This window comes from Gymnoscopelus microlampas (genome assembly GCF_963454915.1).
Source record: "Gymnoscopelus microlampas genome assembly, chromosome: 6".
In the NCBI taxonomy this organism is placed as follows: domain Eukaryota; kingdom Metazoa; phylum Chordata; class Actinopteri; order Myctophiformes; family Myctophidae; genus Gymnoscopelus; species Gymnoscopelus microlampas.
Window position 1 is genome coordinate 47,924,141 of NC_139943.1, and position 144,179 is coordinate 48,068,319.

Consider the following 144,179-nt stretch of genomic DNA (forward strand, 5'->3'; position numbering starts at 1 on the left):
AGACAGGGAAGTGGATGTGTACACTACAGTAGGTTAACACTGTAGCAGAAAGGCAGAATGTCTGTTTATTGAGAAATATACAAAGAAAGGGGTGTAGGACATTTTTTATGTCTTCCTACTTATTTGTTTTGCTGAAAATGTTTGTATTTCAAAATGTGCTAAATAAAGAATACAACAATCTAATTATTGTCCAACAATAATCAAGTGAAATATTGAATGTAAACAAAGCCACAGATATTTGGATAAGGGGATATTCCAGTGGAATTCAAACCGTAAGCTGAGTCAACGCCTTAAGGCAATGTTGTCCACACCAATTGTCCCAAACTTTTTCTTGTGTAATCTACACATAGCATGTAGCCCGGGGGTTCATTCTTTATCTCTCTGTCAACTAGGGGCCGCGGGTCCTTGGCTGGAAAAACGTTGAAGACCCCTGCTCTAACTAAACCGCACACAACAGTAAGAGAACAGTTCCTCAAAATGCAAGATCAAATAGTTATTTGTGACCGGTTTTATTACACAGCTCAGTCACAAGCTACATATATATATACATTATAAAAAACAAAATAGAGACCACAGAGTTCACAAATAATGGAAATCACAGGCACTGGTGATGATTACAGCATAATGGTACAGTACACATGTTCTGCAGTTAGCTTCCTTGCTTTCAGTAAGACTCCTGCATTAATGCCCTATCTCTGGCAGGTAACACACATGTTTAGGCCTGGTTTGTCAGACACAAATTATTTGAGGACAGTAAAAGGGGTGAACATTATCATAATGGAGGCAACAGAATAGCTTGGCAAGTTAGTCAATCTATTTCAGTGATATATGCAATACTATACACAATATATATTGTATAATACATCTATTTATTTTTTTGGGTAAACGGAAAATATTAGGCTACAGTCTTAAAATGAAGACATCTTCAGAAGCTAATGATGCCCATTTTGTAACCACTTTAGTAACGAGAACATACCAACCAGTTATCCATGGACATTTACAAAATGTCCACAGAAACTCTTTTACAAACATTTGAAGGGAAAAAGTGTGGAGTGTGAATACTTGCATTGCCACACTCTGTCCTGCGTGGCACACAAGAAAATATTAATATTGTTCCACGAGTCCCTAAAAATACAGCAGTGTTAACCAAAATCATTTATTTCCCTCTTGAGATGTCCGTTTGCTGTGGTCTGTGACTATTCCCTTATCCATCAATTTCCAAATATTTAAACGTTAGGTAGGGTTCTGGTCTAATGTAGTGCACTACAGTGAATAGAGTTGTCAACGGAAATACATAGAAGGAAAGAGTTATGGGTGTATTACTGTTTTTTGTTGGATGAGTTGTTGTCCTTTTCTAAATCTCAAGGTCACGTACTAACCAGCACATGATCTGAATTCTCACTTGATCCGAATGGGATAATATATTCAGCCAGAATGAGTTTAACCAACTTCTCCAATGTTAAGACATATCCCCTAAAAAACACTGGGTAAATTTAGTTATGTTTAACACGCTGGAGCTTTGTTAAATCAGCCGTACTTGAACCAGACTTTTATAGTTTGAGGGTACCAATCTTGAAAGTGAGATCATTGTCCATTGTTGTCAGCCATGTTAGCGCCAAGACCGTCATGTTTAAGGTTCAAAGCTGCTTTTGTGGGCAGGTTCTTTTTCTCCTGCCATTCCTTCTCTCTGTGACTGAATTCCACTTCAGAGAAGGCAGCAGGGCCCCAGTTAGTGATCAGCTGAGGGCCCTTAGAACCTGGAGAGGAAAAAAGAGGAGAGAATTCATCAGAGATTCAAGAGGTAGAGTGGCATTCCCGGTTCAATCCCTAGCTCCACCAGGCATTGTGTCCAAGTGTCCTTGAGCAAAACACTGACCCCTTAGCTACTCACGATGAGCAGGTTGGTGACTTTCATGGTAGTCTCTCCGTGTGTCATCGGTGTGTGAATGAGAGTGTGAATGGATGAATGGATAAAGGCACTATCTCTGTATTTGACATGTGCAGTGGTGGAAAAAGTATTTTCTTTTTTTAAAGATGAAGTTACCTGGCTGAATGAGCCGTACCAGGCCCTCATGGTGCGCCACCTTGTGTTTCCATGTTCTGGTGTTGTTGGCTGCATCCTCCAGCTTCTTCACCACCGTCTGTCACCACACAGACAAATAAAAGCACATCAGTACATTGTGGAATGAGAATATGTAATGTATGCAGGGGAGGGTTTCAGTGTCTGGAACCACACCGCCTCTCTCCTCCTATCCTTCCCTCAATTAACCCATTAAGATCAGTATCAAAAATAGCGCTGTGAGCTTGTATATCTGCTATTTTTGAATAGCCAACGCTAAAATCTAAAATGACGCTTACCCGGTTTTAACGGGTTAACCATATTCACATCATGCACTAGTATTCCATTAATTCCACACTAAACAAGGAAGGCAGACGTGAAAGTATGATAACATAATAACCAAAGTCCAGGACAGCACTCCCAATACTTATATTATTTAATATCACACCGTGCAATAGTAACTAATATAATTATTGGGAGTGCTGTCCTGGACTTGGTTGATTGCGTACTTTGTAGAATTCACCACCCAATCTTTGGGTTACTATTATTCGGAGTAGAGCGTGTTTCTTCTCACAAAGCACCCTGACATGCAATTCCATCATGTGTAGCAAGTAGCCTTCCATCTAGCAGTTAAATAGTGACACCATTTGGTCGGCTACGGTATGAATATCTGTCACCTTAAATGTCTTTCTTTCTCCCTCAGTCCCAGTGTTAATTTATCATTTGTAACTCTGTGTCAGTCAGTGTACACATGTAATTCAATGTAGCAAGTGTAGTACTAGAAGTAGTGAAAGAAGCAGTAGTAGTAGGCCTAGTAGTAATAATAATAATAACCATATACTATAATTCACCTAATCTGTGTGCGTGTGTGTCACTCTATGGCTGGTGTAACTCGGAAACCATCCAACTGAACGGTCTCAAACTTGGCATACTGTATATATCTCATATAACCCTGAGGCTTTATGATGAGGTAATGTGATGTGACAATAAAGATTGATTCTGATTCTGAGGTGTGCAGTGCCGAATGGCAATTCGGGCGGGACTTGGGAGAACGCAATAATTCTCTGCGTGTTCGGGAGATTGTAAATGCTTTTTTTTGTATGTAAGTGACAGCAAATGCAATGGAACAGAAAGTAGGCAAAATTCATGATATGGATGTACTGTATGTGATAGAAGAACGGCAGTAATGTTGGGATTAGCTAATTCAAAGAAAAGTTGAAAATGTAATGCCTCAACTCCTACAATTCCAAGTGCTTGTCAGGGTGGGGGGTCCCCAGTTCAAATATGATTCTTTTGGGGGGTCCCCAGTTGAAATTTGATTATTTTGGGGGGTCCCCAGTTCAAATATGATTCTTTTGGGGGTCACAGCCTGAAAAGGTTGAGAACCACTGCAGTATGGGGCGTAGGAGAGAGGTGGTCATCATAACATGTAGTAATATTGTGACCTGGTACTGCTCTAGTGCCCCATGCCTCTCGGTCTCCAGTTGTTTTAGTTGTGTCATGGCGGCCTGCAGGGCACTGTCCTTGGCCAGACGTTCCTTCTCCAACTCCAGTTTCTCGGCCTCGGTCTCCGAGATGGTCCTCTGCTGCCGAAGGTGGATCTGTTCCAGCTCCACTCGCTTAACTGCCTCCTCCTCCAATAACCTGGTTCAAAAAAACACATCGTCAAGGGAGCCACGCAATGTAGTTCCATGTATGAAACACAAATTATACATATACATCAGGGGTTCTCAACCAGTGGTCCTTGAGGGGTTCCCAGCCAAATTAATAGTTAGGAACCAAATTGACCCTTATGTGACCCTTAGAGTGTACAAATGGAACCAAATGGACCCGTTAGGTCCATTTGGTTCCATTTGTACACTCTAAGAGTTAAATGAACACTGATGATGATGATACAATGCAGACTGGGACCCCCAAGAAATCAAAATGGTTGAGTCCCTGGCATATCTTTTCAAATGGGACATATGTGTCAATTTGGGGGTCCTTGACGCGAAAATGGTTGAAAACCACTGATATACATGGATCACAGTGTGTACGGATATATAAAATAGCATCCCTTTTCTGAGGAGAACTTTAGCCAAAAATAGCAGATCTACAAGATCACAACGCCTCGCGCTGCGAGGCGTTGTGAGCTTGTAGATCGGCTATTTTTGGCAAAGAGGTGTTTGTGGAGAGGGAAAAAAGAGCAGACCAAGTAAACAAAAAAAGTTGAATCTGAAACACAATTTTATACAATATAGAGGGGGTCCCTGCTTCATCTCTCTCTCAGCTAGGGGGTCCTTGGCCTGAAAACGTTGCCCTTGTCCTTGCCCTGATCTATACATTTTTACTTCTTTTGTTTTATGCATCCTGTTTTCTTGCTTGATGTTCTGTGTTAAGCACATTGAATTGCCTTGTTGAAATGTGCTATATAATAAAACTGCCTTGCCTTACATAATCATAATCCCTTTTAGTTTTTAACCTTTTAACTTGCTTTTTTCCCCTAATAAAGTTGTCTTTCTGTAAAGCGACTTTAAGTACCTAGAAAAGTGCTACATAAATTGTATGTATGTATTATTATTATTATTATTATTATTATTATTATTATTATTATTATTATTATTATTATTATTATTATTATTATTACAATTATTATAATAAAACTTCAGCCTGTTAATAAATGTGTTTGTCCTGGGCTGGCTGAACTCTCAAACTGTAATTGATGGTATTGCCAGTCCTTGGGTGACCTCTAGTGGCCATTTTGGTGTCTATCAGAAGATGCTAGAAGATGGAGTAGGGAGGTTCCTGCAGAGCTGGAGACTGCACTGCTTAATCCTATACCCCAATACTAAGCCTAACCCCTAAAGCCAGAAACTGCACAGTCAGTGCAGGCTGAACCTGCAGCTCTCCAGCTCTGCAGGATCCCAGTATTGGGAGGATGGACTTTAGTTTCCTATGAGCCTCCAATGACAGATTTTGTAGAACTGCGTGGCAATACATAAATACATAAAGGTAAATATCACCCCACATTCGTATGACATTTTGGACATTGTATAATTTGTCATGGCTGGAAAACTGCACAAAGAATTACAATTACAAGTGGGAACCTTGTTATATGGGCTGGATCAGAACCAATTCAATAGGCCTGGTCTAGAGACTTACTTTTCATTCATACAAGTCCTTCCCACAAACATGTCTGAGTGAAGCTTCAAGCACAGGCATCAAAGTGGCTCTGTCTGCTAGGACAGTGGTTTTCAACCCTTTTCATGACCCCTAAATTGATATACATTTGGCCGCGGACCCCCATCTATATATATTCAAAGATATGCACACATTTTCAAGATATTTCAAAAATAGCAGATCTACAAGCTCATAGCGCAGCACTCGGTGCCGCGCTATGAGCTTGTAGGTCTGCTATTTTTGAATAGCCAAAGCTAAGTGGTTAAAATGATTGTGACGCTATGTTAACTAATTTATCTGGGGACCCCCTGGTACCCCCCCAAGGACCACTGGTTGAGAACCACTGTGCTAGGACACTTGACTCATATGTCCGTGCTGTAGCTTTATCTACTTTTCCTACCCAGGCATAGTGTCCTCTTCACCTTCTCCGTCTCTCCACTGTACTCATAAAACATAAAAATCTAAAACTCATGAAATAATGTTCACTCTCCAACAACTCAGCTGCTGTCTTTCACCATTTCCACCAGACAGAAATAAAGTGTGTTGCTGACTGTCCATTCAGAATGTGATGTGGAAAGCAAATGTCAGCAAAGAGGAAGGAAGGAGGGAGGAAATGTGACGGATGAAGGGAACCAGGAGTTCCATGTCTGACTGCATGCGTCTAATAAAAGTACCAGTACGCCCAATGCAGCCAATGTCCTGTCACACTATATGTACCAGTAATCCTGTCACACTATATGTACCAGTAATCCTGTCACTATATGTACCAGTAATCATGTCACACTATATGTACCAGTAATCATGTCACACTATATGTACCAGTAATCATGTCACACTATATGTACCAGTATGCCCAAGGCACCCAATGTCCTGTCACACTATATGTACCAGTATGCCAAATACACCCAATGTCCTGTCACACTACAGTATATGTACCAGTATGCACCCAGTATCCTATCACACTACATGTATCAGTATGCCCAATGCACCCAGCATACTGTCACACTCCACTGTCACCAGTTTGCCCAAGCCAGTCACACAACAAAAGGAGCCTTGTGCTGTCATAGCCCTATTATAATTTTGATTATTTCATGCCAAGTGAGTCACCTAAATGCACCAATGCTAAAACAAATTCCCTGTATAACCATCATTCTTTAGTGTCAGGACCCATATGTGGGTCACGGACCAATGTTTTGGGTCGTGACTAAATACCCCTTTATTTTTTGTTTCTTACATTTAGTTTTTAACATTTTTTTAAAAGGTTTTCCAAAAAAATCCATTCAAAAGGAAGGGATTTTTTTTTATTAAGTAGTGAAAATAGCAGCTCTACAAGCTCACAACGTGTCGCATTGCGACGTATTGTGAGCTTGTAAATCGGCTATTTTCACTAGTTTGGGTCCCGGGGAGACATAAAAAGTATTTTTGGGTCTCGAGCTAAAAAGTTTGGGAACCCCTGTTCTAGATAATATAATAGCTCTATGCAGAAAGCCAGCTGTATTAGGTCCTGGTAGGATAGAAAAAACAGCAGTGTTCACTGACCGTGCTTGCAGCTTGCGGACAGTCTCTTCGTCCTGCCGTGCCCGTCTCTCATCCTCCAGGGCGTCTTCCAGCCGGTGGTACATGTCCTCCAGCTCTTTTACCCGCAGCAGGTACTGCTCCAGCTCAGTGGACTTCTGGGCAACCTGCTCTTCCATCTGCTGACGCACCTGCAGAACAAGGTCATTTATTAAAAAATACACAGGACCTGATGGAATAGTTTCTCAGGTCAGCATTCCTTGGTTTGAGATAGTGATGGTAAAAACACACGCTATTGTGTTTTTCTCTGTCGCTTTGTGAGTAAAGAATGTTGAATAGCAGCTTAAACCTCCCACCCATAATGTTCATGTCTGACCCTAAGCTACTTTTTGAGATTTCATATAATAGAAAAAAATTAAGAAATATCTTTACTCAAGTAAAAGTAACTGTCACAAATATCATGTGAACATCCAGTTAACCCAGACCGGGAAAGCACACATCTGTCATTTTAGATTTTAACCACTTTAACTATTATCTTATACTTTGGCTATTCAAAAATAGCAGATATACAAGCTCGAGCTTGTATATCTGCAATGTTTCATGAAAAATCATGAACGTTTGTGAAAATCTTTGAATATATATTTTTGTAACTAAAGTCTTTGCTTCGGGGGATTCAAAAAATGTCTTCTAAATCCTAATGTTGCTATAATATCAGTGGTTTTCAAACTTTTTCATGTTAAGGGCCCAAAAGATGATATGTATTTGGCCACGGACCCCCATCTCAAAATATTTTTCCAGGGACCCCCAGAAGCAAAGATTTGAGTTACAAATGTTCGCTTTAAAAAATATATATATATTCAAAGATTTGCAAAAAAAACACGATTTTAATGGTTAAAGTGGTTAGATGTATTCCCGGTCTTAAAGCTCACATTTTGTTGCTAAAATACTAGCATAGGGTGATGAAAAATGGTTACACTAGGGCCGGGCAATGTAGTATATTGATATTGTGGTATGAGACTAGATATCGCCTGGGTTTTGCAATTTTCAATCTTCAAGCTCATAATGTGTTGTGAAGCTTTGAGAGCGTGTAGATTTTCTTGGTAGTATTTGGTGAAAAATATTGTGAATATTGTGATATAAATATATTATATCTATTTTGTCCATATCGCCCAGCCCTTGTTACACCTATGTTCATCTGTTCTTAGAGTAAGGGTTGCTTGACTTAACATTAGTTCACATGTCTGTCCAGAACAATGATTTAAAATCACAATTTAAGACCAGAAAGAGGAACTGATTGATTCATTTGTGAGCTCAGCCTAGAAGATAAGAGGCTAACCTGAGAGAGGGAAATAAACTGGCCACTCACTAATTGTCTAGAAAATGTCTTCATCATTATAAACCAGATAGAATACAATTTTTAAAGTAATGTCCACACACTGTAGCTTGCAATTTATTGGTACTGTACATCCAACAGTGATGTTTCCAGCCCATGCTCTTCTTCCGTCTGAAGAGCATGGGCTCAAAATGTCACTGTACCAATAAATTTCACTTAAGGGAGCTGCCTACAATACATACTTTTATGATCCAGCACCTGCCTTAAATGGTTTGTGGATGGGCATGACTATTATGGACTGTTATGAACACTCATATGATATGGTATTATAAAAGTGACCGTGTCAATGCCATAGCAGTTAAGACCATGACCCCCAGCATACTGTTATTAGCAGGTAATACTACAAATTAATTCATTCACTTTACCGATAGGCTAGTATGTACTGTATTTTCACTTCTTTTACTCAATTACCGGAGTTGTGGTGTGTGTAAATATGGTTGTGGCCTCCACCTCCCAACTCACAGCTGATCTGGAATGGAATCCCAGTCTTCTTTGTACCTGCTTTCATAACCTCCCTCCAAGCTTTTACAACAAACTAAATAAAGAATACTTTCAAAAGGCTACACAAACCTTCTATTTATTTCAGTGCTATTCTCTCAGGCACCTATTCTCTCAGGCTTATGGTAAATAGTTATTTTTGTTTTGTTTGTTTGTTGGTCGTTCATTGTTTTTGAAGTAAAGCGTCCTTGGGTTCATGAAAGGCACTATACTATATAAATTCAATCTATTATTAATATTATTATTGTTATTATTACAAGTTGACTGGTATTGAGAATGAATTCATTAAAGTGTATTTTCATAGCATATTTTACGGATTCACTCGCTTACGTGCAAGATATAGTGCAAGATAATATAAGAGTGAAGATTACTTTCATTTATCCCTAAAGGGGCATTTAGTAAGTGGTAAATGTGGATCTATGAATCAGCGCCGTACCAGTTTCTCTCTCTCTAGGTCCATTCTGTAGCGGTCCTGAAGCTCCGTGTGGGTCTGAAGGCGTCTTCGTTCCTCCTCTGCTGCGCTGGTCGCTGCCTCCTCCAGTGCCTGACCAATAGGAGAAGACATGAGCTATACAAACAACAACTTGCAGATGATTGGCAGCTTTTACATCCAAAAAGCAAGTTTATGTACCATGTTATCATCGGTTTTTTTCACCAACTAAATCATAATTCAACCAAAAAAGAAGCTGATAAATGAACTACTGTCTTGTTTTTATTGTAGTTTTACTATGTTGTTTTTCATATGACTTTATATATGATTTTATGTTTATATGGTCTTACTGTATATGCTGTTGTTTAACTGTGTGTGTTTATGTCTGGAGCTAGGGACCAAATGAATTTCCCCATGAGGGATAATAAAGTTGATCTGATTTCTGAATTCTCTGACATTTCTTCAAGTGAAAAAAACTCGTATTTCCAAAGGAAGGAAATAGGAAAATAGGAAAGTCTGAAATTGCTAAATACTTCTTTCAGTTTTTCACATCATCTCACATCATTAGTCACAATTCTCAGAATAACAGGAAATTAGGAACAGATGCAATTATTACGCTGTGTAAAACGGATACAGGAAGAGCTTGAACATTCGACAATGAAGGCCTAATATTTCTATAATTGCTTAAAGAATTGCAACGAAACCTTTATATCCAGTCATTTTGGGCATAAACAAGAAGATGAACGGTACATTTATGTCTGATAATGATGTACCATGCATTTTTTAATCATTTGTACTTTACATGACTTATGACCATTTTCCAATTTTTTATTTTTTTTTACATTTTGGAAAAAAATGCAAATTTGACACTGAGTTGCCCACTCTTCCAGTTACCTGTCAAACCACGGGCCCACATTTCTTGTGCACACCAATAAGTACCTTTAATTTTATAATGGAAGACAATGGGTCTTGGATTGAAACCTTGCTCAAATGGAGTCATACATTCTAAATACGTCAGCGACACTGTTATTTAGACCCCATCTTATATAATTTTCACTAATTAATATTCAGTGCTGGTGGTATTACCCCCATACTGACACCCAGCTGTGACTGGTTAGTGGATGTTAGTTTGAGGACACACACTGCTAATAGCAGATCAGTGTAGAGAATCCAGCTGGGGACAGAGGGCCTAGTGTGCACATGTGAACCTAAGTTCTCTGGAGATGACCCTGGAGCTCCCTGGGGCCAGTGTGAGATAGTGTGTGTGTGTGTGTGTGTGTGTGTGTGTGTGTGTGTGTGTGTGTGTGTGTGTGTGTGTGTGTGTGTGTGTGTGTGTGTGTGTGTGTGTGTGTGTGTGTGTGTTGCGCGCACACGTGTGTGCCAACTACTAGAGACGACCCCAAAGGGTGTGTGTGTGTGTGTGTGTGTGTGTGTGTGTGTGTGTGTGTGTGTGTGTGTGTGTGTGTGTGTGTGTGTGTGTGTGTGTGTGTGTGCGTGCATTTTCTTGCATCTCAATGGCAGATTGTTGTCCAGTCCGTACACATTCAGGGCAGCACAATGTCATCTCAGACAAAAGGCAAATTGTTGCCTTAATAAAGCCAATGATTGTCAGCCGTGCAGTGTGTTATTATGTCACGTGTGTGCCAGTTCAAATGACTGTTGCTGAATCTTGGGCTACGGGACAACGTTGATGATGACACACTCATGGTGCATAACAAGGTATTACTGTGCTGCAATCTACCGCACTGCAGGCTGTAATCAATTAGGTGATGATTTGCATTGCTCTGTCCAACACCTACCACTTAACTAAGCCCATAACTGTCCATGTCAAGGAGGCTCTCTGCTGTGAAACGGAATACTTTGACTCTTTTTAACTCATTTTATTCTACAATGAAGCTGTATCATTTATATACTAATTTGGTATACTTTGTAATTCACATAACTCCTTTAACTGAGCACACATTCACTACACTGCTTCACACCAATAATACTGTTCAAATCTTCCAGTGTTAGGCATTTACCAGCTACACTGGCAGAAGAATAACCATTCAGAAAGAATTATCACTAAAAAAATAAAATGTATTTTAAGTGGGCTAGGAGTTTACATACGTTCCTTGTTGCTTCCTATTAAAAAGAGGAAACACAGCCATAAAACATAAGTACATAGAAGACCCCCCCTTCGAGAGATGGGTACGTAAATTTAACAGCAAATTAACAGCTTCAAATGACAAGAACGTCGTTGAGGATCAGGGAGGGAAGTTAACAGGAAAAACAAGTTAAGTGGAGGCAAACTGTTCCCTCCCCTGCCACCTGTTCCTTACTTCCTACAGTACATAGTACACAGTCCACATTATTATCATGACCACGGGTGAGACTATTCATAATCAGGAACCCAGGAGGCATAACTATTTATTGACATTCCGGACCACATGTAGCATAGAAACTGGAAGTACAAATGGGAGTACAGATGGGAGTGATGTACAAAAACGAATTTCACCCACTTTTTTACCTTGTAAACCTGTGATGTGACAATAAACCTGATTCTGATTCTGATTCTGATTCTGAAGTATCAATAGGTTTCTGTGGAGAGGAACTTGTCACAAGAGTTTTTAGTTGACCTAGCTTCTTACTTTATTTGGTGGCATCTAGGACAGATGCACACCATAATCACCTTGGCATAAATCATAAGTGCTGTAAAGATAACACACACCGTTTTCAGTTTGATTAACGAAAAATGCCCCTCTGGTTGCAACGTTATCTATGAGGAAGTAAGTGCCCTTAATAAATAATATAATAAATCACAGCCTTATAGGCTGTGATGTCACCAGTAGTCATGTCTGGTAGTAGTTTACTGCTATTGTAAAATGAGATGAGAACACGATAGGTCATGAGCCTGTACTCAGTCCTGATGTAAATAAACTAATACATTAATACAAATAATAATCACAGCTAAAAAGCAGTAGGTGTTTAGTGTTACCATGATTGATTGATTGATGATTTTTCACTTGTTATCTTGTTTTTAAAATATATTATATATATAAAAATATGTTAATATTATATATTATCATTAAAATACCCTCTCAAAAAATGCCTCAACTCCTACATTCCAAGTGCTTGTCAGGGTGGGGAGGTCCCCAGTTCAAATATGATTATTTAGGGGGGGCACGACCTGAAACGGTTGAGAACCACTGGGCTACACCACTGTGCCAGTGATATCAAGGTACAGTCTCATTTCCATTGGTGCCATTGTCGAAGAGTGTTAACAAATGACATGTAGTCCAGTGGGACGTCTCATACCTTCCTCATGGCCTCCAGCTCCTGCTGCTTGACCTCGTTGGCCGTCTGCAGCTCCCTCATCCTCAGCTCCAGCTCCTCCTGCTCAGCCTGCAGCTTCAGTCGCTGCTCTCGCCGCTTGTGTCGCGCCTCGCGGTGCGGCGCCGGCCTGCCCAGCCTCAGCAGGCTCACGCACGTCTGTATGGCTGGAGAGAGCAGATCGTAGGTGGTTTTAACACAACAGCCCATCGTGAAACAGGGTTTTATTTGTTCAATTAGAGTATGTTTGATATGACTTCAAATCAATATCTCGTTTATTTCAAACTTTTGCCTCGATCACAACTAATGAACAATATAATATTACAATAATAATATAATATTAAAAGAAAATAAATATTGTGAAAATAGCAGATCTACAAGCTCACAACACACGACCGTTGTGAGCTTGTAGATCAGCTATATTTACACGCCACCATTGTACAAGTATAACACAGGGTTAAGTGGTTAATCAGACTAATCAATTTAGTAAAAAAAAAACGGTTACAATGTTTTGTTTCGATTTGTTTATATATGGTATAAAAACCTTGCTTCTCGATTATTCAGTTATAAGTCGATATATTTTTCGGCTAATTGCCTAGCCCTAGAATGGGGTGGTGGTAGGGTCTAGATCTAGGTTAGGTAGATGCGAGATGTAGTGTGGGGACCACACAGTCTGACATGCACATACGCCAACATCTGAACCAATAAGATGTTTACAACAACATGCTCACACATTGAAATCGCATTTGCAAAAATAGGGATTACCACACCCATATGGATCCAAAACGATTCAGGTAGATGTGTCAGAGATCAAACTAACATGTGCTAATATGCAGCCATTATAATTTCACATCTAAATGGTAGAGGAGGAGTGGGAGAAAGATGGCGTTTGTCTGATGTCAAAGCCAGGTTAACTTAAAGGGGCTACACCATGAATTTTTCTTCTTTTTTGTGTGTTTTTGGTCTCCCCTACCTCTCTTCTATCCTCATAAATACCCCAGTTTGAACACTCAGGCTTTCACAGCAAATCTGGGGTTTTCTGTAAATTGGTCTAAAAACAGGCCAAACTGATTTGGTCCCGCAAGTGATGTCACTAGCACGAACAATTCCTCCCGTTTTTCAGTTCCAACCAAAAAAAAAAAAACTTTTTTAAAAAAGAAATATTTTTCTTATTTTTTTCTTATTTTTTTTTAAAACTTTTTCCACACAGAACCAGGAGATAACATGCATACAAACTGGCTCAATAGCGCCCCGTACCAAACAGGACAATGTGGTATTGCAGGTGAAAGTGCTTTATAAGCCAGAGAGAAGTTAGCTGGAATGAGTATATCTGAGGCTTGATTTAGGCTCAAACCTTTTGAAAAACGTTTGAGGGACATAAACAATATGATATTAAATATTATTATTGTCTCCGCCAGGAGACTATGTTTTCACTTTCCGCCCCCCCCCCCCCCCCCTCGGCCAAGCTAACATTGGTCAAGCCTCACGTGACACGTGACAATACGTTGAAAGAGTGTGCTCTGATTGGCTAGTGAGACGCATGACGTATAGCGGCCTATAAATAGATGTGTCACTTCGGAGCCCTGCGGTGCGCGTTCCGAAGTGACATCAGTGCCATCAGCCAAGCTAACATTTAGTGGTTACATGTCACCTTTCCGACAGACGGATAGGACACTTACACAGACAGGACGGATAGGACACTTACACAGACAGGACGGATAGGACACTTACACAGACAGGACGGATAGGACACTTACACAGACAGGACAGATAGGACACTTACACAGACAGGACGGATAGGACACTTACACAGACAGGACGGATAGGACACTTACACAGACAGGACGGATAGGACACTTACACAGACAGGACGGATAGGACACTTACACAGACAGGACGGATAGGACACTTATACAGACAGGACGGATAGGACACTTATACAGACAGGACGGATAGGACACTTATACAGACAGGACGGATAGGACACTTATACAGACAGTGTGTCATGTTACTATGACACAGTAACATGTTCTATTTTTTGTAAGAATTAGAACATAAGAATTAGAACATTCCCAACATTCCCAACACAAGTCTGCTGGCGGAGACTTGTGCTCCGAGGAGCACATTTTCTAGTTATTTTTTAAATTCATGGTGTAGCCCCTTTAATGGGCTAACGGCTAACCACAAAGGGAATATAATAAGAGAATATATAGAATAGAAGATGTTGTACTGTGACTTTTTATGCTGTACACCATTGTGACAGGACCTGTGAAACCTATTGGCTACATGATCGTTCTGTTACTGGTTACGTGCAGTTGCTCTCTCAACTCGACCAACTAGGTGTCAGACAAGCTAATACAAAACTAGATGTCAGATGTTGGCAACTTATATCCTTATATGGCAACTTATATCCTTTTTAAGCCTTAGTTATTATGAGCAAATGACTTATATCCTTATAATGCAATATATATATCCTTTTACAGCCTTAGTTAATAAGAGCCAATGTGTACGTTTTTACTATTACTGTTTTTTTAAGTTCCAGTTACTAAGAGCAAATGTGTGTGTCTTCATTAGTACTGTTGTATTGTTGTTCATATAGACACCTAAAGAAAACATATTATTACCCTATGAAATCCTTATAGTCTTGTTAGTATTATATCCTTAGAAATACAGTTATTGTGAGAAACATTATCTATTCGCATAGCTGAACACTGTGTTATCTCCTAGTAGACATAATTCATTCCCATATTCCTGGCTGACACTGTGAGAGAGAAGGAATACAATGGTATCTGCATCTACTTTTTAGGGAGGTTGGTTGTGAATTGCATTCCCAGGTGCTGAGACTAGGCTGGTGAGACCAAGGCCGTTGGCTGGACGTGTAAATCAAATGGGGGCCACTTGTACACCCTGGGAAGAGAGCCTGGACCAATGGGGACGTCTACTGATAAACCATATTTGATAATGATGTATAAATGTAGGCCCCAGGGATAGACAGATCTGCCCACTTGACTTCATGAACTTGAGGGAAACACTTGTTATCGGTTAAGGACAGTCTTTTGGGGCCAGAGAATTCTCTGTTAAGTACCTTTTTGAGTGGTGCCAACCACTCCCTATACATGACTTTGTCCGTATGTATGAGCATGACCTGAGCATGACCTCGTATGAGCATGACCTGAGCATGACCTCAACAGCTGCGGCTGATTGCAACACAAAGATGCAAGCAGTTACACTAATTATACACAAACAGGAGTGCAACACACACACACGCGCGCGCACACACACACACACACACACACACACACACACACTTTTGAGTAAAAATACTCACAATGAGTAAAAATACTTAAAATGAGTAAAAATACATAAAAGATGTTAAAATGAGTAAAAACACGTAAAGGTCAGTGATAGGCACCACTCTCTTCACACTGGGTGTGATTTTTTTATATTCAATCTGTATTACTGCTAATTTTCTTATTAATTGATACACACACTATTACTTTTGACTTTCTGTTTAATTAATAAATATACACTTAATTTTATGTCTTGTCTGCTCTTAATTTCACCAATACAACGGACGCGCGGAGACGCGTGGTCTGAAGGGTAACAAATTAACTCACTGCACAATTTGTCTGCTGTTATTATGGGACGGCAGTGGCTCAGGGGTTCCGCCGATCCCGGGCTCCGCCAGAAGAGTTAGTGTCAAAGCCTCCTTGAGCAAGACACTGAACCCCTAATTGCTCCCGATGAGCAGGTTGGTGCCTTGCATGGTTTCCTCCGCCATCGGTGTATAAATGTGTGTGTGAATGGGTGAATGTAATGCACAATCTATGTAAAGCGCTTTGGATAAAAGCGCTATATAAATGCACCATTTACCATTTTACCATTTACTATAAACTATAAGCTTGAATTTCCCTTAAATTGAAAGTCTGAAAAACACTTTAACATTTACAATCTGGTCTTTATCCAGGGCTACTTAGTTCTTATAGTTAGTTAATTAAATTCCGAGGACTCGACCATTTGGTTACATTTGTATACACTCTTCGGAGCTACATCAAAACTGACAGTGAATGTCATGACATCACCATCTAACCCCCACTCCAGTGCCGGTGCTAGGTAGTTTGGCGCCCTAGGCAATATTTTTCCTGGCGCCCCCCACCCCCCCCGCCCCCCCGCACCGCCACCGTTTTCTGCCACAGCGCCACCTAGATTCTGAAAAAAAAAAAAAATAAAACATTTTTTTTTTTTTTTTTTTTTTGCGCCCCCCCCCCTAGTGGCGCCCTAGGCAACTGCCTACTCTGCCTAATAGGGCGCGCCGGCTCTGCCCCACTCCCTCCCCCCCCACTAATGTCCCTCCACTTTTTTCCACTCATGCCGGCGCGCTTGATCAGAATACCATGTCTATGGAGCCCTGTGAGACAACATGAATGCAAACACACATCTTTGTGCCATACAGTTATGATCTTGACAGTTGGGTTTAATATACCTCACCTCAACTCCAAAATAACCTCAAACCATACAGGCAGCAGAATGAGGAACTGAATTAGTCAGATCAGCAGATGAAACAGCCATGTGTCACCTTATCGGGACCTACTACAGCAACACACAGTGATGATTAATAGACCAGCACCAAAAAGAATAATCCTTGGGATTATTTTCAGAGTAAGAATGAGCGTGCCTGTGTGTTGATGGTTCAGTGATTCATACTATAGGCTCTTGACTCACACGTAAGCCATGTCTCCCACATAGCTTCCTAATCTGTCTAAAGACAATAATACCAAAGGGGAGCGGACTACCTACACCGCTGAAAACACATAAAAGAGATTTACCCTGGATCCACTCTTGTTTCCTCTTCTTGTCTGAGGCGCTGATCTCAAAGCTTTTGTCTGACTTGATGAAGAACAGGCATTTCTTTCCCTCTTTATCTGGTAATGACTGCGAGGGAAGAAACAAGTCGTATCAGTAGCAGAATTGACTGAACTGGTTATAGAATTATATGGCTGAGACAGATAAGGGAGTGGGAGGCATTTAGTTAAGAGTTTGGCTTGTGTTTCTGGTGTTCAAATGTAAATAATAATAAAATAGACAGCGATGTCTGCTCCAATCTAAGTTACGGTCTTGGACTCAGGACTCCTTACCTCGACGCAGCAGTTCCCGTCCAATAAGATGTCTCCTTTCTTATCAGCCAGATCCTCACTGCCATAGTAGGAGATGGAGGAGGTCTTCAGGACGAACCAGCGCTCCGTCCAGTTCTTCCTCTTGTGACCTTTCTTCATCATGTAGCCCTGCAGACAGACATAGAAACATCAGTTAGGATCCCTGTCCGTCCCTTTGATGTGGTTGAGATGCTCACCTCTGGAACCAATCATGCCCTTGTTGGCATTTTCATAACCTGCCATACGGTATATCATTACAGGGCTACATTGTATACAGTACCACCAGTAGCATCTGTTTTTATGATGTCTTGCATAGTAGTGTATATCTGTCTTTCATTAAATGTCTCTATGAATTGAGTACAAAGGACCCCAATGGAAACAAGTCATAGGCTTTCTTGGGTTTTAAATCCTCTTAGCTGACCTTGTATTGAACTGTACTTTCCTGTGCTTTTTTTTTGCAAACTGCTAATAAAGTATTCAATAAATCAAAAAAGCATTACAATCTATATAAGGTGTAGCATTACTAGCATTACATACTACTGTAATGGTACCGTGCATACAATGCAGCATTGTAATACTACAATGTATACAGTAGGATTAAAATCTGTACAGGGTAGCAAGGACAAAGCTACTCTAATGCTCCTGTATACAATGCAACACTGTATGCTACACTGCATACAGTAGCATTACAAAGCTATATTGTATACCATTTCAAAAGACTGCATTCGAGATAAAGCACTGCTACCTAACGTTCACTTGATCTGGACAGTGCAAATCCGTGTCACTATAAATCTCATTGGCTAGTAGAGCATGGCTCTTACTGGGATGAATGTGTGTGTGCTTGTGATAGTGATAATGAGTCTCAATATCACTGCCAGGAATAAGGACACGCATATCACATGGCATTTATTTTGTTATGTTCCGGTTTCTTGTGTTCAGTTATGCTACGTTACACCAGTGTTTTTAAACTGGTGTGTCATCTGAGTTCACTGGGTGTGCCGTGTAAAAAAAAACTGACCAAAAAATAAATAAATACTGTAGACCCAGCCAGGATTCCAGGGGGATCTATTTCAGTGTACACATATACTATATACACACTGTATACATAAGTGTGCCCTGGGATCTTTTGGCTATAAAAAGAATTGGGAAACACTACGTTACACTACTAACCTGTTTTAACACATCCAGGATGAGCTCCTGGTAGACCTCATTGATTCCCATGGAGAGGGTCTGGCGATCCATGCCCTTGCTGAATTGTCCTGACCCCAGTAGGCTGATGAGTTCCCAGACAGTCAGACACTGCTGCTTGGCGTTGAGCTCCAGCTTGTAGTTCTCAAAGCGTTCCTCCACCCAGCTTCCGCCCATCGCCTCTGTCAGCTTTCGCAGGAAGTATTCAATCTGTGAGGTTATGGATGGAGACAAACACACAGGGGAAAGTCAGGAGACTGGATAAGTAAATGTACACATGACTCCTGAGACATACTTCCATACGTATCACTGTCCACATAGTCACATCAAATGCACTCAGGACGATGGAACATTAACCTGTCATGGAGAGAGGCTCAACGTGCTGTCATGGCTTTATACATAGGGAATGAACAATGAAGAGGAGTGAGTACTGACACAGACTCTCTTACAAACACACACACACCATCCGTAATACACTAATTGCTGATAGACAGTACATATATTCATCAGCAATAAATGTATATTCATTCATCCATATTTGCTATATTCACTGTTGATAGACTGTATATATATTTAGAGACCCAGAGCAGATATCTAGTGCCAGAATCTAAGCACATTTTTATTCAATTTGGTTTGGTTCTTGACTCTTGCCTGAACCTCTCCTGTGTTTCATTTTCACTGCTGTTACTGCTATGATACCTGAATTTACATGGGTGAAATAGGCTCTTTCTCTCCTGCTCTCCCTCCCTCGCCATTCGATTTTGTTTATATTTAGGTCGGCCTACTCAGGCGCCACTTAAGTCAGGAACAATGCACCTTTACCTGATGCAGTCGTTGTACATGTTGCCTGACATGTTGGAGTCTGAGGCTTATATCTCACATTTTCTCACACGCAGCCACTTATATTGGCAAAGCGGTAACAACTTGACGCAATGCTCAACTAATCAGTTAAGCAGATAGTGCTCACTCCGCAGATCCGCAGACAGACAAATGTTCATGTTTTTTAAGATCTTGGAAACTGGCGAGTTTAAGGCCGTTTCGGTCGCACGGCGCCCGAGTTATGCCCGGGACAAACTGACAAACAGGTTTTCTTTTGTGAATGAATACACCACAGTGTGTCAAAGTGACTGAGCAAGACACTTGACCCCTCTGATCGCTTATGATAACAATCTGAGCAGCAGCTATCAGCTTGGTGATGTTGAAACAAACTTTCTCTTGTGAGATTAAGAAAGGTCTCCCTTTCCCTTACGTAACATTCGTAATAGATAACTATTGAGATGACAATGTCATAAAAACAGCATACAACTCACGTCTATTTTAATTATAAATATATATATAACTTCAATAAAGTTACATGTTTTATAAATGGCCCTCCATTGACTGCCTCCAATGTCGGTTATGCCCAACAATAAATCCTAGCAACGGCAGTAATAGAACAGGAAGCCTCTAACTTCCTTTTCTGCTCTTGAGCAACACATTGGGAGTTCCCTTTTAAAGCACTGGAGCCAGTTAATGCATCAATAGAGCTCATAGTTATATTTTAGGCACTGAGCGGATGTGCTTATCTTAGAGCTTTACAGTATATCAAGTACAACTATAGAATATGTCATAGTTACAAAGTCACACCCATGCAGTCACACACATTCTTATCTTTGCTTTTGGGTGATTGTTTACATCCTGTACTTGGTGAATTTGATCACTTTACCTGTGGAAGTTGCTAAAGTATTCCCAGAATCACAAAGAACATATTCAATGAGTCTTTTATCCCACATTCCATTTCCTTGTTGAATTTTTAAACATGGGAGTTTTCTACACTGCACTTTGGTTGTGTCATTGTAGACTGACACCACGTGCCAATTGATGGTGTTGTGGTTGAGACCCAAGCCCATGTCTTTGTACCCATGTATAACCCCTTCTGATCTAGGACTCAATCCTGCCAGAGCCTTTTGTATCCCTATGGTGTGATATTTATTCTGAAGAAGGCATGGATGCCGAAACATAAAGAACTGCTTTTAGCAGCTGTACTGCAGTGTACTCCTGGGGAAAGTACATGCAAGCCCACTTTCCTAACATAAATAAAGGACACTTAACCCATTAAAACCGTCTGTCTCATCTTAGATTTTTGCGTTGGCTATTCAAAAATAGCAGATATACAAAATCCCAGTGCATCACTTCATGTGGCGTTGCGAGCTTGTAGAGCTGCTATTTCTGAACATTTTAGAAACATCTTGAAATAACTACTGGTTTATAAGGCATTTGTAGAATTGGCCTCAGTCCTTAATGGGTTAATTAAGTGTAATGCCGTCAAATGTCACCGTGTATCTATAGCAAACAACTCACCTCCTCGGCGACAATGGTGAGTGGGTACCTGTCCTCAGACAGGAAGTTGAAGATGCACCAGATCTTGAAGCCGTCGTCATCAGAAATGATTAGATGGCTGCGGTCCAGATTCTTCCTGGCACACAGCGTCCAGCACATCCTGTTAAAGTCCTGCCGGTCAAAGTTGTCCTTCGCCTGGGGTGGACACACACACACATTTAGTTGGACCACTTGGAGAAGGATTTTATCGAAGTGACTTAAGGCCCCTGCATGCTACCAAATGCAAACCAAATGCTACCCTATCACCTTTTAGGTGATAGGGTGATTTGATACTAGGCGCTCATAGTTAGAGGGTGATCACCCTCTCACCTAAAAGGTGAGAGGGTGATCACCTCATTTGGTAGCATGCAGGGCCCTTTACAGTACCATGAACACGTCCATTTCAAGTATGGGTGGCTCCATTGATAATAGAGTCCCTGACTCCGTCTGGAAGTGTTTGTTATACTGCATACAAACGCTGAGCAAGACCAATGCACAAATTACATAGTTTCTAATACACAGTCCTAACTTTTAAACAAAGTATTAACACATATAACACACATCCCACAAGGGGTATTACTCGATTTAAGCAAAACCTATGGCGGACCTTTAGTCAAAGCAAGAAGGAATCAACAGCCTTGTCTGTTTTGTCTTCACACTCTGTTTTTGTCCGTTGCCTTCACACTATCTGAGTCTATGTGTGAAAGCGAATTTACAAAGCAAAACATTGCCCAACACTACTGACAAAATAGTCGTATTTGTTTGAAGAAAAACAAGACTCGATACAAAGTGTACAGTACATGCTTGAGATGAACATTTTCCACAGTGTTCCTGAGGGGCACAAATTCCAGTGCAGAGAAAGAAAGGAAAGCTCTTCACAAGGTTACAATGGGTGCTGTGGAGGAGGAGAGGGGGGGTGCTTTCCTTTGGCTGGTCAACAAGCATCACCATGGAGATCCCTGGCAGGCTGACTGTGCATGTGCATGCATGTGGATTAAGCAGCACATCTCATACCAGGGGCACCAGTCAAACATACCCCTAAACAATGTGTCTAAAGCCACTTTCCCATGTGAACACTGGAAAACGTCTGGGGAATCAGGTCGGGACATTGTCCGGTGTTGGCCGTTCACACATGTACCATGCAACAGGAGAATGTCTGTTTCAGATGCGTTCACACATTAAGGTAAATACTCTGTTTGATAAGGTGAGGAGCGGAATCTGTGTAGTAGACGCACACATTAGCTAATCCCACTTATATATATAACACAGGCACAGCCTGAGGGAGATGCGAGGATTAAATACGATATTTTTCAGAGAACATTGGTCTCTCTATGTACAGCCAAGTGTGTACTGACTTATTCACCGGACAATCACTGCGTAAATTCACCGGACAATCACTGTGTCCCTTCACACATAGAGCGGTTTGAGCCAAATCGGACATTACCCGGACTTAAGTCAAGGGTCCTGCCCGCATAAAATCAATTGCCTGTCCGAACCTACTGATCCGGAATGTTACGTTCATTCATACATACTCCGTTTGAACTCTGGAAAACTTTCATAATACAGTGCATGTCTGAAAGTGGCTTAACTGACATTCATACAAATCCAGGACATTCTAGCCACACATATAGTTTTAATGAGCTAACATGTCCTTATGTAGGCTCTCAAAATCCCTCTGTGTATACAGATGTATACACTGGTGAAACAGTCCCTCCACAAACTAAATCACTGATGGCTTAAGGGAAGATCGGCCGGCCAGCGGACCTTTGACGTCACTCTGACCGGGAAAATAACCATAAACAAAGCCCATACGTCCATATATAGGCAGGACCACAGCCACGACACCAACATCGGGGATCTCCATATATGGGTATATAAGGGATACAGGCGGACAGACAGATACTTACAGAGATCTCCATATATGGGCACAAAAAGGGAACAGACGGGTACAACGGGTACTCTGACAAAAACCCCGGCACTAGGACTCAGACAGATCTGTCGGATCGGCATAACGTAGGTACAGTAGGTGTGAGGGCCGCATATCAGCCTGAACCTCTAGTAATAGAAAGTACAAACTACCAAACATTTAACGTATTGTTGAAGGCTATAACATATTGTTGAAGGTTATATTCAGGATAACACCCATAAAAAAAAATCAACAGTGATTGATTTCTCAGCAGAGAGACTTTGAGGATTCTAAGTTATTTTGTTTTGTAAATAAGAAAGAAAGAAAAAAGCTCTGAAATAAAGCTCTAAAGAAATGCTTTTGTTACACAGATGTGTGAGCAGTCAACGATGCATAACTGGAGGACAAGGGTCAGGTCACAGGTGTTCCCCCTACACACCCCTGTGGGAGTGAAGATATTAAGATAATAGCCACAAATAGCTTGCCATGTGTATTCACCCTGATAAAACTATGATATGATGACAGGAATTTAAAAATGTTCAACATCTGTGAAAAATATTCACAGATGTTACATTTGCATTTTAGGGCGTTTGCCTGACACTTGTCCCCAGACACTTGCATTTGTGCATCTGTGTCTTGCTCAACACTTGGACATATATTAGGTCTTAAACTCTGTTTGAGGACCTGTTGTCCCTGTACTGTGTGCCAGTATGCAATTGTGTTTCAAGTACCCACATCAATGTACAGTAGATGCAATAAAACCATGAGAAATAAATAACCGATATCTTGTTTATATTCTTTAATATTATCACACTGACTCTCTCTGGTGTGAGATAAGAGAGTGAGTAATTGCTACGTGATTGAGCTAGTGTCTGGTCCTCGCTGGATCAGCTTACCATTTCTAGACGTGTGGTTTTGAATGAGTCAGCGACAGCAGGGGCTCAAGGTCTACCAGACTATCATCAACAACAGTACTACTGTAGCTGCAGTACTCACACCAGTAGGGAAGTGCAAGAAGAGTTTGTCAAAGTAGGGTTTATTACCTAAGAGCAGCTACTTTGTGTCACAGTGTTGTATCATGCGTGGCTGTCACATTTCTCTCTCTTTATCTCCCCTCTCACCTCAGATTCCCTCTTTCAGACTATTAGCTGACTTGGAATGGCACTGCTTCTCTTACGGACACAAGTCAGCTCAAAGTGTCTCTCCCCCATCCTTACCTCTCACCCTTTCTCTACTTAGTCTCTCTCTCTGCTCAGAGTGTCTCGTTTACCCTCTCTCCCCCACCCTTCCCGTCAATGTCACTCGCCCACTCCCAATGCCCACCTCAACAATGAGGGCCTTGTGGGAGCTGCCGCAGTGCTTGGAGCTGGCTCGCTCTGCTCCAGCAGCACGTTGATTAGAATTCACTGGCCAGAGAGTATGAATAGACACAACCCTGTCTAACACCACAACAGCCTGGGCTGTGTTAGTGGTTAAGAGATAAACAACTTCAGGAATCACAGGTCGCCCAGGAATTGCAGGTTTTGTTGGAATGTTGGTGAAAAAGCAGAGGTGATGTTAGTTGAGAGGAGAGGGGTCAATTTGGCAGATGACTATAAACAGGATCGTAGCCAGGTATGGTTTAGTAATGGCAAATGCAAATTATGTGTTTTCTGGGCTACATATAGTTATCTCTTTGCCTTGCCTTAATTGTTATTAAAGATGGAGGGACAGACAGACAGACAGACAGACAGACAGACAGACAGACAGACAGACAGACACACAGACAGACAGACAGGCGTTTCCCTTTTTTAGTGGCACTTAAGACAAAAATTGCATTTAGAATGCAATTGCAAATTATGTACAAGATATGCCATGTCATTTAGTGTAAGATAAAGTGTAAACAAATAGCAGAACTAAACCGTCAGCTGTGAAAACATGTAGCCGCACACGATTTACATGAAAGAAACGGAGACATGGCAGAGAGAATAAGACCACATGATCTGTTAGGTGTTAAGGAGAGACATTATGCAGTAGAGTTGTGCTTGTCCTTTATATCGTGTAGCACATTAGCTATTTCTGTCACTATCTCTCTCTTGCAAGTAACCTCACCTCACTCTGTCTACCACATCAACAATGATTACTGTGTAACGATATAACTGTAATAATGTGAGCATCCACACTGATAAGCGCTAACAATTTAGGCATTTAGCAGTAGGCAGTCACTGTTACCCAGAGCAACTTAAAAGTGCAAGATCAGAGTAAATAAGGACGACGGTTTGACACATCTCCTTCTCTAGGTCCCAAGGCTGGCAGTACTGTTTGATGACAGAAAAGTGCTTACATTTTATTTTTGCGTTAACGGTAGTAGTACAGTTTGACTTTGTGCCACAATGACAGTTGGACTTTTATTTTATTTGAATTAATATTGTCTGTTAGTTTTTGCCAGAACTGGCCCACCATAATATTTGGCCTGACATATTAGTTTGTAAATAATTTACAATATCTGCCTGACCACATTTAGGCTATAATGTCCAAATTGAGAGTCAACCTGTAGCCTACTGGTAGAACACTTATTACATAGCTCTTATCCATGTGAAAATTATATCGTAAAAAACAAAAGTGTTTCATATGCCTTAAACAATGTACAGTTTCTCTCCGAGGGGACCTTGAACAATCTAAGGGCTCCTGTTCTATGAGCTCTTATTCAATATCTCTATATGAAAAGGATTATGACTGTCTCCAGATAAAATGCTTCTTAAAAAAAAAAAATGCTTTTTAAACTTTTGAATTAACTAAAATGTCCTTACATTCAAGGATGTGGCCTGCACTATATGATCACAATAGTATTTCTATCTGCACATGTAAAATACATTACTAGTGATTACACATGCAGTTGTATCAGTATGCTGTTATACCACACCATTTTTCACTTTTTCACTTTTGTAGCAATACACTTAGTATTGTATATATTATATAGGCTTTCTGTCACGTGTTCCAGTTCTTAAATTAGCCATTAATTATGTTCTGGACCACCATCTAATGGCTCAGAAAAAGACTTACTTGCCGACCCCTGCAGTATGCTTTATTGCGATTTTAAGAGTTATAGGAATAATTCAATTCATTATTATCTGGATAATCATGACATGACATTTTCATATAGTCTCTCTCTCTAATTGTTTTCAGTTCAGTATGCTTGGGGTGGGCTAATGTGAGGTCAGTTGGCTTGGTGGAATGCTATGCTCCAGCTAACCACAAAGGCTCCAAAATGCTTCCATGGTCTCTTGTACACTCATAGGTATGCCATTCATGGATCACTTATCGCTATTTTATGTTGAGCGAGAGCTCTTTGGCCTTCACCGTAATACTTGAACATCAATCTAAAACCACTTGCAGATAAAACAGCCATGCAAACGACACACACTGAGCCCCAAAAATAATCTTGGCTCTTTATGGTCCAGAATTTCTCAATGGGTGGATTGTAACCCCAACGTAGGTCACCAGCTGGTTCAGACAGGGTCAAAGAACTACAGTTGAGAACCACTGATTTATTCTGTACAATCACGATACTCAATGGAGACCTTTCTCTGTTAATGACAATTGGAGTCGATGACGATGAAGTTTGGGTAGACAGATTCTCCTATTTTAATCACCAGCATGCCCTTAGCCTAATGCCAAACTGAGATGACGGCTCAGGATGTATACATCTCCCAGAGAAACTAGTGTTTGAACTGTTTGGATGAATGGTCAGTAGTTATCACTGTTTTTCTAAGTTGAGTTAAAGAGACTGTCAAGTGGAATGTGCCAGTGAGGGTCTCGCACGCACACACATACACACACCCCCACACACCCACACGCCCCCACGCAAATGTGCACACACAAATCTACCCTGACTTCCCAGCCACAACCTCTAAACAGCACATAAGCGCACAGTCGGACACCAAAATACACACACATCCATACCGCCCCTCCCCTTCACACACACACGCACACACACACACACACACACGTCACACACTCCCTCTGTAACAGGGTGGAGTTTCCTTAGAGTGTGAGTTTATTGAATGCCCTGACTACCACCCCTTTCTCCTTACACCCTACGGGGGGGGGGGGGGGGGTTAGTCTTCCCGAAACCTCTTGAATAAATGTCACTCGTGGCGAGAGCCCTCAAGGACGCAAAGTACTTTCACACCACATAAATGCACGTACAAATGCGTCAGAGAGGGAAGAATGAAGTAATGCACTTGCTGTGAAATACTATGTGGTCTGGTTCGGTCATATATACAAAGTTGTGCTTAAGCAGAATTTTTATTAAAACTCCCATATTTGCTAAAAGAGGACCCAATGACGAGAAATCCAGCAATTCCCATCCCACAGAAATGTGGTCATCGGGTCATCATGGTCAGTTTGATCTCAGGTGTGCTCTGTCCTTGTAGCCCTGAATGATATCAGGATTTAGCCTGGCATGAGATGCCATGAGGGAAGAGCATGCCATCCACACAGTGTAATTACTTTTCAATAGGAAACTGTCACATTGAAATAGTCACCCAACCAGAATACCCCAGGATGAAACATTGTTCACACAGAACAAAGGTCTATAAATAACTATGCCAATAAAAACCAATAAGGTCATTATAGTAATGCATTGCTCATGATTTACAATCCCCTTATAAAAGAGCATTCAAACAGCAGCAAGAGCCAGCCAACCTTTGTGGCAAACCAGACAATCTATGTGTGATATGCCTATAGAGTTCTGGGGCTCTTGTCATGGAAACCTTCAAGAAAGTCTATTCTTCATACAGGAATTCCACAGGCTTTTGCGTCAGTGTCTGAAGAATTCCACCAGTCATGATGACATCCCAAACTGAATGGAATGCATTTCACAGAGCGTGATGCAATGTCGGAGCACCCCCAGCAATGCTCTAGTTACTAGTATTAATTGAAGTCAAGACAAACATTTTATGTAGGTGCAAATTCAATGCACTTCACATCAAAATACACCAAAGTGATAAAAACATACATTGACAACAACCCCAACCTCCCACCCGTACAGAAAACATTTAACCACTTAAACCCCAGCATCCGTATTGTGGGTAAAGCTTTTGCAAAAAATAGGCGACATGCTTGTCGATCGGCTATTTTCAGCGAAGATATTGAATGTAGAGCGAAAACACTACAGCACTAATATGGAACCACGAGGGACTCCGCTCAACAACGTACTGGGGTTTAAGTGGTTAAAACCCCTGATCATCCACATTCACGTGGACACAGCAAACAAACATATCGTCGCTGTGGGGCAGAAACCAGCTATCTCCATTTTCAACTTTTTCTTTTTTTTTTATAAATCAGTGCTATTGAACACCCTTTATGTCTATGTGTGGATTTTACAAATATTGAAACAATGAAAAGTATAAAAAAGCGTTTCTGACTAAACCTCCTATCTCCATTGGATCCTCAAACTGTCGGACAAACCACCTAACTCCAACTTGTGGAGTTAGGAGTTTTTTTGCAATGGCAGATTTCGTCTGGTTTCCAGGCTAGTTGTCCCCCATTGATTAGAATGACAAAGTAAAAATAAATCTCCACATTAATGGTCAAAAACCTCCTAACTCCACTTGAGCTGCATTTGGATAAAGTGATGATAATATAAGGACACATTCAAGTATCTGACAATGTATAAAGTCACCATACCAACTTTGATGAGGCAGTATTGTGTTGTTCTAAAAACACGTTTTTTTTTTTCTCCAGGATTTTTTTTTCCTGAAAAGCTGGTTTCTGCCCGACAGCTGAAATATACACCTGCATAGTGTCTGACAATGACACACACACACACACACACACACACACACACACACACACACACACACACACACACACACACACACACACACACACACACACACACACACACACACACACACACACACACACACACACACACACACACACACACACAAAAGAAAATGAACAGGTCCTTTACATCATCAGTGAGCTGTCTTGTGTGGTTGTCATGATGCGAGTGCTGTCTAGCCGACACCAACTCCTCGATCGATGCCCTTCACTCCCTCCTATTCAGCATCAGTGTCTGGAGCTCTGAGATGTTGCTAGCTCTGCTGTCGCGCCGCTGTGTGTCTAAAGTCTATGTAGGCTCATAGACTGTAAAAGATAATGGACGAAGGGAGCCGTGACTTCACCCATTGGTTTCTACATACCCGTTTTGAAGCCACATTTGAATTCACAATTCAGTGAATTCAAATTGGAATTTCCGGTCCCGAATGGAACCGGAAAACGAATGCTATTGGGTGAAAGGGCAGCAAGTAGAACCAGTAGAAGCATACCTTCTTTGGGGTATAATTCATGTTAAAATGAATGTGAGCATAATTTATGAAAATGTTTACGAAAGGTAATAAAACCAAGAGTTAAGTCCGGTCAAATGCCCATAGACTTTAATGGAATGAAAATGCTTCTGCAACCAGCAGTAGCGGAAATAGCAACACCTTCTAGCAACACCTTCATTTTCAAGATAGAAAGCTTGCCGCCTAGTTTTACTCCCACAGTGTCAGTCTGCTCGCCACCAGGTCTGGGTGCCTGACACAATGCCCAGCCAGCCACATCTTTCTCTCCCTAAGCTTGTCTGTGAACTGCGGGAGGCCTCCGTAGAGGACCACGTCTCCTTCCATTCTCTGCTGTATCTGAGACTAGGGCAATGCAAATGTGGTATACCAGAGTATAAGAATCAACACAATCTAGCCTTGAACAGCAGACATGACTCGACATCATACAAACCTGCTGTGGTCTTTCTACTGGGTTTTGCCATGTTATACTGGTTATGCATTTAGAGCACTCAATTGTTACATTCTACACACAGTAAGATTATTCATGTGTCTTCATGTCGACACCCACTAAGCATTTTGCTCAGGGACATTTCAACAGGGATGGTGTTACAGGAAGGAGGAATCACATTTGCTGTTTGTGCAGCCCATAAGTTTAACCCAACATTCAAAAACACAATATTCCTCTATCCATGATACTCTTCATAATATCTTGCTCCCTACATTTGGGTTCTTCTGACCTGTTGGCTAAGAAACCCTGCAATGGGAAGAATACTATTAGCATTAAGTGTGCCGTTAGCTGACCTTGTCAAGAATGAACTTGTTGAGGTAGGGCATGTAGCCTTGGTTGGACACGGGACCCTCATCATCATCCTTAAAATGTTCCTCCAGTGCCACTGGGTCATGTGGAATCTTCATCAGTGTACACAGGTTGTGGGACAGCACCTGGAATGATAAGCAGACGCATGCTTTTAAATACATAATGATATTACTAACTTGTGAGGCACTTCCTATTCGAAAAGGTGCTACATAATAAATCCATATCTTGTTCTAATATTGTCTCACTATTGCAAACACTTTAAAGTTACATGATATGGTGGATCATATTATGACTACATTAAAGAAAAGGCGGTCGGAAAAATCTTACGTTACCTACCATCTAAACAAAGGTCTAAAAGCTAGAATTGTTTGTGTAAATATTTTTAAGAGTAGGTGTCTTTTTCAAATGGTGGTTATTCTTTATTATAATAGATAGAGACAGGAATGAGACAGACTTGGGGGTGGGAGGGTGACATGCAAGACAGGCCTTGAGCTAGATTAAAACCCAGGATGTCACAATGATTTGGTACTGTAGGTGGGTGCAACTTGGCAGGATACTGGCTGGTCTAGCCACACAAAAGCATCATCCCTTTGTATTTCATGAAATTAATGTCATGAGCTCTAATGCCTAGACAGTGTCCCTGGTTCAATTCCCGGTCGTCCGGACCATTCGCTGCATGTCACTCCCCTACTCTCTCTCCATGTTTCCTGTCTCTCTCTGTGTGTATATACACTTCAAATAAATGCACAAAAAGCCCCAAAGAATAACTAAAGGAAAAAAAGGGAACAAAAGAAAATAAAGCATCCGTGTACACAAATGGTGTGGTCATTTATGCCCATGTCTTTGCAACCACATGTACCCATGCTGGCCATCGATAAAGCCACACATTTTCATCCTGTGCCAAGTTCTGCCAACCTTGTGCTATCAGTCTCTCAGCTTTACTATACGTCTCCACTATGTGGTCTCCGTCTCAGCTTTCCAACTGTCTGTCTCCCCTACGGGGTCTCCCTCTCAGCTTTCCTACTGCCTGTCTCTGCTACACTGTCTCCCTCTCAGCAATGATAACTTTAGTTCTATTACCAGGTCATCACCAAAACAAGAGATTAAACTTTCAGCCATTTGGACTGTAATCAAGCTCTACTCAATATATCAAGGGTGGTTTTAAAGTCAAATGCCTGGTAAGAACAAATGTCATTCTTCTTCATTTGTTGTGTGGTCTCCTTGGTCTCATGAGACATTTGGCAACAATACGTAGAATGGGCTGTTTGCATTCCTTGTGCTGTTCAAATATTGTAAAGTCAGCAGCATTATACGGCTGACACTTGGTGTAAAGTTAGGGAGGTTAAAGAGGAAGTAAGGCATGACCTAGTTCAGCCTGAACGACACAGAATACACATTTTATTTCCTTTAAAACACAAACCACAGGAGGTCAGACATCAGCATATAGCCAATATACAATACTTGGCTAACGGAAATTACAATGCTAATGTCCTTTAGAATTAACATGGCTGTTGAAATGAACAACCATGGTTGTGGTCGATCATCTGGTTGCATCAAAGTCATGGTTGGCACCGAACCACACTGACAGGGTTAATGATTCCACTCCCTATAGCTACTAAAAATAAACACATTCACAGTCACAAGCTGGTTTGAATAGTAGGCTTACAGACTCACAAATGTGATAAGTGATAAGTAATGTATAATAACTATAAATAGACTACAATGCAAACCATGAGCCCATGATGACCACTGGGTAAACATGGGAGTTATTAGCCATCCCTAAAGTAATCTAGACAGGTTGTTCCATAATGTGCCCACTCTAACTCATATCAAATCAATACATTATGGTGCTTTTTAGACCAACTAAAGAAGAGGAAAAAAGTGATCAGAAAAGTGAAAATAAAATAAAACAGAGTAGCCTAACAACAGATACACTTCATCGCTAGTGGTGGGATATGTACCCAATTTGTTTTACTTAAAGTCAATCGATACTGCAATGTAGAAATACTCTTTAACAAGTAAAAGCCAAAATTGACTTGGAGTAAAAGTACAAAAGTATTGGCGTCAAAATATACTTAAGTACTAAAAGTAAAAGTACTCATGATGCACAATATCCCATAGCCAAATGTATACAAATCCTTTGAAAATAGCCATGGCTGAAGTGGTTAATACGTATGCTTTACAAAGAAAATAGTAACTACATTTTTCAAATAATTGTAGTGGAGTAAAAGTACAGTATTTGCCTCCGAGATGTGGAGTAGAAGTAAAAGTATTTAAAATTGTAAATACTCCAGTAAAGTAAAAACCCATCAAAATGGTACAGTAGCCTACTTGAGTACATGCACTATCCATTTGACAGTTGCGCTATACTGCTGAAATATTGGCTGACCGACAGATCAGGATGCAGGAGGAAATGTGTTTAAAACAGGATAAAGTTTGAAGGTTGTAAATTAAACCTGGAGACTCTTTGAGCTGAACATTTACGTAGAATTTCCTGCTTGGCTTCACCACAGCTCCAACGATCATGACGATCAAGGATATAAATCAGGTTTAAAACGGACAATAAGTTAATAACCGTACCTTCAACTGTGATTTGGACACTTTCCCACTTTTGTCCACGTCCAGGGCCGTGAACGCGTGCCATATTGACTTCAGAAGTTCGTCCCGTAGAGCCATAGTAATAAATAGCTTTGATCAGGTCCGATCTCTCTCTCTCTCTCCCCGATCTGTGATGTGTGAGTCTGTGTGGGAAAGAACTTTAGTGATCAGACATTACAATAGCAGGACAGTCACATGACACTGTCTGTGTGACACTCTGTGTGTGTCTGGCATGATGATGATTCAAGGGCTGTAGCTCCACTCAGCGTGTAGTGGGGAAAGAACATAGGCTGTGATTAGCCCTGATGTGAACCATGGCTAAGGCTGTGATCAAAACACTGAGCTAGGCTCTTATAGCTACTCTATATCAGTGGTTCTCAAACTTTTTCATGTCAAGGACCCCCCAAAGTGATATGTATTTGGCCGCGGACCCCCATCTCAAATATGTTGTTCAAGGAACCACCAGAAGCAAAGATTTGAGATACACATGTTCGCTTAAAAAATATGTATATTCAAAGGTTTGCATACATTTTCACGATTTTTCAAAAATAGCAGATCCACAAGCTCATAGAGCTTGTATATCTGCTATTTTTGAATAGCCGAAGTATAAAAGGTTAAAACTATTTTGATGCTATATTAACACATTTTGCTAGGGACCCCCTGGAACCCTGGGGGTCCTCGGACCCCACTTTGAGAACCAATGCTCATAGGGCTGATTACACATTTAAGTTGACGATTAATTGTCACACAAAATAATTGCGATTAACAATTTTATTGTGTTTTTTTGAACGACACAGAATACACATTTTATTTCCTTTAAAACACAAACCACAGGAGGTCAGACATCAGCATATAGCCAAGCCAATATACAATACTTGGCTAACGGAAATTGCAATGCTAATGTCCTTAGAATTAACATGGCTGTTGAAATGAACAACCATGGTTGTGGTCGATCATCTGGTTGAATCAAAGTCATGGTTGGCACCGAACCACACTGACAGGGTTAATGATTCCACTCCCTATACTAAAAATAAACACATTCACAGTCAAGTAAGCTGTTTTGAATAGTAGGCTTACAGACTCACAAATGTGATAAGTGAGTAATGTATAGTAACTATAAATAGACTAAAATGTAATAATGTTATACTTAAACAAATAGCAGAAATAGCTGATCTACACGCATACAAGTCAAATGTTATAATATTGTAGATCTGCAATTAATGAAAAATGTTAGAAAATGGAAAAAGGAAAATATTCTGACGATTCTGCCAAATAATTTCGATTATCTCAAATCATTTTGATTGGGCAATTATGTAATAATTGTGAATAGAGCTACAAATGTGATCGAAGCATGGGTGAGCAGCACAATAAAGGATGTAAATATTAGGAGCGCCTGCTCCAAATAAATAGCCATCTACAATTTGTAGCCCCATTACGAACCTCTCACTCCGCTATACAGAGAGGTTCGTAATGGGGCTAACGAATTTGTAGATCGGCTATTTAGACTATTTTTAGATAGATAAAAGTATGAACATTTTTCTACATGGAATCGATTATGCAATTATTATTATTGCAATTAGGCAAATACGGTATGTAATAATTGTGCCAGGCCTAATCCTGACTGCTACAGCAGAATCCATAGCAGCAGGTTGTGTATATAAATACGTATGGGGCAGCAGCTCCCAGATGCGAAATGAACTGTTTAGAATAGGAAGGATTAGTGCTCATTAACCATCCGTGGATGCATTTATCCTTTACATATTTTTTAGCTGTTATTGTTGTGGTTAGTTGTTCACTCATCTAAAGATTGTCAAGCACCCAACTAAATCTTATGGTCTAATGTGGGAATGCGTTTCTCTTTGTCCTTTGTTTTGCAAATTGTCTGAGCTGAGCTGTCTATGTTTGGGTTGTCCTTGTCATAAAATGAAAAAAATAAATCAATACATGAATGAACAGGGGTTCAAAAATTGGCATTGCTAAAAGGGGAGTGGCGGCACTCATTAGGATGCTGTCCATAATGACCTACTTCCAATATACTTTTATTAATGTTTGTCATGAAACAATTTGTATACTTTTGTTTGTGAATGAGAAAGAGAACTAGGCGCAACTGTTGAATTGACTACTCCTCCTGTTCATCGCTCAATATCAATGTGTATGGTACATGGGTCAGAGCCAGTGGTCAATTTCCTTTTAAATGTGGTGAGAAGTGCCATTACAAAAAATCTGATATTTCAGGAGGTAACTTCCCTTTGGCATATGACACAAATCAAAAACTATTAAAGCAATAAGTTCACATTGGACGAGATTTATTAAAACATATGTACAGGTTATTACAAAACGTTAGGGGTGTGGCGGGTGACAAACAAGTTAAAGGTGGTGTTATTTTTGTTCAAATAAGCTCTATATTCCTATAGTAATCATTGCTAGTGGTTGTTCAATGACAGGGGTCTCCCCATCTCTCTGGGTCTTTAGTAAATGGAAAATAAAATTTCAGGTTGGGATACAAACTTCATCCACTTTTCATTAGATTAAATTGTGGTGACCCACCTGAAATGCATTTTAAAGAGCTGGAGAGATGAGGAGACCCGTTACTGAACAAACACTAGCAATGATTGCTATATATTATTACCGTATATATATATATTACTATATATAGACTATAGAATATAGAGCTTTAACTTCTTAACAAAACTGTTTTAACCAAAACATTTTACTTATAGCACCTTTAACACAAACAAAAACTTTTCTAAACAGTTATCGTGAAAACAAACCTTATAGAAATGACAGAACAGAAAAACAAGTGGAAAACTGAGAACAAGTGAGTCCACTGAACACAACAATGATTGTTCTAATGCTACAAGGCAGGGTTGGCAGCTCAAATTAACACCGGTACCGCTTCGTTTTTTTTGTTCTACCCGTACAGACAAAGGATAGAGATTAGATACGGTTCTCAGATGAGTTTTAACAAAACACTGCATGATCCATTTTCCACTCCCACAAACAGATCAGACAGGAAGAAAACAAAAATTAGGAGATGAACAAAAAAGGAGGAGATGACGAAATGAGACTCCTGCTATTCGAAATAAGAGCCAATGATCTCTTATCAACAGTCGAAACTGATGCCCCAACCAAACGGACAAACAAAAAAAGAAAAACATGAATAGCAGCAGGTAAAACTTTTTTTTCTTTCTTTTTTTTGTACATGGCAAAAGTTCCACTCATTGCCTCCAAAGTGCTCTTTTTAACAGCAAATAGTTCTCAGACACAACACTCCCACCTTCTCCTGGGCATCAAGCGTTCATTCGACAGGCAGTAAGGTGCGTCATAGCGCGGCTAACGGGGGTGACTACATTCATACTGAAGAGCGCGTCGCCGGAGGGTTCAAACCCGACACCAGCAGAGTTTTGTCGGACATGCATGTTTGCAGTCTAACCCTAACCCTATGTAGCTTTGTGGAATGGAAAAAGTACATTATAAAAAGGTATAGTAGCTACCTTTTAAAAGGAATGCATTTTCTTGCAATTTCAAGAAGAAAAGTCCACTTATAAGCTTAAGCTATGAAAACCTCTGGGAATGAGTCCATGTTGACAATGGAGTAAAAAACTGTAATTCTTGACTGAGCTTCACAGATGGGACAGGAAAGTAACTGTTGTTGCCAACCATCCCGCTGCTTGGATTCCGAAGCCTCTGTAGTCAGTTGACCTCCTTTTCATCCCCTTCTTCAAACTTGTGTTTTAGAACTGGAATTAACCTCCTCTGAGCAACGGTGGACCTGCTACAAGTGCCTGTGACAAGTGCCTGGTAGAGAGGACACATTTTTCAGCTACAGCCAATTAATGTCGTCTAGGTTTCTGGTGTCAATTTCCACTCCTTGGTTTAACAGTCCAACCACAGAACTGACTGAAACCTCTCGATGAGTGTGCACCACGTTTTACTCACAAACCCATGACAAATTCCAAATGAAACGGTCTCATTCAGAGTCCATGATTAAGGCAAATAGTTGCCACCCCATATCTTTAATCTTGAGTGTCAGTAGATAGTAAGGCTGACTGATCGGTTCATCTTCTTGCCAATGAGTCTGGACTCTCTGGAGGTTCTGGGGTTGGACTGGAGCGCGGTGGAACGGGTCAGAACACGGTCTGTGGTCAGCACCTTCTCTTCAGCAGCTGCCTTGGCTATCTGGGCCTTCTTCAACTCCCTGAGAAAGAAAAGGAGATAAATCAAAAAAATGTCAGTAAGTGCTTCCTGATGGCTCATAAAACGTTAAAATCTGTAATCTTGGACATATATAATTGTCACCTTGGAGCACGCAACCAGAAGACTTTTCATTCATTCAAGTATTGTTGTTGTTATCATCATCTTTTAATCTGAATACTTACTTGAGGAGAAGGGCGTTTTTGAATTTCTCTGCATTGAGCTCTACTCTAAGCTGGTCTGCCCTCTTCCTGGCTGCCGTTAGAAGCACCGGGTGTTTAATGAGGTCAGAGGTCGAAGGTCGTCTAGCAGGGTCTGGGTGGATCATCAGCTGGGGACACACACAAACACAAGAAGATCAGAAAAGCTACTAAAGCAGATGGCACAGAACAGAACCAAAAAATCAGTTGTAAAATACTAAGACATTTTTATTGTGTCAAATGCATTAATTTCAGAAAAAGAAATATATCATTATATATGATATTTAATATATACTGAATAGCCATAAAGAAATACAACAGTTACAAGTCATTCTAAAACATACTGTCTAAGGAATGCAAAGCAGCCAGGTGCTAATACCATTTATTGACAGATAAAGGTTTTTGGCAAGTCTCTGTCAAGTCCTTACCTTGAGGAGACTGAGGAACTCTGGAGATATCACTTGTGGCATGGCGGGAAGTTTGCCCTGGCGTATCTCGTGCCACTTGTCCCCGTTAGTGGGAAGGGGTTCGGCCCCTGAGGCACTGACCACAGTCAGAGCCAGGGCAAAAATATCTGCCTTCATCAGGTTATGGTAGTCCTGAGAGAGAGATCAGAAGTAAATGTGAATTTATTGTAGCCAGAAAGTAGCATCATGATGAGGAAAAGTGCTTGTATTGATCACTACAAGAGGCAAAAGACCAACAGCAGAAGAGCTATATCAGAGGCCAAGCATTCATACATCCTGGCTGAACAAAACACATTTTATGTACTTTTGTCACAACCTGCCAGTGAAAGATCAGAGTGAGCAGAGTAACTAAGTATGAACCTAGTCGACAAACAAGGTAAATAGTCACATAAGTAGAGTCTACGCTAGAGTGAGAACAATTTAGTGCCTCAGAAACTAGGATACCAGGGAAACATCAAACCTAGCATCTGCCTGAACAACATGCAATCTAAAAATATTCTTAACATTTGTAGTCACAGGAAAAAAATATAAAAATAACCAACTTATATATGCATAGAAAGAACTAGCTATCTACGGTAAATCGGTAATACATATATATATATATATATTTAAATGTGAAAAGACGGGATACACTAGTAATTGAATAAAAAGGTGATAACAACAAAGTTTCCAGACAAGATGAAACTAACCTCTTGTAAAACTTCATTAGCCAGGTACCTGCTGTCTCCTTCCTCTACCTGTGGATTGTTCACTCTAGTTACATGGCCAAGGTCACCTGGAGATAAAAGTTACATTATAGACATTTAGCTGATGCTCTTATCAATTACAATGATTGCAAACAAGAATTAGTCCCGGAGGACTGCATTTCCGGTTGTGAATAGTGCAGGATCTCAGTAGGCTATAGCCAAATGTAAAAGTAGTTTTGGCAAATAAATGATGACTGAAAAGACCCTTGCTAGTAGGAAAAATATATATATTTGTAGATAACTGTAGATTTGCTGTGCTGCATGTGTCATCGTGTGTAGAATGTTAATTGCCTCAGGAATCTAACTGCACAGTTTAACAGATTATAATTGTATTGCAAACCACATTATTCTGTGAAAAGACATAATTTTACAAGTTCCTCATTTCCCAGTGTTTACTTGTGTAATGCTGTGTTCACACTAGCAGCAAAATAAACAACCAAGCGCTGCCAGTTACATTGCTGCCAAGTTGCCGTTGAAACGTTGCTGACACGACACTGCGTAACTGAAAAAGGGTTTAACAGCACAAAGAACTGATTAAAAAGGCGAGAATTCGTTTTTCTTCTATGTATGGAACGTAGCAGGAATTGTAGTAAGAGATAAGGGGAGTGAAACAAAAACAAATGATTGATTGATGCATCACTGCGTCATTGGAGCGCTAAAAGAAGTTGACGGCAGGCGCCAGCTATATATTTTTGTAGCCTTTGTCGTCTCACACGTGTCAGGCGTCAGTATGTATGTTGGCTGGCTTCCATTGAAAATGGCCAGTAGCCTGTCGCTTGGTTGCTGATAGCAGCATCAGGCAGAAACATGGGCAGCAATCATAAAGCAGTTTGGAGCTTTGCAACGTGGCAACACACAAACAAAACAACAACAACAACAATTTAACTGTTAGCATTAACCTTTTAGAAATGTCTTACTGGTTACGGGTAAAATGGTTACCCATAAACATCCCTAACTAGAATATATTCAAGAAGAATCTTCAAACAGTACTGAACTAAGGGGAGGAAGAAGAAAAAACAACAACAACAAACAAGATCAAAACAGTACCAACCCATGTATTGTTTCAGGTAGTAATTCTATTGATCACATCCAAAGTAACTCTTACCTATTTTGAAGACCACACTGGCTGTTAGATCCTCCTCTTCTTCATCACACGTATCTGTATTGGCTACAGACCTCCGGGAAATGAAGATGTTACCTGGGAAAGAGTACAATTTTTGATTAATTTACAGATAAGGAGAAATCAGCTTGGAATAACTGAGCTTTGATTCCACAACCATTCAATTTGTTGAACATGGTTAATTATTCATGTATTTTGAATTGTTGTATAATTGATGGATTTGTCAATTATGTTTTACTGGCATTAATGCTATTAATACATGCATTACATAGCAGTACATTTCCAGGCACTTACTTGGTTTAATGTCCATGTGTACAAGTGAGGTGGAGTGGATGTGTTTGAGTCCTCTGGTGACCTGCAGTAGCAGGTCTTTGAGTTCCGGCTCAGACAGGTAGTGGAGTTGCCGGTAGTTCTCTTTGATGACATCGGACAGTGTGCCGCCGTTACAGTATTCATTTTGAATCAGCATGTGGTCGTCTTCTGCCCATGCAGAGTGGTAACGCACCACATGGTGGTGCACACCCAGCACGGCATGAGCGTACACCTCTCGTAAGGCGTTCTGCCTGGGGTGGGAGTGGAGGTGGTGAGGGAAGGAGGAGACATAATGGGTTTAATTAGCATACATCTGGGTTAGGTCTCAGTTTACAGTGCAGGAAACAGGATATCAACTTCCAGCTAATGAGCTATATTGACACTGGCTGTCCACAATCTAAACTTCGAGGGAATCTTTCATTTCAACCTTGTATTGACCAAATATCAGGACAGAATAGTTTGGCTATAGTACTCTTGGCTTGGTGGGGCTATAACACCTTTATAATATGCAATATATATCTTCAGAAAATGAAGTGTCAAAAGGAAAATTTGACTTTGGCATTCTGTTGCCATTTCTTGATATGATCAGTTACACATAATCAGTTCTAAGCATTTGCTAATCATATTTTTTCTTCCCAACTACCTAACATAATAGTACTTATTTGCAGGTCTATAGTGTAGAGAAATAACGTTTAAGATCAATCACAATGGCTTTTGTGACTTACTCATCAACCGATCCTGCCAGAGGCTTCTTGGATTTCTTGACGGCATAGATGCAGCCATCCAGTCTCTTCACACATTTGAATACAGCGCCAAACTCCCCAGAGCCAATCTTCTCCAGCTCATGGAACTCAGAGGTATACCGAGACATCATGTGGCTCTCCATCATGGTGATTCTCTGGTGAAAGATGCACAGGGACAAATAAGTTCAACAAGCTTTGCATTGATAAAATGTTCTTAATAACAAGCCCGGGAAATGTGGTCTTTTCACCACAATAAGGCAGGTATGAAACCAACATCAAAATCCAAAATCTCGATGTCAAAGCCAGATGGTCTAATGGTATTTAGGATTAGGAGGTATTTAGTAGGTAATGGTTAAATGTTTAAATGTTCTTAGATTTAAATGAATATCCCATTCCTATTTCACCAGCCAAAAATAAATAAACAAATAATAATACCTGGAATTTATATAGCGCTACTTTACATAAAGAGTCATTACCTTAGATGGGGGGAGAATTTCCTCCTCTCCCTCACCATCACTCAACTCCATGTCTTCCCCACATGAGCTGTGAAAAGAAAGACAACATTGTTATTACACATTCTATACACCAGAGGGCAGTAGTAGAGAACACACATGATGGAATTCAATAGAAGCCATGCGGTCTTGGTTTCATGCCAAACCCCCTTTGCCTAGTCATGCTTAGTCAACGGATTTAACGAATCTAGTTACTATAACAATGGGCTACAATCAATGTCCATCATTACCGACAGGTGCATGTGTTGGAGAAAGGGTATGCAAGTTGTGGTATACATATATCTATCTATGTAGTAAAATGTGTTCAGACAAGTCTTTGTGCTGTCTTCTATTGCCCTATGCTCATATTACTTTAAATAATTACAATAAAAACATACCCTGCAACTAACTAGAATGGACTTCAGACTTTAGTCTTTATCACTCCGGTCTTTTGGATCAGGTTATATGAATTAATTTATGCTAGAAGCAGAACAAATCCAAACAACAATGAGACATAGGCTACTTGTGTCTCATTAGTATAGTTACTCTCAAATAGATACCACGTGACTCCACTATAGCCACAGTGCCCTACAGGCAAAACCATTTCCTGCTTGTGACTACACAAGACCACAATTTTGTTGTTAAGTGCTTTTGCTAGTACTACACTAGGGGTGCAAATAGCACATTTACAAGCTTAAAAGCACCGAACTTGACAGGTTGTGACCTTGTACATCGTCTATTTTTGGTCCATTTTGTGTGACACCGTTGTACGACGAAGAATAAAATAGGATGTGGTTAATCAGACTAATGAATTTAGTTGGTTGGTTATAATAATCAATTAGTTGATAATAAAAAATAAAAATAAATAGCTTCTTGATTATGTGATGAATCAAAAAAGTTAGCGCTAGAATAATCGCTATGAAAATAATGCAGCCTTACATTGCACAAGCTACATCTTAAATAAAGCAAAGACTCGGCTATGAACTTGTTTGTTTTGGTTGACATACTCATTCCAATGCGACCGCTTCCTGCTGTTCCTCTGCTGTGTGGCGGACTGGATGAGCAGGGAGTCTGGGGTGAAGGGGTTAATGTTCACCAGAGGGGTCTGGTTTCTCCTCGCACCTCCACTCTCCACCACCGCCGCCTTCTTTGCCGTCTCCACATTGGTAAACAGGGCCACTCTCCTGCTGGAGGAGCCGCCCGCACTGCCCCTGGCCCGGGACAGCAAGCTCTGAAAAGGTAGAGAGGTGCATCGGGTTAGGATAGAATGAGCAAAACAGACAGATAATGCATTAACCCCATTAAGACCTGAGGTCGAGTCTACAAATGCCTTCTAAATCAGTGGTTCTCAAACTGTTTCATAATTCACAATTAAACATTTTTCAAACCGTTAAGGTTTTTCAAAAATGTTCAAAAATAGCAGATGTACAAGCTCGCATCGTGGCACGAAGTGATGCGCTGTGAGCTTGTATAGCTGCTATTTTTTAATAGCCAACACTAAAATCTAAAATGAGTGACAGATCCTTTCTCGTTTGTAATGGGTCAATAACACAGCATAACATGAACAATTTAAATATGATAGTCTCCTATGTAGAGATGAATAGGATTGTACTCAATAGTTAAATAGATGGCAGCTTGAGAGAAGTTTCCTCAAGCTAAAGTGGTAAATTTACAGATAGAAACAATGAGGAAAAACTAGTAAAATGTACTGAAAATGTTTCTGAAAATCTGATATGTCAAGACACAATACTACTGAGCTCATTTAATTTGTCTGGCTGACAAGTCACAAGACCCAGTTTTTTAAATGTACACATGTATGCATTACATAACATATACATGTGTACATTTAAAAAACTGGGTCAGTGAATCAGTGGGTGGGTTCTTTAACTGGGGCACGGTCAAAGTTAAAGGACAGAACAGTGAGCAAAACAGTCAGTCAGAATTACGTAATGGTAGACACAATACTACTGAGCTCTGACAAGGCTGACAAGTCACAAGACCCAGTTTTTTAAATGTACACATGTAGTGCACATGTAATGTATACATGTGTACATTTAAAAAACTGGGTCAGTGACTCAGTGGGTGGATCCTTTTAACTGGGGCACGGTCAAAGTTAAAGGACAGAACAATGATCAAAACAGTCAGTCAGAATTATGTAATATGGTACTGGTATTTAAAAGAAACTGGGTCAGAGGGTGGTTACTTTAAAAGTTAAAAGGTTCAAGTGAAATTCAAAAAATGCATCACACAGCAGCATTATTCCAGTTCTTCCAATGACTTGACAGTGCCAAAAAAAAAGTCGACAGTCTGGTCTTCCAATACAAATAAACACATATAAGTTATTTGGATAATCTACTTGAGGATGAACACACAAGACAAAGACACAAATGAATAAACAATCCATGGGAAAGAATGTTTTCAACAATCTTCCTTCTAGTTATTCAGATACTTATGTTTTCAAAAAGCTTTTCTACTAGTTATTCAGAATGATACTTGTGTTTTCAAAAAGCTTTGCTTCTAGTTGTTCAGATACTTGTTTTCAAAAAGCTTTCCTTCTAGTTATTCAAAAGCTTTTCTACTACTTATTCAGATACTTGTGTTTTCAAAAAGCTTTTCTTCTACTTATTCAAATACTTGTGTTTTCAAATACCTTTTCTTCCAAAGTATAGTTTCTTATTTGGGCTTGCTTCCAAATATGTTGTAATTATTATTTAAACCAGTGCAGTGATTCTCGAATATTTTCATGTCATGGACCACCCAAATTAATATGTAGCCCATTTGTGTTAGAATGTTATAAAACAAAATATAGGAATATTCCACATTTTATTTCTTGAAAATAGCAGCAAACGTTTTTCTGTGGCTAGCGTCTTTGGGGCTTGTTTTTATTGACCTGGTTGCATATTTCTCTCGCAAAATCTGACAAAACTGCCCACTGCTGTTAGTGCACCTAGCTGGCCAACAAGCTCAACAGTTATTCCTATTAAACATGACTTAACAAACCTTTGGTGTGTGTGGTGTGTCGAATAGCCGCAGCTTCCTGAAGGTTTTGTGGGGAGGTGTGTCGGGGCAGTCCGGGATGATGGGGGAGCTGTCCCCCATATTGTCCTCCTGGCCCTCCGGAGAGCCGTCGTAAAGCCGATTAGAGCTTTTCCTCGGCGACGGCGAACAGCCGACGAAAGTCACGCTGCCGGCCCCGGGGGAACCAAAACGAGACGGGGAGTCGAAGCTCTCGTCCTGATCGTCCCACAGATCGTTGTCCCCTGCGCTCCGGTCCTCCAGGGGGCTGCTGCTGCCCTTCTCGGCGGCTTCCCGGCGGCCATGGACCGGGCTGTCCAGCTCCGCGAAGCCGGACTCGGCCCCGGTGCTGAGGTTGTTGACGTCCTCGATGGGATCGTCCTCCCCGTCGCTCGACGATGTGAACTGGAGCTTCTGGCGGAGGATCGGTCGCCCCTTGGGAGACCGTGGGGCTCCTCCGCGTCGAAGTGGATTGTAGGTCGACATGTTTGGGGTTCCAAAGCCCCACTTCTTCTCGCTGCTACCACCACGAGCCCTCGACACGAACCAACACGGCCGTGAGATTGAAGATCGCGGCGTCGTTGTAGCACAAATCAACGGTTTAGACTACAACTACCTCGTGATAAAAGGTACAAACAAAGTAAAGTGACCGCTGTTGAAAACCTTAAAACTTTGCTAACATGTTAGATAAAGGTTAGCTAGCATGCTAACCAAAACACGCCCCATCCAACGTTGAAAAATGGCACCGATCACTTTATTTTCCTTCTGGTCCGAAGCCGTTCCTTGTGAATTAACTTAAAACAACGACAAGTCCGTTAACATATTAAGAGTTCAACGACAATGTATCGCCAATCAATGCCTCGTCGGTCGCTTATTCCCAGTTTAGAAGCACGTCTGTGTGGTTGAAAGCCGTTGCAATGTTTACAAGAAGGTTTGAATGAGCGGAGATATTGGAGAAGTTCTGTCTTCAGTGTCTTCCTATCGTCACGCGCGTGGCAAAGGACTTCCCGCGACCGTTGGACAACGTGATCTTCCTCGGCCAATCACAGCGCACATAGAAAGTTTGAAACGGGGGCGTTCCGGAGAGAAGTGGGGGTTTCGGAGGGCGTTACGTCATGGGCAGGGTTGCCATGTCCACTTACTATAAGCGACTTTGGCTTGTTTTTCTGTTAAGTCGCTTGTAAATATTGGTAGTTGCGGGTTTTATTGGGTTTTTTGGGCTTGTTTCCAAAGTGTACTTGCTTATTTTATGTAGGCTTATTTCCAAATGTTTTCATTATCATTTAAACCAGTGGTTCTCAAATATTTTCATTTCATGATGGACCCCCAAATTAATATGTAGACCTATTTGTCCTCCTAACCCCCATCTGAAAATATGTTATTATGCCTGGGACCCCCGTACCATATTTCTGTTGTTAGAATGTTTAAAAAATCTTCCAAATATTCCACATTTTATTTAATTGTTTTTAAAATAGCAGATCAACAAGTGCTCATGTGGCCTATAGTTGCTTCTTTTGGGCTTGTTTTCCTAGACCCGTTTGCTTATTTCTCTCACACAATCTGGCAACGCTGAGGTCGATCTGGCGCGAACGGTCGCCTTTCATCCCCTTGTGTTTGCATGGGGGAGTCAAGTCTTCCATCGGGTCAGACAATTAACATTAGCAGGCCTGCGGACAATGTGGCGATGCGCCCATTGTTTAGACGCATAATGATCAAAGCTGATCTTGAGTTTGAAGTTACAATTGAGTAAAGGGGCCATTCGTTTTCGTTAACACATGACTTGTATATACATGACGAATCTAATCGTGTGCCTCAGCCATCTGTGACTGAAATAAGTGTGTGAAAATGGGTGGGACTTGACAACTCGTATAAGGGGAAAGAGAGATTCCTGTGCATCTACCTACCTCACCATCAGGTTAACACCTCTGATGCTGCCTCTTTTCACCTTTAATATATTTAATCTTCTTCCAACTACTTATTGAATAAATTATGCAAATCGGACGTTTTAAAGGCAATTTACCTTAACAAGTTTGTCAGCTGATTTAACTACACAAGCTTGCAAACTGTGGTGTCTTTTTAAGTTAGAAATGTGCTTCTGAAGTACTTTTTCCCCTTATCTTGTAATATCCAACTCACTTGATTATATGGAATTAATTGTAGGCCTACCAGTATTGCCCATTGTTTCAATAACAATAAAACGTTTTCACTCACTGTTGTAAACCTGTGTGACAATAAAGATGATTCTTGATTCTTCTTGACATAAGAGAAATGTTGGCACTCATTTATGTTTTTTGCGTTCGAATCCCTGCATATGTATGGCATGAAAGTTACAGATTGCAGACTTAAATTAACAAATTCACAAAACTAGCTGCTCAAAAATAAGCGTGAACATGATGGCTAACGAAAGGACTTGAGATATTCAAACTCAGGAGGAAAACAATTATTAAACACAATCTCTTATTTTATTAGAAATAGCGTTAGCTGTACATTGCAAGGTGTGCACTGTGCACCATAAACATTAGAAATCAGTATCCTCCCCCTCTCCAACATCGATTTGGATGAGGGACAAAATCGCATAATGGAGCTCCAGTTATCAAAATCTAACTATATACACATAAAAACTAACGTTCTTGTGTGGGACATGGAAAATGGAGGAAGACCAGTGATTTTCTCTCTCGATTCCAAGCCCATCCCTGAATTGCATTTCATCCATTTCAGGGATGGGGTTCGATCCTAGACCGCAAGTCCATAATCTGGGGTCGGTGTCCATACTGTCATTCGTCCAGGCCCGGTGATTCTCCTTGTTGTATTCTAGATGCAATTCTAATTGCTTCCTCCAGTGATGGCTGATCACTGAGCTACAAGAAGCAAACAAAGATAAAGCCATGATTAGTTAACTGATAAAGTATTTTAAATAATTATACATATAAACACATTGACATTTTGGTAATGATCATTCCCCATTTCTGGACCATAAAGGCTTTCTGTGTAATTTTATATGCATAGCAAATTATGCAATTTTTGATGTCTCACTGTTTTTTTATATCCCTATGTGTAGCATAGCCATTTCCATTCCATCACAATTGTATAGGCTCTGGTTGTGTGGAATCAAAGAATTCCAATCTAATTGAATAAACTGGCACACAGGCATTGGTTCATTGGTATAAACAAATCAACCCAAGGACATACAGGAAGTCTGTCCCTTGGACTAGGTAAATGGCCATGTTTGAACTGCATATTCATTATTCTTGATGAATGTCTCTGGCTGCATGCCAGCATCTGGCTGCATCTAGTAAATTAAGTTTGTTCCATTACTGCTCTCATTGTCAGCTAGCCCCAAACCTGACATCTAGTAGGTAAACCCTTCTAATAAATCATTATCATTATGTACCAACTACCAACTATTGTGATGTTAACGACCACGTAATGAATGTTGATTCAATCTTATTTGCTCTCTTAGTATTTTTGGGACACATTGGGTATGGAAATAGCTGCTTTACATCTATTAACGACAGGAGGTGGTGAAAGAGAGGGAGGGATCATTTTCAGTTTTCAATGTGATTTACAATGTAAATTACTCTCTGGAAAGTGTTAATTTTACATGACAGAAGGGGGGGACTGCCTCTGTTACAAAGTCCTTATCCTGAACACTGGTTCATTTTAAGACCTGATGGCTTTGACGTGTTGTTAGTCTCTCAGGGTTTAAAAACTATAATAGATCATATCCAAAGATGACTTATTTTCCTTCTAAACATGCTAAATTCATGGCCAAGTGGAGTCACCTAATTTCACTTTAATAAGATTAGTCAAGATGTTAACATGAACTACGTAATAATGCATGAAGAAAAACTTTTTGGTAAAATTCTCTTACATACATTGAGTCAAAGTGCAAGCCATGCAACATAAAGTGGGACTTGGCTGCCGTTGGTGGGCGCTGTGTAAATGGCTGACTTGTAAACCCATTATTCTGTGTTTGTAAGCTTCTCAAACTTCTTGATGAGACGACGCCTAGACCTTTACAGGAGGGGCTTTAACAACCGTTAGCATGGTCGGCTAAGGCCAAATGGCCAATACCCCCCCACTGAATCCCACCTTCCCCATGATCCTCACCTGTTAAAAAACAAACAGATCAGTTTGGGTGTGGTCTACAGGGGGGATTATCAGAGGGGCAAAGGTTCATGTTTAATTGGCCTTAACAGAAACTTATGTTGGTATCATAGAAACAAGCAAGTATTGATGGTGTTGTACACTGCTTTCAACCTGGTTTCCCCATTTTGGGCATGTTATTATAGCAGATCTACATGGAATGATCAACGATTTTGATGTGGTAGGTTTACTAGGTTAACATGAAAAGCTGATATGCTCATGTGTTTAAAATGCAAAAGAGCTCATTTCACAGAATGTCCCTTGTATACTGTCGGCCTACCAACCTGCACAGCGATGTGAGTGCCGTTTGACGTGGCCAATAAAGTGACAGGATGACACTCGTCATGATCCTGGCTGTAGACCCCCTCCTCCACGGTTTGGAAGGCAGTCATATCTGGTGTCATGATAGCCACCTGGGGGAGACAGACAGCCATGCAATGAAGATCATACGTTTTTTTAAAAAGAGGGAAAACAGGATGTTGGTAAACTGGGGGGTAGTTGAAGGCAATAATGAAGAAAGTATGACATATACTGTACATGAAGACAATATTGGATGTCATTGTGGACATATTTCATAATAATACATTTAAATTCAGACAGCATGTTGTTACCTGTCCTTCTGACCCATCTGTCGTCACCATGGTGACAGCGTGAGCACCATGCGATGTCAGCTCGTGAGCAGGGATGGTTATGGTGGTGCCCTCCTGGGTTACCATTGTGATCGTACCGCCCATGGCATGCAGGTCCGCTTCAGAGATACTGACCTGATAACAAACAATTTACACATGTTAGAGGGTGCAATATTTCACCCCCGCTGTATAAAATCTAGGGTCATGTTTATAAAATGTACGGTGCACTTATTATACAGTCATCTGTGTATAAATGTACACATGGCATGAACATTTTAAAATTGTATTGACAAAATAACACTAGACTAGATATAATATTTCAGCAGAAGATATGGAGACAAAAACTGTTTGCTTCGCCTGGACGTTTAGGATTCCAGTGTGTCTTTAGGAGCTGCAAAATGAGCATGTATAAGTGGGGCATTGCACTAACATAGCAACATTTAAGGGCTAAATTCACACTGCAGCTGCCCATGCAAACACATTATAAAACATGCATGCAAAACATGTAATGTAAGGTGCTTTGGATAAAAGCGCCATCCAGTGACATTTGTTGGATGCTAGATGTTTGTGGTAGTATATAACCCAACATCCTCATCTCCATCTAGCATAATAAAACAACATGATTTAATTGCAAACCGTTACCTTTTGATTCTGCTATTATGTTTTTTTTATGTCCATATAAAGTGTAGTGTTCACTGATGTGCTGTAAACACACTTAAGTATACACGTGAGATGCTTATGAAACTTAGTATTTATTAAAAATCTATTTGTTTATGTTCAGCAAAAATACCCAAGAATACATAAAAGTATACATTTAAGCACATTGTGAATGCAAATCTTGGCACACTGGGTAGTGTGGGTATAATATGAGAGGTTCCAGTTTGGCATGGCTTTGGTGTGCCTTCTTGATGTGTAAAGGCCCACGCATGCTACCAAATGAGGTGGTCACCCTATCACCTTTTAGGTGATAGGGTCCCCATCACCTTTTAGGTGATAGAGAGAACGCTCTCTATGATAAAGAGAGCTCTCTCTATCACCGCGGTGCTAAGGTGATAAAGTGACCACCAAAAATGGTAGCATGCACCCCCCTCGGCCCACGCATGCTACCAAATGAGGTGGTCACCCTATCACCTTTTAGGTGATAGAGAGAGCGCTCTCTATGATCAAGGGGCAAGTCTTGGATATTTACGATGAGCCCAACACGGAAGCTTATGAATGGCCAGAGTGGCGCTGTTTTACCCTGCGCCGACCTGCGGTGTCAGAAAGAATTTATTTTAACGCGAGTGAATGGGTTTTTGACAAACTTTAGACAAGATTTTCTTAACGTAATACAAATTGTCATAAATTCTATATGCTTCCAGTCGCTAGTTTAAAGTCTCCTTTCAATCATCAGGATATGCGTTTTGCTAAATTATGCTCCCATTTATTTTAAAATTGACGATAAAGTAGGCTATTCTCTGGGAGGGGCGGGATGATTTGATTGACAAGCTACACAACCAATAGCATTCATTCCCCGCCCCCGCTCTTGATTGACAAGCTACCCAACCAATAATGGTCTGGTCTCATTCTGCAGGATTTGACGCGATATGACGCGATATTGAAAGATGGCGGACCACAGTCTTGGAACAATCGGCTTCATTTTCGGTCTGTAGAAAGCAGGGGAGTGGCTTTGTCCATCTCATTTATACAGTCTATGTCTATGATAGAGAGAGCTCTCTCTATCACCACCGCGGTGATAAGGTGACCACCGAAAATGGTAGCATGCGCCCCCTTTAAGAGGTATACATAAGTGTAGGGAGTAGTAAGTAGCTTTGGGAACAAGCGGGTTTCAGAGCCATGTGGCCCATAGCTCAGGAGCCTATCTCCTGTTTCTGTCTCCCTTGATGCAGAGTGCCGAGCAGGAAGAAACTGGGTACTATTTTTATAGTCTTTGGTATGACTCGGACAGAGATTGAACACCTAACTCCCAGTCTCCGGGTGGACAATCTAACCACAAGGCCACTGAGCTGGTTAGTGGTTAGTAGGACTCAGAAAATAAGCTGAAGCACAGGCTGTGGGTGTTGTTGTTGTCGTTTACCTACGGTATGTGTATGGGGTGGAGGGAATGGATCGGGAATATGAAAACACTTTGTGTACCGTAAGGCTTGTACACTTACCTACTGATGCTGACTACTGTAAACCTTTTTTCTTTTTACAGCATATTATGGGTTTATACGATATTATGGCATTATTTACGGTTCCATGTAGGTATTGATCATATTGCCAAATACAGTCACATTTGATGCTGATGGCAAATATTATTAATATGAATTTAATATCTACTAGAGACCCCCCCCCCCCACTGAACCACACCTACACATGATCCTGAGCTCTTGAACAAACAGATAAGTTTGGGTGGGGTCTACAGGGGTGATTATCGGGGGGGGGGGGGTGTCCAGGTTTAATTGGCCAAAATGTAAACTGTTGTCAGTATCACTTAAACAAACAAGAATTAATGGTGTTTTAAACCACTTTCGACCTAGTGTCCCTATATTGGGCATGTCATTATAGGTTAAAATCTTACAACAATATAGTCATGAGTTGATATGGCCAAAGAAGGAGTCAGTGCCTCAAGTCAGTAGGATTGTTTTTTTGCAGTATGCTGTTAATGTTTTGTCATTTCTAAATCATAATTTACAAAAGGATATAATGTTTCTATTCTTTTCACGACCAAATTAAAACAAATGCCTATTTTGAAACCTAGCTAGGAAACCAGAGGAAAGGGGGTGATAAAGAATTGTGGTTGACATCACAAATAATAGAATTAGACCCAGGATACTGGACAGCTATGACATTACCTGCGCCTGTGTTCCATCCTCCTGTGTTACCAGGGCAATATGCTGTCCCAGCATCTCAGAGGCCTCCATAGTGACATGCTCAGACCCGTCTTCCTCCCCTTCCACCACGGTCGTTGCATAGGTCACATTAGGGTCATCGATGGCGTCTAGGTTCAACAGAGAGGAATCAGAAGATAAATTATAACAGGGTGATGAATACGTTCTCTGTTAACTACATTAAGATGTTTCCGTATATATGAACTTGGGGACGCGCTGGAGCTCATGTTCTCAGAGTCATCAACATACAGTTTTATTATGCAGAATAAATGTATGACACAAAAAGGGCATGAGCCTGAGTGATATTTTATGGTTAAAATATTTCTTTTTCTAGTTTTTCTTAAAACGTAAAATAAATTTTCAGGGTGTCAATTTCATCCAATTAAGAGAGTACCCATTTATCAGCTTAAATGTTATAGTGTTCCAGTTCCAATTTTCAATCAAAACAATATAGAGTAATATGTTTGTTATGAAACCATGTATAAATGTTTGTAAAGAAATCATGTATAATTATTGGTACCGCCCCTGATCACCAGGTGGGGCTGATAGCCAATTTATCCAAACATTTTTGTATATAAAGATGTAATTTCCTGTTTGTTGTTTATAAACGTTGTATATGTTGCAGTTTGTCGTAAAAAACGAATTTGGAACACTCAAAAGTGAATTGGGAACCCTGTCTTGCTTTGCATATAGCTGACATAATTTCACATTATAAAAGCTAGCTTAAGGACAATTTATTATCAGGAACCTCACCTTACAAAACATACTCAATACGTGAAAAATAGAACTGATTGATCAAGCACACACAAACATGCGAACTCTCCACTCACACACACACACACACACACCTGTGGGCGGTTCGAAGTAGGCTGCCTCCTGCTCCTCCTCTATGGGCTCTGTGTCATTGTGGGCGGTGCGTTTGTGCATAGCCAGTGTGGAGATCTGCTTATAAGTCTTTCCACAGTGGTTGCAGTTGTAGGGCTTACAAGGTGTGTGGACCACATGGTGTTTGTACAAGCTGGAATATTCAGTGAAGCGCTTCTCACACCCAGGCACCGTACACACATAGGGTTTCTCTCCTGGGGACACAGGAATGGACACAAAGCATTAGAACTAGCGTATTAATTAGTTCATATTAGATACACATAGCACAATTCAATGAAGGCCTTATATTTTTCCACTGTAAAAATGTCATCTCAAGAAATACATAGAATGGACATTTCCATTCTTAGCAAAGGCTGTGCTTCTGTCTCAAACACGGAAGAGGAAGCAATCGATCCAGAGGACCTCTGTGACACGTTTGTCCGATATGAAGATGCGGTGGTTGGGTCATCGGGAGCCACAACAAAGTAGGCGGCTGTCAACAAGGATGAAGGGTGTGCATGACCTATCCATTATTTATCTATAGACTTGTCCACAAGTCAAAGTGCCCTGGTGTCCTTTTGAAATTTAAGCCCAACTGTGACAGCTAAACCGAGCAGATCCAGATTCTATGCAATGAAAGTTAGTAAACATTAGTGTAATAAATTCATTTGATAATAAGTTTCACTTCCTGAAACGGTTACGTTCACGCTTTCGTTCATGCCCCCCGTCCCCAGGACGGGAGGGCGGGCTGTTCCCGGGACAGACACACAGCGGTGCGGTTGAGTTGTTTTTCACTAGACAATAGCGCTACTGAGCGGTGAACGTTAACGAATCATTTGAATCTGTTCAAATTATATCAATTTGAATTGCCGTGAACATGAACAAAATCGTTTGTTCACTGAAATGAACATGTTTTTCCCACCACTAATACTAAGGCTTGCATATTTACCAGTGTGAATCCTCATATGGTTTTTGTAGTTTGTGGCGCTTGCAAAGGATCGCCCACAGCTGGGCTCGGAGCAGTAGTAAGGTCTCTCTCCAGTGTGGGTCCTGATGTGAACCTTCCGGATGTTTGAGGTGGTGAATGACCGGCCACAGCCTTCCACAGGGCATTTAAAAGGCTTCTCGCCTGCAAACAGGAGATGGAATTTATGGAGAGAAAAAATTGTTTGGATCAACCAGTGGGATGTAAACGTTAGTTTAGTTTGAAAATGGAACCTGAGTCTGTATGCATTTCTGTGTCACTATGCATTACACTGTACCGTACTGTGTTGTACAGCAGTGATTGTGACTGTGAGCTGTACTGTACCCATCTTATGCATGCATTTTGCTCTACCTGTGTGTGTCCGCGTGTGCTTTTGAAGGTCTCCAGAGGTTTTAAAGGACTTGCGGCAGTTCATTTCCTGACATCTATACGGCTTCTCTCCAGTGTGTGTCCGAGAGTGACTCTTCAGTCCGTACCCTGAAAACACAAAACAAATGAAGCTATGCATTGAAAGCCACTAGATGCATACAGTGGTTTTAAAAGGAAGACTGCACTAACGTTTTTGTACATCCAACTGATGTGTTGTGTGCCGAGTATTAGGGATGCCACCGAATATTCGAATTTTCGAATATTCGTTACAGTCTTCATAATCGAAAATGATTTTTAAAATTCGATTTTAATTATATATATTTTTTATTATTTTTTAAGATTTTTTTTTTTTTTCCTTTTTTTTTTTTTTTTTTTTTAACTTTTTACTTTTGTATGCCTTAGTTTCAATCAAAATATATGCTAATACTAATAATAGTAATATTATAGTCTTAATAATTGTAAATGGCCACAGTTTCAGAGCGTTTCACTGTTTCAGCCCAGCCCAAACATGAACTCTGCAGCCGCACTGAGGCCCCTGCTGGAAAGCATCCCAGCCCAAACATTAACGTAACTGATAATTGGGCCGCGCAACCCGGAAATGACCGTAATAATGCTAAAACAGGAGCGAAAATATTTTTCCAAAAAAAAAAAAAAAAAAAGATTTTTTTTTTTTTTTTTGAAAAATATTTTTCAAAAAACGGCGCTGTCGAATAATCGAAAAATATTCGCCAGGGCTGTCCGAATTTCGAATTGGCTGAAGATCAGATTGTGGCATCCCTACCGAGTATGTCATGTAGTTCCGAATAAGATCAGCAAATATTTCCATGTAAAATGTATAATTGTCATCCCAGCATATAAAAGGAAAAATAAATATGTAAAAAAGCCCCCCTCCTTCGCTGTACCTGTTGCAAATTTCTTCCCACAGCCAATGTATTCACACACATATGGCTTGTCTCCAGTGTGGGAGCGCTCATGTACCTGTGGGGAACACCAATGCAGCCAGTTTAACAGAGGCGTAGAAGAGGACAAACCAATTCGCTCACACTGTCCTGAATACACATTCTGACGTTAAAAATATGAAAAAGAGAATTTACACTTCACAGAAACAGAGATTAGTGGAACTAAATAACTAGGCAGACAAACGCAATGGGAAAGGTGGAAAGCAAATAGAGATGGAACAAAGAGAGATGGAGAGGGGAGAGAGACGTTTGCACCAGTATTTCTTGGTACGTGACCATCCGTTTCATATCGTCACCATATCTCTGCTGTCGGCAGAAACCAACTCCAAAATGTCCATTTTTCAGGAAATGACAAAAACAAAACAAAAAGTGGAGTTAGGAGGTTTTGTTCATCATTGATAAGAACAGCTAAACGGACCTCCAGGCTCTCAATGAGGTTGGAAGTCAAAAGGGGGTGGAGCCTGGAGTCAGCAAAACCAGCTAACTCCACCCCCCTTTGGTGGCGCTAGCTGTTTTAGCAGAAGGTTTGAGGATCCAATTAGCTGGTTTTGTCAGAAGCGCTTTTTAATACTTTTCGTTGGTTCAATATTTGTTTTACCAACACACAGACGTAAAGCAGTAGCGTATGGTGGGTTCTAACGTGGACCGGGCCAGATTCTTAAACCCCCCCGCGGGGCCGGCGGGGGGGCTCGCGCAACGATGGTTTGACGGGGAAACCGGTTTTTAATGGCCACCCATTAACAATCCGGCCGAATGCAAATAAGCCCGATTTGATAACAAAGGCGAATTTCTGTGGTTGGCTACAACAGAATGGGTGATGGGGTGCTAATGTTGTTATGTTGATTTTTTGTTTTTTTCCCCTGGGGGAGCAGAGTTTTTCAGACCGGGCCATGGCCCCATTGGCCTCTATGACGATACGCCCTTGACGTAAAGGGTGTTCAATGGCCCTGATTTATGTCAAAATGGAGTTAGCTGGTTTCTGCCAGACAGCAACGATATGCAAGTGTCGCATTCCGAAAATAGCTGAGCTACAAGCACGCTTATAGATAGAGCGTATAGATCTGTTATTTTCATCATACGACGGAGTATATACAAGCATAGCCAGCGAAGGGGAGGTGAAAGGGGGCTTGTGCACGTAGCCTGTGTAGAGAGGCAGGTCTGAAAAGGGCTGCAGTCTTACCTTGAGATGATGGGCAGTGGTGTACAGTTTTCCACAGCCCTCGTGTTCACAGCGGAATGACTTCTCTCCTACGTGTGAGACCCTGCTTTGTCTCCCATCCTGACCCTGAACCACGATCTTAAAGACAACACACAAGTTACAACACTATGAGACATCCCAAGCCAACCTAGGGAAGAGATGGAGTCGCCTAAAAAAGAAATGGTCAGCATATTGGCAACATTGAAACATTTCATATAAATTAGAATGCGTTACTGCATACACAGTAAAGTCTTAATTTAACACTAAAGAGAATAGACAGGGAGGGTTTTACATTTTACTTGTCTTGAAAATACTGTTAAACACAGAAAAGGTGGAATAATATATTGTTACCAAAATTATTGAGACAAATAATTGGGAGTCAATACTGTAGTTGTGATAAGTTTAAGGATTCTCTACCCTCATATGGACACCGCTGTCTGTGTCTACTCTTCCGAAGGATCCCAATGCATTCTCTACATTCTCCACCTGAGGAAGCAGGAAAAGCAACTCAGTGTTACATCTCTGAAGTCCTTGGCATTTTACAAATAAATACAATGAAGCGTGGGAACCCTTTGTCTGCGCTCTTACTATACATAAAAAAGACAAATCACAATATAAAACATAACTTCACGAAGATCTATCACAAAATACACCCTGTTCTGGAACCCACAAGACAGAAGGGAGAGGGGCAGACCAAGAAACACCTAGTGGCGTGACGTGGATGCAGATGTGAAGAGATCTGGCCACAAATGGGGACAGCTGGAGAACCTGGCCAAGGACCGGGATGCCTGGAAAGCACTTGATCGAGGCCTATGCCCAAAGTTGGGCTATAGGCGTAAGTAATGTGACCTTTATCCTCCCATCAAACTTACCTCACAGGAGAAAATAAGGTTCACTGAATAGAGCTCATGGCATAATTTGCTCCAAATGCTCTCAGTATGTAATGTAATGTATAGCATATACAAATGTCCACTATATCTGTATTTATTGTAATTAGTGATCAACGTTTTGATTGGATACGTTGACTGAACTTGAGCAGAATGTGTTATTTGTATACTTCGTAACGTAATTTGCTCTGATGCTGTAAGATGGTTGTTCATTGTTATTAATTTAACTTCTAGGCAGTTTGAATATTGCATTTCTCAAAGCAAAGCACTCTGGGATATGTGGCTGATAAGTGCCATACAAGTAAAAGTGTATTATTACTTTGAAAAACATATCGATAATAATAAAATAATAATATAATAATATAATAATAAAACACACATACTTCTGCGCATTTTGGCCTTAAAAGATGTCAATTCCGGCCTAGACCGTGGCGTCGCGGTCTAGGCACCCTGGTTGAAAATCCTTAATAGCAGTGTGCCGCGGGTTCGCGTCCCGTTCCCGTCGGCCTTTCCTGCATGTCTTCCCCCCATCTCTCTCCCCATTCTTCCTGTCAGACTACTTTCCCTGTCCCTCTTCAATGAAAAATAATAAAAAAACTACCAAAAACAAATCTTTAAAAAAAAAAAAAGATGTCAATTCCCCCAAGTGTATAGTCTATTGCTGCTGGCCCCTACTGCTGGTCTTGGGGAGGGAGTAGACAATTGCGTCTCCTCCGATACCAGCCAGCCAGAGGCTTTTTTTCCGGTGGTGTAATACAATCCCAGTACCTTGGCAGTATACTGCTCCAGGACACTGATGGTCTCTGGGTCGATGGCGGAGGCCTCAGCCTGCAGGTCGGCAATGGTTCCGTCGGCCTGGATGGCCAGGATGGTGCTGCCGGGCTGTTGCATGTGCACAGTATGCTGGATGTAAGCCGTGCTGCCGTCTTCCAGCTGCACCTCCTGAAGACCGCTCTGGTCATACGTATCTGGATGTGGGCGAGGAGAGATGAGGTAGAACCAGAAATGGAACAAGCTTGAAAATAATGATTAATCAAACAAGACTTCGGCTTCAATACAGGCCAGTACAAGAATCGAAGAGTCTTAGAGAGAATGCATTGAGAAACCAGGTGGGGATGTCGAGATGTAAATCAACGGTACCTTTGGGCGCGTGGATGTAGGCCGTGGTTCCATCTTCCAACTGGACCGTCTGTCCATCTTCAAGCTGTAAGCTGTCTCCTCCTACAGAATGTCATCAGATCATTTTGTTAAACTATCGACAAAACTACGGTATATAGCCACTCATTCGCACATGTGCGCCCCCGCCCCCCAAAAGCTGTAATCCAAGGCTAAGAGTGGTTCAACTGAGCATTTATTAGCATTAATAATATTTATTAACACCATGGCTGTGATGACATTAGCTGTGTGACTGAAGTCACAAGAAAAAATAATAATTATTGCCATTTTGGTTACTTCAGTACATATCTTGTTTTTTCAGTTATTTTTGTGAGATGGAATTCATTTATAATTAAAACAAAAAGAAAGAATCATGATTGAACTTCAAAAACATTTGTATGTTTACTGTCACTGCTACATGTCACTCCTTGCTTGCAGGGAAATTACCAACCCTCTACAAAACGCTGACTGTGTTTGGTGTGTGTCCAACCAACCATACTGTTCGAAAACAAACCTTCATTCATTCATCTATTTTAAAAAAAGAAAAAGAACAGGCTAGTGAAGCTTGGGGGGGTGTAATGGCACTCAGCTTTTCTTATTGTGTTCCAGTCTATTACCTGCTTTAGGCATGGACACGTGCTGGACGTAGGCAGCAGACCCGTCCTCCAGCTGGATCACCTGGCCGTCCATGATCTGCCCGTCTGAAAAAGCTGATTTGGAGTCATGCTGGATGTACGCTGTGGAACCATCAGCTAAAGTGACCGCCTGCAGGCTCACTGTGTCCATGCACTCCATCTGATCTCCATCTGTGAGGCAGACAAAAACACAATTATGGCCAAAATATTAATCGTGATGATATTACACGGTTATGATAATGGTTTAGGCTACAGTATAAAATGAATAAAGTGCACCTATATTTGAACTATACTTTGTATTACAATATGATAGTGGAATGATGGTAAAACTGGTTTCTTCACCTATAATATTCTGATCTTTTCCTATTCATGTTATTGTAATGTTGTTATAAACACATTTTAATCTAAAAATGTCAATCACATTGAATATACACACTAGTACTCCTATTCCAAAAGAATGTCTTCAACATTGTAATCTGGTCTACAACCATAAATTGGATTAAAGCAGTAATGGATAGAAACTAAACTAACCATGCCTCATTTAACCCATTAAGACCGGGAAAGAATCTGTGCTGTTTATAGATTTCTTTGGCTATTCAAAAATAGCAGATCTACAAAGCTCATAGCGCGGCACCGAGTGCCGCGCTATGATCTTGTAGATCTGCTATTTTTGAAAAATCTTGGAACATTCATTTTGTGCAAATCTTTGATACAGTTAACATGTGTAACTCAAAACTTTGCTTCTGGAGGTCCCTGGAACAAAATATTTTACAAATGTTCGCTTTAACATACACAAACTTAAGATTAAAAAAAAGAAATCCAGATCTACAAGCTCTTAGCGCGGCACTCGGTGCCGCACTATGAGCTTGTAGATCTGCTGTTTTTGAATAGCCAAAGAAATCTAAAATGACATGAGATGCGTTCCCGGATTGAACGGGTTAACTTCCCCTTGTGTTATTCAGAGTGGGAGGTACTGTATGATGAAGAAGGACACATGACGCTAAAGGAGCTCACCTCCAACAGTCACAGCCTCTGCCAGGCAGAGGGTGACCTGCTGACCATCCGCATCCTGAAACTCTGCCATCCCCTGGGAGTCCCGGTTGATCTGGGCCAAGAGCATGCTTTAGCTGCTGGAATAACACATGCAGCAAGGAGGAGGACACAGGCTGCAGCTGTTAATTCATGCCCACACAAACATAATACACACACTGCAGTACACTGTACTGAATACTGATGTCAACGCAAGGAGCAGATACAATTATGCTGCATGACTTGGCAGTTAAAGCGTCTTGCCAATAGGATCTACGCACAGCAGCCATGTTGGAAAGAAATTGGGCCACTTCCTTACTTCCTTTACAGGTCTTACTAATTAAGGTTCTGTTCCATTCTGGTCAAGCAGAGTCAGGGTGCTGACATCGTGCATATTGGCTCACTGGAAACACTGTTACACCGGTGGGACTCAAAGTGGGGTCCAGGGACCCTCGTGGTTCCTTGAGGGGGTTCCAAATGGCCCCTTACCGGTGTTTAACTCTTTAAGTGTACAAATGGAACCAAATGGACCCATTTGGTTCCATTTGTACACTTTCAGAGTTGTGGGGGTCTTTGAAATTAAAAAAAGGTTTGAGAAGCACTGTGCCGCACTAAATGGAACAGAGCCTTCATTAGTATCATTGTTGACACCTGCGAAGGAAGTAAGGAAGAGGCCCAATGTCTTCCCAATATGGCGGCTGTGCATAGAGCCCATTCTCTCAAACAGGTGCATTCACACAGAGAAGCTAAAACAAGTTTCATCGTGAGATGGGTTTACAGTTCCATTTATACTGATAATAATGACTTATGGTTATGAATGCTATTGTTCATAAGGAAGCACAAGTCTGCAGCCCACAAGTGTTAGTACTTATTGCCTCTTGCTCATGAGGATCATGTACTGCTACAGGCTGTGTCTGTTATAAAATGTCATGCTACTCATGTCATAGCCGTATAAGTAAAGAACACGTTATAGACGTTAAATGCAGCATGACGTTCATAGAACTACACAGCAACATCCTCATTGTAAATGACTGTATCCATTTGTATCTTTCATTGTGAGATTGTGGATTTTACTGTAGGATCATGGCCAAACAGTCTCTCGAGTGACATTAACTTACAGAACTACTTGGGGGCAGCTAAGTGGTGTAAAGTAACTAAGTACATTTACTCAAGTACTGTACTTAAGTACAATTTTGAGGTATTTTTTGTTTACTGGAGTATTTCCAATTGTCAGTACTTTTACTTCTACTCCACTACTATACATCTCAGAGGCATTATACTTTTACTCCACTACAATTATTTGACAACTTCAGTTACTTTGTAGATTTTGATTATTATCACAAAACATACAGTAACCACTTCAGCCCTATATACATTTTGGCCATTTGAAAATAGACGATCTACAAGCTCACAATGCCTCACAATGCGACACATTGTGAGCTTGTAGATCTGCTATTTTCTTAAGATTCTCATAGATAATATTATACATTTGAAAACTTCTGAAATGGGAGAGTCTGCATAATGAGTACTTTATACTCTTGGTACTTTAAGTACATTGATGCCAATACTTTTGTACTTTTACTCAAGTACATTTTGAATTCTGGACTTTTACCTTTAACAGAGCATTTCTACATTGCAGCATTATATACTTTTACTTAAAGTACTTTTTCCACCACTGGCTAAGTGGCTACTGTACCCTTAATTATGACTTGCAACATTTGTAACGACGTTGGGAAATTCTGCAACATCACAACATCTGTAACAATGTTGCAACTGTGCTCCTGATGTAAACCAAAACCTCTGTCTGTCTGCCTATCCAGTCAGTAAAGTGACTGCAAAAAAATAAAAAATAAATATATATATATATATATGTACACTTGTACTTTTGTAACCGTGTACTTAAAAAATGTCCCTAATAAAAAAAAAAGCATACAAAAAAAGTAAAGTGACTGCACAGCAAAACATGCTAACACAGCTATAGCAAAAAGCGGTGGGTTCGTTAGCATGACGTTAGCGAGCAGCATGCTACGTCGTGCTAACGATGTCAACTTGATACATAGTTTGCCAGTTGGTTATCAGCAAACTATATAAGCTGCCAAACTCGCTACGACAAACCCCGGGTTCAATTAAGTTGACATTCAGAATAAACACTATAGCTTCTGTCCAATCATGCTAGCTATAAAGTTCTACGTCTTTGACATAAAGCGCCCGGCTAATGCAGCTATGGCTACGCCAACAAGAACGAGGAATCCATTAGCTTTAAAATAATGATAACATAAGCATTTTGGACTGCATTGAAGATCATGTTTTATTAAAATCCAAGACAGTATTCTCCCCGATCTGCATTTGAATCCCCAAAACACACACATCTCTCTCTCTCGCTCCCAGAGATGGCTGTTAGGAATAATGCACACTGGGTAAAAACCAATTTATATACTAACCTCTGAGAAAATTTTCCAACAATCCCTCCTGTTCGACCACCATGCACCAGTGCAGGAAACGCTACAGAGAAGCCCCCAGCCCGGGAACATGTATGGGAGACTAACATCCTATTGCTGGAAGGGACAACGTCGCTGCTGTCTGTGTGTGACACTGCAATTCACTTGCGTTTGTGTGCTCATTTCGAGTTTGAATGATTCATGTTGAAATTTGAATATGGAGAAATGACAAGTTTAGCTAAGCTCACTGGAATGGTTCCGAATGGACTCTGTTCTGGAGATTCTTACTCTCAAACTCTTCACCCCCCCCCCCTCTACAGCGCCACATACACCCTCCTTGCCTGAGAACAGCCAATCTAAAAGCTCTGCTATCTTCTATTTTTGCCAATGTTCGCCCCAGAATAGGGGTGCTATGATAGGGTTCATTCACCCGTTTTCAACCTATCTTCATATAATTGGTCCTCCTCACTCATGCTCATTATAATATGGTACCATTTGTGTCTACTCTGTCTGTGTCTGAGGAGGGCTGTGGACAGTTCAGAAACCAGCCTACCAGTGACATCATCGCTGGGAAACTGTGCACCTCGAATACCGCCCAACTCACTCCAAATCCAACTCACTCCATGAAGACTTAAGAAATATTTGCCCAACTCACTCCAGGGCTCGCCCAACTCACTCCAGGGCTGGGACAACTCCCTCCAGGACCAAAGACCAACTCCCTCCAGGACCATAGCCAACTCACTCCAGGACCAAACCCAACTCACTCCATGCAATGTCACCAGTGTAATATTGGTTCAATGTGTCAGTGGTGTAAAGTAACTAAGTACATTAACTTAAGTACTGTACTTATGTACAATGTTGGGTATTTGTGCGTTATTTGAGTATTCCCAACTTCCAATGGTTTTACCTCTACTCCACTACATATTGGATCCACATATTGTTTTTTTACTCCACTAAATGTATTTGTTTTACTAGTTACTTTGCAGCTATAAATTATAATATTATAGTGTGTGTGTGTGTGTGTGTGTGTGTGTGTGTGTGTGTGTGTGTGGGTTGAATCGGTGGAGACTCTTACATTCTAACCCTAACCCTAACCCTAAACCCTAACCCTAACCTGGGTGGAGGGTGATTATGCGGGTGAACTCAGTGGAGGAGGGCCAAAACCTTAACGAGGAATATAACAACACCTCTTGATTTGACCAACAATAGAATAAGACATCTAACAAACACTGGACTCCAAGTGCCAAAGTGGCCAGCGAGCCCCCCCAGAACCATTAAGTTGTTTTGTAGAGACAGTATTTAAAACTTTAACCAAGCCTAAAACAGAATAGAGTTAAAAGTAACAAATTCCTCAATATTGTACTTAATTCCTCAATATTGTACTCAATAATAATTTTTGGAGTGAGTTGGGCAAGTGTGTGGAGTGAGTTGGGCAAGTGTGTGGAGTGAGTTTGGCAAGTGTGTGGAGTGAGTTGGGCAAGTGTGTGGAGTGAGATGTCTGGAGTGAGTTGGGCGCGATTTGGAGTGAGTTGGATTTGGAGTGAGTTGGGCGGTTACCCAGGGAGAACCCCCAGAAACAAAGATTTGTGTTAAAAAAAATGTCATTTTATAAAAAAAAGTTTTAAAGATTTGCACACACTTTTTTTTTCAAAAGCAGATCTACAAGCTCATGGCGCAGCACGAGCTTGTAGATCTGCTATTTTTGAATAGCCAAAGTATAAAATATGGATAAAGGGGCTAAAATTATTGTGACGTTTTAACTAATTTAGCTTTGGACCCCCTGGTATCCCCCCTATGGACCCACTTTGAGAATCAAAAGTACATTTACTCAATTACTGTACGTAAGTACAATTATGAGGTACTTTTACTACACTTGAGTGGAGTATTTCCAATTTTCAATACTTTATACTTATACTCCACTACATCTCTGAGACAAATATTGTACTTTTTACTCCACAATTATTTGAAAAAACTAGTTACTAGTTACTTTGCAGATATACATTTTTATATTATAAAACAAGCATTAACCACTTAAGCCCTATTTTATAGCTAGGCTATTTAAAATGTTTGGAAAATCGCAGATCTACAAGCTCACATTGTGATTCGCGATGCGTTGTGAGCTTGTAGATCTGCTATTTTCCAAACATTTTAGTTTTTACTTTTGGTAATGAACACAGGCCTTTTAAAATGTCTTAGTACTTCTTCCACCACTGTTTGTTTGTTGGCACTTGACTCCCTAGCCCCTCTCCTTTTCTCTCATACAGTTATTTTAACTTCCCCACAGAGAACCCACACAGATCTGGACAGTGCCTTTGAAACCATAGCAGAGTTCATGGTTCAGACTACTGATCAATGCAAGGTTTGATTGATTGAATACCTTTTAACAGTTGCAAGTAGTACAGTGGTACAATATTACAATGATTGCCAAAAGGACACAAAAAGCCCTAGGGGCTTGTTTCCATTGTGGTCCTTTGTATTCAATTCATTGAGACTTCTGAAGACATACAATATACAATAATAAACAAGACCTCATCAACACTAGCAGCAATAAACATGTGTACAGTAAACAGTTGGGGGGGGGGGGTCATCATTTTTGGTGTTAGGTCAGATGGGGATTATGTTTGGATAGCTGTAGTTGAGAATGAGAACCCCACACACACACACTTACATCTTACTAAACAAACATGCAAAAAATACACCATTTACATGTCATTGTAGAGTTCAGATAGTAGATTGAACAAATCAAATGCTATGTGATGTCAATGTTATATTATTTAACATTTGTGCTGGTTTTGTAGACTGCATTGGATAGTTAAAATATGGTCTCTGTTTGTCCAGAATCTCTATCAATCAGACTGCTGCACTGATCCTACTGATATGGAGAGAACCCATGTGCGCAGGTTCCATTCACAATCCACCTCCAGGACAGCTACACCTGCACTGCCAAAAAGGATACAGGTAAGAAGACCTTTTGATGATATTTATTATTCTCCAGGGGAGACAGTTGTCTTTTCATCTGTTCTAACTTCACTGTGTGAGTTCAGCTATTGAAGGGTCATCCCAGAGATGGAGAAGTGTCTCTTGGAAAGACGAAACTGGCTAATATTATAGTTGTACGGAGCCTGGAAGCTGCTAAAGCAGCTGTAGCTGTCTTTTAATTCCATTCTTCTTTTTTGTAATGGCTGCCATTGCTTTGACAGTAGTTGTTGCTCTGTTGTTGTTGTTTTTTCTCCAATATTTGTATTAGTCCAAGTGCTACTGCATAGTATGTATGGAACATGTTACACAAGATTATACATATTAATATTGTGTAGACACTTGGGATTATGGGACATAAAATCGGGAGGGCTCTCTAACCTAGCCTGGCATGGCCAGACTAATACCACTGCGTGTGTTTGACAAATGGCAGCCCAAATTAATAATTCATTTGTCTTTATAACTACAACCTTTTTCTACTAAGAGGAACACAAGTCCTCAAGTGTGCAATTAACGTTTCACTTTTTGTATTAGAACCTGGTAAACATTTTTATTTGTTGAAATGCCTTCCTCATCGCTGACGCTGACACTGACGAGTCTTAATATCTCCCTCGTCTTCAGGGCCAGGTAGAGGACTTCCGCATCGAGGTGTCCCCGGGGACGTACTCCATCACCGCTGGCATGCAAGACTCACTCGAACAGACCCAGCTGGTCAGTATCGATGCCGGAGAGAGTATCAACCTCACTTTTAACCTCTGATACCACTCACTTTTTACCTTCCAATAACAAAACGGATTGATAAGAACCTAGTGTGTATGCCATTGCTTCAGGGGCCTTTGAGCTTTTTTGTTTTCTTTTTTAAGTCCTAACAGTGCCATACTTTCTCTCGGTCTTGTATCCTGTATGTTTATTTGAAATTGAAGCTCAGCTTGTGAGTGATGTCTTGATGCTGTGTGACCCAGGTGCACGACCAGTAGAGTTACTGTCTGCCGGTGAAGTGGCACAAAATCTGTATATGAGATATTAAAAATTCTATGGTATTGTAATGTTTCAAATAGCCACAGGACTTATGGATTCGGCATTTGAACTGTGCTAACAGCAACAGTTTATATTTTATTGTTGTTTAAATATTTATTTGCTGCACAATGAAAAGCCATATTTTGACAAATTTGATGATGTAGGAATTCTGCCATAGAACAACACAGAGTTTATATGCACTGATGAGTATATCAAAATAAAGACTATTTTTTAAATAAGTAAATACTTGTTTGGTGGCACTGCTTCAATATAGTAATTTCAAGTGTTTGTGTTCTTGGATACATGTTTAAAGTCTTAAAATACATGCGTAGTCGTCAGGTGTAAACAGCAGTGGGGGCGTTGTCAGAGAAAGACTGAAATCCCATAGGTGGTCGATGTTTTTGATCGGTCAAACCAAACACGTCTCTCATGTTTGATTGTCTTCCTCCTGAAGCAGGAAGTGATTGGAACAATGAGCTGTGATTGGGCGAGGCACTGAACTGCAGAACAGGGTAGCTGAATCTCACAGGCTGGTAGTTCCTTGGCACTGTTTTTGCTGCAAAAACAAATTAAAGAAAATTAACAGGGTTGGATGTATTCCGAGAGGTTAGATTAGATAAAGAGCTAAACATTCAGATCTTCTGTATCCTGTATCCATTTGAGTAGTATGTAAATACTACTAGTATGTAAAGTATAATGTAAATGTGCCATTGATTCAAGCAGAGACTAGTTGAGAAAGACTATGATTTCCTAACCTGGCTGTGTGTGCTGTGGCTCCTGAGCGTTCCGTCTCCAGTACCTCCAGGGAGGTCGCTCCTGTTCTTCATTCCTCACCTTATCTGAGGCAGGCAGCTCCAAACTGGCCTCACCCTCAGACAGAGAAGAGGAAGATGCCACCTCAGTTTCACTCTTCACTGTATCTTTGAGGCCCTCCAATTGAAGATCCACCTTCCTGTCCAGCTCTGCTCTTTCAAACCCCTCCCTCCATCCTGAACTGCACTCACAAGTGGGCGGGTATAAGGAGGATGGCCATTGATGTGGGATTGGACAGTGGACAGAAGTAGCTGCTGACTGACAGCGCTGGTCACAACAGAGTTGGGGAGGACAAGAGGAACTGTGAAGGCAGAGCCAGTTACTATGGCATCTGGGGGCTGGTGCCGCTCTTGGGAGCTCCCTGACAATCCTTTCATGGTGGGAGGCATGGATGAACACAGCCAGGTCAACGGGGACCTCAGTCACACTGCCGTTCCACATCAGTACCTGCAGACCTCCACCACACTCAGCTGTGGAATAAAAAAGATGCAGACCATAGTGTTATATAAGCTGTGCAAATATGCAACAGATTGACATAACATAAAGGATCATACAAGGCTGTTTATGCCCATATACAGTACATGAAATAACGGAAGAAAGAAAAACAAAGCAAAAAACAATTGTATGTCTTCTCTGTCCACATAAACGTACTGTATTATGCAGTAGAGGAGGCATGCAAAGACGTATGTCGTCCATACTTGCATATAGATTTATTTTATGGAAAAAGGCTCAAGTCTAACTTCATAGCATTTCAATCCTGGGGAAAGTCATGTGATGTATCTTGCCATTTCCAAGAAAAGACGGAAAAAAACAATATACAGAAACTGCAAATTTCCATACAAATGTGCTTCAGAATAATACAGCAAAATACTGTATACAAAACATTCAAAAAGCGTAAATTCCCAAATTACCTAAAACGTATGTAAGTGCAAAATACAGAACATAGTGCCCATATTCACACAGTGTCCATTTTGCTCTTAGATCATAGGTATGGCGCACCATGGTCACCATGTGAATATGGTCAATGACCAGAAAGCAGCTACAGATATCAATCCCATACCTTTCAGATTGTCTCTGAGCTCCATGCCTGTCAGCACTCTCCCAGGTCCATACCTCTTTAGGGCTGGTTCCCATGGTGTCAGGACAGTGTCCCCGGGCCCTAGGTAGTGTGAGTGAGCCTTGGTGTGGTTGATCATGTCCGGAGAACAGACAAGCTGTTGACGAAATACCTCAGAGAAGCTAAAGCCCAACGCAGCACTACCGGGGTGGTCAAACTCGACTACCCACACTCCTCTGCGCCCCTGTTGTGGGATTCATTGGAAAAGGTCAAATGAACTGACATGCATTTCATTTGTTTTATTTCACCAGCACAAATGTGGGTATTTCATCACTGCTTCACAACTTTGAACTAAACTGCTAAATATATTAAACTAATGTAGAGTCAAACAAGTACTTCATATAATTTAGTATCATGTACTGTAGTATACCCAATACCATGCTGACCCATAGTATTGTGAAACCCATTGTGATACAATACACTGAGATATGGATATAGTTGACATCTAATTCAATTTAATTTAAATGTAAGTCTATCACTAATTACCTGTACTTCCTGTATGACAGTGCCCAGATAGTACAGGCCATCGGCTTCCTTCCTGGCTAACACTCTGCAGCCTGGTAAGAACTCTGTAATGGCCAGGGTGCGAGCGGACAGCACACAGGAAGTTGTTGGACAGAACGGATTACCCAGACTGCACCTTAAGAACCACACGAAGTTCAAATTCAAGACACTATTTCCCCATAAAATTACATAAAAGTTTACATGGAAATTATCTTTTCTCTGCACCTTACACTTGACTGAACTCAAGAAAAATGCTCCAAGGGCACTGCATGTGACCCTGTGCTCTCTGATGTAATGCATGTGTATGGGGACTTTAACAAATGTGTGTGGGGATATGCCAAAAGAACACATTACAATTACCTAGTGTTAAGTGACCATATCGTGAATCATCTTCTTATCGATTACATTAGTTTACTTAAAGCACAAATGGCCCTGGTATAAATCCTGGCAGTGTTATCGTCATGCTCTGATATTGAGCTTCACAGGACAGGACCACAATGTACGAACGATATACACTTGCAGAGGACACGTGTGTTGACCCATCAATTGACATGTTAAAGCATCAACCTGACACCATTATCAACTGTGTAAAGTTTCTAATCATAAAAACGTAATAAAAGTGTGCAATCATGTCTGTTGAATTGTTTGAGTGTTACCCAGGACACTGACCTGAGCACAGGGAGAGGCACATGCTGGTGGTGTGGGATGACAGGGGTGGACAGAATGCAGGGTTTTACTGTCGAAGCATTTGGCACTGATGTCTGGTTCTCCCCAATGAACAGCGGAATCACCTGTCAGCAGTGGTGGAAAAAGCACTTAAATGTTTTACTTAAAGGGGAATACCACTAATTTTCATACACCTTAGAGCTATTGTGTGGAAATAAGAAAAATGTCCCCCCCACTTCTATGTTGCCTAGAACTGGATAATTGATTGAGGTCATGTGATCAGTGACATACGCAATACCCAATCAATTATCCAGTTCTAGGCAACATAGAAGGGGGGGGGGGGGGGTTCTTATTTCCACACAACATTAAAGACATAGTTCAATGTTGAAAATGAGTGGTATTCCCCTTAAGTAAAAGTATCAATACTGCAATGTAGAAGTAGGTTTTCAAATTAAAGTAAAAGTACAATATTTGCCTCTGAGATGTAGTGGAGTAGAAGTAAAAGTATTGAAAATTGGAAATACTCCAGTAAAGTAAAAGATACCTAAAAACCACTGCCTGTCAGCCAACAAGACAACATTTACACAGACAGACAGAGAGAGTGGGTGTGATGGAAAACCTATGGTTTCTTCATTATTATGATGTGCTTTTTTTTTATTCATTAATTTACTGTGCCATATTTTATCATTTTTTAAAATCTATTTTCCCCAGACATTAAAAGAAAAGGATCAAAGGTCACCTTCTCCAATGACCCATCTGTCCCTATTGGAAGCACGTAACAGCTCCCTCCGGTGGTGTGAGTCAGACACTGCAGGAAGTCCTGCATGTTGGTATCCAGTGGTCCATTTGAATCTGACAGGTAAAAGACATTAAGCGGCCTCCCAGCTGTCATGGTGGGCAGAGCTTTTAGGACGGCCTTTGGGTGGTCCGGGAGGTCCCTGGTGACCAGGTGGACGGAGTGACAGGCCGGGTCACAGAGGGCTGTGCTCAGAGCGGCCAGGAGGTCCCTGCCGGGGCTGCAGCTCAGGGAGTGGATCCAGGAGAGAGCTTCGTACACAGTGTCAGGAGCACAGGGGAGCATGTGGTGGGACCAGCAGTTCACCTAGAAAGAGGTGTTGCTTGTTTGTAAACTACAAAATATATGAAACTTATGTATGTCATACAAGTACGTCAACCCTAAATAAACAACCTACAAATAAACATGCAGAAATGGCAAAGTGGCTGGTATACCATGGAGGACATTCTAACAGAATTTGACTAGATACCGGTCTCCCAAACCTTTTATGAGAAGGCAGTGGTGGAAAAGGTACTCTCATTTTTTACTGAAAGTATCAATACTGTAATGTAAATACTCTGTAGTAAGAATTAAACATGTACTTTAGTAAAAGTACAAAAGTATTGGTATCAAAATGTACTTAAAGTACCAAAAGTAGAAAGTACTCATTAAGCAGAATGTCCCATTTCACAAGTTTTCAAATGTATAAAAAATAATTTGAAAATAGCCGACCTACAAGCTCACAATGTGTCGCATCGCGACGCATTGTGAGCTTGTAGATCAGCTATTTTCAAATGGCCGAAATGTATATAGGGTTGAAGTGGTTAATGTATGTTTTGTAATAATAATCAAAATCTACAAAGTAACTAGTAACTAAAGTTTTCAAATAATTATAGTGGAGTAAAATTATAATATTTGCCTCTGAGATGTAGTGGAGTAGAAGTAAAAATACCTCAAAATTGTACAGTACTTGAGTACTGTACAATGAGTACGGACTTAGTTACATTACACCACTGTGAGAAGGTAGTGTTGTTAGAGAGATCACCTGCAACTTTCCATCATTTGAATACACAAAATCCACTTCCTATATAGCCTAATGGTTGGTGGAGCTTCTGAAGTGAACGCTTCCCTCACTGGCAATCCACCAGTATAAAATGTGTTGCAGGTGTTACTAGTTCCATATTTACCTTGTATGAAAAGGTGATGATGTTGAAGAGAGAGTCCCTGAGAGAGGCTTTAGTGAGCAGGGTCTGGATCATCAGGCGTTTCACTGACCCCAGGACAGAGCTCATGGCCTCCGAGGTGTCCACAACAAAAGTAATGTTGTGGCACCGCTTTCCCAGGAACAGTGGGATCAGCCTGTGGACCCCTGGCCGTAGCTGGGTGTCTGATTCCATTTTGGTCTATTAGCCTGACAGTAGAGAGAGAGTGTAGCATTGAAAAATCCAATGTCTTGTCAAAATTATTGCCGCCCCCCCAGTAGCATTTATGGGGGATCTTTTAATTAATGAAAATCTAAACTACTGGGCAACCATTTTAAAGACACCAAGACACAGTTAATGCTGTTTGTCTCAGCATGGCAGCGATGCCCTGTCCGAGTGTCCAGCTGTTATCTTTAAATGTAAATGTAATTTGTAATGTCAGGAAATAATAGAGTTTTAAAGCCTGCTTGAATTAGTCTGTGAACAAAGAACTGTTCTGGAACAGCAAAGAAAGCAGCTAAATGTATCTTTGTTGTTCTTTAGAAGAGAAGAGAAGTGATGACTGATGTCTTTTGATGGAATATTTTCTATTTACAGTATGCATCATTTCTTATGTCAGCATATCATTTGTTACATTTTTCAATTTGAATATTTTTCAGTTGAACCTCTTTTCCTTTTCCTTTTGGATTTCCACTTTCCTAGTTTTTGTACGTAAGCACCTGAGACATCTCCTCAGAGTGCAGACATCTTTACATACAGTACTGTTAAAACAGGTGACACATACTCATGTAGGCAGACAAATATACTCTTACACATTATATATTTATTCTAGAGCAGTGATTCAGGAACCTGAACCCTCTCAAGCGGTCCTTGAGACGGTTCAGGTCCCCAACTAAATGTTTGGAAGCAGAGTTCTAGGGACCCTGAATAATGACCATCCTGTAAGGTAGTGTCGTTTTCTCAAAATGCATTAACACCATCTTGGAAAGGAGCTTGTCAAATGTTTTCCTGTATGTCCACTGTGTCTTCTAAACTAAGCTGGCTTAAAATAACTTCATAAGTTAAACAAAACTTTCATGTTATGAAATATACGGCATGAATACATATAGCCTACCTGTAACGTTAGTTCTTAAATCCCCAGAGAGCCCTCGTCTTCACCAGTCAGCTACTTTAACTTCATTGTTAGGCTGTGGGTTGCTATGGTGACAGATCCACCACTGTATTCTCATGGCCACCACTGGAGGGGTTGGTTCACATCACCTGCCAGTCAACTCTCACATTGTGGTTGTTATAGTTACAGTTGTGGGGTTCCAGTGGGTCCCCAGCAAAATGAGCAAATAGCAGCAAAATCCCTTAAACCACATCAACTATTTGAAAATACCTGATCTACGAGCTCACAACATGTCGCAATGCAACACATTGTGAGCTTGTTGATCTTCACAAAATGTGAAAAATTTGGAATACATATATTTTTTAACAAAACAATTTAGACACACAATGTAGGGTCGAGATATGAGGGTGAAGTCGTAAAATGAGCTAAGTTATGAGTCATTTTAGGGACACTGTTTTCAAAATAGTCATTATTTTGTGGTTGGGATTACCTGTGCTTTATGAACATGGAATTAGGAAGAGGTTGAAGAGCAGTGTTACCAGATTTTGCGAGAGAAATAAGCAACCAGGTCTATGAAAACAAGCCCAAATGAAGCGACTAGGCTACGGCTATTTGAAAGTAGCCGATCTACAAGCTTTTCCATGGCCTCCTTAAATTATGCAAAAGACCAGAAAGATAAACACATTGTTTGATATTTTATTGACAAGTGCTTCATTTTGCTACATTCCAAGTGATGACGCTTGTCAAGTGTCACACTGTGGTATTACAATTACATACTTAAAAGTCGCTGACAACATTGCCAATAATACATGTTAGACTTAGACTGGAAAATACATGAGAACATTATAAAACATGAAATATAAACAAATTGTATATTATAACTATGCAATACTGTTGTTTTACAATAGATTTAACAACTACGTGATAAGACACTTTTCCTATATGAAAATCTATAGAATTAATTAGAAGTGTACACAGTTCTAGAGTACAATATACATACACTATAGAATACAGAATTATCACTGTATTGCAGAATTCTAGAATGCATTTTCTAACAAAAATGTATACTGGATGTGGGAATACTTAACCACTTAAAACCCTCAAGACTTAGTAAACTGGACCTGAGTTGGCTCTGTACTACAATCTTAACTCACAACGTGTCACATTGTGAGCTTGTAGATTTTTGGCTAATGTTCCTCCCAGAATAAGTTCAACATCAAAGAATGTAGCATAATCACACACAACATGTTTAGACCTAATACACAGTAAAATCCTCAGTGTTAATTTAAAAAAACTCAAGAGTGTACAATACAAATGTAACCAAATGTAATCGTAATGACCATTGCGGGTCCTTCTGGTTATATTTGTACACTCAGGTTAAATTAACACTCAGGGTTTTACCGTCTCCTTCATGCAAAAAAAGGATTGTGCTTCAGTATGTGCCAGTGTGTGCTCTGTGCATTTGGGACCTAACTGTACTGTACATTCCCAGAATGCAATGTCTATAAATGACAATTGTATAAGAATCTTGGATTCTACAGTGCTACAGATTCTGTTGCTAAGTATTACTGATATAGTTGCGCACCTACTATTGCTGTATTAATAGATATTTAATGTCTCCAGTTTCAAATTTCGCTCAATTTACCTGCTTGAATTAATAATTCGTTTATCATCCACTGTCATCTATTTTCCACCAATTTCTGTCGCTTTGCTTCTGTGATTCCATTGAGCTGTAATACATTCTCTTATAATAACTATCCTAACTTGTCTATGTTGTCAGTGCCACGTGAAGTAGGCAACTGTGTGTGCGTTCCAGTGGTTGACTAGATCTCTGCCCTTTATGTATAATTTAGTGAAGAGAGAAAGAGAGAGAGAGAAAAGAAGAAAGAGGGAGAGTGTGTGTGTGTGTGTGTGTGTGTGTGTGTGTGTGTGTGTGTGTGTGTGTGTGTGTGTGTGTGTGTGTGTGTGTGTGTGTGTGTGTGTGTGTGTGTGTGTGTGTGTGTGTGTGTGTGTGTGTGTGTGTGTGTGTGTGTGTGTGTGTGTGTGTGTGCGCGCGCGTGCGCGTGTGTTTCTAGTACGTCGTCTATGAGCGTGAGGGGCGGATACACTGTAAGGTCAAAGTTGCATCATTCCTTATCCTCAATGAGGCATCCCATCACAAAAATGTGAGAAGAATCTGTCGTATTACTTATGGTGAGATCAGTATCACAGCATATGGACATCACAAATCTTTCAAGTCAGGAAAAAGCTGTGTGGAGAGAAGAAGACAAAGTAATCTCTTTATCAAATGTTAAATTTACTGAACTTTTTTATAGATAACAATATTTACATATTTTAGACACATTTAAAAGCAATTTATAAATACACTGAGTTGAATGAAATCATAATAGTGTGCTTAAAAGGCATGTGACTGGAATGATGTTGGTTCTAAACATGGAAAATGAACAAGTTCTACTCTACATTCCCTAAAATACTGCCAAGGTACCCTTGAGCAAGCCAGATTGCAACAGACTGTGGTTATGCTGGGCAGCTCCCAGTAAAAGACTGTGGTTGTATTGGGCAGCTCTCTGATGTGGTTGTGTCTAACTTTGTGAAAGTGAAGCAGGACAGTATTTCTTCCCCAGAAAAAAAGGTCCTAAAAGGAATATGTTTACCTACCTGTGTCTAAAATGATCACTTGGCAAACTGGACTTGTTCCCTCGTTATCTTTCCTAACACCAGCATCTGCTTTTCAGTGTCAATTACACACTGCAACAGAATGACAACCAGATACGTCACACAACAACTACGCCACATGTTCACACCCTGCTGTGGTAAAAGAAAACAATGGAAATGGTGGTACCACACTCCTGAGTGAATTGTGTGGGTATCAGCAACTGAAATGTGAAACATAAACAGATTTTTTGCTTATCCAGCTGCTTTGATGAAAGCTAGAATGCTGAAAGATGTTGCTATTAAAAATTCTCGTAAATAACTTTCTTTCACTGTTTTCCTCTCAGCTTTCATGCCACCTAAAAATAATATACAAAAGAGACCTCCTGCCGTAAAAGAAAAACAGAAAAAAGGAAAATATTGAGGGCCTCTTACTGACACTGGGCTTCTTCAATTGGTATACTTACAGAACAACCATAGACAATCCAAATTGTGGCATGCAAAAGAAATAGAAAATTAAGAAGCATTATGTCCCTTGCAGACCCTTTCTCGTCTTTAATTTAACTTGACTAAGAACGCCATAGTAGCCAGCCACGTGTACTGAGATGGGATAAGGGACAATCATTACCTTAAGTGATTTCAGCATTTGGTTGCCCAGGGACATCAGTGGCCTGTTGCTTTCTGTGAAAACAGTATAGAGTTGTGATCAGTATAGAGTTGGATGAAACAGGTTTTTTTATGTAAGGACACGTGGTCCCTCCCTGAAATGACAGCATAATCGTGACATAAGGAGGCAGAGGATGCCATTGCCTCTGTCCTACACCGGAGCCGAGCACATCTAGAGGGGAAAAACACCAGTGTGCATATGCTGTTCTTGGACTTGGACTAGCTCAGCATTCAACACTATTATCCCTCAGCAACTGGTTGACAAACTGTGGACCCCCTGGACCTTGGTCCTCCCCTGTGTAAATGGCTGCTGGACTTCCTAACAAACAGACCTCAATAGGCTCTATGCACAGCAGCCATATTGGAAAGAAATTGGGCCTCTTCCTTACTTCCTTCACAGGTGTTACCAATTATTCCAATGAAGGCTCTGCTCCATTTAGTGTAGCACAGTGGTTCTCAAACATTTTAATTTCAAGGACCCCCATAACTCTGAGAGCATACAAGTGGAACCAAATGAACCCTTATGTAACTCTGAGAGTGTACAAATGGAACGGGTCCATTTGGACACTCTCAGAGTTACACACCAGTAAGGGTCCATTTGGAACCCCCTCAAGGAACCATGAGACCACAATATCAGCACCCTGACTCTGTGTGACCAGAATGGAACAGAGCCTTCATTAGTATCATTGGTGTCACAACCCGGCCCATGGGCCATGACAAATGGAGGAGGACACAATTGCAGTGCTTAAAAGTAACAGTGATTTATTAACAAAAGGAACTAAATAATGCTTTACAAAAGGAATGAGGTGAGTAATTCAGTAATCAGTAGTGTCAGCAATGTATGGATGTGTGATAAATGTACCGGTAGTGTGGGGTGTTGTAAAGTGTGTGAACTCAATCATTAAGGGACCCGCATGCTACCAAATGAGGTGGTCACCCTATCACCCTTTAGGTGATAGAGAGAGCTCTCTCTATCACCACCGCGGTGATAAGGTGACCACCGAAAATAGTTGCATGCGCCCCCCTTAAGGCAAACAAACAAAAGAGTGTCATCTGAAGAGGGACACCTTGAATGGCTGGCAGCCACTGTTTTATAGAGCTCCAGGGAGCACTGGCCAGGTGCTCCCAATGCACCTAATTAGGAACCCCAAGTTGGCCTACGCCTATAGGATATCTGTGGGAGAGAATATACACAGGGGAGTACACCATACAACCACACAGGCCCTGCAAGTCAGGCCAAGGGGCCGTGACATTGGTAACACCTGTGAAGGAAGTAAGAAGAGGCCCAATTTCTTTCCAGTATGGCTGCTGTGCATAGAGCCTATCGGTGCGGGTCGAAAACAATAACTCCAACGTCATCTCCGTGAGCACTGGCTCTCCCCGGGGCTGTGTTCTGAGTTCACTGCTGTTCACCCTGATGATGACGACATAGGACCTAACCTAAACCTAACCCTAACCCTAACCTTAGTGGGGGAACATAGAACCCGGGGAACATAGGGATGACCTCCTGTTGTGCTAGGTTCGGTACCAACCACATGGTGAAATACGCGGACGACACGAAGCGTCGTGGGTCTCATCAGGGACGACAATGAGAACGCCTACAGGGTGGAAGTGAGACAGTTGGTGGGCTGGTGCAACACACACAATCTGGTCCTGAATGAATGTCAACAAGACAAAAGAGATCATTGTTGACTTCAGACGGAACCAGCACAGCCACACACCACTCTTCATCAATGACACTGCAGCGGAGGTAGCAGTGGTGGAAAAAGTACTCACATTTTTTACTTAAGTAAAAGTATCAATGCTGCAATATAGAAGTACTCTGTTACAAGTAAAAGTCTGGAATTAAAAATGTACTCGTAAAAGTACAAAATTATTGGCATAAAAATGTACTCAAAGTACCAAAAGTAAAAGTACTCATTATGCAGAGTGTCCCATTTCAAGTTTTCAAATGTATAAAAATCTTTTGAAAATAGTAGATCTACAAGCTCATGCGTTGCATCGCGACACATTGTGAGCTTGTAGATCGGCTATTTTCAAAAGGCCCGAAATATATATGGGGCTGCTGAAGTGGTTAATGTTTGTTTTGTAATAATAATCAAAATCTACAAAGTAACTAGTAACTAACGTTTTCAAATAAATGTAGTGGAGTAAAAGTACAATATTTGGATCGGAGATGTAGTGGAGTAGTAAAAGTATTGGATATTGGAAATAATCAAGTAAAGCACAAATACCTCAAAATTTTACTTAAGTAAATGTACTTAGTTACTTTCCACCACTGGGAGGTAGAGAGTAACACCAAGTTCCTGGGGGTACAGGTCACGGACAGTCTGACACATCAAATACAGGCTCTCTTGTATAGAGAGCACAGAAACGTCTTTTCTTTTTCCGCCGGATGAGAAGAGCCCAACTCCCCCCTCCCATCCTCACTACATTCTACAGGGGTACTATAGAGAGCATCCTGACCAACTGCATCTCTGTCTGGTCTGGAAGCTGCAATGCATCAGACTGGAAATCTGTGCAGAGAGTGGTAAGGACAGCGGAGAAGGTCATCAGGACTTCACTGCCCTCCATCAGGGACATTGCTCACAACCGCTGTCTGACTAGGCCCAATGACATCATGACTGACCCTATACCCACCCACATCATGGACTGTTCACTCTGCTGCCCTCTGGCAAAAGGTACCGCATTATCTGGAGCAGAACGGGCAGATTCTGCAAGAGTTTCTTTCCCCAAGCCATCAGACTCGTGAACTCTACTGACCTAAAAAAGTGAAATAGTGCAATATCCCCTAACATTTCCTCCTATGCTGCTGAGGACTCCTAAGGCCTGTGAATGTTCTGCTATCTCACGATTCGATTCCGATTCTGGGGGTCACGATCTGTCTGTCTGTCTCTGTCTCTGTCTCTGTCTCTGCCTCTGTCTCTGTCTCTGTCTCTGTCTCTGTCTCTGTCTCTGTCTCTCTATCTATCTCTCTCTCTCTCTCTCTCTCTCTCTCTATCTATCTATCTATCTATCTATCTATCTATCTATCTATCTATCTATCTATCTATCTATCTATCTATCTATCTATCTATCTATAGATAAATAAATAAATAACTGTTATTTTGATTCAACCTCCTTACCCACAATGGCAAAGGAGCACTCTGTCCTGATTTGCCCGATGGTGAGACTGACTTCCTGTATGTGCCCAGTGATTCGGAGTTTACGCTGGAGAGGAAAGCCACCTGTCTCTTCTTTGTTCATGTCGACTCTTTCATTCAGGCTGCAGAAAAAAACAGTCTTGTTTTATGATGAGAGATCATATAAATATGGGGGGGGGGGCATATGGAACGTTATCTCTAAATGGAGGAATTTCATGTTAAACTTTTGCTTTTGTTGACAATAACTATGTTTTAATCCTGCATCCTCCTGAATGCTGTTGGATTAACACATCTATAAATAATAATAATAATAATAATAAACACATCTTCAAAGAATTAATAATTCAGGATAACAATTTTGAGTAAATTATTTTCTTTCTTTTTTTCTCTTTATCTTGCAGCAGATATTACTTTTTTCATGGATTGTAAAGGATAGGCACAGAATAAGCAAATAGGCAATGTGTGTGTGTGTGTGTGTGTGTGTGTGTGTGTGTGTGTGTGTGTGTGTGTGTGTGTGTGTGTGTGTGTGTGTGTGTGTGTGTGTGTGTGTGTGTGTGTGAGAGAGAGAGAGAGAGAGAGAGAGAGAGAGAGAGAGAGAGAGAGAGAGAGAGAGAGAGAGAGAGAGAGAGAGAGAGAGAGAGAGAGAGAGAGAGAGAGAGAGAGAGAGAGAGAGAGAGAGAGAGAGAGAGAGAGAGAGAGAGAGAGAGAGAGAGAGAGAGCGAGCATGCATGCATCTGTGCAATTAAGTTATCTCACCCTAATCTCTCCACAGTCTGTGAGGACATCAGGTTGAATCTACAGCCGGTGTCAATCAACAACCTCAGCTCCTGACCTGAGCACTGAATACACAGATCCAAGTCGTTCAGGTGCTTTGAGAGATATTGAGTGTGTAATGTGTATTTAAAAAAAAACATTGTGTGGACAACAAGAGACAAGTGTGGGATGTCTGAATTAGCATGCCAGCCGCCATGAAATGAAAGCTTATGCAAATTTATGTTTAAGGATTTTCAACTGAGATCACATCATGTTTCTCCGTTGAAAATAAGTTATCTCTGGCGAAATAGGTTTTAACTTGCCTGAGGATTTTGGTTTGCATATAAAAGCATAATTACTTAGGCATTCAATTATTTTGAAAAAAATAAAGTCATTTGCTGTTGTCTAATGTATTGTACTATATGTTCTTGGCAAATAGTTCAGTATTTAGTAATAGTTAACATAGGTAATAGGTAACACATAAACACTGTATGTCTAAATACACATTTTGAGCATACAACCTTTCTATAATCTTTCTGAAGAAAGAAAGAAAAATATGACAAAAAATTGAACCATACAATGTAAATGTAACAGCCCATTGGGCACACATGTCTTACCTTGCAGGGCACATAAATAAAGTCTTCCTCCTCTCCGCTGTCATCTGCATAAGATCTTAGAAGGACCTCTCCAGTGTTCGGTGTCACCCCGCACAGGTTCAACCTCCCCCGAGACAGCTTGGCTTCCAGCAAACGCCTCTGAAGAATGGTATGTGGTTGCTACAGTAAATAAAGTCAATATTAGTATGATTATATTTAAATAAATCAGATACATGTACCAATCCAGTATCTGAGGTATCTTGCCCTCGTTATGTTATTGCCATTGGGTGTTTTATCACATGAGCACTTAATGCAATTCATTTTGTTCCCTTGTTCCTTGAAGTATCCAGGCTTTTAAAATTAAATCATTTTTACTCTTTTTTCCTTTTTGTACTCACTGTCTGACAATTTTACACTTATGTTTGTCTCTATTCTAGAGCAGTGTTTCTCAACCTTTTTAAATTCAAGACCCTGCAGTTTTATATACTACATTAGATCAGGGCACAGACTCCCATTTGATGCTATTTGTATATCTTGGACCCCAAACTGCACTGTAAAATCCTCAGTGTTCATTTAATTCTGAGAGTGTAAACAGAAGTAGAAAAGCATGAGAAGCTGGTAAATGCTCCCTTTGTCAAATCATAACCTATACTGAGTAGGCCTTCTGACTATTGCATGGATGCCTTAGTGTAGTCTTGGATCAAGATTATCATAGACGTATTTTATCGAGTCTGACTTTTACTATTTGCAAATGTCAAAATCGATAAAATACATCTATGATAGTCTTGATCCAAGGCCTTAGTGGGTCAATTGGGATTGCAATCTGATTGTGACTAATTAGCAATTCTCTGTGACTTTTTTAATAGAAACAATTTAAGCCCATCATGGGTTGAACAACAGATAAAGCAGTTTGTTATGCTGACATAAAAACAATAGCCTAATAATAATAATACAAAATTAGATTCATGAATCTAATGTCTAATTGTCAATGAATCTAGTCTTTAAGAAAAAAGTCATAGATTCATAGACAATTAGACAAATTAAATTGAATGAATTTAAACCTTGTAATGTGACAGATATCCATATTGGTACTACAGGACAAAGATTTTGGGGGGTCCCCACATGACAATTTAAGGACTTTTAAGACCTTTTCATTAATATTTTTTTTTTTAAATAAAATAAAAAAGACAATTTCTGTATAAAAGCTATAATAACTGGTCAAACATTGGCCAAATTGTCAAATAATATAGAAAAAGAGGCAAAAATTGTGAAATTAGACGATCTACAAGCTTGTAGATCTGCTATTTTCTCAATAGTTTTCTGTGGAACCAAGTCAAACTAAATGTAATGCCTCAACTCCTACAATTCCAAGTGCTTATGTCAGGGTGGTGGGGGTCCCCAGTTCAAATATGATAATTTTGGGGGGGTCTCGGCGAGTCGGCCTGAAAAGGTTGAGAACCATTGCTACAGGACTCACCCCCTCTTTAGATGTCCCGAGCTTCTTCAGTCCATCCAATGGCAGCAGGTCCGCCGAGTCCTTATGACTGAACATGATGGTCTGCTTCAGCCTCCTCTGCTGTCTCAGTGCGGCAGCATCCCGGATCTCCGTGTCACTCCGGTTGTGCGTTTGCAACGTGGTGAACATCATTTACAGACGTTTGAATTGTCAATGAATTATTTATTATGCCTTTCCTTGATGCTCAGAACTAGTGGCGCTCGTAGGTCTCCTCTGGTCTCCCCGAGTTACACCAAACTCTGTGACATTTCGAATTCAGTGACTCCAGAAATTGCCCATATCAGTGGCCAAGACAAATTTAGACAATAGAGTGACATTTGCCAAACATAAGATAAATTATATCGCCATTTCTAATCTGACTGAAAACACCATCAGAAGAACTGATGGTATGCAGTGAAGCACAGGTCTTATAACTATGAGCACAGCTCAGCACACCATTGCACAGTGACCTCTGGGGTCGCAGAATTCTACAGATTGACAATTTTGGTGTAACACCTAAATGCGCAGGCTGCAGGCTGGGGAGAGCCCCATTTGATAACGAGTCTCATATTACGTCACTAGTCGTGACTGGTGACTCCCATGTTTTGAAAGCTGAACCGGTCACATGGCCATTAAAGGTGAGTCGCATTCACTAGACTAGGCTATAGGCTAGTAAAAACCATAGTGCTGTAAAGACAACCATATAGTAAACAAAAACATTAAAAATAAAATAGCACTTCAGCCTGAATTTATAAAAATAAAAATGATCCCACTGGTAAATGGAGTTTAGTATAGTCATGGTAGAGGTCATCTCCCATGTCAGATTTCCACACTCTCCTCATATGCCATAATTAAAAAGCTAGAGTGCCTTTTAAGCTTTTGGCTTGGGGGGGTCGACTAAAGAATTAGCCTCTTACCAACTAAATTTGTGATGAATAATCCAATACAAGGACTGTCGCCCCAAATCCGGCGACCTCGGAATGATTGGACCCACAAATCCGTTGACCTTGGAACGATATGACCCACAAATCCAGCGACCTCGGGAGCCACCAGCTATTTCTGGCCACCAGAATCTACTCGGCCACGTTTGACGTCTCGGGGGTACCAAGACTAGGGGGGGGGCACTGAGTCGGCTGAAGCGGACTTAGCCACGTTCGGCATGGCAACTTGCTTGCCTGAGCTCACTCCACGGTGCCTCTCGTGGCTCAAGTCAGCTTCAGACGGGGCACCTCCATCGTAGTAACGTTTTTCTTGCCTAACTACTAACTGTCGGATCTCCCTGTCATGTCATGGACACAATCTACACACAGCACTGTAGGAGGAGAGCACAGAGCTTCCTTAAGGATCTACATCATCCTGCTCACCCTCTGTTCGTGTGGAGGGACTCAGGACACAACCTGAGACACCACAGGCCAGAGAACATCTCCACCCACCCACACAACACGCTTTTTTGACAGTTTTTTCCTGCCACTGTGCGATTAGTAGCCGAGGACATTAAGGACGGTAGTCAATATGATAGATGAACTGAATCATGACAGATGAACTGAATCATGATAGATAAATTGCACTATTATTTGCATTTCTGCGTTTTTAGTTTGACTTTGAAGTACTTATTTATTCTATTTGCCTTTTAAAGAGTATGGTAGGATTATATGTAGGATTGTAGGATGTATGTTTTCTCTGTCTTGTTTGTATTTTCTGTCTTTTTTAGATGCTGACCTGCATGGGAGCTGAGCTCCAATATTTCCTATATGCACTCCTGAAAATGGCAAATAAAGCCTATTCTATTCTATTATTTTCAATTCTAACTTAATGTTAGGGGCTGTTACGGATGTAAGTGTGTTTATGCAGATCCTGTGTGTGGGGACGTTCGTAGGATTGGCTCGGCACTCTCCATACAAGCTCCACCGTTGGTTCCTTCCACTCCTGATCCATGCATTATCCTCCAATCACCGTTCTGCCCGTCCCTTTAAAGTCAACCTTTCAAGTCAAGTTTTGATGTGACTCTAGAGTAGAGTAGTGACAGCCCGCCCCAACGGAGCAGAGTGTTCTTAATTTGCCTTAAATAACCCTACTTTGTAAAGGTTGCTACTTATCTTAACATGCTAATTGTGTTTGAGCCAGGGCAGGTAGTATTGTAGGTGTTTACTATATACTTATTCTTCACTTTGTTAGCACATCAGGTAGAGGGCAGGTTCCACTACTCTGTATTTTTGTTTGTTCAGGTAAGACTAGAGTAGTCAGGAAGGATAGGTTTTCTTTATTGCTAATTTCAAGTATTAGTTAGGTAGCCAGAGTTGGGGGTTCCCAAATGGTTAAGGAAGTGCCCTTTGTTTTTTTTGTTATTTAGTTATTTAATTTGGTTCCTGCTCAGCCCTGTTCACAGTTTGCACTATAGTAGCACTTCACTATACCTTGTCTGCACCCATTGTATGTTAAACTGCTTCACTGTATAATAAAACTTAAGTTTTAGCTTGTACCACCTTGCCTTTGTTGCATCCCTACACCCCTACCTAGACCCGGTGGGTCGTAATAGGGGCTGTAGTCTGTTCTCACCAAGTGGGGCGAGCGTTCTGCACCAGCAGGGCGAGTGTCCTGCAATGGGATGAGTGATCCGCAACACAAAAAATTAGGGTGAGCGTGTATTGGGGCGAGGGTTCCGGTTACCGAATGCTCTAGTGAGGAACTCCACTTGATGTAATTTCACTCGTAAAAGTAAAAAGACTGTTTAAAACTACAGTAGTAAGTAAAAGCATGTTAGATCCTCTGCTACAGACTTGCTAGAACGCCTTAAGAGATTAGATAGGCAGGCTCTTTTGAAATCTTTAAACAACACTTATGTTGTTTTAACCTTTCTAAAGCACAATTTCTCTCAAATTTAAGGCATTTTATTTTCCATTTAACTTACTTATTGATTGGTTATATGGCTTACTTAAGAATTTTATTTTATGTTTTCTTTTTTTAATGCAAAGCACATTTTCTCAATTAACTTTCAAGGGCATTGCTGAATTTGGGGGTGGGGGTGAGTGGGGGGTTGATTGGTAAGGCATATTCATATTGAAATATGCTCAGGATGCCATAGGCCCTTTCACTGTGATCATATGCAAAAAGTAAGACTCTTGAAGGAACATAAAACAACAGGGACTCTGTGATGTAGGATGGCCCTAACCTACTGAGAGCCTGAGAACAAGTAGGACTTTAAAATGTAAAACTCTGGAAGACACAGGAAGCCAGTGTGTTCTCTCTTTTTTGTTTTTGTTAGCAATCTAGCAGCAGAGCTTTTAATGAACTGTAACCCTTCAATGGACACTGCAGTGGGGACCATAGTGGAAATAAGGCAATGACTTTACTGTGTTTTATTATCCTCGATTGCATTTTTTTAATATATCATCTTGTATGATGGCTGAAAGCAATTAAATAAATCAAATCAATATCAAATCAAATTGACTTTTTAAAATGGCCCGTAAAAAGTGCATTACTAGCCCTACTTGAGATAAAAAACATTAATTTGTTTTTCAGACTCTTGCTGTTAGGAATGGTCATACAATATTTCTTAGACGAAACAATGCAGTTTTGGTCACTGTTCATTTGGGATTTAATCTCAAATCATTATTTAAAATAACACAGACTGTTTACTTCTGGTTTGATCAAAGTAGTCAAGTTGCCACATATTTTGAAGCTCATTCCTTTTAATAAGGTTCCTATGTTATTGGCATTTGATTTTAGAACGTTATTACTCATCCATGTATTGATTGCTGAGAGGCAATCAGGGAGCTTAAGACAGCTATTTTCCACAGATCTACAATTGTGTACAATGTTATATGTTATCACTCAACTCAACTTTATCACAGGTGTACAGGTGTAAAAAAGTGAGTGAAATGATTTGCTATTCAAGCAAATAGATTAAAAAACAGGTCAGATATTGATTGATTGATTGAATACTTTATTGGACAGAAATGCAAACAGCAGGAGTACAGTCATACACTTAGTCTAAGGCAGGGGTTTTCAACGTTTTCAGGCCAAGGACCCCCTGGCTGAGAGAGAGATGAAGCAGGGACCCCCTCTACATATTGTATAAAATTGTGTTATAGATTAAACTTTGTTTGTTTACTTGGTCTGCTCTTTTTTTCCCTCTACACCTATACCTCTTTGCCAAAAATAGCCGATCTACAAGCTCACAACGCCTCGCGCTGCGAGGCGTTGTGAGCTTGCAGATCTGCTATTTTTGGCTAAAGTTCTGCTCAGAAAAAGGGATGCTAGGGTTCAAGTAGTAGAAGATACAGTAAGAAGATTATCATATCACACAAAGATTTGGTGGACCCCCTGTAGTAACTCTGAGGACCCCCTAGGGGTCCTGGACCCCCTGTTGAAGACCCCTGGTCTAAGGATAACCCAGAAAAGGTCCTGAGGACTTGTTTCCATTGAGGTCCCAACATGAGCAGTGTGAGATGTATACACAAGGTGCAGTGCATGGTTTAAAATAGCAGTGGAATGAGGCAGTTAAATAGCAGCAGATGTAATAACAGATATGTAAGGTGTGTGAGTTTGGTTTAAAGGAAAATATCAAAACAATGAGACAGTTCAAAAGCTGCAGGTATGATAAACGTGACAGAGCATACATGAGTGACCGTGCCAGTGCAGCAGGGGGGCATCATGCCTGCAGTCATATGTAAACAGTGGTATAAAGAAACTAAGAACATGTATTCAAGTAATGAACTTAAGTACAATTGTGAGGTATTTGTACTTTACTTGAGTATTTACAATTTTCAATACTTTTACTTCTACCCCTCTACATCTCAGAGGCAACTTTAGTTACTTATTGTTACAAAACATACATTAATCACTTCAGCCCTTTATATACTTCAGCTATTTGAAAATAGCCGATCTACAAGCAACACATTGTGAGCTTGTAGATCTGCTATTTCCAGAAGGTTTTTTTAATACATTCTGAAATGGGAAATTCTACATAATGAGCACTTTTACTTTTGGTACTTTAAGTATATTTTGATGCCAATACTTTTGTACTTTTAGTCAAGTAAATGTTGAATACAGGACTTTTACTTGTAACAGAGTATTTCTACATTGCGGTATTGATACTTGTACTTAAGTAAATAAATTGAGTATGTTTTACACCACCGTAGGCTATTTAAACAGGAAAAATAATCCTGTGTGGCGCCTGTGTCATCAGGATACAGGACAGGTGGAAGTATATACAGTGACAACAGCAAAGTTCCAAGGCAGTTACTTTGTAATATTTCTCAGACACATCGCCTGAAGGGGCAGCCTATATGACCATGCTATGTGTAGGCACTTAGTCCTTGACTAGAGTCGTTTTAGTGTGCTTGCCAATTAATCTTGGCAAGCTGGGTTCAAGTCCTGGCTACCACTTAATTTACTACAACATAATAACCAACAAGCAAAAAACATCTTGAAAGCTATTTTATTTCCCAGACCAGTAAAGCATGAGACACATGAAAGATGTGCAATTCAGATGCATTTGTTAGAATTACTGAATTGTTTTTATATTTTACATGGGTTTTAAAAGTTTCAAAGTCAGGCAATTTGTGTTTTGTATTTTAACTACCAGATGGTCATTGGTCAATGTACCCTGTTATTCATAATTATTTTTTAAAGCTATGTTTGTTAAGATCAGCAAATACTTAAAAACAATTATTACCATGAATCATTGAATCATTACCATAAAACATTTGATTCTGTGTCAAAAAACATTTTAATATTTCACTATATGATATACTATATTTAATACATCTATTATATGTATAGATATTTATATTATTATATTTTATTGGTACTAGACTAGCTATATAGCCTATCCTCTTGTAGCGGTGGCTAACTATTGAATTTTATATCTATTTGGTTGGCTCTTAATTGCATGCATTTTAAAACAGGGTGGTGTGCTTCTTTTTTTTACTGAGTAGGCTGAATACTGTTGGCTAATTACGGCGCACGGCACGGGCCGGCACACTTGTTCTGAAATCTAGTGATATTCTTCTGTAAGGTATGCGCGTCTGCTGCCGGCTCTTTGCATCTCTCAAAACAGTGGCGGAAAAAGTACTCACATTTCTAACTGCACTGTACAAAATGTACTTAAAAGTACCGAAAGTACAAAGTAGGCTACTTTATGCAGAATATCCCGTTTCACAGGTTTTCAAAAATGTAAAATGTATACAAATAATTGTAGTGGAGTAAAAGTACAATATTTGCCCCTGAGATGTATAGTGGAGTAGAAGTAAACGTACTGAAAATTGGAAATACTCCAGTAAAGTACAACAATACCTAAAAATTGTACTTAAGAACTGTACCGGAGTACATATACTTAGTTACTTTACACCACTGCCTCCAAAGTTCAGTTCACTGCATTGCCCACATACCCCTATTTTTTCCCACACGACCTTGTTTTCAACATGGATGCCGACAATTTAGCCGACTGTGTTGTTTACATGTCAGAAATATAAGAGTACACATGTTCCTAACTACATGTGTCGTAAACTAAACGTGGCGATCCGATCTATTCTCTTGTTTGTCATGTATGTAAGTGGTCATCGTCCGTTTTTTCCGTAGCGATACCGCACATTTGTAGTCAAAAAGCACATAACAATGCGAAACACAGCGCGGAATGGCGTCTGGCAGGGGCCCGTGACACTGAATACATTGAATCATTACGTTTGAAATTCTGAATAAAAAAAAGAAAAGAAAAGATGGACGTAGGCTTTACCCAATAGGCACCTCGGGAATTCAGGGCTCGGTGTGTATTAGCCAGTCAGATTCCGTTATTCCGAGTAGGCGAGACGTTGCCAGACAGTGCGATGCGTTGTGTAGTTAGATCCCATAGCGCGAAAGGGACGGTTGTCGCGTTGCGATTGGCTTGTTGTCTGAACTAGCAGCATACATAAACTAATTTATTTCAGTATTAAAGTAACTGGTCCAAGAGGAATACAAATATTAGTATTTGATGTGATGAGATAAAGATATTTGGGTGAAGTGAGCCCCATTTTCTTTCGTGTTTTAGTCCTATTTGGGGCTAAATAAACTCTACTGAATTGAAGGACGACTTCACCCATTTTCAACCTCAAATCGTATAATTGGTCCACCTCACTAATATTCATCATAAAATGGTAAAACAAAATTCTAGTCGGTCTGTGTCTCATAGGAGGGCTGTGGACACTTCAGAAACCCGCCTAGGAGTCATCATTGTTATGCAGGTTTTTTTTTCTCCAAAGATTTAATTTTTTGTATTTTTAGTATTAATGCGAGAACAATGGCTTTCATTATAACATGCTGACTTTCCAGGAATAGAGGTGCAGGTAACCGCCCAACTCACTCCAAATCCAACTCACTCCAAATCGCGCCCAACTCACTCCAGACATCTCACTCCACACACTTGCCCAACTCACTCCACACACTTGCCAAACTCACTCCACACACTTGCCCAACTCACTCCACACACTTGCCCAACTCACTCCAAAAATTATTATTGAGTACAATATTGAGGAATTAAGTACAATATTGAGGAATTTGTTACTTTTAACTCTATTCTGTTTTAGGCTTGGTTAAAGTTTTAAATACTGTCTCTACAAAACAACTTAATGGTTCTGGGGGGGCTCGCTGGCCACTTTGGCACTTGGAGTCCAGTGTTTGTTAGATGTCTTATTCTATTGTTGGTCAAATCAAGAGGTGTTGTTATATTCCTCGTTAAGGTTTTGGCCCTCCTCCACTGAGTTCACCCGCATAATCACCCTCCACCCAGGTTAGGGTTAGGGTTTAGGGTTAGGGTTAGGGTTAGAATGTAAGAGTCTCCACCGATTCAACCCACACACACACACACACACACACACACACACACACACACACACACACACACACACACACACACACACACACACACACACACACACTATAATATTATAATTTATAGCTGCAAAGTAACTAGTAAAACAAATACATTTAGTGGAGTAAAAAAACAATATGTGGATCCAATATGTAGTGGAGTAGAGGTAAAACCATTGGAAGTTGGGAATACTCAAATAACGCACAAATACCCAACATTGTACATAAGTACAGTACTTAAGTTAATGTACTTAGTTACTTTACACCACTGACACATTGAACCAATATTACACTGGTGACATTGCATGGAGTGAGTTGGGTTTGGTCCTGGAGTGAGTTGGCTATGGTCCTGGAGGGAGTTGGTCTTTGGTCCTGGAGGGAGTTGTCCCAGCCCTGGAGTGAGTTGGGCGAGCCCTGGAGTGAGTTGGGCAAATATTTCTTAAGTCTTCATGGAGTGAGTTGGATTTGGAGTGAGTTGGGCGGTATTCTTCGCGCGACTCCATCCGTGCTGGGAGTTTGGGACTGACAGGCGGCACTGCACGGTCTGGAGGACCACCAGTCACCGGTCCTCCGTCTGGAGGCTCTGTCCAGGACCTGCTGTCCCAGCTGAGCCGAGCGGCGGAGGGAAGCCTGCAGAAAGGCGTGGTTGGCCAGGGGTCGGTCTGTCATGATCATCTCGAAAACTACTGCTGTTTGGCGACCAACCACCAACGGTCATTTCTAGATACTTGCCTAGTGTAATCTAGGTGTAAGCAGTCATTTTAAGACCATGGCATCATATACCAAATCATACTCTGCTCGTATGTCTATCAATAAACTGTATACCGGTATGCAACAAGTTGTTATTCGAAAAGAGTTTGCCCACCCACCGTATTGAAACGATTATTTAATGAGTCGCAGAAACGTGGAATTTAACATGAATCACAATCGAGAAATCACAAATCAGAGCTAAACGGATTACGTTTGCGCGCATTTCTATTTGCTATCTAGCACTACGCTACTTGTTTTGTTGTCACAGGAAGTCCTGCAGTACGGACCCCAGTGTTGCCAAATGTTGTGAGAGAAACAAGCAACCGTATACATAAAAACAAGCCCAAAAGAAGCAAGCCCTTCGCCCTTTATAAAATACATTGGCCATTTGGAACTAGCCGAGTTTGTAGACCTGTTTTCTTTCTTTTTTTTCATCTTGGGAGGATTTTCTTTTTTTAAACAACTGAACACAAATCTTACATGGGGTTCCTGAACTTCCTGGCGTAAAATATTTTAATTGGGGTTCTTCGGCTTGAAAATGCTTGAGAACCACTGGTGTAAATAACATTAGGAAACAAGCCCAAATAAACGACACTTTAGAAACGAGCCCAAAAAAACCGCAACCACCAATATTTACAAGCAACTTAATAGAAGTCCAAGGTCGCTTATAATAAGCGGACATGGCAACACCGGACCTGACACCCCGCCCATCCGTCATTTATTCACCAGCATCTTTCCTTAGGCATTTTGCCTCATGTCATGTAAGACATCAATTATTTTCCATTTGTATTACTTTATCTATTTTTGCCAATAGCTACAATTTCCCCATTCTATCTTTTACATATATCAAAGGAAATATTTTGATTAACACATACAGTACTGAGTTGTTTATGTACTATAACTAGTATAATTTCTCTACTATATCGACTGGTGAAGGTTTAAGCACAATAATTATGACCATGAACACAGTTGAACCTTGAAGAGTTTTGATGTAGTGCACATATGTCCAACACAGTAGCCCAGGTGGGAGGCAGCATTAAAAAACCTTTCACAATATCCATGTGGTATACAAATGTTAACCGGTCGCTTTGCACAGTATGAGCTGAGGTACCGTTGTTCCTGAACATGTGTACCATCGTGTAAACAAAAGTATACTGTCAACATCTACCAGTGCGAGCAACCACACACCTGCACATTTATCTTCACATTCAAAGATTCAATTTTAGATCCAGGTAGAAATATGTTAGTTAGCCCAAATGGGCTTCTCAAAAAAACAGGGTTTTATAATATTTTTTAACAATTATTTATTAGTTTAGCTCAAATGAATCTCATGATGCAATCATCTTGCAGAATCTAGGCTTGATATCAATTCCACATTCCAGAGTAAATACAAATGACCACAAATCCTAAAACAGATCTTTTGTGTCACAGACACCAAAACAACTTTTATTTCTGCAAAAAACATTGACAGGAGATTTATGCCATGAGAACACATGCTCCTCCCACTGCCTTGATCTTCTCTTCTGCCTTTCTGCTGAAGAACTTGGCTTTGACGATCACTGGCTGCTTGGGCAGCTTACCCTTCCCAAGGATTTTGTAGTAACCCTGTGGAGACGAAACATCCAGTTAGTTTGATGTATGCGGAGACAGAACAGCAATACATTAGAAGACCGCTAAATTCTCTACAAACACTGCAAAGGACTATCAGATTATGGAATGAATTATGTACATGCAATGAAAAAAGTAAGCATCACTTTAGATATACAGAGATATTCTTTTAAGAGTCATTTTGAGATTGTGAAGACAGAAGCTGAGGGTAGAGTCGGGGACCGACATGCAACATCTCTGGACGTATCAAACCAGGGACATAACGTCACAAATGTGGTCAACGCACATCATCTACTGGGCCCCCCCAAAATTTGTATTATATTGGGACCAGTTAGTGTTAAAAGTTGTACTGTGCAAATTTCACTGCAGGCCGTTTGTTTATTACTGCGTTACCCAGAATTCCATTCGTTTTAACCGGAAGACGGAAGTGTTTCAAAAAGCGTTCTTTTAATTGTTTTATACAATCTGTGGATCGTTTCTCTTAGCCAGTGGAGCTTTAGTTACCGTGAGCTGTGTTTTCTTTTTCTGTTTTTTTTGTTCTTCAAATCATACAATCTCTTAAAATCAGCGTGAGTTTCCTTTTGTTATTAGCGCGGTAGTTCCTGGCCAAACAGGAAACCGGTGCAGTAGTTCCTGGCCAAACAGGAAACCGGTGCATTTCCGCTTCCATTTTCCGGCCAGATGACGTCATTATCGCGGGAGCGTCAACCCGACCCCGTTCAATAGAAACTATAAATAAAAGGCTTTCGGGGGTGAAATTCATGGAGTGGGTGTTGTGAAACATTTGCCACTCACAAAAGATATACAATTTAACTTTAGTTTTATTGAAAAAGTTACCTAGCATTACTTTAACATGAAGACAACATGCTTAATCGTCAAACCAAGAATAGGCAACATCTAATGCCAATACATGCTGCATTAGACCCTACACACACTCTAGTGCCATTATACAAGGTTTTGTGCAAAAGATTATATTCACAGTGATATGTTAATGCTAGTCTTCATCTTACCGTTTAAGGTTTAAGCAACAGACTAACTGCACTACGAACACCATTCGGGAGTCATGACTATCCCCTTACACACCGACGCCTCTGAAAGAGAATCTACATGCGTCTTTAAGTGGTATGACAAAAACCAAACAAATTCCAAATACACCGACATATAGTAAAAATGGACCATAGATTAAGTTCAGTACTGGATCTGTGGTGTACTATGAGCTGTGAAGCAGTTTTGTCATAAATGTATAGTCCTCGGACTTGCCAACTTATTATGCCTTGCTTACATCTGGAATAAAAATGTTCAGCAAGCTGGATGCACCACGGCGGATTCAAACCCTTCAGCCAAAAGTCCAATACTAATAATTTCTGCCTCCTCACCTCCCCTGTACTCCATCAAACATGGAGGTGTTACGGTGAAAAATTGTCAAGTCTAGAAGATGATCACATCTTTCAGAAGGTCACCAATTTCACACCGTCATGCTGGAGGACGGAGGAGGCAGACATTTTGGTATTGTAAGTTGACTCTAGACTCCACAGAGGTGGGCACTTGCAGGTACATTACCTGCCCAAATAGTTTTAAAAATGGCCTATTAAAAAAATCAATGATTCTGTCCACTTAGCCCTATAATATGTGATACCACCAAATCATCACAAGGCTTTGTTCCTACTATTGTAAGCAAAGTGTAAACCCAACCTGCAGTATGAACAGTTTGTTGTTCTGATATGTACTGTAAGCATAATTGTTGCTGTGCTTTCTGAGGGTATAAATGGTCTGTCATGCGTGTCATTTTTAACGCTAAAATATACAATATCACAATAACTAGGTTGTATCAACACTGTAACTGCCCATGTGGGTGACTGGCCTACCAGGGACCTAGTCGGTGAATAGTAACAGTCTTCACTCTCAGAGAACTCTAGCACATCAAGACAATGAGGAGTGTCAAGATGAGACTCTGAGTCTCTTAACCGGTTCATTTCAATTAACCAACTAAATATTCTCTAATGTATTAAAAAAATCAATGCCTCCTTAGTAATATTAACATTGACGTGAGACAATCCAGTCAGTCTATGGGTGAAACTTTCTTATAACAGACATACAATGCATTAACTTCTTACAAGTAAAATGTCTTCAGTAAGCAGAATGGCCATTTGAAAAAAACACTTGACAAAAAATATTCAATGGGTTTCGATAGTTTCAACCATTTACTCTCTCATCAAAATAAACCTTGGATGGGGACGCTGATAGGTGAATGGTTAAGGCGCATACCACAGGCACTGATACCTGACAGCGAGTCCCAGGTTTGATTCGGACCTGGCAGACATTTGCTGCATGTCTCTCCCTGATGACTCTGCCCCCGTTTCCCGTCTCTCTACACCGTGAACTACCAATAAAGGCATGAAACTCACACAAATCATTTAATCAAAGTACTGGGCACATAGGCACAATGTCCTGGCTTTCACTCCGGGCATAGAAACTGTTACATGTCATGTCGTCGCATCCCTGCCCTCAGCTTTCACCGTCCAATTCCAACAAACCCATAAAAACTAAGCTTAAAATATTACAAGGCAGGCCATACTGCATATCAAACAAAATCACACCATCAGATATACCCACATCCCACAGGTTTAATACTTACGGCGCGCACGGCATCGATGATGGGTGCAGGGCCCTCTGGCTTGGTGGCATAGTTGAGCCTAGTCTGCTCGCTCACCAGAGTCCACAACTTGTCCAGGTTGATGGTGGGGCAGTGCATTGTGTTCTTCTTCAGATGGTAGTGTCTCATACCCACCTTACCAAAGTACCCAGGATGGCTGAAGATTTAACAGAGGGTGAAACAAGGATATTAGCCATTAAGAACTACTGCATCTACAGTCTAACATTCCATGACAATATGAGCCGGTGGCAATGAGTGTCATTATAAATGCTAAAATATACAACATCATAATAACTACGTTGTATCAACACTGTAACTGCCCATGTGGGTGACTGGCCTACCAGGGACCTAGTCGGTGAATAGTAACAGTCTTCACTCTCAGAGAACTCTAGCACATCAAGACAATGAGGAGTGCCAAGATGAGACTCTGAGTCTCTTAACCGGTTCATTTCAATTAACCACTCAGATTCCAGTAAGTAACAGAGGACAATGCACTAAGGGGATAATCAGAGCAATGTTTGAACTGTGGTCCTGGCTACCTCGAGTATAGTTGGTTTTCATTTGAACAATTTAGAGGAATTAGTCATTTAGACTCAAAAAGTTAATGCAATTAACCACCCCGCTTGACAAGTTGTCTGGGGTTGTCAGGTCTTCAGTTGAGAATAGAGGGTATTCTAATTACATTTAATAACTGAGCACCCAAATATATATATATAGCACGCTATATTTGTGTATGTGTCTGTATACTTTTATTGTATCTAGGTATCTTGTTCATGTTTTTAACCCGTGGGAAATGAGATGTTGCATCTCAAGGGGCTATCCCTTCAATACAAATCTGGAAAAAAATCTGATGAGGGGCCACAATGCTTGACAACCAAATAAAACACAGAAGAGGCAATCATACAACTCACTATTTATCGAAGTTGATCCTGTGGTGATGCATGCCACCAGCATTACCACGACCTCCAGGATGCTTGCGGTGCTTGCCTGTGGAAGGTAAATAGAGAAATGGTTATGACAGTTACCTGTTCAACGCACAGCAAAAGGGAGTTACAGGACAGTTTGAAGCTCCATGAGGTTTAAGCATCCAACTCACCAACGCGACCATGTCCGTGGCTGACATGCCCTCTGAGTTTCCTGGTTTTGGTCTTCTTGGTCGGCTGTCAACAGATTCAACAATGGAGGTTGAGATAAGAAACATTAAATCTCACAAGGCATAGTATAGCTCACTGGTTCCCAAAGTTTTTAGCTCGAGAACCAAAAGGGAAATGTGGTGTCTCCCCAGGACCGCAACTAGAGAAAATAGCTGATCTACAAGCTCACAACGCGTCAGGGTGCAACGCTCTGTAGATCGGCTATTTTCACTACTACTTAAAACATTTGTTTTTTAATTTATGGACCCACAAATGGGTCCCGATCCATTGTTTGGGAACCAGTGGTATCGCTGACTAGCTAGCTATCCCGTTGAGCAGACAGACAGACACCAGCTTATAACCTGAAATGCTTTATTCGGCCAATGCCAACCTAACTTCAGTGATGGTCACACAACATGTTCATCTACCCGTGGGAACACGGTTGTTGTTAACTCAAGAAAAGGAGGGTTTGCGGGTCAACATAACGTTAGCTCAATGCTAACAGCACCGGTGTATCAGGCTCACACTGCTAGCACAACTTAGCTCCCCTGCCTCTCCAGGCTATGACATATTTGCACGCTCATTGGTGCTCTATAACAGCCATTATACCAGTCGTTGCATTTGTGGTTTTGTGTGTTTATAGACATGTGGACAGTGTCTAGTTGCATGGACGAGCCTGCCTGGTGGCCTAGACATAGCAACCTATGCAACATACGTGTCTTCGCCTATTTCTATCGTGTTTGTGCTAGTTTCTCGATAATAATATATTGGGACCGGAGGAAAGACGAGAATATACCTCGAAATACCCTCCGCGAGTGTTTTTGTATACGAATAGAACGAGGATGGACGTAGATTAAACTGAATTTTGAAGCACGGTAGTATTTGACAGTACCTACCATCTTGGAGGATAGTTGAAAGAGGACCGGAAATTCAAAATCTCACGGTTTTGTGCGAGATTTTCTTTTAGGATAGGAGGATATAAAAATTCTACAGCGACGCCTACTGGAGGGTAGACTCACTGCAACCAAGTGGTTTTGCAGGGTTTTGATCCCCAATTTCTGGAGTATATCATTAAAATGTATTATTTGTTTTTCTCCCTCGGCTTATAACCATATTTTAACGTCCAATTTAATGTAATATTTTTATTTAGCATACATTTAATATAATATGTATGCCAAAAATGTATTTTGGCAATACAGAATAATAAATAAAAGTGCAAAAGTGCTCAGTACTGAGCAGAAATGTAAAAATGTAAACCTACATTTTCATTGCGTTTTAATTTAGTAATAAATCCATCAGATTGATGACAGAGCTCATGTGTGTGTGTGTGTGTGTGTGTGTGTGTGTGTGTGTGTGTGTGTGTGTGTGTGTGTGTGTGTGTGTGTGTGTGTGTGTGTGGGGGGAGGGGGGGGGGGGGGGGGGGGGTGAGAGAGAGAGTGTGCCTTTTACTAAATTATTTCCTACCCATATTCTGCACATTCCACATTGCTGCTAAACGGTTTGTACCCTTGAATGATAAAATAATGATAATAATACAAATTATTATTATTATGATTATTATTTATACTATTATTATTACTATTATTATTATTATTATTATTATTATATTGTCATTTGTATTGGCAGCACAGTCTACAGAGCATGCCACATTGCCACACCAACATTTCGCTGCTTGTACCTGTATGAGTGAGTGGCAAATAAACTCTCTTGAACCCTATTTTCAAATAGCCGAAATATATACAGTAGAGAATTGTAGTAGAGTGAAAGTACAATAGTTTCCTCAGAGTAGTGGAGTAGAAGTAGAAGTACTGAAAATTGGAAATACTCCACTAAAGTAAAAAAATACCTCAAAATTGTACTCAAGTACAGTACTTGAGTAAATGCACTTAGTTACTTTACACCACTGTGTATAGGAGGCTACCAATTAAACATCTGTTTACTGCCCTCCAGTCGACATGCTGTTCTGTCTCTCACCATCTTGCAGTGACACAACAACGAAATGTCAGGAGACTCTGACATATTATCACCTCTCTCCGCCAATCACGTCTCTCACATGCCCCTCAGTGCTGAACACACAGGAGAACCCACCCTCTTCAGCCTCACTTCACACCCTACGCCGACAAATGTTCATTTGTATTTACAAAGCAAACATCTAGTTTTTCCTTTGCCTACACACGTAGTCAGGTAAGGGATATTCTTTAGTAGGAAGTGGCTTATGTCTGAATCCCGATACTGTGTTGTGACTGTGTTGTGTAACCATGATTGCCTCGTATTTAACCTCTACAATGTCATTGTTATACTGTTAGCAAGTGGGGGGAAAAGCACTCAAATATTTTACTTAAGTAAATAGTGTCAATACTGCAATGTAGAAATACTCTGTTACAAGTAAAAGTCCGGAATTCAAAGTTTACTTGAAGAAGAATTACAAAGGTATACTATTGGTATCAAAATCTACTTAAGGTACTGAAAGTAGGAAGTACTCATTATTCAGAATGTCCCATTTCACAAGTTTTCAAATGTATAAAATGTATAAAAATCTTTTGAAAATAGCAGATCTACAAGCTCACAATTTGTTGCATCGCGACGCATTGTGAGCTTGTACATCGGCTATTTTTAAATGGCCGAAATGTATATAGGGGGCTGAAGTGGGTAATGTATGTTTTGTAATAATAATCAAAATCTACAAAGTAACTACTAACTAAAGTTTTCAAATAATTGTAGTGGAGTAAAAGTATAATATTTGGCTCTGAGATGTAGTTGAGTAGAAGTAAAATTGTTGAAAATTGGAAATACTCCAGTAAAGTAAAAATACCTAAAAGTTTTACTTAAGTACAGTACTTGAATAAATGTACTTAGTTACTTTACACCACTGGCCTATTTGTTGGAATAGAACACTGGTCAGTGATTTCTGGATATTATGGAAAATTCAAAGCATTGAATGCTGTATTTTAACACTTCTTGGGGGGTTTACTCCTTGTTTGGAAAGCTTTCTGCTGTTGTTTGGTTTGACACACTATAAATGTGTCTTCTTATTCTTTCTGTCTTTCTATATTCTCCTCTTTGCCCCAGAGGACCCCTGGTAGATGGAAGAATTGTCTTGCAAGCACCATGGTAACTTTCCCCAAAGGCAGGCAACACTGTTGCCACGGGAAGCTAAACTGCGAGCACTGGTGGCAATTTCCCTTGAGACTGGCCCAGACCAGACAGCCACAGACATGGCAACCACTGCAGCACAGCACGACTTCATAATACAGCAAGTAATACAAAGAAAGAGAAAGGTAAAAAATATATAGAAAAGGTGAAGGGATATAGTGTAACAACATGGTAGCAATAAGTTAAAGTGGAGTGGCATTTTGTTCTCTTATTATTTATTATTAGTAGCAGCATTAACAGTAACAATAGAAGTATATTGTGCTGTTTGCTATGTTATCATGTGTATCTGCAAATGTTTTGAATTGACAGTAAGACTGTATGTAATGACTAGACGTTCCTTCTTTCAATAACAGCAGGGCAGCCCTGTGTCCTGTGGGATGGAAACATGTCATGGGAAAAGCGAGGTGGGCTCTTTGTTTACAAAACAGCAAAGGCATTCTGTCTCACCTGTTGCTGACAGAAACATAGCAACACAACTAAGAAGAATTAGGTAACAACATAATATGAACTGGCTCCTTGAGATACAAATCACTCAATGTTTGAATCAACTGATATAGAAATGATAAGATGACTTAAAAATAATGTTTTTGAATCATTTTAGCATTCATATTGAGTGATAGTGTTGTCATGGATTATGGAAATATGGGGTTTGATATAAAGTAATTCTTCAGCCATTTTCAAATGCCATTTTAGCGGAGGTATTTCAGCAGAGGAATAGTCCAGTCACATGTCATAATATTATTCTGTATTATATGAGGGTATATGCCATTGTATTATACTGTAATTAAGTAATGCTGTGAGGAAAGTATCATGACCCGAATTTAAAATTAAAATGTAATAGTCATTATTGAACTTGGTCATTTGTTTTTGTAGGACTGATCCAGTGGCCCAGAAGATTCTGGGTAATTCCTGTGTGGCACTGGTGTGTCTGGAACGTCTGCGGATCCAGCTGGAACCTGACCAGTCTCTATCCATGGCAGCTTTCCAACCAGTGGTGTCTCTAGTCCGACTGCCTAGTCCACAAAAGCCCAAGTTCTGGAATACAAATGTGCAAATTTCTTCCTCTTTGGATCATGCTCACCAGGTATGAATGTAGCTTCTAAATATTGTAGTATTACTATGAGGACTCTTTTCATATAACGCATATTGTAAGATAATGATGATTTTTATTTTAATAATGATATTATTATTGGTATCACAAGCTTTGTTTGCTTTAGTTTAGTTTAGTTTAGTTTACTTTTTAGAACATACTCACACATCTTAATTCAATATAAGAGAAAAGAAAAGTAATACGTAAAATTAAATTCAAACCCTCTCATCTGCCTCGTTTCTTCTCACAGAATGGACACATGCCAAACATGGAGGACAGTCCAGAGATCAGACAAGAGAAATCTCCATGGGCACCGACAGGGGAGTCCTTAGATCTGGACCAGTCCGAACCAACAGCCTCATCCTGGACAGAGCCTTACAACCCTGACAGCTCAGCCTCTACAACACCAGAACCAGATGAGGAGTTGCACCCTGACTGTCAGCCTACCCCAGATACACATTACACTCTGCTCCAATCTGGATGGAAGGCCCATTCAGAACGATTTGATCTGGACCCACAACCAGACCAGGATATGGTGATTGAAATAGATCCGGGACCAGAACTGTCTCAGCTGACACCGGGCCAGAGATATGCCTTTGCCCTCCAAGACCATGAATCTGAATCCAATTGTGAATGTGAAATGGAACCTGTATGTGATTGTGAGGAGAGCAGTGAGGGTCAAAGTATGGACTGCTCACCCACACAACAGGGGTTTGTTGTGCTGAGCCAGCAGGCTGAAGCTGAACAGGAGACTGAGGTTGAGACTAAGGCTGGAGTTGGAGTTGGAGCTGAGACTGAGCTTAAGGCTAACATTGAGGCTGCTGCTGAGGGAGGCATTGAGGCTGGTGTTGAGACTGGTGCTAAGGCTTGTGCTGAGGCTCGTGTCTGGGAGATGGAGAGCGAGGATTTCTGTGGCGTGTGTCTGAACGGAGGGGAGCTCCTCTGTTGTGACGGCTGCCCCAAGGTCTTCCACCTGGACTGCCACATACCTGCTCTTATCAGCTTCCCACTGTGAGTATGTGATAAAACATGTATATGTGCGTACGTACGTACGTACATATGTACGTATGTATGTACGTACGTACGTATGTATAGAAGACAGTGTTTGGCAATGTTTAGCTTAAAAGACCAAAACAAAAAGGATGGTGACTGGTACCACATCTACAGTGCCTACCAACTCTGCCACAGTGCCCTTGAGCAAGGCACTGAACTCCCAAAATGCTCCAGGGTCACTGCACTGCGGCTGACACAGTGCTCTGACCTGTCTGATGTACTGTAATGCATAGGAAATGTAAAAATCATAACAAATTATAACGCATTTGAAAGCATATAACTCACTGATATTCCCCTGAGAATCAACAATCAAGAAGGGTTTTATTTGTCACTTACTTATTTATACAAGCGCAAGCGGCATAATGTTGGTGGAACTGGTTCCGCAGAACTGTGCTAAGATAATAACATACAGCAAGGTAATATTAATAACAAGTAATAATAATAACAATAAATACAAATACTGGATGATCACTGAGCCTGTCAACTATACTTATACACTCAGATATCAATCAATATGTATCAGTGTTTACTATCCCCACTGAACATGGAATATAACTCTTTAACTGTTGTTTTAACAGCATCCATCTTTCTCCTACAGGGGTAACTGGGTGTGTACCCTGTGCCGGACAGAGCAGGACCCTGTGGAGATGTACGCCTGTGAGAACACCAAACCAAAAACAAAAGCCCCATACACGCTATCCAACCTGGACCAGCGGGTGAGTGGTAGAATACAGTTCAGGATATAACGTCTTGGTAAAAGCTAACTTGGAGAGAGATTACAAACGACACACGATGATTGCTTTGATTATATAATGACAACTGCCCCCCCCCACCAAAAAAAAAAAGAAAGTCCACATTGAGAATATACAACAGTGTGTCTGTGTTTGTCTTCTGTCCTTACAGAGATGTGAGAAGTTGACCCTGCTGTTGTCCTGCCACATGCTCAGTGCACCATTCCATGAGCCTGTCAGTCCATTGGTCAGTTAAATCATCTTCTATCAACCACGTGAACCCCAATCTGGCAACCCATCGGCAAGAAAAAGGGGGAAAAATAGTTTTCCCTTTGAATTTGCCTCTGGGGCACCGTGTAGAATAACAACAACTCTACACATTGTAATGGGAGTTGCCGACAGATTCAGCTGCCGAGCTCTGAATCTGTCTTGAGAGATTACATGAACCCTAGCTTCACGTAGATATTCCGCCGTAGATATTTAGTGTATAGCGAAAACAGAAGAGGCATAGGACCTTCATTGTAGCTATAAAACCAAATACCTTACAGAAACAGAGCAAGTACAGGATACACATGATGGAGATGATGATGATGATTATGATGATGAAACATTGTATACAATATGAATTTATGCTGAAAATGTTCCTATTCACTGAAATAATACTGTGATGTAATATCTCGACATACAACATATACAGGAGTAAGGCCATGGTACAATGCTTTTCAATATTATAATGCTGTGACAGTGTGTCTGTGAATGGGTTTCCAGGCTCGTAACTACTACCAGATCATTAAAAGGCCCATGGATCTGTCTTTGATCCGGAAGAAGCTGGATCATGGAAACACTTTGCACTACTTCACCCCCGAGCAGTTTGTGGATGACGTTCTTCTCATGTTGAAGAACTGTGCCACCTTCAACTATGTAGGTTCACACAGACAAAACACATTATTCAGAAATAATATGATTTGAGCTTTAACTAATCTATGTATAATCTAATTATTGATCATGATTAATTCCTCATCCAACTACTCACGTCATGTGTCATCAGTGCTAGGCAAAGTAGCATTTGACACTTTTTAATGTTTTTAAACTTGTTGGCCAGATTTTCACTAAATACAGTAAAATTAAAGGTTTACCATTCAGAACAACATATTTGAAAGTCAATTTAGCATGTTCTCCTGTTGGTGACATCTTAACAGATACTACCTCAGCTGTCCTTATGCATTAGAACCCCACCCAGCTGAGTGGGGAGGAATCAATCAATTGGCATGACGACTAAATTGGGGGGGAAAAAGAACATTAAAAGGAACAGGAACATTAATGTCTTGTTGTATGCTCTGTAGCCGGACTCGGATGTGGCCAAAGCGGGTCGTGAACTGGAGGTGTTCTTCTTGAACAAGCTGCAGGAAACGTACCCTGAACACAGCTTCCCATTGGCCACCCAGGACGGAACAGACAGAAGCCGTCTCAAGGGGCTCAACGGGAAGAGGAAGGAGAATTACAGAAGGAAAAGACATGTACTCAGTGGGAAGAAATATGACCTATGATTCGTCTTGGGATGAAGCAGTTTGTGTTGTCATCTCTTTTTCTTTTACACGCACGCACGCACGCACGCACGCACGCACGCACGCACGCACGCACGCACGCACGCACGCACGCACGCACTCACACACCCAGTTTAAGAATCTACCTATATATTGTGTTTTATACAGAAAGAGGATAATTGGCACACTTGTTGTGCTTTACATAAAAAATACTGTCAATAGGTCATGAAGAATAGGAATAGGTGGGGAGAAGCATTGTGAAACAAAAACAGGATGTGATTTGTGGATTAGATTTCTCTTTACCCTGTGGTTTGTCGAGTTTTACAGGTACTTATACAGATTACACCTATTATTTAATATTTTCTAAGGAGACTGTTAACATTAAAGTTTGCCTTGAGTTTGCCATGCCTCTAATCTCTAATCCAATTACATAATATAATACATATACTGTATGTATGTCATAAATCAAAAACCACCGAAGTGGAAAAAGCGGCACTCCAAAATAAATAATGCAAGACTGGCTCAGATGCAATTTCTCATTTTTATTGATAAAAATTAGATAAAAATGAAATAAAAATGAGAAATTACATCTGAGCCAGTCTTGCAGTATTTATTTTGGAGTGCCGCTTTTTCCACTTCGTGGTTTTTGATTTAAGTCATATACATAGCTGAGCACCCACTGCCTTAACTAAAAAGGCATCCAGAGGAAGCGCACCTGTTTTTCTTTCTTACATATATGTATGTCCTTTGTGGATTGATTATTTATTGTGCTTCACAGTACCATATTCCAACCAAAATGTACCAAGTAAAAGGTTCTTTGTGCGTTTTGTTATGCAAGGTTCTATATTTTACTGGTCATATACAGTAGAGCATTGCAGGAACATAAATGGAGCCCTGAACAGAAAACATTCATGCTTCATTGTAAATATTAGACAACCTACAAGCTCACGACCAGTCGATTGTAGAGCTGCTATTTTGGCGTGCGATACCATCGTAGGCTATCTTATGCATGAAACCCAGAATGGTGCCTTTCTATTCTATCAGCTAATTAAATGGTGGGGAGCCAGACTACAACCTATGGTTTTCCTACAGCATGTTTTATTTTTGTTCTTCTCTATACATTTACACATTTTCCAGTGAGATAGTAAAATGTAGAGGCTTGAAACTTTGAACACTGAACACAAACACTTTGGACACAAATGTAGCCTGGTATGAAATAAGGATCTCATGAAACATGGTTTCAACTGACCACATGGTGGTGCTATCATTAAAGGTCCAAATGTCTATTTTAATGGTCATGACGCCCACACATATTGTCCAATTGTGTTCCCTGGAAGAACCTGTATAGTCTATGGGGGGAATTAATAGCATATTAATTCCTTATTAGACAGCTAACCAGCAGTCTATAGGGTTAGCAAAGCAGCAGTATTCTGTGTCCAAGAGAAGGAGTTGAGAAACACTACTGGAAGAAGTCTCAAGTAGAACAAAATGCAAGTCTGATAATGCTCTCTCAGTTATTGCTTGGATACAGCAGAATGCCATCGACCAAAGGAATGTAATTAAAACACATTGTTGGATGATATAAAAACCCTTTATTGTAAGCCATGCTGTGACGATAAAATGTATTTTGGGAACACTTTACATAATGATGCCGACAAAGATGAATAATTAACACAATTTGGCAATTAAGCAACTAATTGTAGTGCGTTCAAAGAGTGCCTATCTACACATCAAAGAGTGCTTATCTACACATGATAGGACATAATGTTTCACATTAATAACACGATTAAATGGCAGTTATGTTGATGGGGCACTTTCTAATTTTCTGCATGAGGACACGTACATTACTAGTCTATTCTAAAAGCTTCTCAATGGTCAAATGCAATTATAGAACATTACCATTATAACTGTAGGCTTAAAAAGCCCCTTCTATAGCTGTGGTATCATACTCCATCCATGTTATAGCAATGGGCTTTGTTTGCCTTGTGATTCATTGGATCAAAGACATATTTTCATTGTCATATTTGTATTGTTTTTTATAAACACACTGACATCATGAATGGAGTTTTACATTTAAAAGGTTGACATACTATTGTGTCAATATTTGTTGTATTTTATTCTCCTTATGCTCTATACATTTGCTAATTTTCCTGTGAGATAGTAAAATATAGAGACTGTATAGAGACCAGTTTAAAACAATACGGTTTATTCCAAGCTTATACAAAACAAACTCCTTAAACACTTGTGAGTATACTCACATTTTAGACAATGTGGTAAATTCTGGATCATAGCTTTACTTGAATTGTTGCAGTGAATTCAGTTTTACTCGTGTTCTCCGTTAGAATGAACAAATGTCTCCTGTAGCAGGCCAGCATGGACATGTTTACTACAGTTGACAGAGCCATAACAACAGTCTCTATTTCTACTGGACTCAGTTCCATTCCTTGGTGGTCTATTTACTGCAGTGGGGTTTCTGTCAGCTTTTGTTTTTGTTTCCCTCACTTGGAGTGCCCTGCTCCTCATGAGATTATTATCAGCAAGCCTTTCGGGACTTTCTGTTCATCCAAATTATTTACTGAGACTAATGTGTCCAACACAGCTGAGACCAAAATAAAGGGAGGTAGATGAGACATGTTTCTGGTGGAATTTGACCTTGACCTTGTATGGTGGAAGAAGTACACAGATGTTTTATTTACTGCAAGTAAAAGTAGCAATACCTCCATGTAGAAATTCACAAGTAAACGTCCATGCAGAATAATTAATTTTACTTGCCAAAGATGCCAAAAAATATTGGCATCTAAATGTCTTACTTTCATACTGTACTTACTGTACAGCACAACACGTAAAAGTACTCATTATGCAAGAACGGCCAATTTCACAATCATGTGATTATTGGACTCATTTTGAAAAATGGACCATTTCACACTCATGTGATTATTGGATTCTAATGAGTAGTGCATTAATGTGTTTATCACTTTAATGTATATAGCAACTGGTAAAGCTAGGGCTGGTTGTAATTGCTGTTGGGTAGCTACATTATAATACATCATCATTTATTATTAGTTAATGTATGTTCTGATCATCAAAATCTGCTAAGTAACTAATAACTATAAAGCTGTCATAATTGTGCCGGAGTAAAAAGTACAATATTTGCTTCTGAGATGTATAGAAGTAATACGTATTACAAATGTTTTAAAAACCCAAGTGAAGTAAAATTAGCTCAAAATTGTTCATAAGCACTGTACTTGAATAAATTAGTTTCATTCCACCACTGCTGGTGGCAGCAGGGGTGAGATTCTGAGAGGTGGGGATGTTTGACCATTACACAAAATACACACTCAATGGTCACTCAAATAATTGTATGTAATAATTCCTTTGTTATTGTCAGTGCATAGCAATAAGGTTGCAATGAGCCTCCTTATCCTATATAAAAATTGGTTTAAAGGACGACTTCACACATTTTCAACCTATCTTCATATACTTGGTCCTCACCAATACTCATGGTACAATTTCTTTCTTTTCGGTCTGTGTCTCATAGGAGGGCTGCGGATACTTCAGAAACCCGCCAACCAGTGACATCATCGTTATGCAGGTTTCTTTCCCCAAATAAGATTTCAACATATATTCTTTTATTTATTTTTATTAACGCGAGAACAATGGCTTACATTATAGCAATGGCTTCCATTATAGACAGCCTGCAGTTTCTATTAGCTTGGATTCCCCATCGATGATGTCACTGGTAGGCGGGTTTCTGAACTGTCCACAGCCCTCCTCTGAGACACAGACCAAGTAGAAAAAGATTGTGCTATATTACAATGAGCATTAGTGAGGAACAATTATATGAAGATAGGTTGAAAAGGGGACACAGGTGGACAGACAGATACAGAGATCTCCATATATGGGCACAAAAGGGACACAGACAGATGGGTTCAACGGGTACTCTGACAAAGCCCCTGGCACTAGGACTCAGACATATCGGTCAGATGGTTCAGTGCGACATAGGTGTGAGAGCCCCATAGCGGCCCGAACCCCTAGTAAATATATAATCCTCATAATTTTCAAGGTGCACGATGTGTGAAAACTGAAGTAAAAAACTATGTATAGTAGATGGATGCCGCTGATAGAAGCCATGCAAGGCATACTGTAAACGCTGTGTCTTTGATCTATAGAAAATGTTCACAGGGATCCAGATCTGACAGCCAATGAATGAAGACGTATGGAGGGAGATGAGAGAGAGGAGTTTTTTAGGGGCCAGTCACCCTGTGGCTAATGTTGAGTAAAATGGGGGAAATTGAGCATGAGATTTTATCAAAGCGAGGTTTATACCCCGCTCGTGTCTGCTCTACCCCGCTCTACATCGCCCAATAAACCTCTGCCACATGTCTGTTGTTTCTCTTGTCCACCCCCCTTTTTCATTCTGTCCGTATACCTCTTTCTCTGTCTCTCTTTATTGCTCTCCATCTTTCTCTTTTTCTATTCCTTTTTTCCTTCTGTCCATCTTTTTTTCTCCCTGCTCTCTTTCTCTCCCCATTTGTCTCGTTCCTGCCTGCCCTGTCCTGTTCTCCTTTCCTCTCTCTTTCTGTTTTTCTCTTCCTCTTGGTGTCTCCAGTTTAATGCACGGATGATTCATTGAACATCAAAGCCCCCCCCCCCCCCCTCTCACATTCTGGATATGATAAGAGCTAGAAAATGAATGAAACGTGTGCAGTGCTATGGGGGCCCTCTTCATAGAGATAAGATCTACATAAAGTGTGTATATCAGACTGCAAGAGCCAGATGATTAGTAACTTTCAGAATCAGGATCAACGTTATTGTCACATCACTGGTTCACAGGTGTAAAGACGTGGGTGGAAGTCGTTTTTGTGAGAGCTCCATCGTTTTTGTACCTGTCATTTATCTTAATCTTGTGCTATATACTATTTAATCTAAGTGAAAGTATTTTAAAATGACATTTAATGTGTGGTGTCAAACCCGTACATGTAGCTAAGTAACTGTTACAATCACAATTTCCATTTGAGGTTGTTAGCTGACGCTCTTATCCAGATTGACTGTAAGTGAAGGTCACAGTAATACCTAGAGTGCCTCAAACAACATGGTAAGTTAATTATCATGCTGGGAGAACAAGGACATGCTGAAAAGTAACTGGGATTACATGTAGGGCAACAGTCTAGTCTAGTGGTTTTAAGAGTGGGGTCCTTGGGGGGAGGTTCCAGGGGGTCCCCAGCAAAATGGTTACAGCATCACAATCATTTTAACCATTTCATCCATGCTTTATACATTGGATATTCAAAAAAAGCAGATATACAAGCTCACAGTGCGTCACTTCTTGCCACGCTGCTAGTTATTTTTGAGCATTTTTGAAAGATCTTGAAAAAGTGTTTGGAACTAATGTCCGTGGCCAAATACCTATCAATTTGGGGGTCATTGACATGAAAAAGTTTGAGAACCACCAGTCTAGTCTAGTTATAGAGTTCACCCAAAAAAAAAAACAATTACACATCCCATTTTTTTTGTTTTTGTCACATTCCTGAGCCAATAATTTGATTGGCTTAGGAATACAGTAAAGTGTTTTTGACTTCCTCCACTTGTGTTTGTCTTGGAATGGGGGTGAAATACTATAACACTTTTGGTAATAGAGTGGTCCCTTGATTGATAGCATAAAGAGATTTTCGTTTGTTTTATTTTTGTCTGTAATTCACAGTAAAAGTGCTGGTATCTAGCGGCAAAATGTTTTTCCAGGAGGAGAAGACAATGGTTGGATGATGTTTGTTCTGCAACTTTGACTGTTGCTATGTTGTAAAAACTGAGGTTTTGAATGTTTTCTGAAAACGGGTCTGGAACCTCAGAATACACACAGTCAAACCATCACATCTACTCGTCTTCAGAAGATGTTGAAAACCTCTCTGCCATTGCCCAAATTTGGGAATCAAACATGAGGGAGAGCAAAGTAGAGCTGGGGGTGCGTCGAGTGGAGGAGGGGGGGGGGGTTATGAGGATGGAACTGAGGCTATAAGGCGACAGGGGTAGGGGGTCGTGGAACAAAAGCAATAGGGTTTTTTATATGATGTCATCGGGCTGAGAGGCTTCTATCGCTGCACTTCAAACTAACTGAAACCATGCCTCAGGGTCTTAAGTCATATGTGTGCTCAGTTCCATTTCATTTCGCTGTACATTCTCACATTGAAATTGTTTAGCTTAGCTTGTAAAGGCAGGGAGCGTGGCCAGGCCTTAGCCGGTGGGGATAATGGGATCATACAGAGTAAACATGACCCACAAACCATGATGTAGGTACAGGAACTAACGCTGCAGCTCTTTTGTCTTTACTTTGACCTGCCATTTAAGACCCTATGCACCACTGTTTCCCAAACAGTGGGTCGGGACCCATTTGTGGGTCGCGGATCCATTTTTGTGGGTCGCGAGTGATTATCCCTGTCCTATTTGACACTCTCAAAAACACTGTGTATAGGGGCCACAGATATCTGTTGTATGTATGATGCACTGACAGAAATTAGTAAATTGCTCAGCAAGTAGGCCTGCATAAAAATAACTATTGCACACAATTATTGCTGACTGTTTTCATTTATATTCTCATCTTGGAACACTTCTCAATTTCCAATAAACCTATGCTGCCTTGGGGTGCACATAACAAACAACGAACAAATTGGACCCTTATCAGAGAGTGTATCAGAGAGTGTACAAATGCACACTCTAAACCAGTGGTTCTCAACCAGTGGTCCGAGGACCACCAGTGGTCCTTGAGGGGGTTCCAGGGGGTCCCCAGCAAAAGGTGTTATACATTTTCACTCCTTTATCCATATTGTATACGTTGGCTATTCAAATAATAGCAGATATACAAGCTCACAGCGCAGTTCAATTATAATGGAGGATCTTACATATTGTGGTCCCATAGTTGAACATTGTTAAATTGGGGCCTGGTGCCTAGTTCCATTCTTAAAGTAAAAAATGTCGAGACACTGCCATTCAACATATTCTGTATGGGAGAGAATCCCATCCCACAGTGTAAACACTGACCCATTGGATTCCTGAGGCTAGACATTATGTAATGACCTCCATAATGTACTGTGCCCTGCGGATGCCAATCCTTACAGAGGCATTCCTACAGCATGTTCTGAAAGCCATAGACGGCCTATTAACCACTTCAACCCTCCACTCATAGTAAAGCAGACCTGAGTTAAAACTGTACTTGGACGGCTTTTTTCAGTCTACACCAAATCTATTCGCCAAAAATAGCCGATAAGCTATATAATATCTACAAGCTCACAATGCCTCGCTGTCGCTGCTATTTTTTGTGAATGTTAATTCCCTCCAGAATAGGCATGCTGGGGTTCAAGTTTGAGATGTCTGGCGTGCTCTGGTGTGTGTGTTTACTGGCCTTCTTCTTGTATGGGCAAAATAGAGAATTGTGAGAAATATTGTGAGAATTGTACTCACTGCGTGTTCATGTGACATCCCTTGAGATATGATTTAATGATATTTTTCATATTACTCACTCAATGTCTCGCTTATGGGAGAACGCCCCCCTGGCGTGATCACAGGTGCTCTCCCATAAGCAAGACATTGAGTGAGTAATACTCAAATAACCAGGGTTATGTTTGTAACCTATAGTTTCACTTGACAGAAGATTAGACAGAGATTAGAGAGAGAGTGAGAGAGAGAGAGAGAGAGAGAGAGAGAGAGAGAGAGAGAGAGATGCGAGCACACACACACACACACACACACACACACACACACACACACACACACACACACACACACACACACACACACACACACACACACACACACACACACACACACACACACACACACACACACACACACACACGCGCGTACAGTATAAATGTTTCTCTCTTTCTTTCTGTATAGGTCTTGTGGTGTCATGGATGGCTGGGCCTTACTGTATGCTCTCGCCCTGGAATCAAAAACGAGGAATTTGATTCTGATCAGAGCTGGAATGTAGAATGTTCATTGAGGAGATTATGAGATTGAAAGTTGAGAGGCATGTGAGGGAAAACACAGACCTGATTTTGAATTTGGAATAAGTTAATTTAGTTTATTATCATTTTATGTATTTTCCTATATCCCTGGGCACTAACTTAAATCAAGTTTGAATGCTTCAACATACACTATGAAGTGGGTCAAGATTAGCTTAATGTTTTAGGATTAGGTGTGATTAGGCCAATCACTGGAAACACATTTTTCCAAATACGCAAGATTAATTCTTCTATTCTGCACCCTACATTCCACAATCAAATGAATCAGAGAATTAAAGTCCATCACTTTATCCCCATCTGAACTCTTTAAATATGAAAATGTCTGGTAACAATTATTTTCCCCCTCATGCGAGCTGTATCATGGTGCTGTGAGATTTCTAAACATCATTGACAAGAAAGAGCATATTTGGTAAACTTTTCAAAAAGCCCCAGTCACACTACATGGACAGTGAATGGCTGACATAATGCAGTTACATTCTTTTTGTTCCATCGTTATTGCTTTTGGTTCATGAAATCTCCAAGCTCCAATCCATGATCCAAACATCAACATCTGACCGGGCCACAACAACCAAAATTGTGGAGTCATTAGGGCTTTTTTTTTTTTTAGGGCATTTTTCTCTGTCAAATTGCGTCATTAGCAGATTTTTTAAGGTACAATATTATATTATATTATATTATATTATATTATATTATATTATATTATATTATATTATATTATATTTATTTAAGGCCTGGAAAAGCTCAGAAAAATATAATCCATTTGAGTAAAACTCAAGAATCTGTGATCATATGCACAACATTTCTATGGTCAAATTAAAGTTCCACACTGAAACTTTAACCACATGAACCCTAGCGTCCTGGACAAGTCTAATAGGCAAACATAGGCAAACATTCAGCAAAACTGCCGATATACAAGTTCACAACGTGTCACTTTGCGACACGTTGTGAGCTTGTAGATCGGCTGTGTTCGCTATTTGACGCACAACAGTTTAAGTGGTTAGAAAAGTGTAGTTTTTGCTTTCCAGTCAGAGTTAAAACCAACCCAAACACAGCAGAGTGAGAGTCACAACAGACTTCTCTCAGGCAAAAGGGATGAATTTGTGGCTTTCTTCTGGAAAAGGTTCAGCGACTTTTCAGGCCACAGATACAGGATCAAATAAAACAATTTTGGAACAGGGCCCCAGCACCAGTTAGTGAGAAGGTCGGACCGGGGGAAAAATGTGGTTGAAGTCTAAAGACTTATTTGTGTTTTATTGGCTGATGTTCCCATCTGTGAAATGGCGGTTACGGGCAGATGATTTATTGGTTGCGTGTGCCACATTGCGTGTGGTGGGGAAGCCAATGGAGATGGATGGCCCAAATATAAGGAATTCCACCATGATGTCAATGTATGACTGAAGCCGTAATAGTGTGTTTTTCTGTTCTGTGGTTTGCCATACAGTGTGACACTTTACTCCAAACTGCAATGCTCTCTATGTGTTGTTCATGTGTGGTAAGGTCTTTCCACAATACAGTCTCTTTATAATAACATCAGGTGTCTACATGAGATCAGATGTTATTAATGTATGATGCGAAGAAAAGTATATGTGTTTTGATAAAATTGCATGCTTTTTAAAAATGTACAGTAGGTGTTCAACATACAATTCAGTTGTGCCTTTATGAGTAACAAGCATTATTGAAGCTGTTTGAACAAATAAATGTGTTACCAATAAATTATGCTTCTAGTACTGTATGTATAGTACTGTATGCTAGTATTACTTGTGCTGTAATTCTAAAAATTATATCAGATAAGCACCAATTGACAGAAAGAAAAACACATAAGATCTCCTCCTGTTGATTTCAGTCAGACAGTAAACACAATATTCAGAGGATAATTAAAACACTATAAGTGTCTGTAAAAAGCAGTGCAGACAGTAGCCTTTGTCTCCAGGAACAAAACAACACATTTAGTCTGGGCCTGACCCTTGAGTAGCCTCTCAGAGGGAGGGGAAACGAGATAGAAAAGAGAGATATATAGCACAGGAGAGAGAGAGAGAGAGAGAGAGAGAGAGAGAGAGAGAGAGAGAGAGAGAGGCTGAAATGGGAGATGGTAGAGGGGAAAATAAGAAGTAAGACCAATAGGCAGGGAGTGAAAAACCATTTGAGAGTGAAACAGAGAGGCAGAGAGAGGGAGAGAGAAAGAAAAAGAGTGACAGAGAGAAAGAAAAAGAGTGAGAGAGAGAGAGAGAGAGAGAGAGAGAGAGAGAGAGAGAGAGAGAGAGAGAGAGAGAGAGAGAGAGAGAGAAACGAGGAGGGGGGCACAAAAACAGAGACCTGGAAAAAACTTCAGAGTGATACAGGGAGGAGGAGGCAGAAGGGTTAAGAGAGAAAATTGAGTGTGTGAGAGACTGAGCGAGAGGGAGTGAAAAAGGGAGAGAAACAGAGAAAAAGTCTAGTCTCTAGAGAGAGAGAGAGAGAGAGAGAGAGAGAGAGAGAGAGAGAGAGAGAGAGAGAGAGCGCAGGACAGAACTTTAGAGTAAAAAGATAGAGACCAACAGAGAGAGAGAGAGAGAGTGATCCAGATAGACAAATGGGATGTTTATTTTACCTCTCTGCCCTCAAGTCTTTCAGGAGTGAAAGGACCCTTTGAAGACGAAAAGAAGAGACAGAAGAAGAAAAGAAGAAGAAGGTTAAAGGAGAGGGTGTATGTCATCCTGTCGTGGTCCAGACTGCTAAGTTCTCCTTAGACACCAGTCACACAGCAGAGCCACCTGTGGACCTGGCAGAGAGCAGCAGCAGAGGGGGCGTCCAGGCATGAACGACATCAAGCTGGCCCTGCTGGGCAGTGAGGGAGCTGGGAAATCAGGTGGGTGACACCATGTGGGTTGCTGGACAGTGGTGGGAAAGGTATACTGACATTTTTCACTTAAGTAAAAGTATCGATACTGCAATGTAGAAATACTCTGTTTACAAGTAAAAGTCCGCAATTCAAAATGTACTTGAGTAAAAGTACAAAAGTATTGGTATCAAAATGTACTTGAGTAAAAGTACAAAAGTATTGGTATCAAAATGTAGTTAAAGCACCAAAAGTAGAAAGTACTCATTATGTAGAATGTACCATTTCACAACTTTTCAAATGTATAAATCTTTTGAAAATAGCAGATCTGCAAGCTCACAATGTGTCGCATTGTAGATTGGCTATTTTCAAATGGCCAAACTGTATAGGGTTGAAGTGGTTCATTTATGTTTTGTAATAATGTGCGGCTTGTTGTGAGCTTGTAGATCGTCTATTTTTGAATAGCCGAAGTATACATTAGGGTAAAAGTGGAGGAGTTTGATGCAAAGTTATTTTGCATGGTAAACTTGTAGATCAGCTATTTTCAACAAAGAGATAAATGGTGCTTTTTGTGCAATATGCATTTCATTCACCCATTCACCAAAGCAGAAAACACATTTACTTGTGGGTTGCCAGTTTCATTTAGTCAGAGAGTACCCATTTATCAGCTTAAATTTGATAGCGTTCCAGATCCAATTTTGTCTACTCATTTCTTGGTGTCATCTGTTCAAATTTCACATGTTTATCCTGTATCCTGTATGACTGATTGGAGAAAATTGGTATGCTGACCTGAAAATGCATTTTCTGCTTAAAGAGCTGGAGAGGCAGGGAGACCCCTGTTACTGAACAAACACTCTATCAATGACTACTAATATACAAAATATCACTTAGTGGACCTTTAAATGTCTGTCATTTGCATCCCAGTGCCTTCCTGGAACTTGTTATACTGTATATGCATGTACAGTCAGTAACAGATAGATGCCTTTTGACCATGAATTGAGAATTTAGAAATAGTGTTGAGCTGCTAGTATGAATGACTCAGGGCCGGTTGCACCAAGAAGGATTAAGCTTTAACCTGGTTTAAATCAAGAGTTATCTATTAATCCAGTTGCACCAAACTTGCTTAAAATTAAGTGGTGCAACCCAAATGCTTAAAACTAAGTGGTGCAACCCAAATGCTTAAAATTAAGTGGTGCAACCCAACTCGAATTAAAATAAATCCTAGATCAACAAATCGTTGATTAACCCTAAACTAAGCTTTATTTAATCCTTCTTGGTGCAACCGGCCCTTATAGATGTATACAGTTCAATGTAATGCACGCACATCCACAAATTTGACCGGTGCAGGAAATATCTGCACAACAAGACCTTTGTCAGAGACTTAGTCATGAACATGTAGGCCTACCTGACTTAGACCTAGTCCTAGACGATTGAAATGAGCACTGAGAGCGGTGTGCAGATATTTCCTTTGCCTCTTACAGCTGTAACATCACATATATACAAGAAAACCTCACTGAGATTAAAACTCTCTTTACAGTGTTCTGGTCATGATAGGAAGCACATATGCATCCAGGTCTTAAACACTAACCACAGTCTCATATACTACTAATACAATACAATGAAGATGTTAAAGTAATAAGGTATGTATAAGGACATATAACATAGAAAGGGTAGAACAATATAAATCATTGAAACTAACACAATAATACAATGAGTCAGGTTCCAATCAGATTGAGCTGCATACAGTTCAGTTTGGACTGAAGAGACAGAGAGCATAATTCTGGGGGTGTAAACATTTTCACTTGTTTGCAACTCGAGAGGTGATTTTAAGCCTTTTCCCCCTCATGTGTATAGTCCCTGTCAGTACCAACCCCTATTTGTTGCTCTTGGGAGGATGTATGTACAGTAGATAACAACGTGTCTTCTCCGATACAGATGGAGTCACCAAGCACAGTGAGGATTTTCACTGAGATAGTGTAACGCGTGTGGAGGAACATGATATGATCCCTTCCAGTTCCACCCTTCCAGTGCTCATTGGAGTGCCCGGCCAAGCCGGAGGCACTGCTGAGGAATCAAACCCCAGTCTCCATGGTGGTGGGCAGGAACTTTGCCTCTAACACCCTATAAAATATATCATTGTAGCCTATCTACAATTGCAGTATGATGCCTCCTATAGTGAAACACACTGTCACCCGTCTACTGGCTTTATTTACATAGTGATTTGACTAAATGATACTGGAACAGTCAAATTAATTTGGTGAGCTTTTCAATTTTAATCATGTGTCTGTTTTAAAGTCACATAATGTTTGATTACATTATTGCCTGGAACCCCACTGTGAACAGCTCTATACATTTAAAGTCATGATTTAAGTTCTGGATTAAAAACTAGTAAAATTGAGTTCAAAGGCATCCATGTGTCATTGTGTCACGGTTTTGGTGGTCAAATAAATTCTGTATTGCATGTTTAGGCCTCAATAAAAATGCAGGTCAGAACAAGGCAGGGGCTCGGTTCTAAGAGCCCAGTGATTGTGTCCTGTTGAATGTCACAATTGACTCTCTGTGGCAGCGGTGCTTGTGGTTGGAGAGGTTGTCTGGATCTGTTCTACATTGCTTTCATAAAACAACAGGATGTCTCTCTGACCTTCCCCCAAATGATTGCCAAGCAGGGCTGTTACTGTGGAGATGCAGTGTGGAGATGGTGCTCTGTGTGTGTGTGTGTGTGTGTGTGTGTGTGTGTGTGTGTGTGTGTGTGTGTGTGTGTGTGTGTGTGTGTGTGTGTGTGTGTGTGTGCGTGCGCGCGCGGGTGCGTGCGTGCGTGCGTGCGTGCATATACACTTGCGCACACATGTGCAAGTGTATAGACCTATATACAGAATGAGGGTCCATTTAGCAGTTTTTTGGGCTTGATTCTACATGCAACTGTACTACACACGTCTCGATAAGTGCATCTAAGGGTCCATTTTATTAGTTTTTCTGGCTTGTTTTATATGCAGTATACTCTAGGTAGGAGGTGCATGTTTGTGAGTGAGCAAGGTAGGTACAGTAGTAGTATATATATATATATATATATATATATAGAGAGAGAGAGAGAGAGTGTCAATTTCTATGTTTATCTGTGTGTTTCATATGCATCTGTGTGAATGTCTGTGTAGCTGCAGTGCATTTCTCTCTGAATGTGCCAGTCTATGTAAACATTAGGGGAAAACAAATAAATGAAAACATCCAATCAAATTGTTTCATGCAAAGTAAAATTCAAGTGTTCATTTATTTATCTATTCATAACTCAGAGAGTGTCCAAGTGTAACCAAATGAATCCGGTCCAATTGGTCACATTTCTGCTGCTGGTGGTGCGAGCTATCCTGAGTCCCACTGCTGATGCCAACGAGGGGCAGGTACATAATGAAGCCATTGTTTCACTGCAGTCTAATGTGTCTCTGTCCCCCCACAGCTGTCCTGGTGAGGTTCCTGACCCGGAGATTCATCGGTGAATATGCCTCCAATGCTAGTGAGTGTTCTCTCAGCCTTGTAGCTTGATGTCGCAAGGGTTTCGCCGTTGGTTGGTGGAAAGCAACTTTTGTCCTAAGAAACCATGGATATTGTTGGATTGTCAGACATATGATAACTAGTTATACGTGGAGTGACTCGAGTCTATACTTCATATGATTGATCTATTGCACAACTATGGCTTTATGGTTGATGATTTCTCAGTGGTTTTACTCCTTATCACAGACTCCCTGTACCATAAGAGACTGTCCATCGATGGAAGACAGCTAAACCTGGATGTGTTTGACCCCTGCTCACAGGTACAATGAAACAACAACCCACTCAAACATGGCTATAGTTCCCATTATGAGAAAGGCTTGTAGTGGCTGATGAACTCAATCCACCTCGATTATTCACAATTTCTTGAATTTTCGTGCTGACCTAAATCTCAACCAACATAAATTCAGAGTGTACATTATTGTGTTACATGAAAAGTAGGCTATGAGTAGTGTTCATGTATGTTTTGATTCCTTCATAAATTACTTTATTAATATTGTACAGCAACAACAGCCAATGGGCACAAGCACTGCAATATAGCCTACCTACACATCACTGCCACTATAGAATGGCACTATGCAAACATTGCTACTGTACACAGCTCTGACCTCAAATGAACTCCGTCCTGCTCATATGTTTATCTTCGCCAAGCACGTGTACCTTCCATTCCCCACTTAATGTTGAGGGTCCAGTGAGATTTATGAGTGTCCTGAGGAAATGTGGGCCGATGACTGGGCCCTTTGAAGAAAAGGAGTGCACACAGCCTGCGCTGCGTCTCCACCAACGAGGCCAGAGTGCTGAGAGGACCTTTGCTGCTTTATTGGTATTGCCCCCAGCCATTGTCCTCCTCTGCTAAGTTCACTGTAAAGCCGAGTCCTCCTTAAGAAGGAATGCTATACATTTTGTCTTCCCCTTCCTTTATGACCTGGCCTTCATTCTGTAGAGAATGTAAGGAAAAAAAAACAGCGGAGGTACTGTAGGAATAATGGCACTTTTTATGGCATTGAGGCATCTGTGTTCCAGGGGTTCAGACACGTGCTTTGGCTGCATGTCCTTCTTACTGTTAACCCCCCCCCCCCCCCCCCCCCAAGTTCATTATAGGTTGTATGATGACTGATGACATATTTTCTCAGTGCACATGCCATGGTGTCATTCAGGATAAGAAGAACTACTGCAGAAAAGTTATGGAATGATGTCGTAATTTTAAACCTGATTAGAGAGTTTATTGCATTAATCATCAGTCACATAGCTTGTAGTCAGATATGGCATTGTTATTGTTACTTGTTTGGTCTAAAGTTCCCAAGAACTGTGCACAAAACGAGACAAAACTAACAACACAGCAATTGTGACAGTGAAATTGTCAACGTGATACAAAAATAAAGTAATATCACTTGGCAGGAGACCATCGTTATCCTTGGCCACCATATGTGTGTTCATCTGTATTCATGTGCTTTCATGCTCCAAAATTACGTTGTCTCTAGCCTGTTTCATTATCAAGGATCTGATAAATAAAGTTGAACGTGATTTGGCAGGGCTCAGAGGCCAGGTGTATCCTGGAGGAGCCGGTGGACTGGGCAGACGGCTTTGTGGTGGTTTACAACATCAGCGACAGAACCTCCTTCATCGATGCCAAGAACATCCTGCAGCAGATCAGGGAGGCACGCACAGACAACACAGACAACTCCAAAGGGTAAGACGCACTACAATGATGTTTTTTTAGCCTACGTTTAGACCAGGGGTGGGCAACTTTGATGATGGAGATTGCCACTATATATCCACACTCACTCCAGAGTGCCACATTGCATATACTATGTCTTTTTTGTGCTATTTTTGAATTGGGATCCTGAAAAGTAAAAATTGTATTTAATTTTGAATGCATTTAGTTATACTTATGTTAACTTTATGAACTTAGATACAAATACATTGGACATAAAAAAAGACAATAGAATTTGAATACTAGTCATTAAGCTACTGAAGTAATTAAAGCGGGTCATGTTTGCATGTTTGGAATTGGAACAGCTGAAATCAATAATATATCAATATTCCGATATTAATCTGCGGGCCGCAGTTCTTAGCTTCATTGTACTGTGCCTTGGACCATGAGGTTGTAGATCTGTGTTGCACTCTAAAGTACAGCTTTTAATTAAACATTTTCCAGAATAAATGTTTATAAACTAACGAATCAATGGACTGTACTTTACCATTAGATGCACAGGTGTGGTGTAACCAGCAGAAGACACTTGAAAGTGATAGTCAAATAGTGATATTATGGAAAAGTAACTCTGAAAATGTATTTGGTGATTGACAAACTAGATAAATGCTGCTTGTGGTAAACACACTCGATGTTATGGTAACATTGGGCCTAAGCCATAAGTTTGCTTTCTCTGCCAAGCACAAATTAAAGGTGCTGATATTTTTGGTTAAAAGCAAAAGATTTTGGTTAAAAAAGTTATTTAAAAGTTAATTATATGAACTATATTCTGATAGTAATCATTGCTACAGAGTGTTTGTTCAGTAAGAGGAGTCTCCCCGTCTTTGCTCTTTAGTAAACAGAAAATAGTAGGTCATCTTCATAACCTCCAGGCAAATAATCTCTACTACTTTACTCTACAAACACTCGAAATACACTGGCATGGGCTGCAGTGTGAGGTATGCTGGAAATTTTGACAAGAACTGACATGATAGATTGAGGGATTCACCTCAGGCCCATAAACATGATGCAGATACAGTCCAAAGACCAGAAAGTGGGCCATATCCAACATGCCACATGCTCCATAAAGATCCATCATGTAACAGGAAGAGATTTGCTGTTGGTATTTGGGTCATAATGCCTGCACAGAAAAAAAATATATATATCTGTAGTGTAGTGATGAATGAATATCAGGTGGCAAAAACAACAATATTGTGTCCTCCTGAAGCTTTTACTCCATTTCTGGTCCCATTACTGTTTAACCGATGACCAGCTACTTTATTACCAGCTATCACAAGGGACAGTTAACATGAATACACATAATAAGCATAACGTCAATAGTTTGATTCCTATAGTAGCTGTTAACCTGTTGATGAGAACATTTGTAGTTGTAGTCTGTAGTAGTTTTTGTTAGATGACTAGTCTATGGTTTTGAATTGTCAAGGAGCATGTTATACCTTGTACTCATTCACTCAATACAAATAAAACAAATTAAAAAAGATAGCATTTGTAGTTTCAACCCAAAAGTCCCAATGGCTGTCCTTATTTTATTACCAAGGAACAGACCAGTCTGGGGTCTGAATCTGATTTGTGACCTGCAGGGCCACTTGTCATTCTTGATTCCAGTTCAGCTCAGGACTCGTATCACAGGTTATGTCCTGACCCAGGCCTGCCTTCAAATACCTGTCCTCATAACTGTCTTCAAATAAATCGACTCTGTTGGGTGGAAACCTCATATGTCCAACACTGTTACTTCAGTCAGGAACTCTCACGTCAAAGTAGATTTAATGGAATACAGTTAAGCTTGGCGTTAAAGGCTCCGCTCTTGGAGATATTCCCTGAATTTTGTCCAAGCAGCATGCTAAGCAAAATCAAGGAATGTTAAGCAAAACCCCCATAGGGATACAATATCAAACAATAAGCATTATTTGAGCCTATGCCAGACTCTGATCAAAAGGTGGAGGCTGGGGTGGAGGAGGCAGCTAAGCAGCAGTGAAGCAGGCAGTAAGACAAGCAGAGACCTAGTGAATGCAAAGCCGTATTTAAAGGGACCTCCTTGTTAAGGCGTGAGCTCTGAACTAACGCTATGCTTCATTTTTCAGGATTAAAATTCAAAAATAGCAAAAGTCGCAGAAGAAAGTTAAAATATGGAGATCAGAGGTTTCTTCCCGACTGCCCAAATAAAATGTTCCTCGCTTGTGTCCGTCCGTCTCTCCCAGGGAGAACGAGGTGCCCGTCTGCCTGGTGGGCAACAAGCAGGACCTGTGCCACGCCCGGCAAGTTGGCGAGGAGGAGGGCCGCTGTCTGGCTCAGGGGAACCACTGCCACTTCCAGGAGGTGTCGGCGGCTGAGAGTTACCAGGACATCGCCAACCTCTTCACACAGCTCATTCGTCACGTGATGGAGCATCTGAAATACCGCGCCGACCGCCGCCGCTACAGCGGCTCCAAGTCCATGGCCAAGCTCATCAACAACGTCTTTGGAAAAAGGAGGAAGTCTGTGTGATGGCTTGAGTCAGTGTTATTGTAGGGGCTTTTCTGAGGTTGGCTGGACTGGGTTTGTCTTGGGTTCTCTGAAATCAAAATAAGAGGGAACTTGGCATTTGAACAAGAAGTAAATGTGCTGTGTCTGGAAACTACTGCAGTACATTCATATTCCTATCAGTAAGCGCGATACCAGCGGTTTTAAATTTCAAGGACCCCAGAGTGTACAAATTGAACCAAATGGACCTGTAACCCTTAAGGGTCCATTTGGTTCCAATTTTACGCTCTCAGACTTGAGGATCCATCTGGATTCCCCTCAAAGAGCCCTGCGAGTCCCTAGACCCCACTTTGAGCACAACTGCACTATACATTCAAATGATGCGTACTGTTGCATGTAAATACTACCAACATGTTAAGTGGCAATTTCAACATGTTACATTCAAACCATTCTCTAAACCTGTCACACAAGAATGAAACACTCCACAGGTATTTCACTCACTACCATGTCTGGATATCATTATAGATATTGGAATTTGGAAACATATTTGTCTAAAACCATTCTTAACAAAACAACTGACTGATCTGACTGATCTCTTCACGTTTCAAGAAAGTATATATTTTTTAAAAGCTTATGAGCTATATAATGTTAATAGAGCCATGGGTTTTAGGCCTATCTTGTTTACATGCTTTAAAAGCTCCCCCACAAGTCAGTACAGTATATGTTATTTTTGTATCGTTCCCTTAGATAAGTAATGTATTGCTAACAACAACATTTTATAAGTAACTTGTAAATATGAAGTCGTATAATACTCATTTTGTTTTTCAGTTCAGCCGATTTAGCATTTCGAAATATCTACAGAAGTGAAAACAACAGAAAGGTTGTGAGAGGACACTCATTCTGTTTGTAGTACATTTAATGTCTCCATTTGCAGTATGTCATAACAAAGTAAATGAAATAAGAATATTACATCAAACCCAGGTATGCGATGTATGTCTTTCTTTTTTTCTTTTTTACAGCGTTTGGTCAATGTTATGACTGTATACTGTAAAAACATTTTCAGTTTGAGAGGAAATTAAAGTAAAACATGACTTAATAAGACTCCTGTTTTCCTGTGGCTCGGAGCTAAAAAGGAAAACATTCCTTATGTGTGCAGTGCAGCGTGCTTTTGGGGAAATGACACACACACGCACACGCGCACACACACACACACACACACACACACACACACACACACACACACACACACACGCACACACACGCACACACACGCACACACGCGCGCACACGCGCGCGCACATGCACACGCACACACACACGCACACACACACACAAAAACACTATAAAAGTGTGCTGCTCAGTTCTCCGCCAGGCAGGGTTGCCTACCCATGGGTGGCACACTTTGGAAGTCACTATAGCCAATTGGAATGGAATATGAAAAATCTGACTGATACATGATCTTGTATCAGTCACTATGTACTTGTAACTATATGCAGAGTTGTGTCATGATCCAAAGAACCAAAGAGTTTTTTTTTTATTGTGTGCAGGGCAACCGGACAAAGATCTCAAGATGGTTTTCTTGCTTTTCAACAAACCTGTATTTTTTTTAGCAAGGAAATCTCTCGACCAATTCCTGGACCCACTAAACTACAGTATCAGTCACCTTAAAACACCCTGAACAAATTGAACAGCAAGCTTGCAGGGAAGGTGAAAAACATGATGTCATAATAATGTTTTCCTTTGGTGTACAAAACAGGGATATTTCCCATTTGTAACCACTAGATGGCATTAGACTTCTGTTGCCACTTGCAGCCTTGCTGTAAACAGCATGCTCTTTGGAGGAGGGAGATCATTTATAGGATTTGTGCCCAGTGGAAATCAATCTGCTTACCCTTGCAGTTAGTGTCACACCACGCCCATTAAAGTACACACCAAAGTACTAAACGGATACATACAGCATACTTACAACATCAAATATGTACGGTTATGCTATATAAGCAGTTTGAATGCCAATGGTATTATTGTCACTAAACCTATGTACAGTATAAGGTTCTATTCTTTAAGGACCATTATGCCATTTACTATGCTTTTTTGTTAAATCTCTGTTGAATTCTTCTTTTTGAATCTCATTTTCATTGACATTGCAGTGGGCCATCTCTATAGCAATAGGTTATGATGAACAATTTTAATGAACTCAGCAGCGACTTTCCCTTTTCCCCATTCAGACATTTCCACACAGGCCTTTTGAAGTTAAAACATATCAGTCCACCAACCCACTGACCTGTTTCAATATTGCATCCCGCACACTCTCATGCACACACACGCACGCACCACACGCACGCACGCACGCACGCACGCACGCACGCACGCACACATACAGACACACACCAGGTGCAGATGGCCTTTTACTTGTAAATAGGCTACATCAAAGCTCGTTCGTGTTTATTTGAGAATGTATCTTGACTCATCATATATTACAATCATATTTTAAATCTCAGGTGGGTATCTGTAAACCAAACTATGTTGCACCTATAAAATTGACTGAACTTTTACTTGATTCTGTGCCCTCTCTTTCTCTCTTCCTCTCCAGCATCTCTCCATTACCCTCCCTCTTCTCCCTGCTTGTGTTTCTCATTTCCCGGCGAGCCGCAGAGCGGAGACGGATGACAGCAGAGCCTCCAAGCGTGGCCTTTCAGCTTCAGGTCAGCGATCTTATTCGGCCCCTGCATGGAGGAGGAATTGGTTTTGGCTCAGCCGAAGACAGCCATCCGACAAAGGGGATTGGATGCCGCTGGGACGCGGGGAGGGCCAATCAGAGGGGCCATCGATCAGTTCCCCTTAATCTCACAGCTGGTGAGCACCGTCCTCCAACTCCAATCTGGAAAAGTCCACCAGCTAAGAGTCGTGGGGACAGCGGGATTGGCTCTCCTCCAGACACTTGACCCTCTGACGAAATAGACCCAGCCCGCAGAGAATTTTCTCTGAAGCATCTGGTACTAAATACTAATAACGTTTCCTGCTAAATCACACAGCCTCCTTTTCCCTGCTCATGCCTCCTCTCCGGAGCATCAATGTGTGGAAGTGCACAAGCACGATGTCCTACAGCAGTGACCGTCCTTAAACTCCCGTGTGTTGTGGTCCCAGAGTACTGCAGGGTTTCATTCTACAGCTGCAATCTATTCAGGGACTAATTCAGACTACTCCCTGTACCCCCATGACTGCATGGCCTCACGCACATCCAACTTAATGATTAAGTTTACCGATAATGTGACAGTGATAGGCCTGATCACTGACAACAGTGAGGTGGCCTACAGGAGAGAGGTCAACAACCTGAAACAATGGTGTCAGGAGAACAACGCCTCTCTCAACATCGACAAAACCAAGGAGCTGATCGTGCAATACAAGAAGAGGAGAGATGCTAAGAGGAGAGATCTACATCACTGGGTCTGCCATGGAGAGAGTCAGCAGCTTCAAGTTTCTTGGCGCCCACAACACCAAGGACCTCTGCTGGGATGAGCACACCGTCACTTGGTGAAAATGGCACAGCAATGCCTCTTTCCCCTCAGGCAACTGAAAGTTTGGCATGGGGCCCAAGATCCTAGAGGCCTTCTACAGAAGCACCACTGAGAGCATCCTGACTGGATGCCTCACTGCCTCGCAGTATTGATTTCGTCGACTGAAACTATGACGAAAAATGTTCGTCGACTACCTTTTTTTCACTGACGAAAACAAAATAAAAACAAAATAAAAATTAAGCTATGATGACTAAAACTAAGACTAAATATATTGGCAATTTCGTCAACAAATAAAAACTAGACTAAAATGTTAGGGAGGAACTAGTGGAGAAGAGATTCAGTAGAACTAAGAAAGTCATTTTATTTTTGGTTGCGCTCTGGTGTTGCGCTCTGAAAATAGCCGATCTACAAGCGTTGCAACGCGTTGTGAGCTTGTAGATCGGCTATTTTCAGCACGCAACCAAATGTAAAATCTGCCATTACGACGCCATCAAGGCACCGCCAAAATACATTTTAGTCGACTAAATCAACTGTAGATTTAGTCGACTATAATCTTATGATATTTAGTTGACTAAAACTAGACAAAAACTAAAACATTTCAGATGACTAAAATATGAATAAAACTAAATGGAATTTTATGCAAAAGACTATGACTATGACCTCAACCGTAGAACGCTGCAGAGGGCCGTGTGGACAGCCAGAGCGTCAGTGGATGTGAGCTTCCCTCCATCCAGCTGATGTACACTGGCTGTTGTGTCAGCAAAACCTGTAGGATTATCAAGGACCTCATCCACCCGACCATGGACGGTTCCAGCTAACGCCTGGGAAGCGGTACCGTAGCCTCATGGGGACCAGCAGCTTTTTCCACCAGGCAATTAGGCTTGTAAACAATACAAACTAAAGGCTTGTTGCTTGTTTGTCTACAGTACACCACATACACACACACACACACACACACACACACACACACACACACACACACACACACACACGAACACAGGCACGCACGCATGCATGCACACACACACGAACACACGCTTGCTTGCATGCGTGCAGACACAACACAACCACCTTCACACATATGTTACAGTATTGTTAAGGCAGAACCTACTGTACACTTACACACGGCACCGATATTTAAACACATGATCCCACACACACAAGCACCTGACACTTTGTGTACACATAGGCTAAACACACACAGACATAGACACATGCCGCAAGCATGTACACATGAACATGGACCCCATCGCAAACACAGACAGAGACTCCAGCACTGAGGCGCGCAAATGTGCGTGCACACGAGACAGCTCTAAACACGCCGTGACTTTTGTGGTTGTAAATAGAACTTTCATCCCTAATTGCAGGCTCCCCTTTAAAGCAGTCGACAGACACAACAGCAACAGGCGGAGAGAGAGAGAAAAAGACAGAGACAGAGAGCGACAGAGAGAGAGAGAAATGGACAGAGTGATATCGCTTCCTGAATGAGGCCCATTGTGTCAATGTGCTGTTTTTTTTATATTTTTTTTATTGATAGTATGTAAATGAAGATGGACAGGAAAGAGGGAGAGAGAGAGAGAGAGACGGGGAGAGACACGCAGCAAAGGTCATCGGGAACGGGACTCGAACCCGCGACGTGCTGTCAGGCTATACTGTAGCCTAGGTGCCCGGACCGCTAGGCCAGCGATCCGGGCCCCAGGCCAATGTGCTGTTCTTTATCAGCTCACATCAACTACAGTACATCACATCACCTGGTGCTCTATGATCATTCAGCTGTTGAAATAGTTGCTTGCAAAAGACACAAGGCTGTTTCAAATTATCTTTCATTCTTACACATTCTACACGCAACTACAGAGAACTTAGAGAAAATGGAATAGAAATATAGTTGTGCAGGATCTTTCATAATCATAATCATCTTTATTTTCTAGGTGGTGTAGGTGTAGGTACTTGACTCAAAATGTTTCTTCGCTGTTATCTGCTCTTTAGAACAATCCAATTAGCTGATTTCCTATGCTGCTGGGTTGGTGCTTGTAAAGATGCATTTGCACCCAAGAAAATGAGTTCAATAGTCATTACTAGTCATTACTAACACCTGGGCAAATCGCAAGGAGAAATGAGAGCCAATGTAAGTGGACCACAGTTTAAGGTTTATTTTCCCATTATTCAGTCCTTGCAGCTGTGTGCGTTGTAATTATCCAAATAAAACAAGACAGGTTACAAGATAGGTATAATAATGGCGTGGCTTCTCGGTCTTCATGCATCCAGGCTATTATGACAGTTATGATTGGGTATTGGGGTACAATTTCATCCCAATCCGACGCCATTGATTTATTCAATTTGTATAAAAACATTAAATATTTCAAAAAGTGTAAAACATGCCATTATCTTTCTCTGACTGAATAGATAGCTTGGCTCTGAAAGAGGTTGGCTAATTATGGTATACAGTCAAAAAGTTTGACTGTATAGGGTTATAAAAGCTTACATAAATTAAGTCAATTGGGGTCAGATTGGGCTGAAACCCTGCCCAAATTTGGAATCATACACCATATATCAGTGATGACTGACATCACAGAGTGGCCACAAGAAGGTTCCCCATGGTAGCCATGCCATATTAGAACCCATCTTGTTTGTATAATAGTCCTATTTTCTGAGTATGAGAATGTCATGCCTGTCACGGTGGGAGGCAGGGAGGTGTAGGACCCAAGTGCGAGATGAGAGGCAGAGGCAATGCAGCTCGAATTAAAGTGTTTATTAACACCAGACAAAGGGAGTAGGCAGCAATCAACGTCAGGTACAGGCAAAGTCAGTCACCGGGTAATCAGACATAACAGGAAAGAGACAATACAGGAGTATGGGAAAACTAGACTGGGAAAGCTAGGGGGAAAATAACACTAGGCAACAATAAGTCAGGAGACAAAGACTAGCATAATCTCACACAACTAAAATCAACGAACCAACAGGAAACTGAAGCAAACAGAGGACTTAAATAGACACAGGACTAACTGGACACAGGTGAACTCAAAGACAATCAACACAGGGATTGGCTGGGAGACTAACAGGACACAGGTGGAGAACAAACTAATCAAAGGGAGGTGAGACAAGACAGGTAGCAACAACTAGACAGGAGACAGGAAAACTAGGAACATAACTACACAATAAAAGTACAAGGAGAACCAAGGCAAATGGCAGCAGAGTTACAACAATGCAAGAATACAGAACATCATGAGCAATGGCCTACACAGGCCTATAGAACAGCCCTTAAGAGTTCAACACCATATAAGGGCATTCAAGGTCCAAATAATAAGGGCACAGTACACGGCCCGAGGAGCGGACCGTGACAATGCCTCCTTTCCTGATGTTCTGCTGCATTGAAGTGGCACCTCGTCTGACTGTTGCCAAACCTTTCTTCTACTAGAAACCTGTCCCTTTCACTCTACCATAATCTTCTGCCTCAAGTGCCACCGATATTTAAACACATCCCACACACACAAGCACCTGACACTTTATGTACACATATGCTAAACACACACAGACATAGACACATGTCACAAGCATGTACACATGTACATGGACCGCACCACAAACACAGAGAAACTACAGCACTGAGGCGTGCAAATGTGCGTGCACATTTTCCTCTACTAGAAACCTGTCCCTTTACTCTACCTACCATAATCTTCTGCCTCAAGTGCCATTCAGATTTCACAGGTATAATATAATTTAGGACTTTGTTAGTAACCCTATGCATCTTGCAGATTTAGGAATTAAGATAACGCTCAATTTAATTCAGAAGATTTACGGTAGCTATATTGTGACTCTTCTGTCTTTGATTTTAACTAAACCTTGAAGCACAATGACACAAAAAATGAAATTTCAACTTGGGAAACGGTTATTATCCTATGATATAGAAACATAGCCTCACTGTCATCTAAATGGTTATGCTATTCCTGTGGGTCCATCCATGTACATGTGTACATGCTTGCGGCATGTGTCTATGTCTGTGTGTGTGTTTAGCCTATGTGTACATAAAGTATCAGGTGCTTGTGTGTGTGGGATGTGTTTTAATATCGGCGCCGTGTATAATGAGGCCTCTGGCTCCAGTTAAACCCTTTTCCTTTAACATCACCCCATATTCTTTTGTTTTTTTAAAGTTTAGGCCTACACCATTAAGTCCCAAGCCCAGTCTAAAAGAAGTGCAGGTATTTTGCAGGTGAATCACGGACGGATTAGCCTCGATCTCCAGGCTTTTATTTTCCTTCGCGTTTTGCTCAAAAATAAGAGCGTGGACCAGCCTGTTGACGTTCCTGGCATAGGAAGTGTTTCATTTCCCCAACCAACCAGAGTGCAGTGGGCGTCGCTCCAATTGTTGTGACATCAGGGCTTTCAATGCTGCACATTGGGGGGGAGGGGAGGGGCATGGGGCGGGGCGGGGGCTGACGGACAGATCGGTGAACCAATGGGATCTCGCAGATTTTTTTCCTGGAGATTTTGAACCCGCCCCTCTAGACCAGATATCAGACGCGTTAGGGCAGCCTACGGACGGATTGACTGCAGCTGTGTCAGTTGAGATGAAACCGACACGCGTTGCCTTGTAGCCCACTAATCCAATCATTTATTGTGAAAACCTATTTTGAAACTGTTCTTGTTTCTCTGGTCACTGGGGGTAGAAGTAATCTACGGCAAGAGGAGGCTCTCTCCAGTCCATAATTTCATATTCGAAACCCGTCACTGCCTGCCACAAATTGCAGGTCATTACTCCCGCTCACAAATCCAACTGTTCGGCCGACTGAATGAGATCAGGCTCCTCTGACCCAAGCTGCAAAGGCATCGTGACTGATAAACAAGCCTTCACACTGAACACTGAAAAAAACATCCAAATTTCTTCCTGCTCCTTTCACCAAGGACGTGACTGGCAGCAACAGCAGATGGCCCAAAAAGGGTTCCTATTTCCCCAGACTGCTAATTAGAGCCATAGCAGCCATCTACCCCCACTCACCTTTAATGTCAACGAGAAAACTCCCTTTTAGCGCAATTAGCCTAATGGACCCTGGCTGTGAATAGTGTGTTATGTTCATCCCAGGCTTACCACAGTATTTGGCATTGATGTAGGGCCTATGTCAAAATAAAGACAATATGCCGCTAATGCACTGCTCTCCCTCACTATTCATTTATCAGGACCACAGACACGGAGAGAGGATGGGGCTGCAACAATGGTTACCTAACGAAGCTATTTAATTAGACGCATTCATAATTGAAGTAATTAGCTCCCATGTGTCTCACAAATGAACGGCAAACCCAGAGCCGTATCCACTGATTAATTAGTGTGTTGATCGTTAGCTGTCTTGACGTCCAACGATCGGATGAGAGGGAGGATAATGAGGGTGTAGGCTGTCAATAGGGCTGGTTAATTAGTGTGACCCGATCTAGAGGCCATGTTGGAACAGTTGTTTGTGCCTGGCTCTAATGAGCAGGATTTAGGCTTGATGATCTGTTTGGGAGAGGAAGGAGAAGGCCCTGGTTTTCAACACAGTGGACAAGGCGCTATGGTACTGTAGGACAGTCTGAAATGCTAGAATAGAATAGAACAGAATAGAATAGGATAGAATAGGATAGAACCTACGTAGCCCTGTTTGTCTACTCCAAAAGACCACCAAAACAAACATATAGAAATGAACAGTACAAACATACAATGACATGCACAGACACTCACAGGCCCCAGGAAGACTAGAGGCTCATTCATGTGTCTCTAATGGGGATCCTTTAATGAACATAAACATAAACATAAACATAAACACAAACATAAACACGCACGCACGCACGCACGCACGCACGCACGCACACACGCACGCACGCACACACGCACGCACACACACAGAGGATTTGTGAATGGAGGATGGTACTAAACAGACAATGACATCATGTGCTTATGTCGAAGTAGCTAACATGCATTTCAGGTTAATGGTAATTGCTTAGGGTATCAGGGGTATCAAATCTATCTCACTTTCCTACTCTTTCTAAGCACTCTCACTCACACATACTCACACGCACACGCACACGCGCACGCGCGCGCACACGCACACGCACACGCACACGCACACGCACACGCACACACACACACACACACACACACACACACACACACACACACATTCTCACTCTCAAGTCGCACTATAGTGACGAGTCGGGGCAAAATCTGGCACGTCACCCGGGGATTGAACGTGATTGGAATCCCCTGTCACGTAATTTTCCACCATAGTTCTGCCCACTATATGGGGAATGCAGAAGTGACTGTTTAACTTCCAACTCATAAAAGGTTGACCGTCTGGTGAAAATACCGTTGTCAGGAGTCGACTTGAACCCTCCGTGAGGCAACCCAGAGCGAGCCGTTATTGGCGAGCGAGTGGCCGCACCAAATGGTGCGAAGTTCGCTTCTGCTGACTCAGCCCCATTCGAGTTGCATACCAATATAGGCAGAGCATCGTCTGTCTTCGTCAACCTGCAACGCGACAGGACCGCCTCGTAGCGTCAACGTCAAGCAGGGGGCGATATTAGTGTTCGTAGGAGACGAGAAGTGAGACGCGGCTTCTGATTGGCTGAAACAGGAGAATAGGGAGCGATTGGCTGTGTTAGCTTGGACCGAGAGGCGGTGTTGACGTCTCGGAGATACAGAGACTATAGGGGGCGATGATTCATGATTCTGTCCCTATCGGGACGTAACTTGAACGGCACTGAGTCGGCTGAAGCGGACTTGAGCCACGAGAGGCACCGCCGAGCGAGCCCAGGCAAGTGAGTTGCCGTGCCGAACGTTACGAACGTTACACCGATGGCGCACCTCCACCGGGGCTGTCCAAAAACAAGCGCTCCTACGGCAGGGGAGCCATGACGCAACCGGTGCTGCATGGTTAAATGAAATCCTGTCCCAACTCACGCGCAAACGCAAACGCACACGCACAAACACACACACACACACACACACACACACACACACACACACACACACACACACACACACACCATTATTCCTTAACTCAGTGGCTCTCAAAGTGGGTCCTTGAGGGTGTTCCAGGTGGTCCCCAAGCAAAAGTGCGTCACACTACGTTGAACTGAGCGTGTAGATGCAGCTATTTGAGCTATTTTCTTCTTTTTTTGATCAGCTATTTTAGCTATTTTCTTTTCTTTTTGCCTATGACATGCGATGCCAGGTTGAAATAGGTTCAAACATACTATTTGACTAGTTATTAGTGAGACTTTTCAGTTAATAGGTTTCTCTCTCCCCACCCACAGAGTTGACAGTTGTAGAAGTATGTCCTACATCTAATGTAACAACTAGGCTATAAGATCTTCTGTTATAGTGGGGGGGGCCCTCGGCCCCTGGCACCACATCTTTTCAAATGGGGTTCCGTCCATGGATAAGGCAGAACGACTGCCTTAACCCCCTTCTCTTGTTACACACACACACACACACACACACACACACACACACACACACACACACACACACACACACACACACACACACACACACACACACACACGTGAGAGAGAGAGAGAGAGAGAGAGAGAGAGAGAGAGAGAGGTGCACGCACGCACGCACAATAGCAATGCATCTGTTCGGTTGAAAAAGGAGATAATTGGTGTCCTTGGACTTGAATAAGCTCATTCTAAAACACCTCAGGCTCTGGGCTGTCCTGGTGTGCGACTGACTGTGTATTGAATAATTGATTCAAAGAGGGGGGGGGGGAGGCGCCACTATATCAGATCTGAGCATAATGACTTTATATAATTAGCATTGGAAAGCTATTGGACTGTGGGAGTTTTTTTTTTCCTTTTTTTTTCTCTCCCCTTCTTAGATCAGGGCTAGTGAGAACTATTCCGAACGATCGAGAGAGAGCGAGAGAGAGAGAGCAAGAGGGAAAGGCACGCTGTGTCGAGAGAGAGGCGGATTGAGATTGTTTGAAGTGTTTTAAGCTTAATAAGAGATTTAAACACCGCTGTATACCGGCCATCGACTGTCTGCAAGATAACACTGGAGTCTCTCTTATTGAGGACATTGATCGCTTATTCTTCCAAGCGATCTGATACGAGGGAGCAGCATCTATATTCTTCTAAATCGGGGTTTTCTCCACTCGCATCCTTATTAGGTTTTTACGCACGTTATTTATTTATTTGTTTTACTCCACACGACCATGAAGACCGTTTTCCTCGCTTTGATCAGAGATGATGAGACGCATTGCTGAAGTTTGATCAGGCTACTGAGAGACAACTGTCAAGATCATTAATAATCCCTGACTGACTGCAGAGAAAGGGATAGCAGGAATTGCTGTCAATATAAAAAATAACTATGGTTTTGGACAAGGAAGACAGTGAGTGAACGATCATCATTCCTGTTAGTTGTGTTGTTTTCAACCCTTTTCATATCAAGGTCCATTATTTATTCGGCATTTGAGCCACGGACCACCATTTGACGAGATTTATCCTCTCAGACCCAAAACTTAAAAAATATATATATATTTGTCATCGTTAGATGAGATTTTGTCTACAATTCCATGCTGCTTTATTGATGCGATTACCATAGGAGTTCCACCTGGAACCCCCCCCCCCCCCCCCCTCCCCTCCCCCAAGGGCCACTGGTGGTCCCCGGACCACTGGTTGAGAACCACTGCTGTAGTTCAATGATTATGTTGAGAACTTTGGGTTTGCAACTTGCATAGTTTACTTTAGCCCACATCACTTTGACTTCATTAAGTGAGGGCCACCTGCAAAGAGACATAGTAGTCTCTTGTAGTCTTTCCACACTGCTTTCATTCTGTCATTCATTGTACTTTGTCTATATAATTCTGTATCTGTCTGCCTCTCTCTCCTTCCTTCTATCTCTGAAGTCCTCTTTTCTGGTACTATTGCAGTGATGGAAGAAGTACTCACATTTTTTACTTAAGTAAAACTATCGATACCCCATTGTTGTAGAAATAGTACAAGTTCGGTATTCAAAATTTACTTGAGTAAAAGTACAAAAGTATTGGCATCAAAATGTACTTCAAGTACCAAAAGTAAAAGTACTCATTATGAGCCAGATGCTATGTATATGTATGATTGCTATGTGTTGTCTTTTTGCTCTGTTTTTGTTTGTTGTTTATTATAGACATTTACTACAATTGCCATATTGATGTGTTATATACCTGAAAATACCAAATAAATATATTGTTTAAAAAAAAAAAAAGTACTCATTATGCAGATTGGCTATTTTCAAATTGCCAAAGTATATAGGTCTGAAATGGTTTTGTAATAATAATCTAAATCTACAAAGTAACTAACTCAAGTTTTCAAATAATTATAGTGGAGTAAAAGTACAATATTTGCCTTTGAGATGTAGTGGAGTAGAAGTAAAATGATTGAAAAGTACTCCAGTAAAGTAAAAAATACTTTACTTTACACCGCTGTACTATTGCACCTGTTTCTGGCCTTGCTCTATTCCTATTTGCCCGTCTTTCACTCTCTGTGTCTGTCTTTGTCATTATGTCTCTCGCTGGCAGGTGTGTCTCTGGTGTCCCTCCAGTCCAGAGAGAAGCCACGAGGCTGTGCCGGGTGCAACGGGAAGATCCGGGACCGCTTCATGCTGCAGGCCCTGGACAGGTACTGGCACGAGGACTGTCTGAAATGTGCGTGCTGTGACTGTCGCCTGGGCCAGGTGGGGTCCACCCTCTACACCCGCGCCAACCTCATCCTCTGTCGGCGGGATTACCTGAGGTAAGGTCATCATGAGTACCTGAGGTCCCTGAGGTCATGCTTCCACAACCATATATGTCTGTCTGTGTGAGTCAGAAGTATTGCAATGTCTCACTTCAAGACAGTAATTATCCTTATATTCAGGTGAAAAATCGTGAAAATGTATATATATTTTTTAAAGCGATTCTTTTTAACTCAAATCTTTGCGTCTGGGGGTCCCTGGCTGGAACAACATATTCTATATCAGTGATTCTAAAACTTTTTCATGTCAAGGACCCCCAAAATTATATTTATTTGGCCATGGGACCCCCATCTCAAAATATTTAGTTCCAGGGACCCCCACACGCAAAGATTTGAGTAAAAAAAAAATAGCTTTAAAAATATATATAGAGATTTGCATACATTTTCTCAAAAAAATAGCAGTACTACAAGCTTGTGCCACAAGCTTGTAGATCTGCTATTTTTTAATAGCCAAAGAAATCTAGAAAGGTGCGTTGACCTGAGGCTGATTCTACAAATGCCTTCTAAATCAGTAGTTCTCACACTTTCCAAGATCTTTCAAAAATGTTTCAAAAATTGCAGATGTACAAGCTTCGTGCCGCTTGTATATCTGCTATTTTTTAATAGCCAACGCTAACATCTAAAATGACACAGATGTTTTCCCGGTTTTAATTGGCAGTGTAAGTACACCAGGCCTATAGCTTTGGTGGTTGTCAGCTCCGGTCCTGCAGGGGACCTCCAGACTGCTGCTAATTTTCTTTTCTATCCAGGTACATTTGCCTGGGGTCCCAAATCTAAATTAATCTTTGATCATAAAAACCAGCTCTACTCTTGCAGTTCACTGCCAGGTGTTTATTGCCCCAAAGCGAATTGCGGTTATATTGCAGAGCAGGTCTTACCGCATGTTCATTATTTAATATTTAAAGATGACATGTTTAAATATAACCACCTGGATTCCAACACTGATCCGCTGCTGATTTACGGCTCGTCCAAAGGGAATCCCGCGTGGCCAAAGGGAGATGTTAGGTTTCTGTTCCCCGTGGCAGGGTTACTCTGCTACACTCACCCCACTTTGACCTCCCTCTAGTGGGAAACCCAATCCAGATGAGTCCCCAAGGTTACCACCTGGATTCAAACCTGGGTCACCCTCATGGGAAACCAAAACGTCTACTGCTCGGCCAAAGGGGAATCACCCCTTGGCCAAGGAAGATGTTTTAGGCTTCTGGTCTTCAGGAAGGACTACTCTGCTACTTAAGGTTTTAGAGTTTTTCAAGTAAAAGAACGAGTAAACTGAAAATTGGTAATTATACCAACAATAGTCACAGTGAATTGTACTTTAATGCAGAGGTTCTCAAAGTGGGGTCCAGGGACCCCCAGGGGTCCTTGACAGGGTTCCATAGCATGAAAAGCGACACATTTTGAGCATGTATTGTAGATCAGCTATTTTTGACAAATCCAGCCAACACCAAATCTTTTCAGATGTGGGTCCATGGCCAAACATGTGAATTTGGGGGTCCTTTTTAACATATTTATAATTGTCACGGTCACAGCATTGAGCGGTTGAGGGTGGGTGAATAGCAAATTCTAGTGGTTGACCCACACACCACTAAGGGCAAATATATTACTTAGATGGGCTTCATTTTCAAAACATATTGATAGACTAAACGCACAAACACTGGCAGTGTCAACTACATTAACCCCAGCGTTCTATTTTGAACAGATTTTCATAATGTTTCCAACATCAATCTTTCAAACTTTTGTAGTGTGTTTATAGAGTGTTTCCAAAATAGTGATAGCATAGTGATATCTACAAGTTCACAACGTATCACAACGTATTGTGAGCTTGTAGATCGTCTATTTTCACTATTCGCTGTACAACAAAGTATATAGTGCTTAAGTGGTGAAGGGTTATGTTCCCTGTGCAGCTCAAAGGATGGAGCATGGCATGAACTCTGTCAGTCTGCAATGAGATCACCCATGCTAATAATGGAAGTGCTGATGACACCGTAAGGCACTTCAGTGAAAGTGTCCACTGAATGGGATATGATAATGGAATATTTTATTATACAGTACCAAGTGTTTCCTAGAGCCTGACCGATGCCAGATTTTTGGGTCCGACTCCGATCCTGATTTTGGAGAGTTATTACCAGTGTTTTGACCGATATTTTGTAAAAAAAAATATTGAAATAAAAAAACATATCAGTTAAATAATTATACCTTTTAAATTAAACAAATTGGAAATGAATAATATATTTAACTCCCATATTTGAGAAGAAAACGTAACTTTAAAGGTGCTGCAAGTTATATATTTGTTAAAATAGGTGTTACGTAACGATATTCTGATCATCATTCATTAATTCACTAATAATTCATTCCCTGTCTCTCCAGCTCTTTAGTAAACTGAAATAAAAATTTCAGGGTGGGATACCAATTTCATCCAATCAGAAGAGAGACCTCAAACAGGATACAGGATAAATAAGTGAAATTGGAAGTGATAAAACAAGTGAATGAGCAGATACATTTGGAATTGGAACAATATTGAATCAATGGGTTCTCTCTCCTGATTGGATAAAATTGGTAACCCATCTGAAAATGTGTTGGAGAGATGGGAAGTTACTGAAGAAACACTCTATAGCAATGATATATAGCGATTTAACGTAATAACCAAAAAGGTTTTGTCAAACAAATATCACTTAGAACCTTTAAGTATACAATGAACAATCAAAAATGTAAATATAAAATGTACTTTCAAACAACTCAACTTTATTTTATTTAACCACTTAAGGCCTATTCAATTTATTTTTTAAATAGCCAGTCTACAAGTTCACAATGTGTCACTTTGCAAGTCGTGACACGTTGTGAGCTTTAAAATATGCTATTTTTTCTAAACATTTTAAAGGTTAAAAATCGGGACACATTGGCTGCATAATTGACCGATGTCGTCAAATAATGGCAGATATATCGGCCAAACCGATACATTGGTCAGGCTCTAGTGCTTCCCAGGAGTAAAGACGGATGGCGTCAGGTCTGTGGGAGAACTCCTGATATCTCCGCCACATTGCTGAGCTCATGTGTTAGTCTCGTGTAGGATCCAGCTGGATTTGGTTGGGGCTAAGTCTCTCATTAGCCGCGCCGCTCTTAGAGACCAAAACCCCTTTTGACAGTTAAATTGGCTAGATTGCCTCCTGTTTTCCTCATCATTGCAACGGTGCAGGCCAAAACCCTTTGAAGACTGGGATTAAAACCATGTGATTTCTTTTAATTGGACCATTAGTAGAGAATTAGCATCAAGCTTCGTACCCTCGTTAAGGAGAAAGGGGGAGGAAAAAACCCTCACCAGGTGCCTACTGAAGGACTAAGGCTCGTTAGATCAGAGCATTCTGTTAATTAGAGCCTTGCTTTTGTTCTCTCACTGGTCACTTGTTCGATTGACATTTTCATTTGTCTTGTGAAGTTCTCAGCGCGTCTTGTTCAAGACATCACCGCCTCCATCTGGGGATGTACTTCCTCTTAATGGTTCTTCCAAGTTTTTCTCCTGGCGTATGGAAAAGAAACACTGCTGCTGCTCACCCCGGTTCATGTTCATTAGACCTGCAGCGAAAGAGTATTAGCGAATTCTCAGCGATTGTTTTAATCTACTTGGGCCGCCAGATGAGTGGGTTTACTGCCGTAAGACCATCTGGATTTTGTCACAGAGGTTGTCAATGACAGGCATGCTACATTGATTTCCCTGATTGGCTAAACTCTAGTGCTGTTTTGTCCCATGTGTCAAACTTGAATTAGTTTCTGTGCTTCAAAAAGAGTAGAACAAAGACTTAAAAGTTATTTGCAGAAACTGTTTAGTCCTGATCTGTTGAAAACGCTCAGAAACAAGTTTTGAGTATAGAAACCTTGCTCATTTCCATTAGTTTTCACTTAATTACTCACAAAAAAACGATTACAGATCCTTACATGCTTTCACCTCTTCCTATATGCTTCTTCCATCCGTTATTCTTTCTTTCTTTCTACCTGCCTTGCTTGCTTCCTTTCTTCTTTATGTCTTTCTTTCTATACTTCTTTCTGTTTTTCTTTCCAATCTTCTCCCTCTGTCATTTTGCTTTCCCCTCTCTTCTGTCCCCCTCACTTTTCTTCTCTCCTTATTGCTTCCCTTCTCTATCCCTCCCGTCTTCTTTCTCTTTTTAATCTTCCTTTCACTGTGTCCTCCTCTTCCATGCTCTCCCTCCTGTCCTCTGCTCTACCTCTGCAGGCTCTTTGGGGTGACAGGGAACTGTGCAGCCTGCAGTAAACTGATCCCAGCCTTTGAGATGGTGATGAGAGCCAGAGACAACGTCTACCATTTAGACTGCTTCGCTTGTCAGCTCTGCCGCCAGAGGTAAGAATGGGGAAGGGGGAGGGGGCAATTAGCCTGAGAGATCAAATTCAGTTGACTTATCTGGAAGGTACACCAGCAGCCTTGCTTGGTTCTCCCCCAAAATAAGCCTGTGTGTTGGATGGACCCTAAATACCCACAAATAGTAACCCTAGCCCGGACAAACTTTAGGCAATGCAATTTCTAAAAACAGCCAGCAGACCAAATTTAAGCATAATAACAGGCTGAAAACAACATTAAAAAAATCTGCCATATTATGAGATATGCGAAGTTGGCATTTTGATGCTAGAGGAAAGGTCATAGGGTCACTCAAATGATTGGGGTTCATCCTCAAGGGAGAATGAATACGCCCTAGCAAGTTTCATGACAATCTGCCAATTAGAATGTGAGATATTTCATGTTAAATTGGACATTTTGGCCAATGGTGGAGCTGGAGGAAAGGCCTTTGGCGAGTAGGGTTCATCCTTCGGGGAGCTGAAGGTCCACAGCAAATTCCACAAAAGTCCAGTAATTTTCAAGATATGTGGTTTGAGAACAAAGTTACGGATGGGCCGACTGACTGACCGACCGACCGACCGACCGACCAACCAACCAACCAACCAACATTGCCACCCGGTTAAAAATACCCCACAAAAATTATAACATCTGCTCTTTCTTGACTTGTGTGAACATCTTCACTATGTAAGCCAAGAGACTTTTCTTATTCCCTTTAAATAGATTTAGTTAAGTTTGCCTTTTGTGTCAAGAACCTATTTACTGTAGATGGTGGTGTATGCCTACACTTACTGCTTACTGATTTGTCTGCCATGACAGAGCCTCTGTCCTCCAGAACAGTTATAAAATCACCCCTCATTACTAAACAAGTACTTGTCTTGCTGCCATTGGTGCAAAGGAATGTTGCCAACTTGCATACCTACTGACAGTGATTATATGGGGACAGAAGCAAAGCCAGATTTATACTTGTTTGAGCATTGTGTCGCATACCGAAAATAGAGGATCTACAAACTCACAATGTGTCACACAGCACAACGCGTTGTGTGCTTGTACTGTAGATCGGATATTTTCAGTGACGCCGCTGCACAAAATGAGTATAAATCAGGCGTTACAGTACCGTGCACTACAAAGGGGGCGGTGCAAGAAGATGAGTGGCCAGTAGACTATAATTATCACTCTACAAAATGTGCATTCAGCTTTCAATCACTGTGCATTTAGGCAGCATGGCACAGTACGGCCGCAGCTAAAGGAGGCATATGGCAAGTGTCCAGCAGTGCAGTGGCCCACTGTGTCATGAGGTAGCTCAGCTGTACTGACGAGGATGAAATAGGTTAGTGCTGCCTTAACCCCTGAGGCTGAGAAGTTGTGGTATGCAGACTGGATGTTGACCTCCAACGTCGACATAATAACTGACTAGATGTGGGGTTATCATGTGATTCAAAACGTAACTTATACCAGTGGTTCTCATAGTGGGGTCCGGGAGGGGGGGGTACCAGGGGGTCCCCAGCAAAATTTGTTAATAAAGTGTCACAATCATTTTAACCACATTATCCATATTTTATACTTTAAATCTTTTTTTAAAAAGGCGAACATTTTGAACTCAAATCTTTGCTTCTGGGGGTCCCTGGCACAACATATTTTCAGGTGGGGGTCCGCGGGTCCTTGGCACAAAATAAGTTTGAGAACCACTGACTTATACTATTTATTTTCTGGCTTTGTCTGTCCAATGTAAAAATATCAAGAAAGAATGAGTTCATGATGACACAAAAAAAGTGTTCATTGTGAAAGTCTTGACAAACCAGGTGCCAAGATTGCAAACTGGTATGTAGTGTAGGTCCTTCTTTAATACATTAGAGTAGAACTTGACTTACACAGCAACTTTCAAACGCAGTAGGAGACAAATAAACCCTTTATTGAGCCTGTTTGGGGGCGTGTAAGCTATGGTACACTGGAGTCAGAGTGGGGTAAAGTGGACCGACGGGGTGGTTGGGAGAGAGTTGAAAGCAAGTGCAGCAAATACCACAGAATCAGAATTATGATGGTTTTAAAGGTCTGGCCCCATTCAAAACATTATTTTAAGCCGCCAGCCACCTAGCCTATCATTATGTCTCAAATGGCACATGACAAACTATACAATTGTATGCCTGGTAGATTGTGAGAGGGCAGTTTATGCTTTTGGTTAATTTGGGGTCATCCAATGTCGGTAGCAAATTGATATTTCATTGTGATAGAAGTGTTTTGGTTTTTGAAACGGAGCTGTACATAACTATGATTTAAGGGTGTGACAGACAGAGCATGTGCAGTAGTGCTATGTTTACAATACTGATAACTGGGTAAGAAATGCATGGTATTCTATCGTACAATGGTTCTCAATTCAGAACCTGAGGACCTGGTGTACTGCTTTTCCCCCATTCCACCTGGCAGTTAATGGCATTTATTGTCCCAGGACTCAATTATTCCATGATTTAGAATGCTGGAATGAAAACCAGCAGCACTCTGGACCTCCAGGACTGGAGCTGAGCACCACTGTCCCAGATTTTATTTGGAGGTTACATAAAGGAGAGGATAGGTTTCTGAATAATTTGTAATTTGACTGATGGGCTACACTGAAGATTATTCAAGATAGGTTTTGCTTCTCTGTGTATATTATTTGATTGTATGTTTATTTCAACCTGGGCCCTATTTTCCTAGTTGTGTCCATTATGCTGATTAAGATAAAGTTAAGATAAAACATTTCATGACTTCTTTAACATTCTCTTTTTCCCACACCAATATCACCGCTTCATGTAGCTGTCAAATACAATCTGGTATTGTAAAACCAGACACTATAAATCCATATTTACCACACCCTGTCAACCCAATAACGCAATTGAAACACATTTCAATACAATAACACTGGACAGTAAAATCCTCACTGTTCATTTATCAAATTGTAACTCTGAGAGTTAAAGTAACAGTGTGTAGCATTCCAAGTAGACCTTACGCAAGTTGAATAAAACAGACCTGTTCTTCAGGTCCCTGAATAAATAACTAATTAAGCAACCGTCTGCCCTGGTGGAGTTGCTCAGTAGCCAATGGTAGAAGACTGTGGTTTATAGGGCGGGTCCCAGCTGTGAAGGTATGTGACTGTATAAATGTTAGGCAGGGTTTTGTTGAAAAGCATGCAGGCTCAGCAAATACTGTCCCAGGATGAATACAGTTTTAAAACGATCACCATGGCACTTGTGACCAATTACTGATTACTTATGCCAATTGGGCGAGGGTTATGTTTCTGCCCCTTCCAGTCCGTCCGTTTGTTTGACTTTTAGCTCCCAAACGTGGCGCCAGATTTGAGTGAGCAAGGAGAAACTGATTAACTTTTCACGCCTATTAGCCAAAGAGGTGTGTGGTGGATGTGGTTCTACAAAAACACATAACTTATTAACAGCTTCATGGAGCACCATTTGTACCACCATTATACTTGCGGCTATGTTTATTAATATATTATACATTACTAGACAGGCGCCTACTTGGAAATGATGCAAGTCGGGAATGCATGGCCCACCTGGTTATGCAATAGGCCAGGTGGGCCATAAGGTCAGGCCAAGGACCCCTTAGCTGAGAGAGAGATGAAGCAGCCCCCCCGTCTACATATTGTATACAATTTTATAGATAGCTTTATAGACTTGTTTGACAACACTGTCATCATCATTGTTGTGTAAGTTAAAGATTGTTTACACATAATCATTTCTGTTAATATGTTGTATTCATGTTAATGCGTATGTTCAGACATTTAAACACCTAAACCTTCAATAGTAAACTTGACCTTTGGCTCTGTACTTGGTCTACTCTTTTTTCCCTCTACACCAAACCTCTTCACCGAAAATAGCTGATCTACAACGCCTCTAAAGTTTACAACGCCAAAAAGTTTACAAGCTCGGCTAATGTTCCCCTCAGAATAGGGATGCTGGGTTGAAGTGGTTAATGTAAAAATCACATAAAGATTTTGCGACCCCCCTGTAGTAACTCTGAGGACCCCCTAGGGGTCACGAACCCCCTGTTGAAGACCCATGTCCTAAGTTATTGGCGTAATGGAAGGGGGGGTTGTAGTGCTAATTTCCGCCCACTGAGCAAATATAGTGCTGAACTATCCCACGTGGAAATTGCATAGCTTGACAACTGCATAGCGTTGGCAGAGGTATGCACTATACTGAGTAATTCTAGGTGTGATGTCAGTGGTTTGACTTAAGCTTGGTAGCTGTGTCACATGGTCCAAAAAACGAACAAAAACATTGTTATCACATGTCAACCTCTCACCCCCCTGTATTGTCTATAGAAAAAAATATCTAAAAGAAAAACATGATCATATAACCTTTGCTTAGCACAATTACGGTAGCCTGGTAAACCATCCCGGTGGCAGAATTCACATTTCCAAATTCCGCAACCGGGATGGTTTACCAGGCTACCGCAACGGTACTTCCAAGTGACTATATCTGAGCTCATAGCCTTTTTCTATAGCACTCAAAATAATTGCAACTAGGCAAAATTTGTTGTTGAAAAAATCACACTGTGGGACACACACTATAAAACAACACAAAAAAGTGTCAATTTGATCCTAAACAATGCTAAACCCTACAGGTCAACTTTTACTTAATTTACTATTATTTTGTTTATTATTATTATTATTAGTATTATTATTATCATCATCATCATTTTGCATTTTTGCATTAGTTAGAAGCGTGTGAAGAGCCAGGAAACCGAGAGACAGAGCGAGCGGAGACCTGCAAGACATGGGAGAAAGATTCAAATCCCCGTACTCGTGACACACAGTTGAAAATTGAGTGAGAAAGTGACACT

General features: G+C 40.9%; 9 protein-coding genes across 10 annotated transcripts in view; 4 read left to right on the forward strand and 5 right to left on the reverse strand.

The window, feature by feature from the left end:
• Positions 1-490: 490 nt before the first annotated feature.
• Positions 491-32,840, reverse strand: swap70b (switching B cell complex subunit SWAP70b). The gene is made up of 12 exons (XM_084060055.1): positions 32,683-32,840; positions 30,087-30,227; positions 21,048-21,221; positions 18,690-18,917; positions 17,502-17,648; positions 17,193-17,298; positions 12,352-12,533; positions 9,061-9,168; positions 6,758-6,924; positions 3,505-3,703; positions 2,045-2,141; positions 491-1,757 (listed from the first exon to the last, which is right to left on the reverse strand). The coding sequence occupies exons 1-12, from the start codon at positions 32,776-32,778 to the stop codon at positions 1,585-1,587; spliced, it is 1,818 nt and encodes a 605-aa protein (XP_083916181.1). The 5' UTR covers positions 32,779-32,840; the 3' UTR covers positions 491-1,584.
• A 2,155-nt stretch (positions 32,841-34,995) lies between these two features.
• wee1 (WEE1 G2 checkpoint kinase) lies at positions 34,996-44,963 on the reverse strand. Its single transcript, XM_084060044.1, has 10 exons — positions 43,974-44,963; positions 41,981-42,204; positions 40,959-41,025; positions 40,465-40,637; positions 39,722-39,990; positions 39,413-39,505; positions 38,251-38,336; positions 37,523-37,693; positions 37,080-37,225; positions 34,996-36,898 (listed from the first exon to the last, which is right to left on the reverse strand). The coding sequence occupies exons 1-10, from the start codon at positions 44,472-44,474 to the stop codon at positions 36,730-36,732; spliced, it is 1,899 nt and encodes a 632-aa protein (XP_083916170.1). The 5' UTR covers positions 44,475-44,963; the 3' UTR covers positions 34,996-36,729.
• Positions 44,964-46,434: 1,471 nt separating this feature from the next.
• znf143b (zinc finger protein 143b) lies at positions 46,435-62,241 on the reverse strand. Of its 2 annotated transcripts, none has more exons than XM_084059817.1 (15): positions 62,159-62,241; positions 59,703-59,818; positions 58,671-58,859; positions 58,039-58,119; positions 57,667-57,866; positions 56,429-56,497; positions 55,994-56,110; positions 54,757-54,832; positions 53,837-53,962; positions 53,450-53,629; positions 52,485-52,715; positions 51,601-51,746; positions 48,746-48,898; positions 48,419-48,547; positions 46,435-46,846 (listed from the first exon to the last, which is right to left on the reverse strand). In XM_084059817.1, exons 2-15 carry the CDS (start codon positions 59,806-59,808, stop codon positions 46,763-46,765), a joined length of 1,887 nt encoding a protein of 628 aa, XP_083915943.1. In that variant the 5' UTR covers positions 59,809-59,818; positions 62,159-62,241; the 3' UTR covers positions 46,435-46,762. The 2 variants fall into 2 exon arrangements, with proteins under 2 accessions (XP_083915943.1, XP_083915944.1); XM_084059818.1 differs by having other exon boundaries at positions 59,703-59,815; positions 62,159-62,213.
• akip1 (A kinase (PRKA) interacting protein 1) lies at positions 62,200-66,366 on the forward strand (the record flags this gene model as incomplete). Its single annotated transcript, XM_084059611.1, has 4 exons — positions 62,200-62,248; positions 64,420-64,514; positions 64,994-65,113; positions 65,753-66,366. 4 exons carry the CDS (start codon positions 62,200-62,202, stop codon positions 65,888-65,890), a joined length of 402 nt encoding a protein of 133 aa, XP_083915737.1. The 3' UTR covers positions 65,891-66,366.
• Positions 66,367-75,009: 8,643 nt separating this feature from the next.
• Positions 75,010-81,791, reverse strand: LOC311047029 (nuclear receptor-interacting protein 3-like; the record flags this gene model as incomplete). The annotated part of the gene is made up of 6 exons (XM_084059612.1): positions 75,010-75,084; positions 75,617-75,669; positions 78,780-78,919; positions 79,554-79,636; positions 80,168-80,326; positions 81,624-81,791. The coding sequence occupies 6 exons, from the start codon at positions 81,789-81,791 to the stop codon at positions 75,010-75,012; spliced, it is 678 nt and encodes a 225-aa protein (XP_083915738.1).
• Positions 81,792-91,655: 9,864 nt separating this feature from the next.
• Positions 91,656-96,564, reverse strand: rpl27a (ribosomal protein L27a). The gene is made up of 5 exons (XM_084059376.1): positions 96,530-96,564; positions 95,597-95,660; positions 95,412-95,487; positions 94,483-94,657; positions 91,656-91,844 (listed from the first exon to the last, which is right to left on the reverse strand). The coding sequence occupies exons 1-5, from the start codon at positions 96,530-96,532 to the stop codon at positions 91,716-91,718; spliced, it is 447 nt and encodes a 148-aa protein (XP_083915502.1). The 5' UTR covers positions 96,533-96,564; the 3' UTR covers positions 91,656-91,715.
• A 2,270-nt stretch (positions 96,565-98,834) lies between these two features.
• On the forward strand, positions 98,835-103,256 carry LOC311048105 (uncharacterized protein). The gene is made up of 8 exons (XM_084061140.1): positions 98,835-98,911; positions 99,140-99,276; positions 99,660-99,870; positions 100,127-100,887; positions 101,528-101,645; positions 101,833-101,907; positions 102,429-102,581; positions 103,004-103,256. The coding sequence occupies exons 1-8, from the start codon at positions 98,849-98,851 to the stop codon at positions 103,205-103,207; spliced, it is 1,722 nt and encodes a 573-aa protein (XP_083917266.1). The 5' UTR covers positions 98,835-98,848; the 3' UTR covers positions 103,208-103,256.
• A 10,109-nt stretch (positions 103,257-113,365) lies between these two features.
• Positions 113,366-122,811, forward strand: rerglb (RERG/RAS-like b). Its single transcript, XM_084059189.1, has 5 exons — positions 113,366-114,064; positions 117,483-117,539; positions 117,764-117,837; positions 119,107-119,264; positions 121,484-122,811. The coding sequence occupies exons 1-5, from the start codon at positions 114,013-114,015 to the stop codon at positions 121,767-121,769; spliced, it is 627 nt and encodes a 208-aa protein (XP_083915315.1). The 5' UTR covers positions 113,366-114,012; the 3' UTR covers positions 121,770-122,811.
• Positions 122,812-133,156: 10,345 nt separating this feature from the next.
• LOC311047146 (rhombotin-1-like) overlaps positions 133,157-144,179 on the forward strand; it is a 13,350-nt gene continuing 2,327 nt past the window's right edge. Inside the window, exons 1-3 of the mRNA XM_084059769.1 lie at positions 133,157-133,620; positions 134,788-135,001; positions 139,227-139,352. Coding sequence (XP_083915895.1) covers positions 133,599-133,620; positions 134,788-135,001; positions 139,227-139,352 — 362 coding nt within the window. The 5' untranslated portion in view covers positions 133,157-133,598. The remainder of the gene's footprint in view (positions 133,621-134,787; positions 135,002-139,226; positions 139,353-144,179) is intronic.

Bases quoted from the DNA above. Each gene is read 5' to 3' on its own strand.
- wee1 (XM_084060044.1), bottom strand. From the start codon at position 44,474: ATGTCGACCTACAATCCACTTCGACGCGGAGGAGCCCCACGGTCTCCC. The intron at 42,205-43,973 runs GTTTGTTAAGTC...CTACCTTTTCAG, and splicing joins ACACACCACACACACCAAAG to AGCTTGCTGTCCCGGGCCAG. The intron at 41,026-41,980 runs GTATGTCAACCA...TTCTTTTCACAG, and splicing joins AAGCGGTCGCATTGGAATGA to CTCATGTGGGGAAGACATGG.
- rerglb (XM_084059189.1), top strand. From the start codon at position 114,013: ATGAACGACATCAAGCTGGCCCTGCTGGGCAGTGAGGGAGCTGGGAAA. The intron at 117,540-117,763 runs GTGAGTGTTCTC...TCCTTATCACAG, and splicing joins TGAATATGCCTCCAATGCTA to ACTCCCTGTACCATAAGAGA. The intron at 119,265-121,483 runs GTAAGACGCACT...CGTCTCTCCCAG, and splicing joins AACACAGACAACTCCAAAGG to GGAGAACGAGGTGCCCGTCT.
- swap70b (XM_084060055.1), bottom strand. From the start codon at position 32,778: ATGGCTCTACGGGACGAACTTCTGAAGTCAATATGGCACGCGTTCACG. The intron at 21,222-30,086 runs GTCAGCTAACGG...TGTCCACCCCAG, and splicing joins ACAAGTTCATTCTTGACAAG to GCGAAGGACAACTTTGACCG. The intron at 2,142-3,504 runs GTCACAATATTA...GTGTGGTGACAG, and splicing joins GGGCACTAGAGCAGTACCAG to ACGGTGGTGAAGAAGCTGGA.
- znf143b (XM_084059817.1), bottom strand. From the start codon at position 59,808: ATGCTCTTGGCCCAGATCAACCGGGACTCCCAGGGGATGGCAGAGTTT. The intron at 57,867-58,038 runs GTACCGTTGATT...GCCCACATCCAG, and splicing joins CTACATCCACGCGCCCAAAG to ATACGTATGACCAGAGCGGT. The intron at 56,498-57,666 runs GTACTGGGATTG...CTGCTTCCTCAG, and splicing joins TGGAGCAGTATACTGCCAAG to GTGGAGAATGTAGAGAATGC.
- LOC311048105 (XM_084061140.1), top strand. From the start codon at position 98,849: ATGGCAACCACTGCAGCACAGCACGACTTCATAATACAGCAAGTAATA. The intron at 98,912-99,139 runs GTAAAAAATATA...TTTCAATAACAG, and splicing joins TAATACAAAGAAAGAGAAAG to CAGGGCAGCCCTGTGTCCTG. The intron at 100,888-101,527 runs GTGAGTATGTGA...TTTCTCCTACAG, and splicing joins GCTCTTATCAGCTTCCCACT to GGGTAACTGGGTGTGTACCC.
- rpl27a (XM_084059376.1), bottom strand. The intron at 95,488-95,596 runs GTGAGTTGGATG...TACCTTCCACAG, and splicing joins CCACGGACATGGTCGCGTTG to GCAAGCACCGCAAGCATCCT. The intron at 94,658-95,411 runs GTGAGTTGTATG...TTAAATCTTCAG, and splicing joins AGGATCAACTTCGATAAATA to CCATCCTGGGTACTTTGGTA.